At 45.4% G+C, this 143,712-nt stretch overlaps 4 protein-coding genes across 6 annotated transcripts; all 4 read left to right on the top strand.

Moving 5' to 3' along the window:
* Positions 1–22,395: 22,395 nt before the first annotated feature.
* PIK3R6 (phosphoinositide-3-kinase regulatory subunit 6) lies at positions 22,396–56,179 on the top strand. 3 transcript variants are annotated; one of them, XM_066614820.1, is made up of 20 exons: positions 22,396–22,495; positions 22,942–23,068; positions 23,988–24,071; positions 25,933–26,024; positions 27,444–27,512; positions 29,563–29,695; positions 32,987–33,056; positions 35,251–35,434; positions 39,122–39,269; positions 40,424–40,516; positions 41,199–41,661; positions 42,257–42,368; positions 42,489–42,611; positions 43,234–43,344; positions 43,480–43,570; positions 45,342–45,412; positions 48,727–48,817; positions 49,874–49,944; positions 51,469–51,581; positions 52,681–56,179. In XM_066614820.1, the coding sequence occupies exons 2-20, from the start codon at positions 23,056–23,058 to the stop codon at positions 52,835–52,837; spliced, it is 2,289 nt and encodes a 762-aa protein (XP_066470917.1). In that variant the 5' UTR covers positions 22,396–22,495; positions 22,942–23,055; the 3' UTR covers positions 52,838–56,179. The 3 variants fall into 3 exon arrangements, with proteins under 3 accessions (XP_066470917.1, XP_066470919.1, XP_066470920.1); XM_066614822.1 differs by having other exon boundaries at positions 42,257–42,338; XM_066614823.1 differs by having other exon boundaries at positions 51,473–51,581; positions 52,681–52,767.
* Positions 56,180–63,637: 7,458 nt separating this feature from the next.
* On the top strand, positions 63,638–65,563 carry MFSD6L (major facilitator superfamily domain containing 6 like). The gene has a single exon (XM_066618338.1). The coding sequence runs from the start codon at positions 63,638–63,640 to the stop codon at positions 65,561–65,563; it is 1,926 nt and encodes a 641-aa protein (XP_066474435.1).
* Positions 65,564–76,128: 10,565 nt separating this feature from the next.
* On the top strand, positions 76,129–93,047 carry LOC136642125 (bMERB domain-containing protein 1-like). The gene is made up of 6 exons (XM_066618363.1): positions 76,129–76,207; positions 80,334–80,454; positions 90,739–90,812; positions 91,658–91,772; positions 92,557–92,630; positions 92,929–93,047. The coding sequence occupies exons 1-6, from the start codon at positions 76,129–76,131 to the stop codon at positions 93,045–93,047; spliced, it is 582 nt and encodes a 193-aa protein (XP_066474460.1).
* A 23,868-nt stretch (positions 93,048–116,915) lies between these two features.
* On the top strand, positions 116,916–125,106 carry CCDC42 (coiled-coil domain containing 42). Its single transcript, XM_066617672.1, has 7 exons — positions 116,916–116,992; positions 117,444–117,549; positions 117,835–117,939; positions 120,477–120,674; positions 121,373–121,594; positions 122,663–122,821; positions 124,999–125,106. Exons 1-7 carry the CDS (start codon positions 116,916–116,918, stop codon positions 125,095–125,097), a joined length of 966 nt encoding a protein of 321 aa, XP_066473769.1. The 3' UTR covers positions 125,098–125,106.
* The last annotated feature ends 18,606 nt before the right edge of the window (positions 125,107–143,712 follow it).

Here is a 143,712-nt window from a genome sequence, read left to right on the forward strand (position 1 = left end):
CTGCTCAATTCTATGCAGAGTCTAAGCCCATTGATTTCAAGGGCCTGAGCTGTGACTATATTCTGCTGGATTGTACCCAACCTTCATAGTAGTTGACCATGAGTGGCCTTGCAGATAGAGCTCTAGACTCTGGATCATTTCTTTGAAATCATCTGCCTAGTGAGCTAGACTAGAGTCTTCAGGGAGTAGTAACTTCCCGCAGAAACAGAGGCAAGTTCATGCCCTCAGCTGGAGTGTGTGCACCAGAGTGACCTTTTCATTCAATGTTCTCTTCTATATCAATTGCTTCACATGTGTCTGGCCTTTATAACCAGACTGTCTGCTTTTAAATTATCTGCTTGATCTTTATATAGCATTTAGGATCAGATAAGGAATGATGCCAGATTAAAACAGTGCTTGGACAGGCCACAGGGCATGCGATCAGGAGTAAGCCTGGAAGCTCACACAAGGCCTCACTTGGATCAGAATCTAGAGTGAAATGAGCTTTGATACCAACTGTGGAAAAAGGTCCTTCAGAGCTGTGCTAGCTCTCCAAGCTCAGGAAGAGAATGCTGAGATGGCTTCTCGGAGTGAGGTTACAAAAAACACTTTTTAAATGCAAGATTGGTTGGGGATGCAAGGAGGGGATTGCATCACACTGTCCCCTTTTCAGCCCAGCGTGGCTGAAATATTTTCCAGTGGCTGTTGTTGGTGTTGCTTTTACATCTTTTATTAGACCTGAGGGAACAGGGAACCATTGATTGATTGATTTTGCCACATGATGTGAACTACTTTTTCTTGAAAAGCGGTATATAAATACTCTAATAATATACTATGCAGTTGTTCCATTTTTCCAAAGTTAGGCCAAGAGATAGTGATTGGCCCAAAGTCATAGCCAGTGCATGTTAATCCTGAGTGGAGATTTGAACTTAGGGCTCTCCAAGTGAACCACTCTAGTCACTATGCTGCCCCTGCTCACCATACTATATTATAATGTATATGTATTTTTCACCTTTCCTCAAAGAAGATCAGAGTGGTGTGCATGATTCCTCCTCTTCCTTTTATCTTCACAACAAACCTGTGCAGTATGTTAGACATAATGACTGGTTCAAGGTCACCCAGGAAGCTAGATGGCTGATGGCTTGAACTGGGGCCTTTCTGATTCAAGTCCAACACTTTAACCACTGCACCACAATCACACATTTCTTGACCCGACAGGGTTTGGGGATGGCGACTTTAGCAGTGCCAGTCCTTTCTAACATGTCAGGAGTCGGTTTGTGGTGCTGAAGAACCTGTCTCTACCCAAGGATCAAGTCCTGTTTGGAGGTAAATGTTTTTGAGATGTCAACAGACTAGAAATGGTGTCAAAATCATTTCCAATGACCTAATACAAGGTTGACCCAAGACCTCCCAACAACAAATGCTACCCCCCTGACTTGGTGATGCATCACTCTCCCCTGCTTGAGAGCAGCTGGAAATACCTTGCTCGGAAGTTGTGTAGGAAGGGTAGATTTTAGGTTGCAGCTAGTTCTGTTTTTTCTCATCCTTGTGTGATCTGCCAAGCCCACCAAAATTCCCTTTCCTACACTGATGTTAAAAGCATAGAAGTCCCATTTGCCTCTGATCACCTAAATGGTAAATGCTGCTTTTCAGCTGACACAAGGTTTGAGAGGCAGGGGATTGAAAAAAAGTAGAAGTCTTTGCTCCCTTATGTCTCTGATACTGATGACTGGGGCTGAACTGTTCCCTAGAAACAAAGCTAGACTGATGGAATTCCCAAAGAAGGCTACCTAGGCATGTAAAGGCTTGTGCAATTGATCTCTCAGTTGGTCAGCTTTTTCTGATTATCTTTGCCTTTATGCCTCCTGGATGTGGCAACTAGGAGTTTGGTATGTGAACTGTTCCTAACTTATAGCCCAATCCTATGCATGTCTACTCAGAAGTAAGTCCCATTATAGCAAATGGGGTTTACTCCTAGTTAGGTATGTATAAGATTTCAGCCTTAGAGGTTCAATGATGGGAGAACCTTTCCCAATTAATTTCCTTCTCTCATGTAGCTATTCAAGGCAAAGAAGCCCTGCCAGAGAGTTGTTGGCAACCATACAATATATTGCATTTTGACCAATATTACCCTTCTAGCCAGTTCTTACTGTCTCATCCCTGGGAACTAACTGCTGCCTATGCTGGCACTCTCACACACATTTTACTTGACTCATAGGATTTCATCTACCCAGTAAGGCTTCTTCTTTAAAGGAGATTAGACAAATTCATGGAGGGCAAGTCTATCAATGGCTCCTCCTCATGATGGTTTCACACTATCTCCAGATCTCCAGTATGGACCATATTGGACCATTCCAACCAGGATGTTTCTGAAGGCCAATTGCAGAGAAGCAACAGCAGAAGAGGGCAATTGACCTGTTTGTGACTTCCCAGAAACATGCTGGTAGGCCACTGTGGGAAACAGGATGCTGGACGAGACAGGGCTTGTGGTCTTCCCTCTCAATCTGAAAATGACGCACATTTTCCTTTAACAGCTTCTAAGCAAGGTGGTGCTTGCCCAGGTCCTCACAGTCCCACATCTAATTAGTGCTTGCTCTGTTCCTTGTTTCAGAGTTGCTCTTCTCTACATTGCAGAATAAGGTCACTGTACTTCTTCAATCAAGGTGTGAGTATATCAAGTGCTTGATTGTGTCCAGCTGGCTATGCTGGGCATGGAAATTGGTGTTAAAAAGGTTATTGCTTCTTTCCAACAGAGCACACGGTTAATTTCTTCCTTCTTGAGCCTCCCTGCACCTCATGTAACCTGTGCAGAGCAGACAGGCTTCCTTTTTTCACTTTTCATCTGACCCATGGTGAAAGTCCTGAGCTTTTTACAGTTGAGGAAGAACTTTCCTGCTCAGATACAGCTTCAAGTTAATTTCTGTAATTGGGGACTTGGCCTGGTCAACTGAGAAGTCAACGTTGTTCAGATGTCATGCAGGCTCCATGTCTTCCTTGTACTCTGCAAGTAGGGTTGACAGCTTTATTCTGGCAGGTACCAGGGCCTTTCATTGTCGAACAGGCAGTTACCAGCTGAGACTTTTCCCATCTTGCAGATGCCATGATGGGAAAGGCTTTTCTTGAATGCCTTCCTGTCATGTAGCTATTAAAGATAGGATCCTGGCTTAGGAAAACAGCACCACCATATTGGCAGCTCTGACTGTCTGTCATAGAAGACCTTCATTTCAGCATTTCTTGAGAAGCCCATCTTGACATAGATGAGTAGGAAGTCATCTGAACTGTATTAGACACATTTCATATTGGTTGGTATCTCAAAAATGTTTAGCTTAGAATCAGACTTGGCACTTGGGCAGAGCGTTGCTCACTGTGGAGGAACAAGGAAGCTTCTTGTTGTCATGGGTATTCCATTCACTCAGGATGATGTTAGGCCTTTTTGCCACAGCATTGTGCTCAGATCTATCCTTGCATCCTTTCAAATTCAAGTCAAATATTTCACCACTCCCTCCTGAGCCTTTCAACCCCTTAGACAGAGCTTTTATCACATCTCTGCCTGGCAACTTCATCCATTCACTGCTAAAGCAGAAGTATGGGAGGTCCCAGATACAATCACATAAAACTACGTACATGCCCCAACAGCCCTTGAACTTTCACTGTTCTTTTCCTTTATTTAAAGAAGAGAGGAACTCTCTCTCTTGGGAATGCATACAGAAAACAGCGCAGATAAGGAAGTAAATCTCTTTCCCAGCACTTGATAACTTAGCCAACAAGTGCAAAGGCAGAGGGGTGACTAAGACTTGGTACTTACATTTTTATTGAATACAATTTATTTGCATCAATTATTTATTAAAGCAAGTTTAAACATTAGTGATGTGTAGTGAGGTCCAGGCTCAAGATGGCACAGCTACATGAATATAGACACGCTTATTCACCCTTCATCTCCTCTTAACCTCAATCTCTCTCAGTAGATTTTACTTTCCTTGTTCGCTCACCTTCCTTCCCCCACTAGGGAGAACTTAGTGACACACCCCCTGAGGCAGCTTGTTAGCTGTCTCCCCTGCTACTTTGAAGAACCAAGTCCCTTCACACAGGATCCTTGCTATTTTCATAACTTTCTTATTAACAGATTGGTGGCAACTCTGCCTGTTGCATCCCCAGAGCTTGCTGATGCAGGCACCCTGCCTTTTTTCATTGGAGGCCAGCTGCCCTGCCTTTTTTTAAATTGGAAGCCATTCATGATTGCAGCCTAGCCTGTTGAGGCAGTTTTGTCTGCTGCCTCCCCAGTGATTGCTGATGCAGGTACCCTGTCTTTTTTCCATTGGAAGCCAGCCATGATTGCAGCAAATTGGCTACTAGCTCCGTGTATGTGCGCTACTTAGTTCACTGACTGCTGAAGAAGAAAGGAGCAGCCTAAAAGGCAATGTACTTTTTTTTTACTTGTTAGGTCTGCTGGGGTTCTGCCTCCCCTGACTGAATGTCCTTGTTAAACATATTGAACTCTGTGTGTACTTAGGTTTTTGCTTTTCTGCATTGACTCACTGGACCCCAGAGGACCCCCACAACAACATTCCAATTGACCCAACTACATCAGATTTGGTATTAACATGGTGGTCCATGCCCTAGTGATGTCATGGTTGGATTATTGCAACACACTCTATGTGGGGCTGCCCTTGAAGATGGTTCAACTCCAATTAATCCAGAATGTAACAGCTCATGTGGCCACTGGAGACTGGCAGTTTGACTCTGTTGGGCCACTACTTCAGGAGTTGCACTGGCTGCCAATTTGTTCCCAAGGTGCTGGTACTTACCCTTAAAGCCCTTTACAGCTTAGGACCAGGTTGTCTGAAGGGCTGTCTTCCTCCACACACTCTCACCTGCCTCCATGGGCCATCAGAGAAAACCCTCCTGTGGGTGCTGCCCCCTTGGAGGTGAGGAGGTTAATAGCTAGAGAAAGGGTTTTTTCAGAGGAAGCACTAAGACTGTGGAATTCCATCCCTGGGGTCATGTGAACTGCCTTTTCCTTGATGTTACTCGGGCAGGCTCTCAAGACAAATGTACTCCAATTAGCTTTCAGGTATATCTGTGGGTTCCCATTTCTGCCCAGCCCACAGGTATACACATTTGATCCCTGTTGCGTACATGCAGTGTTGGGCAGAAATGGCTTAAGGAGGTTCTATAGCCTTCCCCAGGTTGTTTTAAGCTATGCGCCATCTGCTTGCTGGTTTTTGATTGACTTTTGGTCCAGTGGAGGACGGAGCACCTATCCCTTTAACACTGTACAGAAGAGGGAATTTGGGCAGGTGCAGCTCAACATAAGTTGAAAAAGCTACACCTGCCCAAATTCCCCTCTTCTAGGGTTAAAGGGATAGGCACTCTGTCCTGCATTGGGTCTGGTGGTCACCCAGCTTTTGCCCTTGCTGTTAGATTCTTCTGAGTGTGGCTTGTTGAACGACACAATCAACTTTTAGACCCCTGATTTTTAAGTCTGCAGTTCCAAGAGGGAGGAGGAGGAGGAGGCTGGTGACTGGGAAACCCCCAAAAGCTCCTCCGCTGGTTGGAGCGCGTGGCCTTTGCTCCCAAGTGTCTTGCAAGGAGGCGGCAGCAGCAAGTGCTGCCAGGCAGCCCGGGAGGGGGAGGCCAGGCACTGGCCCGCCTCCGCCGTCTTGTTTGTGTGTCTGCCGCTGTCTCCAGCGAGCAACAGCTCCGCTTCCTGCTGGACTGGAGACGCTGCGGCCGGGATGGTCAGTGGCCCGGCCCCCTCTCGGACCAGGAGGTTCCGATCACTCGCACCTCCAGGTCTGGGCAGCGCCGCGCGGCTGCGGTGACTCCTGCGCTCTGTTGCTCGGGCTCCGGCGGGGTCTTCTGCAGCCCCCAGCATCGCTTGGGCTCCTGAAGACCCGCGGAGGTGGAGCCCGCCCGGCAGCAGCGGCAGAGTCACCGGAGGACGGAGCGGGGCGCTCGGGGGCAAAAGGAAGTCCCTCCGGCGTCCTACCGCAGCACGCGAGCCAGGCGAGCAGCTCCGGCGGCCGCACGTAACCTCCAGCGCGCCGGGACACTTCCTGAGCCCGCCGAGGCCACCCGGCGGAGGAGCGGCGGCGTCTGCTGCTGCCGGCGGAGAGGCGCTCCCGGAGGAGGCAAGCAGGTGCCCCGCGCACCCCCGGCAGCCTCGCATGACCTTGGGGCTGCTCCAGCCGCCTCTGATCGCTCTGGCTGTAGGATGGGGTGCGGCGCCCTCGAGCAAGTCTCAGCAGCGGTGAGATCAACTTATATCATTTTTATATATGATAGAAAAATCTTGTAGGAACCGGTGGGCTCTGCGGAGGCGTCAGCTGGTTTTTCAAGCCGCCTTGAACTACCCACGAAAGGCGATTTAGAGCCACAGTCACCGATTTAGAGCGCAAGCCTATACTTGCCTACTGAGAAGTAAGTCCCATTGTTTTCAGTGGAGCTTACTCCCAGGAAAGTGTGCGTAAGATTGCAGCCTTAGAGCCCAATCCCATCCTTGTCTACTCAGAAGTAAGTCTCATTACAGTTAATGGGGCTTACTCCCAGGAAAGTGTGGGTAGGATTGTAGCATCATCAGTTTCTGTCCAACTTCGTGTATACGAAACAGGGATCAAATGTGTACACCTGTAGGCTGGGCAGAAATGGGTTAAGAATCACTCTCTGCAGTGTCCCCTAGGCAAGCTGGCTCAGAACTCTGCCCCAGTGTGTTCAGTGGGACTTGTGTCCTTGGTAAGCATGGGCAGGATTGCAGCCTGGCTGGGGAAAGGGGGTCAAGTCATCCAAGAGATCTTTCTCAGCTGCCAAATCTGGGAGAGATTGGAGGTAGTGGTGGGGTCACTTGCACAATAGCAAGAGGACAGGCAGAGAAGCTATGGTACAAGCAAGGCCTGCGATTTGGATGGAATCAGCAGCCAGGCGGGAAGTGGTTCTGTTTCTGCCAGGGAATAGCCTGGGAAGGAAGCCATCTCAACAGGATATCTATGCTTCCTTTCCCCAAGTCAATTTCACATCCAGAGAGGAGATGGGGGGTGGAGGGTAGCCTCTGTGCAGCAGGGAGCCCAGCAAAACAACTGCAGGGACAGAAGCAGTTGTGCCCAGATGCCAACACCAACAGGTGTTCCCAAAGAGTCTGATGCTCTGCTGATCCAACAGCAGCTTCCCCACTTCCCCAGGAGAAGGGTTTACTTGCAATCCAGCCTGTTCAATTGGCTGGCAAATGCTTGTGTCCCCAACAGTCTAGGCAGGGAAAGGCTGGAAGAGAGGCATGAAGAAGTCTGAATGTGACCGCCTTTGGGAGCACACGCATGAAATGCTGAAGCGCTAGCTTGGGTTACACAGTTGATTTTTATCCAGAAGCACGTGTCCTTGGAACAATGCCTGCTTGCTGGCATGCCCCTATGGCAGCTGCTCATCCTCCCAGCACAACGCTATTTATAATGCATGACAGGCCTCAACCCTCATTTGCCCACCACTGAATGTGTGAGGTGACCCCACTGACAAGTCTTGTATCTGAGGTAGTATGGAAATTCTTTCTGTTGTGTTTGATCTCTGATTCACACATCATCCCTTGACACTTCAGTCACTGATGAACGTGTGCATGAGAACTGCCCTTTGGAAATATAGGCATCCCACCATCACCACTACCTTAAGATCAGAGAGATTGCCATGCAGAAGGTACAGCTACAATCCCGCCCTTGAGTGTGTGGTCTATTATCCTCTTAAGCTGTGGAGTGTTAGAATTAGAATCACTGCATACATGCAACTAGGCTCCCTGGTTTGAAAATATACAGATATATTTGCCACATACTAGTTAATTTTAGAGTGGAAAGGATTCTGGCATATCACATGATTTCTGACAACACTGTGGATTTCCTTGCACTGTCTCCGTTTCTCACACATTTATTGTAGGAGGGCTGACTGCACTGTCTGGCTACATGGAGTAGCAAGCATAACTGTGCCACCACGGCTGGATAGGAATGCTGAATAGTTGGTTGGGCTATCATCTTCACAGTGCAATCCTAAGCAGGTTTACTTAAAAGGAAATCCCTCTGAATTCAATGGGACTTGCTCTCTAGTCAGCGTGCATAGGATCTCAGCCTTAATTCATCTGTTAGATTAATCCATTTGACTTTAAGTGACCATAAAGGCATCCTCCATTAATCAGTTGGCATATTTTTCAGACATGTTGATTATTTTTATTTTTTCCCCTGGGGGCTGGGGATAAGAATAGGCCCTCAGTTTGGCTGTACTTGTCCTAAGAGGCGACTAAACAGCCACCGGGTAGATGGGACACGTCAGCCTGGGAAGGCAGCTCATCTGAGAGAAGGAAAACTCTGATCCCAAACCTCCACTGCCTTGTGGCTACATCCAGTTATGGAAAAGGCTTCAGGAATCGACCTCGAGGCAAAATCCAGAGCCGGAGTCCCTGAGGCAGTTCATGGCTGAACACAGTCACGTTCTGGCAACTCCTGCGACGCCGCTGGAACCAACCGTATTGGCCTCTGCCTTTCCATTGGACCATTTCAGCGACGTGGAGAGGGGGGATTTGCTGCATGGGTAACAGCCTATCCTCCATACCTACTTTACCCAGGCTTCGCGCACTGGAGAGGACACTCTGTTCCAGAACCACCATTCAGAGCGTGACACCATAGTCTTCCGAGACTGAAGGATGCCAACATGTTGATTATTTTTAATATAAGGATTTATAAAAATAGCAGCTAGCAAGCATTCATCTCAGAAGGGGGATTTCGCTGCACTTTTGTATGGGAGAGAAAGCCTTTTTTAAGATGGTGTTTGCTGCTACATACTGAATTCTGTCATGGACCATCTAAAAACAGTGTAAGTTTTGATTAACAAAAAAGCAATAGTTTTAGTTATATACAACTTAAATCTGATTTAAGGGATTAATCTGTTAAAATTCATTTGATGAATCAACTAAGGTTTCTTTCATCAGCTGACAATGATGCTTGTAGGATCATAGTAAAAACTCACCTTGCTACATGACCCAGCCCTAGAAAGGGTCAAATCCCACCTGAATTCAAACTGCTCTATGGCAAGTTTGAACATGGCTCCCGTTATACTCCAAGGCTGCTGAATTACTCCAAAGGAGTGGGCAGGGGCCAGTCACCAGAGAGGGAGGAGCTGAGTTCCCTTCTGAACATGAAGAATAAAGACACGTGAAGGAATGTTTCTGCTACCATGGAGCAGTTTGGGTGTATGCCTTTATGAGCTGCATTATATGACCTTTCTTGGGTGTTCCAAAGGAAAATATGTACAATAATGAGGTGGCAATCCCCAACACACTTGCTTGCTACTAAGGACTTGCTTCCAAGTATGCACCTATGACTGTACTGTGTGTTGCTTAAATCATCCCTTCAAAAGGGTGCTTTTCATGCCTTGGAGGGGGCAGGCAGGCAGTAATGCCCGCTTGAACAGCTTGAACAGCAGGCTTTCTCAATTCATGATGGTTTTTAAATAAATAGATTTGGCAACAAGTACTGGAATTTTTTCCTGCTTTGTTGTTTTTCTGAAACCGTAGCTGGAAATGGGAAGGGAGATGCTAAATTTTAACAGACTGCTGCTTCCTGGCCATTTTCTTTTTCCTCAAAGTAATTATACATGACGTGCTAGGAGAGTTATCTAAATAGTCACTAGTGTCCAGGAACTGGTCTACATGTTCCTGTCTGACCACAGAAATCATCCGTTACAGACCTTTTAAGCAGACAGAGCTGGCCTTTGGTATTTTGACAGTGTGGAAAAAAATTTAAATTTTACCACTTTTTGTATTGGAGCATGTAGCTCTCTGGATGGCTCCTTACCCATAGGACTCACTGCCAGGTTCCAGTAGGGAAACTTTGATCTCTTCTTTTAGCTGCCAGCTTTCCCCATTTCCCCAATCCAGGGGTCCATTGCCACTTTCTGTGTCCTGCAAGCTGCAATCGCAGGCTCACGCATTTGCAAGTCGGCTCCAGTGTAAGTAGCAGGACTTTGGATAAACATTCATTGGATTGGGCTGAGTCAGCCTCAGATTGTGGCAGCTGCAGGATCCACAGACTGTTTACTTGCTCCCCCTCCCCAGCAATTACTGTCTCCCCACAACATGCTATTTCATTTTGCCAGAGAGAGAGAGAGGTATTTTGTAGATTGACTCACTAGTCTTCTAGGTAATTACCTAAGCTCCCTTAAAAGGCCTCTAAGGGCCAAATGTACATGCAGGTTGTATGACTGGGGGTTGTGTGCAGGGAGGAATGCTTCCTTTGGACTGCAGTCTATCACACTTTCCTGGGAGTAAGCACAGTTATAATATATAGTCTCTCCACACCATTCATAATTTTATAAACCTCAATAAGGAGCCCAGTCCCTTCTTTACTGGTGATCCTGGGCCAGAAGGATAGAATGTGACCCGCCACCAGTTGCCTGTGGGGGCCACTTGTGGGTGGCCTCTGGAGGGTGGCTGAGGAAGGCAGCAGTGGGGCATGAATGGCAGCAGTGTGGGGGGGGGGGAGAATGGGCAGCAATACTGCCCCCGAAGGCATGGAACCCTGGCGTACTTGCTCCCTTTGAACTCCCACAGGTATGCCAGTGCCCTGACTAGCTGTCTGAAGGCTGCAATCCTGTCTTTGTGTTGGCTGCATTCCTATCCACCCTTTCCTGAAAACTCCAGTGCAGATAATAGGACTAGACTTGTTTAGGATTGTGCTGTTAATGTCAGTCTCAATCTGATTGGTTGTCACTGAGAAATCATTTATTAATCTTGGAATATCATTACCACCAGCCTACTTATGAATAGTGGGAGCAGAAGCGGCCCATTCATGAGGCTGTCAAGGGGCACCTCCTTTGCAGCTTGTCCTCCTTCTGCCCCTCCTTGAAATGGAATAGGAAGTGTGGAGAGGAGGGTGGTGAGCTAGACTAGAGCATCAGGGTTACTTCACACTTCCTCTTCCACTTGTTGCCTTTTGGGGGGGGGGGAAGAGTTGCTGAGGAAAGAGTAACAGAGGGAGCTATTTGTGCACTGCCAGGTAAGGGGGAGGTGGCAGTATTTGGTGCACTGCCTGGCACCAGGGACTGGTCCTGATGGGAAGCAGGGAAAAACGTTTATCAGGGTAGTTACTCAGGCTAAAGAAGCATGTGTACCTCCCTTGTGTTTTTGAGTTCTGAAGCTGTCCAGGTTTATCTGGGTATTCAGGAGAGTCTGGGCAAGGCTGGATCGGGGGGGGGGTCCATGGGTGCATTGCCCCCTCTGCCAAACTGTTGCACGCCAGCTGAAGTGTCACACCGCGAGGATGGCGCCTGGACTCATTCACTGGCCGGGCAGCTTCCCCCCTCGCCTTCCCCTGCCTTCTGTGTGTTTGTTGGGGCAGATGGGAAAGGAGGCTGCTGAGGAGAGAGGTTGCTGGGAGCTCAGCTCCAAGGAGTGGAGGCGAGGCAACCAGGCAAGCCTGCTGCCCTCACCTCGAAGTCAGATGCTGTGGCTGCTGGCCAGAGGTGTGGGTGGGCTGGGGAACGAGGTCGCTGGGAGCTCCAAGAAGGCAATCTGGGTGGGGAGGCTGCCTGCTGCCTTTGGTGTCACTCAGGGAATTAAGACTACATTCTTATCCATGTTTTCTTGGGAGTAAGCCCCATTGACAATGTGGGGACTGATTGCTGAGTAGACATGCAGAGGATTGGGCTCTGAGGCTGCCATCGTCTCCACACTGACCTGGGAGTAAGCCCCATTGACAAGCAAAGGCTTGGGCTCTCAGTCATAAATCATAAGTTACATCACATGAGATTTTCCAAGAATCCTTCAAGCTTCACACATTGGTGAGCTCCCACAGGGGCATCAATTATCTCTCAATAGTGTTTAGGAAGCTGCACTGTGTCATCCACATCTTGAGATGTGCACAAAGCCAAGTGAGCTATTCAACATTATATTTTGAGGATCTAGTGATCCCCAGATTAGATCGCATGGCATATACACAAAAAGCTCCAGGATGGACACAAGGAGGTACCTGTAATGCATTTGCGAATTCACTCCCATGGGACATAATGAGGAGTGGTGACTTTAAAAAGACATTAGATCAGTGGTTCCCAAACATTTTAGTACTGGGACCCACATTTTTAAACAACATTCTATCAGGACCCACCTAGGTTTACCAGACTTTTTGAAAAAAGGAGATCTAGAAAGAAAAAATATTAGTAGTTACCTTGTAAACTGCAGAAGCTGAGCTCTTTGCAGGATAATTAGCAGCTACAGTATTGAATTTTTGAATAATTGAGAAACAGTTATCTGATCTTTCTATCCCTCTTTGGTGTCCCACTCAAAATCAAACCACGACCCACCAGTGGGTCCCAATCCACAGTTTGGAAACCACTGGATTAGATAAAACTCTTGAAGGATCTGTTTATTAAAGGTTATTGGTCAGGATGGATAAATGAAACCTCTACCTTCAGCCTGACCTGAAGGGGCCACTGCCCAAAGGACCACTGGCAGACCAGAGGACCAGTGTGGCTCTAAGACATCTGTACTGGTTACCATTTTGTCCCCACAAAATGTGGCAACAAGGTGCTGTTTTTGGCCTGTGAAGTCCTAGGTCATCTGGGCCCTAATTAACGCAAGGAGCATAGTTTCCCATATGTTGCTCCCCTCCCAAACATTTAGATCTGCCAATGAAGCCTTGTTCTGGATTCTATCCATCTTGGGTGCTAGTACAAAATAGTCCAGCATTGTTATACTCATATTGGAGAGGAAAAGAGAGTAGTATAAGACAGGCTTGCAGTATGGCCTTGTGTTGTGTCCTGGGATTTTAGATTACTTAAAAAAAAAAAAAAAGGAAGAAGCAATTCAGATGGCAGTGGCTGATCATAGCAGCAATGCTGGGCTGAAAGGAGTGATTAGCTGCTTTCTCACTCATAGGGTGGCTGGTCTTATGACCGTAATAAAGTCCTTCTCCTTCTCCTCCTCCTTCTTCATAGGTTAACAAAAACAGCTTGAAGAGAAAGCCCTGCTCATTGCAGGTGATTAGATGTCCTCTTTTTCCAGGACATTTCCTCTTTTTTAGCCTCATTTCTTGGAAAAGAACTTAAAATGTCTCCCTTTTCCCTGTGAGCAGGCAGTGCAGAGCCTTCTTTTAATTAATAAATTATATGTAATATAGTTTGAAATTTAATACTAAGTAATAATGTGTTTAACTTCATGAAATCAGTATACAAGTGTTTTTAGCTTTTATTTTGTCATGTCCTACATTTAGGGGTGCCTTGTCTTCTTTCATGGTTATGACATCTGGTCACCCTGGACATGTTTAACCAAGCGAAGTGTCTGTGTACTTATGTGTTGATTATGTGAATTGTTAAATATTATTATTGTTTGGGGTTATATTATTACATGGGATTTTGTTTTGTGCAAGTTCAGTTCCAAATTTAGTTTAAATCATGATTAATATTTTTTTCTTGTTGGGAAGCCCAGTCCATCACTCCTGCTGCCCAGGGCTGTGGCTGCTCCTTGGGAGAAGAGGACTTTCGTCTCCTTCCCCTGGGTAAGCCAAGTAGCCGCACAATGGGTTGGCATAGAATTTTGAACCTCTGTGTCGGGTGGAGCTTGCTCACCTCCCTCCCGCCCCGCTCCCTTTCCCCCAGCACACCTCCCCCCACCCTGGAACGCCTCCTCCTCTCCTCCCCCCACACCACCATCTACTTCTCCACTACCCAGTAGTCTGCACAACCGCTGAGTGGTGGAGCTCCGGTGCTCCCCCAGCGCTGGCCAGTGAGCTGGCACACACTGTATAGGATTGGGCCCTTAAAGTCATTTCAGTTAAGGTAGTGCTCATGGTCCTTCCTAGACACAAATACTGAATCTGCCCCTGAGTCCAGGTAAGGTCTAGGGAGAATAAGATTGCTTGCTTGCTTGCTTGCTTCCTAATATATCTACTTAGTGACAGCCAGATCAGTTTGCAGTTGCTCTTCTTGAATTGCTATCTATGATACCAGCTGACCCAGGTTAACTAAACCCAACCAACACACTGTGCAGGCGGAGACTGGAGTTTTGGACACCTGCCCTGTTTCCTAGTGTCATATTTCTGAATTCTCCCTCATGCAAAAAACATCTTGTATGTAGGAAATCAGGAAGAGACCTGCATCATGGAACCTTTCCTCCAATGGGCTTAGGGCCCAATCCTGGTCAATTTTCCAGTGCCAGTGAAGCTATCCCAGTGGGTTGTGTGCTACATCCTGTGATGGGGAGCCAGTCACAGAGGCTTCCTCAAGGTATGGGGACATTTGTTCCCTTGCCTTGAGACTGCATTGGTGCTGAAAAGTTGGATAGATTTGGGCCCTTATTTACTAATTTCAGTGAAGATTTTTTTCCCCATGTGGAAGCATTCTAAAATATTCTATAACCCCATACTTGCAGTCTGAAGTGGCGCATTTTATCATCTTACATTATACATTGTGTAGATAGATTTAGCTCCTGATCTTCAATGCATGAAAGACTTGTCTGGTGATCTAGCTGTCCCCCAAGCTGCATGTGCCTATTGGTTTAGGTGCAATTTCAGAGTAACAAAATACGTACATTAACAGCCTTCCACCTAATCATTACCTTGTGCTTTGTAAACATGTGTAAGCTTGAGCTGCGGCACATTAGTCCTTTAAAGAAACGCATTGGTCCACGACATACCTGATTTAGCCGGATACTATGTAGCATTCGTTTTCTGTGAATAAAATCAGCTAGGAGTAGAATTTTAATGTCAGTGATACACCACAGAAACTATCTGCAGTTGGGGTAAAAAAAAACTTACACTAATTTTTGATTTTTTTTTTTTGTGTGGTCAAGATGTCCCTGAAAAATATTAATTGTTAATTGATATGTCAAATCCATGTTTTTAAAGGTCAGGAGACTACCAGCCAGTCTTGCAAAGAGATAGAGCCCAGTCCTATCCAACTGTCCTGCACTGATGCAGCCTTGCCAACAAGATGTATGCTGCATCCTGTGGTGGTGGTGGGGCAGTCAAGGTAAGCGAATGTTTGTTCCCTTACCTCAGGGCTGCATTGCGACTGCCTTGGTGCTGGATATTTGGATAGGACTGGGCCCAAAATCACTAAATGGCTAATGAAAGAAGGAGGCAGAGTTCTTTGCAGAGCAAGAGCAAGCTAGAGCAGAAGAGCAAATCCCTTCTCATACAGGCTTGCTTTGTGAATTTCTAAGGGTCAGTTTCTTTTTGCTAGATTAGAAAATAATATATTCAGGGGGAGATTCAATCTTTGTTTCAGAATTAACATGCTGTCTTTGCATAAAACGCAACCTTGTTTATAGAGTGGCAGTGCATTGTAAAAAATGTTGTACAGGGATTTGTATTTTGTATTTGTAAGCAACATCAGATTGCTGATTGGGGCTTAATGCATAACATGCAGCTTTCCGCTTCCCTCTTTTTACTGGGGAAACTCTGGCCACAAAGTCACTGCCACCATCCAAAGCTGTGGAGCCCAGAGAGAAATGGCTGCCTTGAAAAACCCTCTCTTTCAGGTGAACAGAAATTTCCCTTAAAACCCCAACAATAATCAATCACAAAAATGGGATGGTCGAAGTGGCAGTCCTCAAGAATGAACTTGGACCAGGCTGGAAAACTGGGAGTTTAGGAACAACAAGATTTTGGAACTAGAGGGGAGATAATTGTATGTGAAAAGGGCATCTTTTGGCAAAAAACAAAAGGGGGCGTGGATGAGCAGATTACAAAGCAAGCTGAAAATAAAATAAATCCTGGTGCAGATAAACTAGGCACATAAACTAGGTACATCTCGGTTTACTCAAACTGTTCCAGGTTTCTCAGCCCCAAAGTTGCTGGAGGGATGAGCAGCACAATCCTTGCTGAGCATCCAATATTCTGATGCTGGGCTAGGGCAATTGCACAAGTAGGTTTTTCACTCCTGGTGGGCACAACCCTGCTTTATCTGAGGGCATTGCTCAAGCCTCTGGGTGCTAGATAAGAGGTGAAAAAATAGCCAAAAGGGGGAGGAGAAATCAGGGTTTTCCCCACAGTCTGATTTGTGGGTGTGGGTGGATGCCTAATTTGTGCAAGAACCAGGTGAAATCTTGTTCTAAACTTATGTTCCATACAGAGGTCTTCTCAGGGTCAAGCCCTTAACAGCTAATCAGTTTTTTTTTTCTGGGGATAAACCAATATTTTCTCTGAATTTCTAAAAAATTACCTAACCTATTGGGGTAAATAAAAACATGTGAGATACAAACCTTGTTTGTTTTTTAAGTGAAGTTTCAGCACTTTCTATGCTAAAAGCCTCTTATTAAAATATGCTTATTATCTGCCATCATTAATAAAAGTCCCTCAACAGAACATTCCTGAATCATCAGTACCTGCAATGACTGATGTTATTTAGGGCCAGCTTATATCCAATTTTTTTGTGTAGCCAGGGCAGGGTTCTCTGGTCATTGCACTTGCTTCATCCAGAAAAGTTGTGATATAGCCAGGATACTTGTGTACTATTGATTTATATTTACTTCATGACATTTATCCTGCCCTTTCTCTCAGGAGTGGTGGTGGTCAGGAGCACCTTTTTTCAGAGTGGGCTGGCAGCCCTTTCCCAGAGAAAGCAGACCTGGCCACAGGCATCTGTGCCATAACACCCAGCTTGGATCACTGTGTACCGTGTTCTACGTGCTGCTGCTGCTGCTTTTGAACACAGCTTGGAAACTGCTGTTACTGCAGAATACTGTAACTAGACTCCTTCTCTGTATGAAGTGTGTCACTCCAACACCATTTCAGCAACATTGATTGCCAGTTTTCTTTCGGACTGAATTTCAGGACACTGACAGGACACCTGGCCCTCAGGTCCATAGAGGCTCTACTCTTTGTTTCCCCTGCCTTTCAACAGGAATGTAGATGTGGTTCTTTTCAGTCATGGCACTGCGACTTGGGAGTTTTTCAATGGATGTCCACCTGGCTTGCTCTCTACCCACTTTTCAGTGGGTGGTGAAACCTGGCTCTCTAGGTGAGCCTTTGTGGTGAGGGCTGCTGCTGGATATTGTTGGGGGTTATGTGCTGTTTTGTTAATAGAATTAGTCTTATGCTATGCTTATTGTGGGGGGTTTTCCCGTGTGTGTGTGTGTGTGTGTGTGTGTGTGTGTGTGTACACATTGCAAAGTGCCTGGGGGGTTCATGTGGACTGAAAAAGTAAGGTACTGAAAGTAAATAATTACAGGCGCAATCCTAACCCCTTATGACAGTGCTTTCCAGCACTGGCATAGTGGTACCAATGGGACATGTGCTGCATCCTGCAGTTGGGTGTCACTCACGGAGGCCTCCTCAAAGTAAGGGAATGTTTGTTCCCTTACCTCACAGCTGCATTGCCCCTATCTCAGTGCTGGAAAGCATAAGGGGTTAGGATTGCACCCTAAAGCACATGCATTTTGCCCAACCGGTTTTTATCATCATAACAACCTTATGAGGTAGGCTATGCTGACAGATGACTGACCTCAGGTCACCCAGTTTGCTTTAAGGCTGAGGAGAGCCAAATCTCCCCAGTCTTAGTCCCTCAAAGTCATACACAACAATGGTTCTCAATTGTGCATTTGCCCTGAGGAGATCTTAGCAAGTGGCACAAAGCTCATTGGTGTCTCTGTTTTCCCTTGTATTTTAAGGTCCAGCCTGTTCCTAAGTACTGTTTTGTATTGGATGCACTACACACTTAAAATCTACATTAAGAACAATTCTGTAAATTTGTCAGGAGTCTTATCATCATCCCCAGGATTGGGGTGAGGAGAGGAGGAAGCATAATGAGGAGAGGAGATGCATTACGCTTCTATATGTACATGTGTTACATTGCAAATGAAAGGATAGGTTGTGAATCTTGACAATGTTTTATTGATGAGATTAGAGTTAATCCTAGGGACTTCCCAGCCTACAGTTCACACTGCTAGCTGCTGTTCTGTACTAGCCCTCTGGTTGTAATGATAAAGATCAGGGAAAGGAGTTGGGATTCTGGTTAGTCTCATGTGGTCCAGAAACCGAAGGCAGGAGGGAGCTGAGAGTACAATTCTTCAATAAAACAGCATCAAGAAGCAAGACCTATCCTTTCATTTGGAGTGTGACATACATACATGTATGGGCAGTGCATCTCATCTGCATAATGCTATGCTTATAGAGAACTTCTGAAGCTTGCGGACCATGGACAATGAATCAAGACTGTTGTAACCTGTTGAATTCTCTTGCCTGCCCACTTCTCATGTGCACTGTTCTCATCTCCTTCTTCCAATCTGAACCCTGCTTCCCTGTTGATGTTTCTTCTTGTTTTGCATATTTTTTTAAAATTTAGATGTTAATAAGTTATGCATTAAAGAACCAAACTTGAGCCATTGTAAATGACTGTTGGAATATGGGTACAATTTCACCTGCAGGAATTTCACCTGCAGGTACAATTTTGCCTGCAGGGCAGGGCAGAGGTGAGAATGTATTTTCCAAATGCCTGACAGCCCTTACCTGCCCTCTATGGTGCTTGTGGGAGGTGTGCCCCTGTACAACTTCCTTCTTCCAACATGTTCCTCCTTTCTTTTTTCCCAACCACCAAAGGAGGAGCATCTTAGGCTACTGAGCTCTATGCTCAAATGGCAGGCAGCCATCGCTGAAGAGCACCAACATCCTTACTTCCACAAAGAGGAAAATCATCCGAAAGAACAATAAACCTGATCCGCTGACACAGGGCTGTCCATTCCTGTGCCAGCAATTTTGCTGTTGCAGGATTAGGTAGCCCCATAGTGATTACTGAGGCTTATCCTGAGGCGAGAGGACAAAAGTCACCTCATGGAGACCTCCAGCAGTCTCGCTGCCTGCACTGGATTCAGCAGCGGCCGTTTCGACACTGCTACATAGAGGCATAGGCTTTTCAGTTAGGATTGGACTATTAAAATGCATGTGCTTAGAGCTGAGGCCAGAGTCAATTGCCTGCTGGGATAAGTGGGGCTTTCCCCAGCACAAATAGACAGAGATTTGATTCCTTGGTGTGGTCACAGACTAGTTTTCAAACATTTCATTGAAAAGGACTTAACTTCCTGGTTTGGAAACTATTGCACTTACTACAGGACAGTTACTCCAACGTTTGCTCCAACATTCCCATCTCTCGGAGAGTGATGCTGACACCTTCACTTCTCTGCTTTATTTCACTTCATTTGAAATGAAACATTTATTTAATTTGTTATGTTCTTAACCATGGACAGTTCCCAACTAGCAATATGCACATATCAAACCAAGAGGGAACTTTATAATTAGAATTTTAAAATGTCCCTAGATTTAGTTAAGTCACATCCATGATGTGTGTGCAGGGAAGTATCAAGTTTATAATTATTTTTTATTATTTTAAGGGGTCAATCAGTATTTAAGTAGTAATGATGAGGAACAATGGAATGAGATGTTGCTTCAGTCAGTTTTCAATGCAAAAACTGACAATAATGGAGGAGGTTTATTTTCAAAAACTTGCTAGTGGAAAATGGACATTGCTAAAAATTCTACTGTAATTTTAAAACATAGCTTCTGCCCCTAGTGACATTTTTCTATGGGGAGGAAGTCATCCCACATTCTACCAATGGTAGAAAATTGACCATCTTTTGCAGACTTGTGCTGTATTCAGTGGTACTGGAACCACAGTTCAAATTTTGTTGAAAATTTGTTTTTAACAAATCTCCAGTTTTGCAGATCAACCACCACAATTATTGTACAAAGTCTTTTTTCATATTTAGTGGGGCTTTTTAGTTTAGAAAACAAGATGACCAAGGGGTGGAATGACAGAGTGTAAAATTGCACAGGCTGTATAGGGTAGACAGAACTCTCTCTCTCTCTCTCTCTCTCTCTCTCTCTCTCTCGTAACACTAGAACTCAAAGTCTCCTAATGAAATTAATTGGCAGTCAATGGAGGTCAGACTACAGAAAGTAGTAATTGTGAATGGAATTCACTGATACAACATGTAGTGATGATTACCAGTTTGGAAGCCATTAAAAAGAGATTGGGAAAAATTCATGGAGGAGAATTTGAACAATGGATTTATTAGTCATGATGACTGTGTGGACCATCTGTGATCAGAGGCAGTATACTGCTAAATATACCCCTGCTAATTGGGTAAGAGGCACTTTTTCAAGTGAAACAAGTAGGAATGAGCGTAGGGGAAAAAGGATATTCCAAGCCAGGAGTGTCAAACTCATTTCATACAATGAGCCGAATAGCATTCATGGTACCTGCTGAGGGCTGGAAATGACAGCATTAAGCAGATGATGGCCAGAAATAAGCACTTTGTTCTCACTTGGAAACTCATTAGCAGCAAATGATAGAAAAGCTAATTGGGTAAGAGGCACTTTTTCAAGTGGGTGCTCCTTTTTTTAGCAGGGGGAGAGTAACTGGCCCACCTCACCCCAGCACTGTCTGTTCTAGTGGCTGTCTGCTGGTATTCCTTGGCATCTTTTTAGATTGTGAGCCCTTTTGGGACAGGGAGCCATTTAGTTATTTGATTTTTCTCTGTAAACCGCTTTGTGAACTTTTAGTTGAAAAGCGGTATATAAATACTGTTAATAATAATAATAATAATAATAATAATAATAATAATTAATAAATGCTAGTTGCTGGGGGAGGCACCAGCAGGACTGTGCAATTTGCCTGTATGTGCTGTTTGCAGCTTCCTAGAGGCATCTGGTTTGGCCACTGTGGGAAACAGGTGCTGGTTTTTGCCCTGATCCATGTGAACACTCTGTTTTGTCTTAGCCTGCTTGTTCTGGAAGCTCTAGAATTGTACAGGGAACAGGCCAATTGTAATACAATTCTTCCCTTCCCCTTTTTTGGCATATTTTCTGTGAACTTTGGATTGGCCAAGGATAGTGTCCAAGAAGGTTTCTCTCATGGCATAGTCCCCAGTAAAATAAGATGGAAAAGCTGTTACAGGTTGTAGTCTTTTTTTAAATAAATCATGCCAAAGTTTAGTCACATGAAATGAGCTTTGTGGGCTGGAGGCTATTTGTAACCTCGGTGGTCACCATAAGGAAGGTGTGAAGAGGAAGCCAGGCTGCCTGTAATTACTTCTGCCTGAGTGGGGCTTAAAAATAGTACAGCGGAAACGGTGAGATGGCAAAGGTCTCATAGGGCTGTTTCTACGAAAGACCGTGTGACTTCACCTTAGTGACTGAGTATTGCCGACCATCTGACAGGAAATGAAACTTTAAGGCCCCCAAGGTGTAGATGCTGTTGATAGTTTCAAAACATCTTCCCGGTATTTGTAACATTGGGTCCAAATGATGTTTAAATATGATTGCCTAATTTGGCAAATACGTTGATATTTCAAATGTACTCACTCAAAGAGCATGCATAATTGATGGAAAATGGAATTGAAATCCTCTTGTTGGTTGGAATTGAAAACCATCGTTCTGTAATCCTCATGTAAAAACAAGTTGGAGCTTGCTGTTCTTACTTTTTATATAATTTCAAAAAAACCTGTAGGTGCAACTTTGGGGGGTTAATTGTCACAGGAAATATCAAATAAGCTCATTAGGATATCACCTTGCATCTGAATGAGAAATGGTCAGGTTTGGGAGTGGTTTTGTGGTGCAACCATCTCTCTTTTGTTCTATGTTTACATTAAAATATGAAGAGAGGTGCATTTCAGTGAAGTTATGGAGAATTCCTTTCTTCTGTCCATAACTTGGATCTATCTCATTCTCTCTCTTGCTTGTTTGGCATCCAGTGGTGCAAACAGAGACTTCTGGTGTGGGGTAGGTGTTGATTCACTTCTAGTTTTCCTGATGAAGAGAAACTGAAGCCATGCCTCTTCTTCCACTCATCAGGTCCATTCTGAAGTGAGTTCTGGAACACAACAGTAAGAATCCCTGAAGGGCAGCCCTACTCCTACGCTCTGAGAAGGTGAGTGTCGTATAGTGCTGTGCACTTATCTAGCCATAAGAGACATCTTATCATGCCATTAAAAATCACAGCAGTGATACCAGGATGCCATCAGGTTTCTGGACAGACACAGGGAACCGGAAGCACTGGGGTTATGGAAAGTGGGTGAGCCGATTGGCACCCAATTGGCTCATCCACTTTACCCAGGTAGTTTACTCAGGCAAAATGCCTGTACCTGTTGCAGAAGTGCTTCTGTGTGAAAATGTATGTGCGAGAGAAGCATTTTCCTCCAGTCTCCAGAGATCACTTTAAAGTTAAGTATGTTATCAGGTTGAACGCAAATGTCAAAATAACCAACCTAGTTCTACTGGCTGTTTCCAGCAAGGGAAGTGCATGTGATCGGAGATGGGGACTTCTGGGTCAGGAAGAGCCAGTGCATTCCTTTCTGATCTTCTCAAATGTTTGCAGGTATTGGCTGGTACTGGTGAGGCTGGTAAAGCAAGTTTGTCTTGGGCGTGTCTTCCCGTGACACAGATTGGCAGCTTCAAAAGGTATCTGTCAGCATCCCAGCTGAGAGCCAAGGTGCGGTTACAGAGGGTTGTTTTGCTGCTGTCCATGAGTCTTTGTTTTCTTCACACACAGCCCAGCACTCTAGGTAAGTGGGGCCTTCCTAATTTCTAGCAGAATCACTGTGTTTTGTCCAGCCCCTTGTCCTGGCAGGTCCCAGAAAGCTTTACTTGTGTTGGTTCAAGGGAAATCCCCTACAATTACTGTAGTGGCCTGGCCAGCATCTTTAACACCTGGCCTCTCCAGGAAGGAGCTGGGCCAGCCCTTCCATTATCCTGACTACTAGTAGTCCATGGCAGTGATGAGAATCTGGAGACTCTCTGCTCTTAGGAAATGCAACAGCTTTAATCTAGCCCTTCATTTTAAAGAACATCTCCAAATTGACTAGCTGCACCCTAATCTTTTTTGCATAATTGCGCACGGAATGTGGAACTATGCAGTGAATCCCAATCTCCTTTCCATATTTTCTTGTGCTTCAGTGGCAGCAGTCTAGCATGGATTTCAAACGTACCCAATTACAATCTTGTTTTGCAGAAGCAATAGAGGATATAAGGCCATGGTGAGTGAAATTGAGCACTCTGTTCACCTAGTTCTCCAAGAAGTGCTACAGATAAGCTCACAACCACCTGCTGTGGCCTCTCTACAACCATGGAGAACCCAGGTCAGTGATTGGTTTTTAAGGCATAAGACATCTCAGTGGGAGGGGGGAAGACTCGCATTCTCCACCATCACCACACAGTTGAGAGACAGGCATGAATAATAAAATTCAGATGGAGGGGGATCCATGTAAGTCCAATATAACAAACACAAGAAAGAGATGTAGCGTCGTAAAGACTAACAGATATCCTGTAGTTTTTGTGAACTGGATCCCAATTAATGCAAGAAGATTTTGATAAATCGGTTAGTTTTTAAGAAGCTACAAGTTTCCCTTGGATTAGATAATAAAAGCTTTTCACGTCAGTGCTGGTGATGCCTCTTGCTGCACATAGGCAGAAAAAGTGAGATTGCTTGCTCTTTTAAGCAAATATGGAAATGGTTAGAGTATGTGGAGTGAAGTAGCATTGCCAAGGACCCATATCCCACCTGTTGTAAGAATGCAACTCCAGTACTAATGCTTTTCTCTTCATCAATTGTGTTTACATTTTCAGAGAAGGGAATGATGCAAGTTATATCTATGTGCAATAAGGGTATGACTGGTGGTACCCATAAGCACTGGTTGTTTATATGGGCTTGTTGAGGAATTAATACTGGAGGTGGTGTAATATTACAGGTAACTTTGTATGTGTTGTGCTGCTCCATTATCACCAAGTTATGGCTGTATGGCTGATCACTGTACATTGTGATGAAGGGGGGGAAAAAACTCTCCCATGCAGCACAACAGTTATTCACTGGTAATAATTACTACTTGATCAAATATATATACTCCAAACAGGAACATACAACTTGATGGACAATATATCATTCAAAGTGGTTTTTGGGAATTGTGTTTACGAGGTCCCAATGCTGGTGTTACTCAGGTCCCCAAAATGAAACGCTGAATTCATTCAGGTCTTCACGTTGTGTTCCTCCCCTTCTTTAAGAGGTAGAGTCAGACTTTCTCCGGAGTGTGCATGCCCTTCTTCGAGAACTTGATGGCCACCACCCAGCCTTCCAGAGTGAGCGAGGTAAGGCTATTAGATACTCTGCTCCAACCAATCACAGAGTTCCTTAGAGTTTAAGCTGTGTAACCCAGAACTCTGTCTATGGCAAGCCAAAGCAGAGGAAAATCTTGGCCCCTTTGCCTGGCCACCTGTGTTGGAATTTCCAAGGCATTTTTTGTTGTTTTTGTTTTGGTTTGCATTTGTTTTGTGGAGATATCAGCTTACATGGATGTACAGGGGGTTCCCTTTCTAGGTCATGCTTAGGGAACAGAAAGCTTGGACTTATAGCAGAATTGTGCGGTGCCAGAGTGGCAGATGAGGCAGAAACACCCCATCGTAGTCCATGGAAAAGCATTGCAGCAGCCCCATCCGTTTACACCTGAGAAGGCTGCCCTTACACCTGAGAAAGCAGGTGTCAGAAGAGCCTCCTCGGGAAAAGCAGCTGCAGTGCTTTTCCACAGACAACAATGGGGCAGTTCTGCCTTACTTGCCACCCCTGCACCACACGTCCCTTTCTTAGAGAGATTTATAAGGGGGAATTTTACTCTGTAAGAAAAAATGTAAATGGGGGTTAAATGGGAACATGTGTATCTCCGTGCCTTTCACTGGACAAAGAGGGGAATTTTGTCCCATAAGACACAATGGAATAAGGTAGGTATTGGGACTGTAGAGAGCAGCATGTGTAGTCCTGAAAGCTTACAAACCAGTATTGCTTCCTGCAGGAGCAACCTGTCCATGATGCCCATTGATAACTTCATGTCAGGCAGTGAGTTGGAAGGCAGCACCCTGTGTCCGTCCTCTGCCTCCCCCATGCCTCCATGGAGTCCAGACTGGCTCCATCCTCTTGTCATGCTGTGCCATGTGTGAGTGGAATGGAGAGGGCTCACCTCTCTCCCTTGGTGAGAGTGCTCCTCTAATGGATGGCGCAGGAAATGCCAGAAGCCCATTAGAAGAAGAAGCGGTACTGGACACCAAGAGGAGGGGGCATTGGCAGCAGCAGTAGTGCTGAACTCTCAAAAGTGGGTGAGAAGGGCTTAACTCTCCCTCAGCATCCAGTACCATTTCTGCTGCCACTACCACCACCACCTCCTCCTCCTCCTCATAGTGGAGGGAATGCTGGAAGTTCAGCATTTTCTCTACAGCCATTACAGGAAGCAGAGACAGTAGTGCTCAACACTGAGGGGAGAGGGTTAAGCCTCCTCACTTCACTTACCTCTCTGTGTTTGCCTGAGATATAGGAAAACTGGAAGGTTGATAATGCTGGACTAGATATAAAGCTGGTCTGGCTTATTGTATGGTGGCCAAACTGTGAGTTGAGATCACTAGTGCAGAATATGTCACCATTTATCCTTATGGTCAGCATCCAACATCAGTGTCCATTTCGTTGCAGTTTGTTATCATGGCACCTGTTATCTGTTAACAGGCCTGTTATTTGTCTGTTATCAGGGCTTCTTTCTATGCCATCACCTATCAATGGTGTTGGAACAGCTGCCCGTGTTAACTTGTTGCATAAAGCGGAGGTGACTAGAGTGATTGTCTTGTTTTACCATAGTTTACCACTTCCTCTTTGTGACACACTGAAAGCTGATTCCATTCCTGGATGGGAGATGTGCCCTCTAGTACAGAAGACCTGAAGAAACCACTAGTGTTATAGAAGCTAATTTAGTTAACTGTATGTGATTAAATCAAATTATTTTGACTGGGTGAGTCCACAGGGACAGCTGCAAGATAGACTGAAATATTCTGAATGAAAGAACTTCTGCCATTCCTATGTACTGCCTTCTCTTCCCCTCTTCCATCATAATTTTCAGCGTTACAGTCTTTCTCACTCTCTCTTTATTATTCTTGCCATAATGAAACATTGACAATGACTTTACCTTCATAGGGATGCTGCGATGGACCTTGCACAAGAAAATTGATCGAAATCCTAGCAATGGGGTTCTCCTGATCAAAATTCTGGTGAAAGAGCTTGAAAGGGTAAGAATGATTCGCAGAATGAATCCAGGGTTTATTGCTGATTTCTTGTTATGCTACTTTCACAGGGGCAGCAGACTCACTTTGTGCCTGCTGGGGTCTTTGCCAGCTCTTTTAGACAGAATAGTTTGATGGAAAGTCACCAGCTTCGTTTTGCTCCACAAGCCATGCGTATGACTGTTCTTTTAACAATGGCATCCATCAGCCTCCGAGTTGGGCTCCAGCACACTGCTCTGACCATATGTTCTGTTCTGCCACTGTTCTGACATCTTCTTCTATATGTTCAGTGTGGTTAGAATAGCATCGAGTGCTGAACATTGTGGATGTCAGAGAAACAATTAGATGAATAGCCACATAAGGGACATGATCAATGATTGCAGCCATCACTAAGTGATCGGTGCCACAGCCATTCAGCCAAATTATTGTCACAGCCTGCATCAACAGATTTTCCTCATACCTGCTTTGTCTTGATGCTGCCCATTCCTCTCTTCACTGAAGTCAAGATGAGACTTCAGGATTACTGGAGCTCTCCCTGTCCAGTTTTGAGAAAAGCACCCCTTCGTTCTTTTCAGGCTGCGTAAAATCCTTCACCCCAGTGATGCTCTCCAGAAAGCATAAGAAGACACATTCAGGAATGTCATACTGTGTGCAAGAGGGATCCTCTCCAGTGTCTTAATACATAGAATTGAGACCATGTCCAGTGAGGTTGCCAATTGGGGTCTATTTGTCTAGTTTACCCCACAGCCAGCATCTGATTTCATTCATGGTCTCTGCAACTCTTAGTGGGAACTAGCTGCCTTTACCACTGTAATTCCTTCATTATTATCCTAATTGATCTTCTACTTGTGATGCCGCTCTTCAACAGTTACTCGTCTTTGGGAGCAACTGACCTCTCGTTTCACTAGGGACAGAGTGCTGGAGGCCCATAGGTCATCCTACTAATGATCTGCTACAGATGTTGTAAGATGTTTAGAATTTCAAAGTCTTGCAAAACATGTTTGGACATATTTTGGGGACAAAGGAAAATGCTTCTATTCTTTGTCAATATAAAATGTACCATGTCTTCTGCCCTGGACTTGGAAGGAATCTGTGTGTTTTGATTAAGCACTGAGGCCTGGAGTAATTGGCTTCTGGCTGTTTATATTTCCAAAATATAGGGGTATTACCATAAGTTGCTTCTTAAAGAGGTAACCTAGTACTGAATACACAGCCAAGCAAAGGGCTGGCACCAAAATAATACCTCTTGTCTAGCGTTGCCATCATTCGTGGTGGTGCTCTGCTTTTAAGAACTTCACTAATCTGCATTGCTGGAAATCTTGGACCATCAGCTCTCCTCCCTCCTGTGCTATGGTGTCAGCAAAGAATTCTAATTCAGTCTTCCATTACTAGTAAATCTTGATGGCAATTCTTTGCTTTCTTCAGGCAGAAAGATGCAACTATCGGCAATATATCATCCCTTTGCTTCATACACTGATGTACACACTGGTAAAGGTGAGAACCACTTTTAACATCCAAGGAATTCAATGCAGGAGTCTCTTGGGATTGATGTGATTGGTAACATGTTATTTCCATTAATTTCGAACCAATTTTTCTATACAAAAATTCTCATGATTCGCATTGTTTTCTAGATCACAATGGATGTCGCCAGGGCTTAATTTTTGAGAGAGTGCTTAACCCCTTATGAATGCCAGGAACATGTGAAGATAAACTAAAGAATGCCTCTGTGTGTGTGGTGTGCACCTGGAAGGAAGCAGTGCTTTTAAGTCAGGTGCAGAACTATCATGCGCTGGAACAGGCAGGCCAGGAGGTCTACACTGTATCCAGCCAAGATTGGGGTCAGAAGTGGCTCAGTTGGAGGCAAGGGGAAACTCTTCCCCTTACCCCCAGGTAAGCCACCATGGTCTAAATGGTGGCGCAAGTCGGAGGAGAATGGAGCAAGCTGCTTTGCGCTGCTCAGGGGGCTGGGATCTGGCATAACAGCCGGGTTCCAGCCCTGCCTCCCTCCCACCTCCTCCACACCCTCCCCAGACCCCTGCGTCAGCTGGACTCTGCTGATGCAACCCTCCCTCCCCAAGTTGCCATGGAGGGGGCTGGAGTGTGTCACTGCACTGGCCCAACCGACTCCCGAGGAGACGCAAACGTGCTTTGCAGCACATTTGCAACCCTCCTGGGCTTGCGCTAGCCTAGGGCACAGTTAGGATTGCGCCCGTACTCTTAAACCCATCCCTGGAGCCCTCTCCCTCCTAGTAATTAAGCATTGGGTGTTGTCACACTGCACTTTCATTCATAAACACAGATAAAACAGTGAAATGAATTTCTGAATGGTCCTGCTTCCTTCTGCTGTTCCATTCAGAGCAGATAAAGGACAAAATCAATGAATGATGTTAAAAATCAATAGTACAAGAATAAAACCTGTCAGTGCTTGTGTTGTAATATATTCTAGATGATTAATGTTCTATTTATAACAAAAGCTTCTACAGCATTTGCTGTCTACATTCTTACAACAGCCTATCCATAATTCATTTCCTAATCACTTGTAAAGCATGTATAGTAGCAGTACTACCCACTTAAGGAAAATTAGATTTGTGGAAAAGTGTGTGAAATAAAGTTCTATAACAGCAGGCATCATAAACAATGTTTTAATTAGGGAAAAACCTAAAGACATCCTGAGTTTGCTGAATATCTAAGGGAAGCTTTACAATTAATATGCAACCTCTTCATATTCAGGAATTTTATTTAAAAGACATGGCAGAATTGGAAAGGGAAACAGTCTCCTCTGGACCCAGTAGTAAGCTGATTAGAAAGGACCCAGAATTCCAGCTTTTTCTGAATCTTTGTACATGTTCAGAGGGCCTCCCTTCACATAGTTAAGTGCCAGGTCTCTGGGAACTCTAGGGAAAAATGCTGCACTGAGTCCCCCATAGCATCTCCCCCCTCCTGTTTCCTGATGCTACAACTGCTCCAGTACTGAAAGGTCAGAAGTGAGCACTGCCAGGCGGACCATCTGACGGACCAAAGTGGGTATCAACCTCCAAAATAGTTTTTGTAAGCCCTAGATTCACTTAAGCCCTGAATGTCTTTCCCTGATGCTGAAGCCATAAGGAAGCCAATGGCTATGAAGCCATTGACCCTGAAGCTATAAAGAAGTCAATGGCTTGGCTCAAAACTTGTGGATATTGGGCCATTCTCTGGTATGTTGAGGGTGGAGAATGTCCTTGAGATTAAAAAAAAATTGCCCCTGTAATAGTTACTTGGTTGATTGCCCCTGTAAAATTGCCCCTGTAAAAAGTTACTTGGAGATGGGCAGAAATGGCTTACATTTATTCAGCCGAACGTTGCATATACACAACAGGGATCAAATGTGTATGCTGTGGGCTGGGCAGAAATGGGTTAAAGAGAAGTTACTGCATTAATATTAGGGCAAGTTTAGCTGTTGGCCTTCAACATGGTGCATGTTTCCTTTCAGTTGAGAAGTGCTTTCCTCAGGTTGGTAGCCCCATATGAAATTAAATCTGAGTTCACTCTCCATTTGCTGCTCCAGGTACCCTGCATTCCTGATGATCTGTATGAGAGGGTGTATGATTTCTGCAAGAAGTTATTTACTCTGCCCAAACCTTACTGTACCATCGGGCTGGGTTATGCTCGACAGCTGAAGTTGGAACGGACAATACCAGGTGTGGAGCACTGTGTGTTCCTTTGGGTTTATTTTATTTATTTCTTTTATTTATTCCTCTGTTGCCCAAAATGTGAGTTGTTTGAGAGCTGTATTTTTGAAATTTTAAGAACTCAGACTCACAAACCATTTTTTTCCATTGTTGTGAGGCTGATAGAAAACATTCCTAATGGGCAAAATGGGGGCACGTTTTGCTCCAATAAATCCTAATATTAGGCATTCCCAGAAGGCGGAACTGTCTGCAGACAGTTCTGATTACATCTAATGATTGCATGCTACTGGCAGCATGGTGAGCTGAAAAGCTGGTGGATTTTCTGTGTTCACTGCCAAAAGCAATCAAGCAAACTGCAGGGCTAGTGCTGGACATTCTCTGTTAGCCACAACCAATTCCAGTTTAGTGTCTCCCTCCTGCAACAGACCCACCCCTTCTACAACAGGAACATCGCACTTACTCATTTCTGTGATCTTGATGATTTGCCCCTCCTGTTGGTCATCAGAGTGCCACGAGAATAGAAGTCATCAGACTGGATCTGGTTTTTGGATGAGGAGATCCACTAAATGTCTGCAGGCAATGGGAAATTCCCTGATCTTGCTGTTTGCTGTAACTGGCCATGTCAACAATATGGAGGGACTGGGCATCTTGAAGTAGATCTTGAGACTCAACACAGGAGACAGTTGATTGTTTTTTGTGTGTGTTTCTGTGTGCCATTTTCAGGGTGTGTACATGGTACATGCAGTAAAGTAGATCCCATATGATAAGAACCATCTGAATGTGCTTTTGGTCAAGGGAAACTCAGAGCCACTTTGTATGTGCCAAATTTCCCACTTGACTGTTTCTCCTGTGTAAGAAATTTCATGTACACCATCTCTTATGAGAAATGCACACAGGTCCTTCACCTACCAAGCCCCAATTGGAGTTCAGTTCCCATAGGATGGACATAAAGTGACACAGACACATGAACATGCTGTGTACATGCGTGAAGTCTTTCATAAGTGAAATAACACTTTGAAGGACAAAATTCAGGACTGACCCTACTGTTTGGCAGAGTGAGGTGGTACCATTCAAGGTCAGCAAATGGCCAATTTATTTAATGATGTATTATATCTTTACCAATGGGGGGCACCACTTGAATTCCCTGCCTTGGACTCTAAGGCACTTTGTGCTGTCACTGACCAGGTTAGGGTGTGGTTCCATGTCTTTCAGCTGTGATTTGCTGCTATCTTATATTGGTAGGGGGAAAGAAATAAAAAGAAATTGAATGTTTTCATTCTTGTTCACAAATGCCTCCACACTGATCAGTACTCCATAAAAAATGTGATAACTTTGTTTGAGCATAAAGTACCAGCAAAGTACCTGGAACCAGCAATCATGATTGCTCTGAAGGCCACTCTATACTGCTTTGCTTGAGTATAAAGTACTAGCAAAGTACCAGCAATCGTGATCACTCTGAAGGCCATTCTATGCTACTTTTCATAGGCTGTCAGTAGAATGCATAATAGCAGTCTGACTGGCTTCTCAGTACAAAGTCTTGCATTCAGTATACAATAAGCAACTTGTTAATGAATAACATTACATCTGACCCACTTGTTGCCCAACAATGGATAATTACAGTTCACTAATCAAGTAGCAAGATGTAACATCTCATGTTTTTATCTGAGTATGTTTCAGGAAGACGTCATAAAAAGCAGTCAGAAAAATTCTAAATTCCTTTTTTGTAACCAGCTGCCCTATGAGGTGGAGGAGAAATGAGTGGACTTTTTATTTTTTATTTTTAAAAAGATTTTATTCCTGTTGGGAACAAAACTACTAATATGTACGTAGAATCAGATACTGTAAACCACCTTGGGCACCTCTCAAAAGGAGGTAGGAAAGGTAGGATATAAATATTTTAAACATAAAAATTATTATGAATTTATTACATTGGTAACACTTCCATGTAAGGGATTAAATGTAAATCACACACAGACGTCACATGTGATCTACTTTGCTGCTTGCAGGGACTATGTGCATATGCTGAAAACTGCCCACAGTGAGAAATAAAAGCACTTGCAGGTGTCTCTTGAGACTATAGCTACCTACAGTTTGCCCCACCGCCCCATGTGTTATTTATGGACAAAATTCATAGTCTGAAGAGGTCCAGAGACCTAATATAGCTATGTGGAAGCTGCCAAAAAGCATTCTGCATAGTTCCATGAGGAGCATAACGTATAAGAGCATGTGGATCTTCCAAATACATGGAGAGTTCTCATGTCAGTACAGCCAGGGAAGTATGGTCCTGAGATGTAGAAATGTCATCTGATTCAGGGTCAAACTACATGTTCCTTTACTCATATGTTGGGTAAGTTGCCCATTTTCAGTGTTAGATAGTAGCCAGATTAGGGCTGATCCCTCACAGATTAGGACTATGACAGTGGGTGGGATTAAAGCCCCCCCCCCGCAACCCAATCTGCAGGAAGAGAGCCAATCCAGGTGGTGTTTACCTTTTCTGTGGATGTGCTAACAAACTGTCCCTGCATATGACGAAAAGTGACATGCTTGACTTGGACTTGCTGTATGTGAAAGTAATTCCTGACAACTTCTCTGTGGCTGCTGCGGAAACATAAACCAGTTATTGGAATCTCCTCCTTCCACCTTTTTTTAGGGCTTTGTTTGGAAGGCTACTTTTTCCCTTTGCCTGCCATAAAGCAATTTTATTCTTAGTTTTGGAGTTGATGACCTTTCACACCAATTTTATGATAGCAATTGTACAACTAGTGATAACAGACTCTGAGCCCAATCCTGAGGTTCGCGGCATGGCCTAGCTGGTGCTAGGCTAGCATGCAGCAGTCGCTCAGGCTCTGCAGCTCTGTGGTCTCCTGGACCGTCAGGCTTTGGAACGGGAGCCGGGGGCATGGCCAGGGGTGTGGGGGAGGCGTTCTGGGGAGGAGGGAGGCATGGCTGAGGGTGTGGGGGAGGCATGTCAGGGGGAGGGAGAGAGGCAGATCCGTGGAGCCGAGCTCCGCAGGATCCAAGGCACTTGTGCAGGGCTGCAAACCCTACATGAGCGCCTTTACTTTAGCGCCGACCTTATGGTCGGCGCTAAAGAGAGTAGCCCAATTGCGGGGCTGCTTCCCTTGCTCAGGTGAAGGGGACAAATGTCCCCTTCTCCCGAGGAGCCTCCCATGGTAGCGCAGGATCTGGCGGGTGCCCTCCGTGGAGCCGCCGAGCCTGGGCACTGCGGGCAGCTCAGGATTGGGCTGTCCGGCCAGAGACCGTTAAATTTTTGATAGCTAAATATGCTTATTTTATCAGGAATATTATACCAAAGAATGGTCTCTGCAGAGCAAAGTCTCAAGAATGACTCATTCCCTTATCAGGAGAAGTAAGTACTGGGATTTCTATGTTTCTTTTTCAATGTCTCTTTAATTCTGCATGAAAATGTGCCAATTTGTTCAGCCTTGAAATTAGAATTTCATATCATTGGGAAGTGAGAAATGGTACAAAGCAAAACAGTGATCCAAGAACACAGTGAGAGGTGTCAGCATATTTATAGATAGTTAGTTTCAGCACATCCCTGAAGCAAATGAGGTTTTACTAAGGATTCACCTAATTTCAGACTTAAACTATCATGCCTTAAGGGATGCCATCTCCCTCTGCCAGGGCCTCTGAGAAGAATTTTACCAAGGGGTACAAAGTTTCTTTTGGGCCCCTTTGCAAAGGGTGAAGGGTGAAACAGAGCGGGGGAGGGTGCAGGCAAGCAGAGTAGGGGCAGGGAGGGGCAAAGCAGGGCGAGGGAAGGGTAGAGACAGCTGGAAAAGTCTTTGGAGCCCAGGTTTACCCACCTGTGTGGCATCAGTAGTGTCCCCAGTATCCCCAGTCATGGTAGCGTCCCCAGCATCCTGTACGGGCAACAAGTCTGAGTAGATAGGAAAATGTCAGATCCCAGGAAGTTTCTGGGCCCCCTCCTTTGGCTCTTGGGCCCCCCTTTTGACCGTGGGCCTGGGTACAAATTACCCCCTTTATCCCCCTCTCCTAGGCCCTGCCCTCTGGCTAGATTCTGGAGGGCTGTGCAAGAATTTGTGTGTAGTAGGTTCATTTAACTGCATCTAGCAGTACTATCTCTGAATGGTTGGAATAATAAACTCCAAAGGTTGAAGGCAGCTTCATGCATTATGATTGCTATAGGGAACACTTGTTTCATAGCTGGTCACAGAAAACACATAATATATGATGTCATAAGAGTCAGGTATAGTATAGTGGTTTGGGATGGTATAGTATAGATGGTTTGGGAGTTCGACTTGGACCTAGAAGATCCAAGTTCAAATCCCCGCTCAATCATGAAGCTTCTGGGGTGAGCTTGGGCCAGTCACTACCTCTCAGCCTCACAGGGTTGTTGTGAAGGCAAAAGAGTAGAGCTTCTTGGTGAAAGGGTGGTATAAAAATGTGGAAAATAAATAAAAATTCATAATACCTTAAACATGTCTTTGAAACTCAATGTATGTGCACCTGGAAACCCTGTTCCAGGTATGTGTCTCTTAGCCACTTGTTATGTGTTATCTGCAGAGAAGTGCAGCAGCAATCATAAAATGAATAACTGCCCTTATTTTGATTGCTGCAAGGTAACCAGAGTCTTGTTGTAAGGTGGTGCAGGAAAATTAATATGCCTACAGAAGTGCCTTTTACTTGCAGGACTGAGCACCGCCCAGTTTTTAACTGAATCTTTGGATGTGAGTTAAACATAAAAAGAGATTATTAGATCAGTAGTTCCCAAACTACAGGTTGGGACCCACTGGTGGGTCATGACCCAATTTTTAGTTGGGCTGGGCTGGGCAGATCCTCCAGTAAACACATGTCAGGGCTTGAGGCAATTAGTTATCTGATCTTGCCATTACATGATTCAAAACTCAGATAGCTGCTTCTTACCCTACAAACAGCTCAGTTTATGGAGTTTGCAAGGAACTGAGCTCCTGCAGTTTGCAAGTATGTGTAAGTATAGGGAGATAAATGTGTCTCAGTTGATGCTCCCTAATAAAAATAGAAAATCTGGGTTCTTGGGAATTTTTTATTTTTCTGGGAAGAAATGTGGGGAATGAAGGAGAGCATTCATTAAAGTTCATTTAGTCTGCTTCATTATGAGAAATGGATTGAGATTTTTTGGTAAATAAACAGAAATATTATTACATATAAGTAAGTAAATAAAATTTTTCTTTCTCAATCCTTTTTTTATTTAAGCTTCATAAATGTAGCTGGGTTCTGACGAGTGTGTCATTTTGGTAAGTGAGTCCCGATGCTAAAAAGTTTGGGAACCACTGTATTAGTTATTACAACATCTGACCTAAGACAAGGCACCATGCAGGCCTCTTCAAGGGTAATAAGCTCCAATTTGAACTTTCAGGGATCTTGGCAATTTGTGGCCTGGGGTATGACCTTAAGTGGCTGCCAATGCCATTCTGTCATTTTCAGCATGAGTTCAGCCCATTCAATTCCTGCTGACTGCTGGGTAATCCTTCACATACATGTTGTTCTCTGCTAATAATTTCTACATACATGCTCAATTTTAACCCTTTTTTCACCAGGGTTTTCATGTTTGTGGATCCAGATTTGCTCTCTGAGGCTGTATGCAGGGCACTTGTTGCTGAAATCAAGGCTGCTCAGATATCGCAGTGTGCCAGGTCTTGCATGCTCTATGTAATAGAACGTGCCCTTACAGCAGTGCTGAAGGACCACTGTAATGTTAGGAACCTGCTTGATATCCTTAAGGTATGGGAAGTAATGAGGAGCTGTTGTGAGATCTCAGCATTTGTCTGGTCCATTGACCCCACTGTGAGAAACTGGGGCCCCAATTCTATCCCCCACCACCAGCACCTCACAGCAGAGGTGCTGCATCTCATCAGCATAGGGCACACTCCTGGCAGGCTTTAAACTGGGAGGGAAGCCTGACCTAGAGGGAGCTCCTTCCTCCACTTGGGAAGGAGGGAGCCCAGCCTGCTCTTAGTGGGGGGGAGTGTCCAATGTCACAGCCTGCATTCCTCTTGCCTGGGGGGAATGGGGGTGGCATCTGCATGTTGGAGTGTAAGTGTGTGAGCATGCCCCCATCTACTTTGGGGGTGAATTGTAATCTTGCTCTGTGTGGCTGCAATCCTATCCACACTTTCCTGGGAGTAAGCACCATTGACTCGAATGGGAGTTACTTCTGAGTAGACCTACATAGGCTTGGGGTCTGTGTCAGCTTAACCAAGGATCTTCACCTTTCTCTTTTTCCACCCCTTCAAAAAAGAAAAAAAGCCGCTTTTGATCAGTCAAGCTTTGCCTCCAAAAATTGATTAAAAAATAAAAATAACCATTCCTTTTCAGCCATTCCCCTTTTTCCTCCTGCCTCCTTTTGGGGGGGGGGGGGATACTTCCCATGTTGGCTGCTATTATAAGACAAAAGGCAAAATCCTAGCTAGCTCTACTCAGAAGTAAGTCTATTGTGTTCAATGGGACTTACTCCCAGGAAAGTGAGTTTAGGATTGCAGCCAAACAGTCTCTGGGTCTCAGTTTCGCATTAGTTTGCAATTAGCATAAGAACAGCCCCACTGGATCAGGCCATAGGCCCATCTAGTCCAGCTTCCTGTATCTCACAGCGGTCCACCAAATGCCCCAAGGAGCACACCAGATAACAAGAGACCACATCCTGGTGCCCTCCCTTGCATCTGGCCTTCTGACATAGCCCATTTCTAAAATCAGGATGTTGCGCATACACATCGTGGCTTGTAACCCGTAATGGATTTTTCCTCCAGAAACTTGTCCAATCGCCTTTTAAAGGCGTCCAGGCCAGATGCCGTCACCACATCCTGTGGCAAGGAGTTCCACAGACCAACCACACGCTGAGTAAAGAAATATTTTCTCTTGTCTGTTCTAACTCTCCCAACACTCAATTTTAGTGGATGTCCCCTGGTTCTGGTATTATGTGAGAGTGTAAAGAGCATCTCCCTATCCACTCTGTCCATCCCCTGCATAATTTTGTATGTCTCAATCATGTCCCCCCTCAGGCGTCTCTTTTCTAGGCTGAAGAGGCCCAAACGCCGTAGCCTTTCCCACTGGCGTATCTAGGGAGGGCAAGCAGGGCAAATACCCTGGGCGCTGACCCTCCAGGGGCGTCTCGGAGCCTCACCCTGTCCCCGCCCCCACCAGGAGGAGCGCCCAGGTGCACTGCGGAGAGGCAGCTTGCTGCCTTTCCATCAGCGCCTGGGTGCTGACTAAGCCGTCCCTCCCGACCCCTCCTCCTTTAAGAGGATAGGAGACAGGCGCCCTAGGGAGGCACTTACACTCTAGGGCGCCCATCTCATCTCCTCCTATAAAGGAGGAGAGGAGAGGGGGTGGTCCAGTCGCCAGTCGGCTCCTGGGCGCACCTGCTCCGCCTCTGAGGGTGTCCTTCAGGGCAGAGCGGAAGCAGTGCGCGCCCCCTCCGACTTTGGAGGGGACGTGCGCTGCTTCCCGGCCGGGTCGCCCTGCTCTGCTACTGAGGGCGTCCCTCAGGGGCAGAGCAGAAGTGGCGCGTGCCCCCTCCTGACATCGGAGGGGATGTGTACTGCTTACTGGCCCCCACGGAGCCTTCTGCACAGCTTACAAGCTGCGAGGAGGTCTCCACTGCAGCGGTCTGGAGCCGCTGGGAGCAGCCCCAGCCCGCTGCCTTGGAGACCCCCACGGTGCGGAAGGCTCCGTGGTGGCCTTGGCTGCCTCCTCTGTTCCCCCTTGTTTTCAAAGGGGGAACGGAGGAGGCAGCTGCGCGGAAGTAATTGCTGTGACGATGACATCACTGCAATTACTTCCGGGTCATGTGCGTGGGGGGGCGGAACAGGGTGTGGGGGCGGAATTCTGGGGGTTGCCCTGGAAGCGGGGACCCCCAGGAACGCCACTGGCCTGTCTTCATAAGGAAGGTGCCCCAGCCTAGTAATCATCTTAGTTGCTCTCTTTTGCACCTTTTCTGTTTCCACTATGACCTTTTTGAGATGTGGTGACCAGAACTGGAAACAATACTCCTGGTGTGACCTTACCATTGATCTGTACAACGGCATTATAATATTAGCCGTTTTGTTCTCAATACCCTTCCTAATGATCCCAAGCATAGAATTGGCCTTCTTCACTGCCGTTGCACATTGGGTCGACACTTTCTTCGACCTGTCTACCACCACCCCAAGATCTCTCTCCTGATCTATCACAGACAGCTCAGAACCCATTAGCCTATATGTGAAGTTTTGATTTTTTTTGCCCCAATGTGCATGACCTTACACTTACTGACATTGAAACGCATCTGCCATTTTGCTGCCCATTCTGCCAGTTTGGAGAGATCCTTCTGGAGCTTCTCACAATCACTTCTGGTCTTCACCACTTAGAAAAGTTTGGTGTCATCTGCAAACTTAGCCACCTCACTGCTCAACCCTGTCTCCAGGTTATTTATGAAGAGGTTGAAAAGCACCTGTCCCAGGACAGATCCTTGGGGCACACCGCTTTTCACCTCTCTCCATTGTGAAAATTGCCCATTGACACCCACTCCCGGTTTCCTGGTCTTCAGCCAGGTCTCAAGCCATGAGAGGACCTGCTCTCTAATTCCCTGACTGAAGTTTTTTCAGTAGCCTTTGGTGAGGGACCATGTCAAACGCCTTCTGAAAGTCCAGATATATAATGTCCACGATTTCTCCCGCATCCACATGCCTGTTGACCTTTTCAAAGAATTCTAAAAGGTTTGTGAGGCAAGACTTACCCTTACAGAAGCCATGCTGACTCTCCCTCAGCAAGGCCTGTTTGTCTGTGTAGATACACACAAAACAAAGATACACACAAAGCAGATACACACAAAACGAAGTCTTCCCGCCCCCCAGCAAATTCATCACTTTCCATCCCTTTCCAGAACCTTCCAGGTGTGCTGGTAACAAACTCAGGGCACAATCCTAACCAGGTCTACTCAGAAGTAAGTCCTATTTTGTGCAACGGGGCTTACTCTCAGGTAAGTGTGGTTAGGATTGCAGTCCCAGAGTGCTGGCAGCTGTTTTTTTGTTTTGTTTCTAGTGTATAATTATAACACCATCATCCCCATTTTGGGGGTAACTGAGGTGAGGTGATGTAATGAGGAGCTGTGGCCAATGGCCACAAGGATCAGCAGAGCTGCGGGCCAGAAAAGTTACAGAACCACTGCATTAACTCATTGTTCTCTTTCATGCAGAAATTCAATAATTGGTTTCTAGTTGTTTATAAAATTTTCACTATAAGAGCTTTTAGTGTTGCAAAATGGATTTCTGAGGGAAAACACAAAATGTTGCTATATAAGAAATGTATACTTTCTTATACGTATATTGCAGTTTTTGTATTATGGATAGCATTTGTTGGGGTGTGGGAAATCTACAAGTGGATGATTCCATTAACTTCATTCTGACTGCTATTCATTACTCCTTCTTTCTATGATAGGCAAAGCCCCTAGATGTCACAGAACACTGTTTTCAGCAAGTAGTGGCAGCCAATGAACATGCAGGAAGAGAGGCAAGGACAGAATACAGACAGTGTATTGAGGAACTGGAGAGAATCTACAGCACAGTGCTGAGCACTTCAGAGAAAAGTAAGTATGGCCCTAGAATACGGGCAGCCAAATCCTGAGCTGCCCACTGCGCCCAGACTTGGCAGCACCGAGGAGGGCTGCCGCCGAATCCAGTGCCTCCTGCGCTACTGCGGGAGGCTCCTCAGGAAAAGGGGAATTTCTCCCCTTCCCCCACGTAAGGTAAGCAGCCCCGCAATGGGGCTACTTACTTTACCGCAGAGAAAAGGCGCTTGTGGAGGGCACACAGCCCTCCACGAGCGCCCTGGATCCTGCGGAACTCAGCTCTGTGGGTCCTCTTCCTGCCCACCCCCTGGCATGCCTCCTCCCCACCCTCTCTCTCTGCCCCCACCAGCCTCCCCCTCCCCGGAACACCTCCTCGCCGCCCCCGTTCACACCCCCACCTGCCATTCCACAGCCTGGTGGTCCAGGAAACTGCGGAGCCGCAGAATCTGGGTGACTGTCCGGCGCTAGCCCAGCACCGGCTGGCACTGGGCTAACACCGGTGGGAGCCCAGTGGTGAGCCCTGCAAACGTGCCTTATGGCACATTTGCGACTGTGGTCAGCGGCATGGCTGTGTGCTGCCGACCACAGGATTGGGCTCTGAGATAATAAAAGAAGGTGCTAGTTCCTGAGTTTTTCCTGAGACTTTCTGGGCAGGTGCAATGTCCCTTCCTGTGGGCTAAGCTTCCTAGATTGCCTGGAGCCACAGTGTTTGGGCTTTGGCTCCCATAGTAGAGAAAACTAATAGTGTCCCATTTAATGAGGTCATTTGTATGGGAGCTGAAACAATGGAAAGTGCATTATGCATGCAAAGGATCAAGTCTTTGCTCTGTAGCTTGTCTACAATTGTTCCCTTGTATAGAGATTCACAGACCTTGGCACCAAAAAGGCTGACCCCCAAGGCCAGTTGTAAAGATCAAATAAGAATGTGCCTCTGCATAGATAAGAGACGAACTGGCAAAATAGGCCAAGTCTCAAATTATACACATTGGGCACATGGTTGCAAGAAGTGATATAACTTGCTGCTCCCATAGGAAGCATCCTGGGCTTTTTATACAACAATTAAGTGTGGCATGTCACTGCTCATGACACTTTGCTTGGCTGGCTTGCACTGTATACCCCACCATGGATTAACACCACCATGGGATTAACAACAAGCTCCCTATTCCTTGCAGATCTGGGGCAGACGTCAGTAGAAGAAAGTTCAGACATCCCTTTGCCCAACCCTAACATAAGCTTCCACTTATGGACAGATGTAGACCAGCTATGTGAGTATCTCATCTTGCATATTAAACATGGCTGAGAGCAATGAGCATGAACGTACACATTCCTGTATATTACCTGGAAGCAGTTTTCATTCTTTCCTTTCACTTCTGTGCCAGGGAAGCAAGTGGGATGACACAGGGAAAGCACAGTAGTCAGTCACAGGGCTGCCCCATATAGTTGTGCAGGTTGTGTACTAAACAAGGGTGCCACATCTAAGGGGGCATCATTCAGACCTCTGAATGAAGGGAAGGAGGAAGATACTGGCAGAATATCACTTCTGGTGGGAAGAAGCACTTTTTTTTTTTACTGTGCATAAAGGCACCATATGGGCTGGGGGTGACCCTGATCACTCACCACAGGCAAAGCATCTTTGGGCTTTATCTACAAACTCTTTGATAAACCATGTACAGGAGAACAGGGAAGCTGAGAATATTTAAGTCACAATGGAGTCATTCCATACATGAATTTAACTTACACAAATTCAACTGTACTCACTTGACCGAGAGAGAAATTTAAATAGTATGGGGGATTCTGCCTGCCATTCGACTCAATGAGCATATACCCCACGGTGAGCATAAAATGGGAGATGTGAATTGGCATGACACCACCCTGTGTCATGCCCTGGCCTGGACTTCATCTTTGTAGTGGTCTTCTGGAAATTTTATAGCCATCTCCTCATTTCAGGGAAGGAGCTGGTGCTGTTCATCCGTTCACCAAGTCAGTCCTGTGATCAGGATTCCCCGAGTCCAGAGCTGGATAACTTTGAGTTTCAAGAAGTGGGACCTGACTATGACTATTACGATGAGCAGACCCGCTTCTCTATACTATCCAACGACAGTGGGATCGAGCGAGATTTGCCCACATTAGGCGATGAAGTTCCACCTTCCTGCAGTGCTGATGCTGACCGCTCCCGCCTACAGAGGAAAGGTGGCATGAAAAAGAAGGGGTCTTCTTTGAATAGCATAGCCTTCCTACACAGTGGCTGCACTGGACAAGGTTCAACAACAGCTGGGAAACTGCACCGGAAATCTGGTGGGAGTATCATGGAGCCTATGGTGCCAATGAAAAGACTGCACACTGCTCGTGTCTTGGTGCTAGGTGATGACAGAGTTCTGGGGCGCCTTGCTCAAGCCTATTATTCCATGAGGTAAGTCATCATCATGATGAGTTCAAGAAGAGGCATTTTGTAGACAGTAATGGAAGAGGGTTTGGCAGCCTTTGGAACAGAGTTCACTCAGAGAGGTAGAACCATAATATCCCACTGGCATTTTGGAAGCCCTTTAGAACTCTGTGGAACCTTATAGAACTCTGTGGAAGCCCTTTAGAACTCTGTGGAACCTTATAGACATACTTTCATTAGAACAAGATGCTAGTAGGAGAACAGTAAGACAGGAGGTCACATTAAGAGAGCCCATGTGACTCCTAAGGTATTTTTAGTAGTCTAATGACAAATAGATAGCGGCCTTGGATATCTACAAAGAGGGAGAAATGCAGGATATACATTTCTTAACTAAGTAGATAATAAAGAAATAGAGGGAAGAGGTGAGGAGGATGCAGCCATGGAACTCTATGGAAATAGCAATATCCCTCTCCCCTCTAGCTAATGGCTGGAAATGTCCATCCTAAATTGGTGACTGCCAATATGCTGCATGCATGGGTCTCTGGGCATCCCATGCACAAGAAGATAAGAGATATTGGGGTGGCCTCATCATATATCCTGAAAGAGTTTTCTTGATTTCTAGGAAGCGGGAGAGCAGGCGTGCATTTCTGACACCAAGGCTCAAGGTTCTGTTTTACTACGTACCTGTTGTGGAGGAACCACCGGTAACTCCTTGCTCAGGGCCTTGCTTGAGGGTATGGGTAGTTTTCAGACCGTGCTGGGTCTCATCCTTTCTTGTCAGAATTCTGTACCTTGAGTGGGGATCCTACTCAGTGAACTGCTGAGTCCCTCCTGATGTGTTTCTTCTCTTCCAGGCATATGCTCTGCCAGACCAATCAGAACCTTGTGAGCTGGCTGCTTACCTTGGAAGAGCAGATCCATGGTACGAGAGCAACATTAACACCTTGTGTCACATGATCCCAAAGCTGGCCACAATGGTAGGAGAGCAGTCTTTCTGTCTACTTCTATTCCTTTCGAAAAGTAACAGGGCTTTCTAGTAAAAGGAACCAGCACTGCCTCCATTACTGACTGGCGGTTGGTTAAGGACATAAATTTTGGGGTAGGCAAAAGGGGGCCAAGCAGTGCCCCAGATCTATCCTTTTGTAATGGTCCTCCTAGCTACTGTTTTGAAAAGGCTATGGGGGTATGATTGGCTAACTGAGAAATACGTGAGTGTAGGGTTTGTGAATTTAATCAATGGCCTCTATCTCATCCCCAGAATCTGAGGACTGCATAAAATGTGCAGCAAAACGCTGTAGTTGTTAGGTACAAGAGTTTCCCCATTTTGCACCTAGATGGAAATCTAATTCTGTTAGCATTATTGTGCATGAAAGGCTAGTTACAACTTGCATTCAATTTTCCACCATCACTGAACTTTCTATTTAAGAAGGGCAGGCTGGAATGGCAAGAACTGAGACTCCCACTAGCTCTCATCTAGTGTGAAGAGTGAGGTATTTAAATGGGCGCCTTGCTTGTTCTGGGTCATCCTAGTTCATCTAGCAGGTGTGGGTAGCTATACAGACAGTTTGGACTGATACAAACATCTCATCTCTCATGCAGCCCTCTTCTCCAAGCAAAGCCACAGTCTCTGAACTGTTCATCATTGATGTGATTGCATACTATGTGCGTCTTGGCTTGCACCCGATCTTCTTCCAAATCTATGCAGTGAAGGTCAGTGCCCTCTTTCTGTTCTTTAACTACTGTGCCATCAGATTTAATAAAACATTATTTTTACAGTATATTCACTGGTAACATACTATCATCTAAGAAGGAATTATGCCCTGAAAGCCTCTTCTTGCCTTTCAGCTTCATTTCAATAACACTGCTTTGGAACCAATTGAGAACACCTTCCTCATTGAAATGAGTGTAACCCCTGAAGAATTCAGCCCCTCCCGAGGTCTGCTTCTCTCCTACCAGAGCTCTCTTCAAGTTTGTGCTTTTGTTCTGAATCCTATAACTTCTCCAGTTGGGAAAACCATTAATGTCCAAGTACATGAAAGGCTCTTGCCTCCTTTTGTTTTTTTAGCATAAGTCAGAAATCGCCAAACTGGGAGGCATGGCTACTTGGGGCTGTGCAGCAAATGTGCAGGGGCAGTGCAGGATGCTTGCCACTTGAGCTGCTCAGCAACAAGCACCTGACATGACACTGAAGACCTTAGAGAGGCTTTGCTCAGTGAGCAGAGCTCCATATGCAAGGTTTTTGCTGTCTGAAAAGCCCACCCGCCTGCCTCAAGCTTCTTACCTCCATTTCCAACGTCATGTTGGGTGCTTGGAACCCAGAAGTAGTTGGCTGTGATATTATTGCCACTTACTTCTGGGTGCCAACCCCCATGCCTGCAGCATTCAGGGTGGTGTGACAGAGGTAGGTTTGGGGACCACTGTGACTTGTGGTTGTTAAAGGTGTGCAAGAAAAAAGAATAATTTGTTTCATCTTAAAAATATTGGTTCAAATTCAATTCATTTTGCATTTGATTGGTTTGTTCATTTTATTTTATTTTTCCCATTCATTTTTGGCTGCATTCAAAGGGAGACCTAGCCAGACTTCTCCCTTCTGTATCTTTGTCATCTTTCAGCTGAATAGCATAACATTATCTACTACTAACCCCTAACCCTCAAGGCATTAAAAACACCAAATCTCAGAGCAACTTTTTTCCTTCATTTTGAAAATGAATGTGTTACAGGCATTGTGTGAAACTCAGACATTCTGTAGAATACCTGACAAACTATGAAAGAAGCTTATTTTTTATGTCCGTAGGTTTTCATGGCCAGCAACAATCCAACAATTCAACATATCCAGATGGGAAGACCATGGTGGTGTTAAAAGATTAAAATCCATGTGGTTAAAAAAGTCCAACGTTTCATAAGAACATAAGAACAGCCCCACTGGATCAGGCCATAGGCCCATCTAGTCCAGCTTCCTGTATCTCACAGCGGCCCACCAAATGCCCCAGGGAGCACACCAGATAAAATGTTTCATTCTGTAACATTTTCAGAACTCCATCAGGGAAACGAGCCTGGGTTGAACATCATGTGGACACGATCCAGGCACGTTTCCCTGATGGAGTTCTGAAAATGTTACAGAATGAAACATTGGACTTTTTTAACCACATGGATTTTAATCTTTTAACACCACCATGGTCTTCCCATCTGGATATGTTGAATTGTTGGAAGCTTATTTTGTTCTGACTATACATACTTTATCTAGGGATTGTATAGAATGGTATTCTATAAAATGCGTACCCTTTTGGGGGGACGGGGACAAAGTATAATAGACAATGTTGGATACTTTATTAACCAATTGAAACCTAAAACTATTAATGAACTGATATTAACAAACTGGTATCTGAAACTTAAACTAAATATATTCTGATGAACGCTGCATAATTTTAGTACAAGGAGGCCCCCATATCCACGAGTTCAGTTATTTGCTGATTGGGTCTGCCTCTCGAGGGCATGCCCCCTTCAGAGGCGAGGGGAGCTGGAGGGTTTCCCCAGGCCTCCCAATGCCTTATAATGTCACTTCCACTTTCTCAGTCAAACTGGAAGTCATATTTTTTTGCATTCAGAGCTCAGTCTGAGCCCAGCAGAGGCTGGGCGTCCGAATCCCCCAGGACAACAATAGTCCTGCCATCTCAGCTCACTGTAATTGATGGATCTCTCTCTTACAGAAAGTACACTGATGAAGAAGAAAGCAGTGACAGAAGTTCCTGGTGTAGATCTTACACTTGCATATAAAAAGGTGAGAATGTTAGAGAAATTACAAAAAGTGGATATTGGTATGCCTTGTTGCTACTGATTTTGTGGGAGAAAATGGTGAGATTTAAGTCCTATTTAGGCGCTCATCTCCCGGGGAGATGAACATATGATGACTTCTTTGTAGAGTGCCAATGATGGGCACGTTGTACCACCCCACACTCCCTATGATCAGCTGAACAGACAAATTCTGATTGTTGCATGGGTGGGGTGGGGCAGGACTAAGCACATGTGTCATCCATGCTCTCTCAAGGAAACAGATAGGTCTATAGACCTATCAGAAACCAGCATGGAATTCTGACAAAATATTTCACCCTGATAAATAGAGTTCAGAGGATTGGCAAAACTTGCAGTTTGCTTTCATCACTGGTCCAGAGGTCAGAAACCATGTAACTTTATTTTCCCATACTCACATGGTCCAAGCACTTGAATGTTCCGAAAGACAGGGCTTCTAGACAGATCATTTGGCCCTGCCCTGCATCTCCTCTTATCTCATGCATGGTCCAGAATAGTAGTTTTGCACCAGTGGTGGTCCTGGCCACTGTGATGCCCGGAGGCATGCCTGAAGGTGCTGCCCTTCCTTCTAAGGCCTCCGGGTGTGGGGCTTTAAACGTCACTTCTGATTTTCAGCCAAAAACCAGAAGTGATGTTTAAAGGCCCTCTGGAGGCCTTAAGAAGGTCTTCTGAGGGCCGGGAAGGCCATGCGCGACCTCGGAACACCTCTGGGGGAAAGCAGCAGGCATGGGCACCCTCAGGGCAGCATGGCTGGGGTGGCACCACTGCTCCCAGCTGTACCACCCGGGGTCACTTGCATCCATGGACCCCACCTAGGCCACTATCTTGCACATCTGAGCATTCTTTTCTTTTCTTTTTCCCATTGTTTACTGTACCACATTAAAGCTGCCACGTTAAAGGCATAAAATACAGTTCACAATAAGAAATTAGTACTGTTTCATAATGTAGTAACTGTAATTGTTAGACCATAAAGTTGAAACAAAAACATTACTTGATTAGAATATAGTACCAACATTTTTTAAAAAAAATAATCAAAATAAAGTGTAATTCCTACCTGCTCTTGTTTCCTAAATAATCCCATTTGAATTACCAGGAATTCCTGTAGTGCAGTGCTGTTTGGAGTAAGTAAATGCAGTGAGTCCCACTTGTGTAACTGTAGAACAATTATGCCTTCCATAGGGAACAACTTCCTGGTCCTAACTTCAACTTAAAAAGTGAAGCTTCTGTATCTCTTTTTCCATGTAGTCCCTAAACCCCTTTTCTAGTAACCTAGAACAGGGGTGTCCAAAGTTTTTGGCAGGAAGGCCACATCGTCTCTCTGACACTGTGTCGGGGGCCAGGGGAAAAAAAGAATTTACATTTCAAATTTGAATAAATTTACATATGTTTACATAAATGAATATATTAAAGATGAACTTATATGAATGAATGAAGGTCTTGCAATAGCTCAAGGCCTATAAAAGACCTTGCACAAAGCAAGGCTGGCCTTTCCTTTTCTGCTACTACTGCATCACAGATGTGAAACAGCAACCAGTGGAGGGAGCCCTCATCCTACAGCTCACGCAAGAGGTCAAACAGTTGCCCTCATGCTGAGAGCAGTTGCATCAGGCCAGTGTGGGCTCCAAGAAATCACCAGAGGGCCAGAGGCTCATTGAAGACTGGGAGCTCCCTGAGGGCTGCATTGAGAGGCCTCGAGGTCGCAAGTGGCCCCAGGGCCGGGGTTTGGGTACCCCTGATCTAGAACGTTTCCCAAAGACTCTCATAATCACCATCTGAAACTCACGATGCCACAATGGTAGAACTGCATGCTCTATGTCTACCATGTGTCACCAAGTCTACGCATCAGATCTCCTTTTGTAAAGCAGGGCCAGGATGGTGTGATTCCCAAAAGAAAAGTGGTGCGTTGGGCAACAGCACTTAGCCATCCCCTAGCCATTCCCTCACCTGCTGCTTTTCTCCACCAGCCTCCCTCGCTCCTCCACCCGAGCTGCTTTCTCCTCAGTCCAGGTTCCAGACCTAGTCTGTAATGAAAATGCAAATCTAGAATCTCTGCTGGGGGAAAAACAGCTGTGTCAAGGGGAGCTGGAGAAGAAAAGTGTTGGGCGAGGTCACATCTCCACTGAAAGCCTTCCCCTCCTAGCCCACTTTGCAAAGGAAAAGAAATGCAGTCAAGATGAAACATGTAGTTTCACCTTTGACCCAATCTGTAATTATTATTATTGTTAAGAATTATATTCCGCTTTTCAACTATAGTAGTTCACAAAGCTGTTAAGACAGTAAAATAAATAAATAAATTATAAACAATAACGGACAGCCCAATCCTGAGCTGCCCGGAGCACCCAGGCTCGGCGGCACAGAAAACTCCCGGGCTACCGCAGGAGCTGCCTCAGGAGAAAGGAACTTTTGTCCCCTTCTCCCAGGTAAGGTAAGCAGCCTAGCAATAGGGCTACTCACTTCATTGCTGACCAAAAGGTAGGTGGTAAGGTAAAGGCACTCGTGTAGGGCACACAACCCTGCACGAGTGCCTTGGATCCTACAGAGCAGAGCTCCGCAGACCCACCTCCCATCCCTCCCCCAGGCACGCCTCTAGCCCACCCCCTCCCTTTGTCACACCTCCCCGTCATGCCTCCCCCCACCATCTCTCTGCCTCCCAGCAGTCTCCCCCCTCCCTGGAATACCTCCTCCCCGTCCTTACACCTGCCTACCATGCCACGGCTCTGCAGTCCGGGAGAATGCTGAGCCACGGAAGCTGGGTGACTGCCCCGCGCTAGCCCAGCACTGGCCGGTGCTGAGCTAGCACGGGTGTGAGCCTGGCAGTGAGGCTTGCAAGCATGCCTTACAGCACGTTTGCGACAGTGCTCGGTGGCACAGAGCTGTGCTGCCAAGCACAGGATCGGGCTCTAAATTGTTTATTTCATGCTTTTTGTGCCCTCTTGTTCTAGGATTACATTTTTCCTATTATTGTTTATAATTTTCCAGTTATTGAATAAGCTACTAAGGGAAATGATTTGAATGTATGCCATAACTGAACAGTTTCACTGTCTCAAGCCTGAATTAGAGCCAGAAGGTTGAAATTTAGAAATTATTTTCTTAAGACGGGTTGACGCCTTTATTTTTGCAATGAGCCCAGTCTGGATCAGAGACCAGGCCATTATCTTTTCCCTCTCAATTCACCATTAAGCAACAAGTGGTTTCTACAGGTGCCTGGTCCATTGTTTCCATTAAGGGCTACTGTATTCATTGCCATGAAACAGAATGGTGACAGCAAGAATTTTTTCTGTCTAGGTTTTGCTCAGTAACCGTGAGAAGGAGGAGGCAGTTTCTTTGCGCTCCACAGGCCTGATTATGAAAGCCATTCCCTCAAGTAAGACCGAAGGTAAAGACATGAGGTGGAGGTAGAAAGCATCTCTGTTTGCTGTGTTTCCAATGTTGTAGCATTTAGTGATTAGGAGCACTGCTGACCCTCTACACAGAACTTCCCTAGACATGGTTCTCCTGACTGAGCAACTTGCTGCATCAAGTAACCACATAGACTTCCTCAATTTTGTTCACTTAAAGAAAGATGGAAGTCTTTCTTGCCCTGCTTCACTGTACTTGCCTAATCTTGTAACTGGCCACATCTGCCTCAAGTCCATTTGCTTCTCACCTGCCTGAGCCAGAACCACCTTCTGCTGCCAGCTGGCCTGTTCTGGAGCTTAGCAAAGACTTGATATTGCTCTGGGGAGATGGTCCCACATAATATTCTAGATTCCAAGCCAATCAGTGCTTTGCGCATTTGCTTCAGATTTCAATTGGCAGAGTTTATTCCCCCTAAACTTGGTCCTTGAGAGAAGATTGCATGTGACAATAACCATGCCTTGAAAGCTTTTCAGAGCAGGGAGGTTTCTGTTTATATGTATGCCTATATGCGTTCTAAGAGATGCAGTGAAGGAGTGCTAAGTTGGTAAATTAGTTTTTCTTTTTTTAAAAGTCACAAATAGGCATGAGAAGAATTGTATTGGTTATCACATCCAATAGATGCCAATGAAATGTAAGCAACCGCATTATGGGGAGTGTACACACACACTTTCTCTTTTCTCAGCAATTTTGAGACCTGAGAAATTGAGATATCCCTGTAGCAGAATTGCTTCCTTGAGAAACATTTCAGTTCCCCACAACAATGGAGTCAGAACTGTGCAATTATTTCATATCCTTTGCGCTCATCTTGAAAGTGAAAAGATTGGAGTGAATTTGGCCTTATGGTATGTCTTAGCAAAGGCATTTAATGCACTACACTGTGTTCTAGAGCCCACTTTGGCTGCTATTGGGAACTATGTCAGGCATGCTTATGTAGCAAAAATCTGGGGCAATGTACTGTCATTGGGCAGGGTCAAGTCAAAGGAAGGGAATAACATTGAGTTGTTTCTTCAATGTCTCATTATTATTCTACCAGATCTGGTGTGCTTAAATGTGAATATTGCTGAAGTCATAAAAACAACAAACCTCTCAGGACGATCATATTCTGTAAGTAGGATTTTGATTCTTCACAGTTAGCATCTTAGTGATGATGATTAACACTTGCAGGGTAAAACTGGTCTCTCAAGCAAGTAGAAAATTGGAGAAAATCATACATTATGAACACTTCAGTGAAATTTATAAATCCACTGCACGTACAGGATAGGTTTTGGAGCAATTCTAAATGTTTTGTGAAGTAAAAAAAATCAGCAATCCTGGATCCATTATTGTGTAATTGTTGAGCCTGATCATAAGGACTGTAATTTCTTTTATTTCATTTTTTTCTGCTGACCTAGGGCCCAATCCTATCCAATTTTCCAGTGCTGGTGCTGCTGTGCCTATGGGATATGCACTGCTTCCTGTGTTGGGGAGGCAGTCTTGGAGGCCTCCTCAAGGTACGGGAACATTGTTTGGAACATTCCCACATTTGTTCCCGTACCTTGGGTTTGCATTGTGGCTGCACTGGTGCTGGAAAGTTGGATAGGATTGGGCCCCTAGTGGTTTATCTGTCCAGTGGATATGTCTTGCTAAAAGTGGATAGTTAATTCTAATTCCAACAAAAACATATCTTTTTGAGAAAACGTTCACAAATATGTGCAAATTGCAGACTATGTTTACGATTACTATGTAATTACCTAATTTACTGTCACCACCACTTTATCAGCAGATCACCAGACATCTGTTTGATCCTTTACAATGATACATCACAAAGTCTTAAAACTGGGTTTTTACAGTTGAAGGCAATTTCATTCAGCAATCTTAACAAAGTATTGAACACAGTATTTATAGAGAGTATCACTGACCTTAAATCACTTCAAACTGCCTACATGTGACTTGGGTGTGTTATACCTGCACTATCAGTTTTGCAAGCCTGGCTTTCCTAGAGCAAAAACTGATATGTTAGCTCTTGGGTTTGAAAACTGCCAGTTTGGGGAATAAACACAGGATACGTATGTACTGGAAATTAAAACTGTTCAGCGGCCTTGATGATGGCTGGTTGCCCTTTGATTCCATTAGCCAGCACTTTCTGCTGCTAAAGTGATTTGGTGATGGACTCTCAGCAGATGCAGTACAGCTAGTTTGCCACAGATCATGCTGCTTAAAAAGAGTTGAATAATATCAGCTGAACTGTCAGCATGTGTTACTGTTTCAGTTATATTTTTTTCCTCTTGATAATTGGTCAAGGCTTTTAGAAAGTCAGTCTTTATCTTGGTGCAGCTGGAATGTTGTTGATGTCATTACTCTTCCAACATGCATTTATGAAAAATGTCATATTGGCAAAGGCAAAGAAATTCCCTTGCTCCCCCCACCCTGATCTTGAGGGTTCTCAAGAGTGGAATTTCTCCTGCAACTACCCGCCATGAGCACTATGCTGTAACAAGTCTGGTTTTCTTTTGCTAAGCAGAGACAAGACTTGTGGTACTGATTTTGTGTGTTTTGTAAAAGATCCATAGTCATTACACACATACTATATCAGTTGCTTGGATCCAGCCTCTTGGATGAGAGTTTTTCTAAGTAGAGTTTTTGTTTCAGTTAGTGGCAAACAAAATCCGAACACGCGACATCAATATCAGAAGCACAGAACAAAGGACCTTCACTGTGTGCCTGGACAAAGACTCCAAACGAGTCTACAAGAATGTGATAAGGTATGGCTCCTCCCATTAGTTCCTTCCTTCCCTTTCTGATGCCAGTTAGTGAGACATGCTTAAGCTAAGGAGTCACTGTCATAGCATTGCTCAGTTGAGAACCTCATTGCTACATCAGCATTGGATTTCTGCTTTAATCAGTGTTTCCTTTTTAACCCTGTTGGCTCCCTATTTCTTCCCATACACCATAATGCGTGAGCTGTTCTATGCACTGCTGCCAGTTTCTCTGAACATCTCTCCATAACATTCTCTCTATAGCCCATAGTCTGCACTTTCTTTTCTACCTCTACAGCATCACAGGTCTATACCCCATCTCTTTATGCCTTCTGTTTCTGTTTGCCTTACTCACAGGTATGACCTCAGATCCATTTCTCAGTTATCCTTTTCCCCCTCTGTTAGCTCTGTGGTCCAGTTTCCCACTTTACCAATCTCTCTTCAACTTTCTCTAAAACTTATCACACACAAGTCTCTCTGCAACTTCACCTCTCATCTACCCACAGGTCTCTCTCTGCACCTCCTGTTACCCCCACCACCCACTCATTCCCCACAAACCCCTTTCCTTTATGTACTCCATAGCACTCTCTCCTGTCTACACCAGGGGTGTCCAAAGTTTTTGGCAGGAGGGCCACATTATCTCTCTGACAGTGTGTCAAGGGCCGGGAAAAAAAGAATTAATTTATATAAATTAATATATTAAGAGATGGAACTTATGAATGACTGAAGGTCTCACAGTAGCCCCAGGCCTATAAAAGGCCTTGTGCAAAGCAAAGCTGGCCTTTCCTTTGCTGCCGTTGCTGCATCACAGATGTGAAACACCAAGCAGCGGAGGGAGCCCTTGGCCTGCAGCTCACACGAGAGGTCAAACAGTTGGCCCTCGCACTGAGAGCAGTTGTATTAGACCAGCGTGGTCTCTGGTGGGCCTGTCAGTGGAGACAGGGCTCCCTGCGGGCCAGATTGGTGGTCCCTGAGGGCCACAAACTGCCCCCAGGCTGGGGTTTGGGCACCCTTGGTCTACACCATCAAGGTTTGGGCATTCCCATGCCCCTCTATCTTTTCATTAACAAAGAATGACCTTTCTTAATTCTTATTTTTTTCACAGTATTGAAGTGTCTCCATGTCTAGAACCTAGCTACTGTTTGCAAAAGACACAGACTAGGCGGACCAGCTTCCACGAAGAGGAAGATGTAGGACTGGCCAAATACTTACCTAAATCTTTATTGCTACCCATCAACACTTTTGCAGGCATTATTCAATGAGTAAAGTAACAGTCCTATTGAAACCCAACATAAAGGGCTCAAGGTGAAAACGAAAAAAGCAAGAGAACATTGCCAACACAGTATTTCCAGTCTGTGGCAAGAAATAAAGCCTAGCCCAGCTCGGGTAAACTGTAAGGTGCTACAATTGCAGAAGATAAACTGCAAGTGTAGCTGTAAGAGGAAGGGATAAGTGATGGTGTTTTTGGGCTTCTATGTCATTCTTTCACACTCTTTTGCATAATAAGCTCAGGAAATGTCAGGAATGAAATTTTCCATGTATTTTGTTACATCAGCAATAGGAGGAGATAGTTTTGTCTTACCACTTGCATAACAAATGAAAGAACTAATGTTAAATACATTTTCATTAAAATGACTTCTCAGGGACCTGGTTAAAAGTTACACTTCTTTTAGTAAAGTGTTATCTGGTTGCTTCCAGGAGGCTTTCTGAGGCCCCCAGAGGTATTGGAGAGGCACTTCCGGTTTTACGAGTATCGGCACATCTCTGACACCTCTGAGGGACTTTCTGAGGTCTGCAGAGGCTGAGCAGAGCCTCAGAAAGCCTCCAAATATGCCAGAAGACACTTCCAATTGGGTCTGGAGGTCAGGTAAGCCCCAACCCACGAATTCACTTTCTGTGCATTTTGGCATCCATGTGGGTTCCAGGAACAGAACCTTCACAGGTACCGAGGTCAGGCTGTATTACAGTTTGCACTATACTGGCATTCACACGTTTAATTATACTGGCATTGTTTCATGCTCTATGATTGATTTGTGACTTGTGATTTGTGACCACCACTAGAGAAATTGCATATCTCCCATCAGTTGTCTTTTATACTTCTCCTCTAGTTTTTAAACTGGAATTTGCTAAAAGGTTGGGCCAGTTTGAAGATCATCCTGTGGAAATTTTGTCATATAACTCACATCAGCTGAGTGGCTTCAGTCTGGCATTCTGAATAGAATAATCCTATTTTGCAATGACTGTGCAGTTCCTTCACTGGTTGGCTGCTAGTTTGTTTGGGGACTTCACTGCATTATCTCTGCTTCCCTAAAACATCTTCCTATGAAATCAAGGGTTGAACTCTTCTAGTAAAATAATATATAGAGTAATGATCAAACAAGTCTTTCTGCATAAAATGATCCCCTCATACACTAAGGAGGGACAAGGAAAACAGTTTGACTAAGGTCATAACACAACCCAAACATTCTGACCATGGTCATAACACAACTGCTTTAGCTATACTTCAATTTTTTCCCCTCGATACATAAGAGAGTATGAATTTAACCATATAAGAGATTTTTTCTTCCATTGTGATGCACTCTGAATATTCCACAAGTTGTGAGAAATGCAGTGTTGTCATGTCTGAAAGTCATTTGCACAACTCCTACTTAAACATCTCTATGCTTTAAATATTTGATTGAACAGTATTTTGGGCCATTATGAACTTATTTTCCAGAGCTGCCCACCTGGTGGCATGCCAATCTATTTGCAAAGCATGAGGTGATAATTTTGCCTTTGGTGAAGATGCTGTTGATTTGCCTGTGTGCTCTAGTTTGTACCCTAATCTCAAAAGCTGCAAGGAATCTCCATAAACTAACTTGGTAGTTTCCCAGCATTTTCTGCACTTTGCCTTTATAGTCATCTCTCTTTGTGATGACCAAATAAGCTGGCATATTGCAAAATGAGCTTTGGGGAGTACAGTCAGCTCTCTTTATATGCGAATTCGCTATCTGCAAATTCGCTTTTCTGCGAGGGGCAGAATTGCCAGCTACCTCTCATTATCTGTGACTCTGTTCTAGTAATCTGTGAGATGGAGCCAGTTACACTCCTTGTTTTTTAGAAAGTTGTCTGGATTGGGTCGGTTTTCTGCATCAAACAGGCATTGGTATTAGCCTTTAGAGAATCGTTGGACACATTTGTGTCCGCTTCCAGACTTCTCCACCATATTGAGGACTCCAGCTGAACCTTCACAACTCTGGCAGTGATGACAGGCAGATGATGAGAGATCTCTGCAAGGCTATCTGAGGTCTGTGCTGGGGCTGAGGCAAGCCCAGGGAAGGAGCCAAGAGACAGGTGGACATAGAGGATGGGTGAAGCAATCCCCTCCCTACTGTTGAACTCTTAGGCCTTGTTGTTAGGCCAGCAACCTTCAATGAGTCAAGGAATAGCTAGCATAGAGAAATCCCATTGCCACAACCTTCAATGCATCAAGGGATGCAAACATAGAGGAGGAAGCATCAGATGTTTGGAGATGTTGATGAGCCCTAATCACCCAGCCCTTCAATCTTAACCTGAAATCTAAGATCCCAGTTCATAAAGTTCAGACTTCATACTAAAGAGAGTCTCCTGGAACCTAATTCCATTTCCGCATAGGCTCCATGATTCAGTATCCGTTAATTCACTAGATTTTCCAGGAAACTAACCCTAGTAGATAATGAGAACTGATATTAGTAGGGTATTTCCCTACTGTTAGGGGTAGGGGTGGCAGTGGGCAGAGGAAGATAGGTAAATGGGAAGCTTAGCTCTCTATTTCATCAGATGTGTATGTCTGTCTTTGCATCATCACTGTGTTTTGCATTCCCTTTATCTTTAGTCCTCACCTTGTTTACTTGCTATGTATTTTCTAATGTACCTTACTCAGTGTGCATTTCTATATCTACCATTACATGTTATCTGATGTAATGGCCTGTAGTCCTTCACAGCTCTTGTCACAATACACTGGTTAGTTTGTAGGGTTTTGTGAAACTTGGTCAGCTTTTGGCTACAGACCAACATTCTACTCTTTTGCAATGGAGGACAGACAGCAGCCTGAGGATGTAACCAGTGTTCAGTAAGTCACCCACATTTCAAGAGCAGAGCACAGGATGCACACAGTGGGATGTTTTGCACAGCAAAGCATTCAGATTTCTCAGCAGAAACAGTACTTCCATTTCAGTTGCCTGCTGTCTGAACATCAACAACTGACAAACAGGGCCATAAGGCTTTTTGCAAGGGAAAGCATTAAGGGCAGAGGGATGCTGGAATGTAGAAAGGGGATATGTGCTGCAGATGGGAAAATCATAAAAGTGGTCAGTCAGTGCCTTATAGAGTCATGGGTATTATTGATACTCCATGACCTGCTTTATAAGACAGTGCCTTTTATTTCTTTATCCTTTTTACAAATCTCCTATCTGCAACAAAGCTTTCTTTAATTAATTCTCCCAGCATGGTGCTGCAGTTAGATGTTTACAAACCCCACAAGGTATGCAAATACTTTGAACTGTGTTTTGGCTATATCTGTATTAAAAAAAACATGTACATTATGTAAATGAATTATAAATTATTTGTATAGAGGTAATGAGATGTCAGAAAGCAAAATCATTTTAATTTCATTAAATAATTTCAAAAGCTCTTTGATATCATGTGTGTCTGAATGCTGAATGGGTAAGGATGGTAGCCTGAATAGGTCATTTATCAAAGCAATTGTTCTTTTGTGCCTTCTATCCTTGTTGTGAGATTATATGCCCTACTGCAGAGGTTTTCAGACTGGGGCATCACGAGGTTGTCAGACTGAGGGCCCTGGCCTCCGCAGGAATTACTGCAGGCTTCAAACTCCAGGAGAGTTTGAAAATCGCAGCCCTACTGAATAGAACAGTTCATTTGTGCAATTCCTGCAATGTATGCATTTAAGCACAGAGGTTAAGACCATGCAGCTTCCAACAGATCTAATGTTAAAAATAGTTTTGGTTTCCAAGATGGATAGGGGTGGTATAGCTCGGAAGATGATATGCAGAAAGATACTTAGCACATTGTATGCAAACATTTCTGGACGATAGGAGAAGAATGTATCGAGAGAATTTAAGCATTCAGTCATGGCAGCATTATGGAAGAAAGAACATAAGAACAGCCCCACTGGATCAGGCCATAGGCCCATCTAGTCCAGCTTCCTGTATCTCACAGCAGCCCACCAAGTGCCCCAGGGAGCACGCCAGATAACAAGAGACCTCATCCTGGTGCCCTCCCTTGCATCTGGCCTTCTGACATAGCCCATTTCTAAAATCAGGAGGTTGCACATACACATCATGGCTTGTAACCCATAATGGATTTTTCTCCAGAAACTTCTCCAATCCCCTTTTAAAGGCATCCAGGCCAGATGCTGTCACCACATCCTGTGGCAAGGACTTCCACAGACTGACCACACACTGAGTAAAAAAAATATTTTCTTTTGTCTGTCCTAACCCTCCCAACACTCAATTTGAGTGGATGTCCCCTGGTTCTGGTATTATGTGAGAGTGTAAAGAGCATCTCTCTATCCACTTTATCCTTCCCATGCATAATTTTGTATGTCTCAATCATGTCCCCTCTCAGACGCCTCTTTTCTAGGCTGAAGAGGCCCAAACACCGTAGTCTTTCGTAAGGAAGGTGCCCCAGCCTAGTAATCTTCTTAGTCACTCTCTTTTGCACCTTTTCCATTTCCACTATGTCCTTTTTGAGATGCGGCGACCAGAACTGGACACAGTACTCCAGGTGTGGCCTTACCATTGATTTGTACAATGGCATTATAATACTAGCCGTTTTGTTCTCAATACCTTTTCTAATGATCCCAAGCATAGAATTGGCCTTCTTAACTGCCGCCGCACACTAGGTCGACACTTTCATCAATCTGTCCATCACCACCCCACGATCTCTCTCCTGATCTGTCACAGACAGCTCAGAACCCATTAGCCTATATGTGAAGTTTTGATTTTTTGCCCCAATGTGCATGACTTTACACTTACTTATACTGAAACACATCTTTAGGTGCTTTATGGTCTAGAATTTGAATCAGACTGTGTTATTTTCAACTGATCCCTGGGGGCTGGGGGATAAGAACAGGCCCTGAGTTTGGCTGTACTTGTCCTAAGAGGCGACTAAACAGCCACCAGGTAGATAGGACTCGTGAGCCTGGGAAGGCAGCTCATCTGAGAGAAGGAAATCTCTGATCCCAAACCCTCCACTGCCTTCTGGCTACATCCAGTTATGGGAAAGGCTTCAGGAATCAACCTCGAGGCAAAATCCGGAGCCGGAGTCCCTGAGGCAATTCATGGCTGAACACAGTTATGTTCTGGCAACTCCTGTGATGCTGCTGGAACCAACCGTATTGGCTTCTGCCTTTCCATTGGACCATTTCAGCAACATGGAGAGGGGGGATTTGCTGCATGGGTAACAGTCTATCCTCCATATCTACTTTACCCAGGCTTCACGCACTGGAGAGGACACTCTGTTCCAGAACCACCATTCAGAGTGTGACACCATAGTCTTCCGAGACTGAAGGATGCCAACAAAATATTTTCAACAAAAAAGCCCTGTGGAATCCTGATACAGTATTCTCTACTCCTTCTTACTTAATGGTAGCCCACAGTATGTTTTGACAAACTTGAAAGTTCACTAGCACTTGAAAGGTGTTGCTCCCTAGGTGGATCTGATCTGTCCCCAGTCCCCACAGCAATTAAATTCATAATACATATGGTATCAAATGCTGCTAAAGTAGGGCAAATATCTGAGTACCCTCAAAATTAACAGCTAGTCCTCCCTACCTCCTAAAACTATCCAACATAATAGTACTGTACTCAGTCCAATTGTAACCTTGATTATTCAGAGATGACTAGTTGCAGTGGGCCATACTTCCAAGTAATTATGCTTAGGACTGTAATCTTAAAATCTGATGCCTCATAACTAGAGGTGTTTGAAAACTGTTATTTTACTCAAAGTAAGCTCATTATGTTTCGTAAAATTTAGCTTGTAGTCCTACCTTACTCACTGAAAACAAACATCTCTACTCACAACAGAGCTGTAAGAAAACAGCCAAGGCAGGTGGGTATTTTATATTATGTTCTACAAGTATCTAGATTGCACTTTTGCTAACTGCTCCAAGGCTACTTGAAGATCATGCATACCGGACAGGAAACTAATATACTGTATACTAATTATGTGTAGATTACACTACAATAACTAATTTAAACTATGCAGAGTGAGGTGATAACACTCAGGATAGCCTCACTTCAGATTAGAGTTGTGGAGTCATATTCTGTAATGCTCCACTATGCAACAAAAAAAAAAAAAGAGCTCATTCCATGTAGTAAATGAGTACCTGTACACTGAAAGTTTAGTGCAGACCTCTCCCTGATTTGCTCGATTTACTGCTCACAATACAGGCGTGCCCCCATATCTGCAAGGGGTTCTGTTCCAGAATCTGTGAAATTTGTTATGTGAATCAGTGGATATGGGGAGATGCCCTACACCCACCAGCCAGAGGCACGTGCATCCGCCCATGAACTCTGCCAGGCTTAGAATAACTTAAAACAGCGCCCCTTGCCTCTGGGGGTGGGGTGTGGGGGGCCTACCTGCATCCACAGATGAATAAACCCAAGGATATGGGGCCTATGTATGCTTTTTGCAATGGAAAATATTAATAAAATAGGACTTCCCCATTAAGGGGAACAGTTCAGAATTTTACCATCTTATTGTGCATAATGTATACATTTGTATATACTTGGCTAATACAAACCACCTGCATAGTTCTTTATCAATGGATAACTAAGCAGTCTCTGAAAAAAGAGATGCTTCCTTCCTAGGCAATACTAAGCCTAACATATCTTCTCATTGAAAGGATGCAAAGAGAACTCTGAAAATGAGTTTTAAATATCCTGGGAGGATATTCAGGTGTCATTGTGGTTCTTATCAGCTGTGTTCTACAGAACGAAAAATCTGCAAATTACTAATTTCAATGCGAGATCACTTGTCTTGTGTCTGTTTCTTTTCATGCCAGCTGCCTCCGTATTTCATGAGCTGAAAGGAGAGACCCTCAGGGGGTATGGGGGGGTGGCTGGGGGAAAGGGGGTAGGCTTTATCATTTCAGTAGAATTTATAATTGTTTTGGAACCTGAATACTTTTTTTCTTAAAGGGTGGTGATGTAACAACACTTTCAGAGGTAAACAGCCACTTGATGAAGGTAATTTTCAGTGGGTAAAAATGGCATAGGGACAAAATAAACTCCATTCATACCCCAGTCCCAATCTGGAATGTATCTCCACCCTGTGGCAATTTAAAAAGATACACACAGGAGATGATCACACGTATAATGCCTCACTTAATTTAATGCCTCAGTAACCATGTCAATGAACTTAGAATTCCATGTAAACCTTTTCTGGAGAAGTCTTGTATCTAGAAGGAAAACGTTGCAAGATTTCTTTAGTAGTCTCAATAAACATCTTTCATTTTATTGTTCAATGCAGTACACACTGTATAGCATGATAGATCTGCTCACCTTCAAGGAATGTATAGGAGCTCCGGGATACAGCTGCAGAAGTCAGTTTTGATACAAAAAGAATACTTTCTATTCTAGTGTGAGACTAAATATGATAATGCTTATTTTGTATAATGATTTTCTATATTTAAATATTTTAGAGAGACTTAGGAGTGTGATTGGTTTTCTGTATCTAACTGCTGATGCCACATGGGCATCCCCTGGACTCTGCAGTGGGAAGTCCAGCAGACCTGGGCTTCAAAGACTATTCCAGCCGTTGCATCCTCCCCTCACTCTATTTCACCCCACACTTTGGGAAGGGGCCCAAAAGAAACTGTACCCCCAGATAAAATTCCTTTTAGAGGCCCTGCGCTTGCCGTGAAGGAGTGCATAGGAGCTCAGGGCTACAACTGCGGGGGCTACAGCAGCTGCAGAAGTATGTTTTGGTGCAAAAAGGACACTTTCCATTGTAGTGTGAGCCTAAATACGACTATGCTAATTTCCTGCAATGCTTTTCTATACTTAAAAGATTTTAGGAGCGCGTTTGGCTTTCCATAGTACTGTATCTAGCCACACACTGCACAGACAGGGAGACCTGGGCTGTGTATCAGGGACGTGCGATGGGTGGGGAGGCAGGGGAGGCACAGCCTTCCCACCAGAGTCCTTTAAAAAGCACCACTGCCGACCCAGATGTGGAGTGGATGCATTGGGTGCCTCACGTGGTGGAGGCGCCTCTGCACGTGGGTTGTGGGTGCTTGGGCGCCTCACACGGTGGTGGCGGTGCTTTTTGAAGGACTCCGGTGGGGAGGCTCTGCCTCACCTGCCTCCCCACCCATTGCACGTCCCTGCTGTGCATGGGGAAGCCCAGTAGACCTGGGCTCCAAAGGCCTTTCTGCCTGTTGCCACCCTTCCCCTGCCCTGTTCTGCCCACCCCACCACCCTCCCCCAGTGTTTCACGCCTCCCCCCCTTTGGAAAGGGGCAGCCCTTTAGGAAAAAGTCAGGGCGCCCAGCCTGAGGATGCCCTGCAGCCTCACCTGCGCTCAGGAGTCGCCAGCAGCCTCTCCAAGGCCACCCGCCGTATCCCAGCAACGGCGAGCCCCTCCCTTCGGAGTCCCGCCGAGGCCACAGTCCGCCCTTGTGGCGCTGGGGAGTTCCGAAGGGGCAAGCCTGGCAGCAGGTGGGGCGGGGCGGGGCGGGGCGGTGCCGCCCTCGAGCCGCGAGGCCGGGAACAGGTGCTTCTGGGCGCATGCGCGTCTCCCGTGACAGCAGGGCGAACCCGAGGGCCGCGTGGAACCACGGAAGCCGCAGCTGAGCCGACCGCACCCCTCCCCCTCTCGCAGGTATGGAGTCCCCGTGCGTCTTGGGAAGGAGGCTGCCATGGCAACCGCCGCGAGGTGTGAGGCTCATCCCAGGCCCCACCTGGGATGGGGAATTGGGGGCGTGGCTTGGGCTGGGGCTCTCACCTGTCCTGTGGTTGACGCCCTTTAGACACTGACCCCTGTGAATGGTTGCGTCTTCCGGGGGGGGGGGGGAGAAGTGCCCTGCTCAGTAAGGACAACTGAGCTTCAGGGGGGCCAAGCAGGGAGGACAGTCCAGGGCCTTCAGGGCAGGCAGGCAGCCACACTGGCCCTCTGAGGGGATCTGGTCGTGGCTTCTTTAGATAAGGTGCTTCAAAGTGGGTGCTGATCACTATGAGCAGTGTCAGTTTGCAGGGGGTCTTTTCAGTTAAAATCACTATAAATCACCACACACGCACCGCATACACACCACACACACACACACACACACACACATCACGCACCACACACACACTAACAAGGGCTAACTGCCCCTGGGCTTCTGTTTTGCTGTGGACACAGCTCTGCAAAGGTGGACAGTCCCTAAGCGGCATGAACAGGTCGTCACCCTGGAAGAGAAACGTTCTTCAACAAGTGGGTTGTTATTCTTGCTTTAGGCTCCTCGCTGAAGAGTCTCTGCTCTCTTAAAAATCCTGTTCTGATCTGCAGCCTCACTGTATGACTGCTAGCAGGTGGTTCTGCTTCTGCTCATGAGTAGAGCTTTTCTGACACCCTTCAGATCTTCTTCCTCTGCAGTTTCCCAACAGCCCAAACCAAAGTACAAATCTAAAGTTTTTCACCTGTCCCTTGAACCCGTTAAGCGCTCTCAAGCTCCTTACACTCTTGGTGCTAAACAAGTGCTAAAAATACTCTGTATACACTTGAAAAATCTAAGAACAAGCAGTCTTTGTTGTCTCCTGTAACCTGCCCTACCTGTACCATGTACCTTTTCTATTTGCCAGGCAGAAATGCAGATGCCAGCATCTTTGACCCAGCAGAGCTCTTCACAATGTACACAATGATCAGATATAAAACGCTCACATTTGATTTCATTGTATTTTTGCAAAGGATCAAAATATCTTTAGTCAAGTAACAAGTTTTGTTATGATAATAAAATATTTTTTTCTGTGTTCAGCCTATCATATTTTTTCTCAGAGAAAGTGTGATTCTTCTCTCACCTGCAGGCCATTCCTATTTTGAGCACTGTGTGGAATGTAGTTGCACTTGTATCATGGACACCTGCTAGATCAGGGTAGTTCAACTTCTGACTGCTTGGGGGGGCTGCATGATCCTGGCACCTCCCCCCCCCCATTGCACAGATGCAGGAGTAATTGGCAGTGAAGTGATGACATCACTGCAAATTACTTCTGAGTTCTGAGCTGCTGAAGTCATTTGGCAGGCTCAGGCAGCGGCAGGAGGCAGAGATGGGTGCAGTGGGACTTTTTGATCTCCCTGCTGCACCATTCCAGCTTCTCCTTCTCCAAAGGAGAAGTTGAAACAGCATGACAAGGAGATTGAAAGGCAGCTGAAGCAGGAGGAGGCTATGGGTGATGACTGCAGTGGAGCTTTTGAGGGCTGCCAAAAATGGGCCTCATGAGTCATGTTTTAGACCACCCTGTGCTAGATAGTTCCTACAACATCACTAGTGGTTTTTGTATAATTCCTCCTCCCACCATCCCATGAAAGTTAAAAAAAAATTATATTCTGCCTTTTGGCCTTCCAGATCTTGAGTGAACTTAAAAAGTTGTAGGCTTTAATCCTGCACAAAATTTAAAGCAGTGACTCTCTGTAATGTGGGAAAGGGATGTCATGCAATTGGCACTGGATCAAGGATAGCATGAATGTAATGATTAAATCATCTAGAAAGAATACAGGAATATCTGAGACAGCAAGCAAAGAAGGACTGATTTGAAATTCAAATTTTCTTTCATCACTGACTCCTAAAACGGTATTTGGTATAGAATGTTTGACTGAACAGGAAACAGTTATTATTTACTTATCACTGCACTACTTTTTATGCCAAAACAACATTTTTCAGTGATAGCAAGAGAAAAATATTTCTCATTATATTTCTTATATATTTATGTATTGCAGACAAGTTATTTCCTTAAGTATTTATTATTAAGTATTATTATTACTTATTTCCTTTCCTTATTAATTTATAGGGCACAGTTGGGAACAAAGTCTGCACCTGAAGACATGACTACAAACAACCAATGGGATGTGAATAAAGCACTGACACTTGCTGGCCTCTTCCATTTTCTTTATGGTGCAGGAAATGCCTGCACAGCCCCATTTTTAACTCTATACTTTCGACAGTTGGGGCTGACTGCACCATTAGTGGGAATTATAATTGGACTCAAGCACTTAATCACTTCCCTGTGGGCCCCACTATGCTCCTATTTAGCAAAAACCCACAATAAAAGGAAAGTTCTCATCACTGGATCTCTCCTGTGCTCAGTTGGGGCAAGTTTACTTCTTACTCTGGTCCCACCATTGAGTAAGGACATTGTATATAAATATTGCAATATGAGCCAGAACCCAGGTAAACAACTGACTGCAACCTCTGCACCTGATTTAAGTGTGAATAGTCCAAATACAGTGAAAACCAATCTTGCCACTGATGACAAAATGCCACCTACTGGATCACTTGGAATGACCTCTAATGACTTGGTGGCTATTGGAAAACCAGCAGTAAGTTACGCACCGTTTGAAAACTTTTCCTCTATAAATTTCTCTTCGATGATAAACAATGGTGCTCCTGACATTGATACAGTTAAACAACAATTCACTGAAGGCCCTGCTGGTGTGACATCTACTTTTGGGAAAGAAGCTGTCCCAGTGGAACAAATGTTGGAGGTACCTACTGTGAATGGGACTGTGAAGACAACTGGAAGCCCAACTTCTGGCATCATGAATATCAGTGAAAATTCCAAGAAAAATACTTACTTCGGATTTCACACATCCTCAGTACCCTTTGCAGAAACTCCCTATGTTTTTAGAAATGTGTCAGGCCAGTGGGAAAGAGCACAGGATGTGAATTCTCAGTTACTACAAGGTATTGACTTCTTGGACAGGGAGCATCAGGTCTTTCTCATGGTACTCGGTGCTCTTGTGCTTTGGGAGCTCTTGGCTGCCCCTCTTGCATGGATGGTTGATGACAGCCTCTATGAGTATCTTGACTTTGTTGATGCTTCAGACAAATATCGAAACCTCTGGATTTGGAGTTACTTAGGAGCCTCTCTGGGAGTCTGCAGTGTTGCAATATTTGTGGATCAGCTGAACTGTTTCTTGAGCACTAACATCCCACAGTTTGCCGTGCATTTTTATGGCTATGCCTTATTTATAATCTTAACATTACTTGTCAGTGTCTTCTTTCCTATCCACGTGTCAAAAAAAAATGAACATGTCAACAAAACTGTCAAAGCCTTGAACCTCATTGGGAGTGATGGCCGAACAATCTTGTCCGCTGTCACTGTCTTCCTCACAGGAGCCATTGGGTCAACTGTGCAAAACTTCCTTTTCTGGCAAATGCAAGACCAGGGCAGCAATGAACTATACATGGGTCTCTCAGTGGCCATTGGACTGATTGCTGAAATTCTTCTCTGTGTCTTCAAGAGCAAGTTACTAAGGGTTCTCTCAGGTGGTGGCACAGTGGCCTTGAGCTTAAGCTGCCTGGCAGCACAGCTACTCTGTTACTCATTCCTGTGGAAACCCTGGGCAGTCCTGCCAATTCAGATCTTTTGTGCCTTCAGTAATGGTGCCTTGTGGTGGGCTGTGAACATACTGGCAGATGACATTGCCACTCCTGGCACAGAAAGGTCTCTGCATCTTGTTCTCCAGGGCCTGTCTTATGGATGTGGAGCCAGTCTGGGCAGCTTTGCCGGGGGGTTTGTGGTAAACAGCTTTGGCCTGGCAGTCCTTTACAGAGCGTGTTCCATTACTTTAGTACTCTGGTTAATTTTGTTCTTGATTGTCCAGTCCAAGTTGCCACGACAGAAAAAAATTAATTATTCCCGTCTCCTAGCTGCAGATTCTAGTGATGTAAGTGACTCTGAGGATGATAAGGAAAGGGATTGGCTTGTAAAAGCTATGAAAGATGAGAACTTCAACAGGAATTGGTAACAGCCTTGCATTTCATCGGTCTGTTGGCTTTGGAGAATTAGGATGAAGTTATTAAAAATACACACGGAATCTATGAGGAACAATTCTGCTAGCAATGGTATTTATAGTGCATATACCTGCTGGGAAAGAAACTATAAAGATTTTATAAATATTGTATTTTCTTAAGATTTAATTTATTTGTAAATATTTGTAGCAATTTTGTTTTTCTAAATTTAGAATTTCCAAGATCTATGGAAAGGAGACTTTGAACAGTTTCTGCTGAAATTAATGTAATTTTAGTCTTCCAGATTCAGTCAAAAATTAGGTTTTGGTTCATAGCAATGGGATCACTAAAAACAAATTTAAAAAAAAACATTTTGATTGGGCAGGAACTCTGGTGAAAGAAGAGAACACACTGCTTGCTTTTGCTAAACAACCATCTTTATGGGTACTACCAAATTTACCAGATGTGAGCTGGGATTTTAGAGTGACAGTATGCCTTTGTAGGTGTTTTTGTTATGGCAAACCACCCAGCTTCCTTTAGGTCAGTATTGAGAAATGATCCCACAGTATTTCTTTGATATGTCTGTGTGGGAGTTCTGGTTTTCACTCACTGAAAACATTTTTAAAAATTCTTTGTATGTATAATGCAGATATAAAATCTACATTGACTAGAATGTGCATGCTATTCGCCTACTTCCCATCCCTTCCTGTCCTAGACATTTATTCATGTATACAAATAGCACAAGATGAGCTTAAAGGTATTTTTATAGTGTTATGTATGAAAATGCTGTCAGAATTCTACAAATCAGCAGGCTTTTTATTTCCAGGATAGGCACATGATAGATGAGAGACTCGTGCTTCCAGAATGTACAATTTTATTTTACTTAGGTAGTGTATAATATGGATCTTTTGTAAGAACTCAGGCTTTTCCTAAGCAGTCAACCATAGTTTGGTTTGGCTTGACTGAGGGCCCAATCCTATCCAATTTTCCAGTGCCAGTGCTGCTGTGCCTATAGGGTATGCACTGCTTCCTGTGTTGGGAATGCAGTCACAGAGGCCTCCTTAAGGTTTGGGAACATTTGTTCCCTTACCCCGGGGCTGCATTGCAGTTGCACCGGGGCTGGAAAGTTGAATAAGATTGGGCTGTGATTCACTTTAATGGTTATAATCAAGGTGAAGAAAGTAAAGGAAATTGGAGAACTATGAATCCCACAGTAACGTTCCTGTACACTTCAGAATGTTGTTTAAGGTGAATTGGATGTTAGGATGTGCATAGGTTTTGATAAAGGGCTCTATATTTTGTAAGAGAACCAAAATTTGAGTGCTTGCTATTCACCTTATGACAGTGGTTCTCAAACTCTCTGGAAGAGTTTGAAAGCAACTAAGTCTTTGTGGGGGTGGGGGGAAGGCAATGGGGGCAGAGGGAAAGCAGCAACACAATCCTCAGGATCCCCTGTGGCTAAGGGGGCTGTAGGGACTGGCATGCTCTTACCAGTTCCTGCAGCAGCCTCCCTGGGGTGCAGGGAGCCCTGCGTGACCGTCCACAGGGCTCCTCAGTCTTCAGAAAGTGAAAGTGGAGCAATTGTGCCCTGCCTCTGTAAATCCAGGCGTGGTGTGCGATCACTCCGCTTTCACTTTTTGAAGGCCGGAGTGCCCTGCAGAGGGTCGCGCAGGACTCTCCACACCCCCCGGGAGGCTGCAGCAGGGCCTGGTAAGTAAATGCCAGTCCCTGAAGCCCCCTTAGTGACACGATCCTGGGGATTGTGTTGCTTCCTGCCCTTGCCCTTAAGGGGGCAGAGTCCAGGGTCCTCTAGCTGGAGCGTCATGATGCCCTAGTTTGAGAAGCCCTGCCTTATGGTGACCTTAGTGACCTTTCAAATCCCACACTAACAGCCAATGCTGCCTGAGTGCTGGCGCTGCACCTGCAAACATGTGTCACAAATGTGCTATAAAGTGAGCGGGGAGGCCTACACCACTCTGTTGACACTGCAGTCGGACCCCTGGCCACTGGTGGAGCCAGGGTAAGCACCAAGCGATGCAAGGGCATGGGGAGGCGTTTCTGGGTGGGGGAGACTGTAACAAGCCCTAGAGGAGGTGGAACCAGTGGAGACCTTCTCTGCTAAATCCTTTCCCCATCCTGGGCTCAGAAGTCCAACACAGGGGCTTGTCTCGAGTTGGAAAAGCCCCATTGAGCAGGCTGGGGCTTTACTTGGGGTAAGGGGACAAATGTCCCCTTACTCCGAGGAGACCCCCAACCTCAAATTCAGCATAGGATATGGCTGGTGCCATTTTGTGCTATTGCTCTTGTGCTGGATAGCACTGGGTCCTAAATCATGTAGCTTTTATTTGCCACAAATTGTGCTCACTGTTAAAAGCATCTCACCTCGCATTTGTGTGTGTGTGTGTGTGTGTCCTTTGAAACCTTTGCTGCTACTAACAAGTTGCCTTTTAATCAGAGAAAATTTGAATTTACTACTTTACAGTTCTGCAGGATACATTAAAAAAAAGTATAAAAATACATTCGTAGTTCCTAGAGATGGAAACTGCGTGATTGAGGTTTTAAAACAGTATTCTGGATTAGTCCATTTAAAATGTTGAGATATGTTTTCCTAGGAAATGGGTGTTACCTGCAGAATAAATTCATGCTGAGTGAATTTATCAGGGTACCTTTCATGGGTTTTGCATGCATGCTAAACATGAATGTTGCTACCCTTTTGTCTAAGAAACAAATTTTATAGCATTGGCCACATGTTTACATATTGGTTATTCTCCATACCTGGTAGATGTCCAGAAGTTTGTTGCTAGGCCACAAGAGTGACTGTTCTAGGTTAACAGCATACATATCTGACACCAAGAATAAAGTGTTCTTGTAAAATAGTTTTTAAAAAAGTATTTGGACTGGTGGTTATTTGCCTTAAAGTTCCACAAGAATGAGAGCAGTGTTGGGGAAACTTGGGATTTTGAAAAGCAATATTTTTACTTAGCCATCATTTAAGAGCGATATTGTTCCAGAATGTATATTCAAAAACTCTCTCTGGTGCAAATCTCTTTTTGTCATCCACAGTCTAGTCAAACTGCAGTGTGAATCAGTTTGTCCTACTGTCAGAATTACTTTAAAATTTTATTTGATCTATGGTCATGTCAGTATTACCTTTTATGGGAATCCCAACCTAAGCCTATAGCAACAATTTTATCTTGAAATACATTTGTACATCAGGCATTTATACATAGCAAAATACCTGTTGACATGACAAGTTGGGGAAGCACAGAGAGAGTCCCAGTACAGTCAGAGTCAGCCTCATTCTTTGTGTGCCACACATTTTTCTTTTTCCCACTCACTCCTTAGACTCTGCCAACCTGACGAATGTGTGTGGCAGAAATGGGAGGGAAGAACATAGGAGAGCAGAGTACATGTGCTCGTCCAATGGCAAGGAGATGTGCCACCTCAGATGTAGTAGTAACTTAGGCTGCTGCTCTGTATGTTGAGAAACTGCTATTACTGTGTGCATACAAGTGAAATTGCAGCACCATTTTGGCCCAGCCCATAGGTCCAACTCTGAACCTGCCATAGTATCAAAGAGTTCTGTGTCGGGCCACACAGCCTGACACAGAGCTCAAGATCCAGTGGAGCTCCACCGGTCCCACCCTCCTGCCCTGCTCCCTCCCCCTGGAATGCTTCCTCCCTGCTCTCTCCCTGCCCTCTGCCCACCCCCCACCCCAGAATGCCTCCTCCCTTCCTCCCCACCTGCCTCTCCACCATCCAGTGGTTCAGGCAACCATTGAGCAGCAGATCACCGACTTTCCACCTGCACTAGCCCAGCGCAAGCTCACACTAGGCCAGCTTTGGTGCTAGGCTGGCGCTAAGCCTTGCAAATGTGCCTTATGGCACATTTGCAACAGTGCACGCCTGCAGTAAGCAAGCGCACAGAGCTCAGGTTTGGGCTCTTATTCACTTTATGGAACAGTATTGTATATTATTGTGATGACTGACTTGTAACTTTATGCATTTATCAGAAAGTGATCACACTCAACTTTTGGTCCAATATATCACACATCATCAGTAGGGTAAAACTAACCTGTCTCACAACAGTCTAAGCCCCAGAGTCAGATATTTGAAATACTGTAATTTCGACAACACAAGATGACATAAAATTCAATCCACAGCCACGCCAAGTCACTCAACATGAACAAGGATGAAATGCAGTTGCATTGTGAACCCAGTGCACAGTGTGAACCCAGTGCAACTTGCCTTACACAAAAGCGTATATGCTTCTTCCCTCATGTCAGAATGTTTGTGTTCATATAAATGTACTTTAAATTCTTCCATTTTTGTATTCAAAAAGACAAGAACATTTAAAAAACAGTTGCAGAGCTGTTCCAGTGATTAGTAGTGTCACAGATATTAGTCAGTCAGTGCCTGTGCCAAGTTACATGCTGTAGAATTTGCAGAAGTATTTGGTTCCAAAGGAATTTCCCAAAATGCTGAAAACACAGAATCACTTTTTCCAGAACTTGCTCCAGGATATTAAAATATGCCTATGTCTTCAGGACAGAAAAGGTGATTTCAAATGACCTTTGTCATACTTAGGGTTCAATCCTAACCAGGTCTACTCAGGTTCTATTTTGTCTTGTCTTTGCCAATGGGGCTTTTGTCTTTGCCAATGGAGCTTACTCTCAGGAAAGCGTGGTTAGGATTGCAGCCCTAGAATGTTATGTCCATCTTCACCCTAAATTAACCTATTCTCAGCCATCTTCTAAACAGATCATATTGAGCCTTTTGAACTGATCTTGGTCTTGCACTTTATTTTAGAAAACCTGTATACCATTTTTCAATCATAATGATTCTCAAATTGGTTCACAATAATAAAATCAAATAAGTAGATCTTATTGCCTTCACAATGATAGATCTGTAATACTGGATGCTGTCAGTGGTCTCATCGGGGTCCTTGTTCTTCTCATTCGAAAAGTAGTGACAAAAGAAGCTTCTTGGGGGGAGGAAGGTATTTTTCATAGAAGTCAGACAGGGCACAATCTTATCCAACTTTCCAGCACCAATGCAGCTACAATGTAGCCCTGAGGTAAGGGAACAAATGCTCCCTTACTTTAGGGAGGCTGTGCACACCCCATTGGCATGGTTGCATCAGCACTGGAAAGTTGGTTAGGATTGGGCCCTTAGATACTTGCTTTCTCCTGGTGCCTTACACAAGTACAGGTGTGTGTCACTTAACAAGGGGAATGCATTCTCTGATCCCTGTTGTTATGCAATTAGGTCATTAAGCAAACATTCAGCCAAATCTAATGCCTTTGTTGTATAAATAGACATTCCCTGCCAGGCACTTGGTGGGAGCACAGGCTACCAGAGACTGATTGCCTCTTCTTTGCATTAAGACCCTCTCTGTTGTGTAAACAGATATTCTGCTGCAGGCTATGGGAGACCTGACTGCCTCATTAAGAGCCTCTTTGTTGTGCTTTGACCACCATTGTATAGTGTACCAGTGGTCTGTTGTTAAGTGGAAGATTGGTAAGCGACGCACACCTGTACTAGCTTGCTGTTGTACCCACAGAAGTCTGTGTGGTTTATTCTGCAGAGTAAAGCTGACAAATGTTTCCATTGGATGGAAAGAAACAACTTTTTAAAAATTTGTGGGATTCAGACAAAGAACTTGACTTGCTCAGAGTTTTTCAGGTTGCTTAAAATCCTCCAAGGTGAAATGCATTGACAACAGCATAGACTAGGTTTGCTTCTCAGCTTCTCTACTATGCTGAAGCTGTATGAATCATCCCAGATCCTTCAAAAGATTTGGCATAATACGCAAACAGCTTCACAAAAGAGATTTCAGTGGTGAATTTATAATGAAGCATGAATTCAAATGAAAACTTGAAACAAGTCATGCTGCATAAGTAACGTTTTGCCTAGATCTGCTTCCGGCGAATTGGTCTCCTTCAGCCCTTTTCTGTAGGATGACCGATGGCAGCTGCATCGCTTCTGGAATGTTGAGGAGAAACAGGAGGTTCACCAATGCGTTATGAGGAACGTTCAAAATATCATACTCTGGATCTCCCTGTGATGGAACGTGTTATTGGTCTGCTACCCAAGTAGCCACATGTATTTTGCTACTAAATATTTTGTATGCTGGCTCTTCATTTTGCCAGCATGTGATGATGCAACAAGAACCACTGAAGTATAAGGTTGGGTGACTCATGGTTCACTTTCTAGACCAGTTATTTTTTAACCTTTTTCATCTCATGGCACACTGACAAGGTACTAAAATTGTCAAGGCACACCATGGTGTTGGTGGGGAGGCTCACATTCCCCAATGATCCTATTAATAAATGGTTCTTCTTCCGAACTCCCACAGCACACCTGCAGAGCGTTCGCGGCACACCAGTGTGCCATGGCACAGTCGTTGAAAATGGCTGTTCTAGACAAATGGAGGTGGATTGCAACTTTGTATCATGCTATCAGCATCTGGGTTCTTTTTTATTTTGTGGACTTCATTGCGAGGTTCCTTATATGTTTCCAGATACACTGAAGGTTTTGATAGGAAGACACTGACTCTTTCCCCCCATTTTAATGCAAGGTACAGTCACAGAAAAACTAAATACAAATTGATATGAAATCCAAGTCAGTGGAGCAAACAAGAAAATATCACATGCAAGAAAAACTGACTGCAGAATAGGACTTTCTTGTTTGCTTCCATGTCAGTTCTGTCAAGTGCCTTTTATTTGATGATCATGGCATTTTCAGTAAGGCAAATCAAAGGGTAGATTCTGATTGCTTCATAAACTCAGGCCTAGCTCTCATAACTGGCACAAGATTCAATCCCCATACTTATAAATTGCCTTGAATAAATCTATTGATAACAGATGCACCCTTCCTTTTTGCTCAAACTTATTTGCAGTCCAGAGGAGGGAACTGTCTCCTTCGTGTTCAAGTGTTTTCTGAATTTAAATTCCCATGCAGAAGAGCAATCAAAACAAACAAGAGATGAAGATGCATGTTAAGAGCTCAGAAGCTGATTATGCGTTGTTTAATGAGATGAGTCACAGTCATTGGCTGTGCCTCTTTTCCCATTTTATATGTGTGATTAAGGTACAATAATAAGTCTTACTTTTTAAAATGTAGGAAAATGCAGGTGTTTCTGCTTCAACAGGAAACAGCCATTTTGTTACTCCATTGAGGTTTTGCATAACTTTTTACCACTTGAAAAATTAGTCTGTGTCTCCTGTATAAGCTGCAAAAGAATCTCTTTTAAGATGTTGTTGCAAGAAAGATGTTCCAGAGGGGTAAGACACCATGCAAACACAGGTGTCAGGTATTTTAAAAGCCACGATCTCGGCATACATCCTCACAGTGGCATTGCTCCCCAGTTTATTCAGTGATCTTTTATTTGTGGAACAAATACCTGCATGCATTGGGAGGAAAGAATTGTCTGAGCACTCTGTTTAGGGACAGGTTTAACTCCTTTTATTCAGAGGGACAGAAGTCATTGAAACAAAATATATACAGGGGGCTGCCTCTTTGCAATACTAGTTCCCTGTTTTGCTCTGCAAAACTGTCTCTTATGTAGGATTTGTTTTGCTATATAAACCACTTCGTCTATTCTTTTTTGCTGAAAAGTGATATATAAATATTCTTAAGAATAATTCAAAACTCTTCTGCAGTATGTCTCATATTGTTTATACGAGTTCCTGTATTAATACGGAAAAAGAAACTTCTGATGCTGTCAATTGTTCCTTTGTCTGAGTACTTGTTTTTTACTTTGCAAAATACTGTCTGAGCCTTTCTTTCCAGTTCTATAGAGATTATCGGGTGTTTCTTTATTAAAGCCTCAAGCAATCTTACTCACGTGTACACAAAGTCACATTAATCTTACTGGACCCTCTGTCTGAGTAAACATACTTGGGCCTAGGTTGCAAACCTCCTGGCTTAAACACAAATCTTGATTCATTAGAACATACATATTTTGGCACTACCTCCAGGGTGAGTGTAATGATGACTGCCTCTTGAGCTGATCTTCCCCCCTCTTCAATGAGCAATCTACAGGAACTGTATTTGACAGGATGAACATGAAATACCTGTCCATATGAAATACCATGAAATACACTACCATACCCCCTATAATCCCCAGCTAACTGGGCAAAGGGCACCTTTAAAGTGGTGGTGGTTCTCTCATATTAAGTGGTGGGCTGGGAGAGCAATTGGCCCTTTATCATCATTGCATAGCATACCTGAAGTGTCTTTTCCAGCAGCCATTTGCTAGGGGCTCCCTTGCAGATTGTGAGCTCTTTTGGAACAGGGAGCCATTTATTTTATTATGCTATGCAAACCACTTTGTGGTTTTGTTAAATAGCTACTGCTCTTTAGTCTTCAGTATAAATATTCTTAATAATAATAAACACAGGCAGCTTCAACCATAGTTCAGTGTCAAAATGCAAATGGAATGAATCCCTTTCAATGATGTGTATGAATTTCTTGGTTTTCTTTGTGTAGACTGTCCATCATAATAAAGAGGTTGTGTTAGTTTCTGTAATTAATTCACATTGCTTCATACTCTAGAGCAGGGGTCTCCAAACATTTTGGCCAGAGGGCCGCATCAAATATCTGGCACTGTGCTGAGGGCTGGAAAAAATATTTCAATATAAAATTTATATAAATAAATTAGAGATGAAACTTAGATGAGTGAATAAATGAATGAATGGGCTCTTTCATTCAAACTCTCTGGCCCTTAGAACACCCTCCAGATGCAACCAGAGCACAGTTCCAGTCATGTTCGGCCAAGTAAGCCAGAGGCTTTCAGGGGACAAGAGGCAGCGGGCCAGATTGAGGCTGGCCACGGGCCACATCTGGCCCCCGGGCCGGGGTTTGGAGACCCATGCTCTCCAGCAGTGTTTCTCAAACTGTGGTTTGGTTTGAGAGCCAATTTCAGGTGGGTTCCCATTCATTTCAATGTGTATTTTATCAATGTATTGGACTTGCTGCTACCATGGTATGAGACTGCATTTGGGAAATGTTACAGACCTGTACTTTTAACAAGCTACTACGTATATGCTTTTAATAATGATTACTTAACATGTTAACTTACTCCAGAGTCAGTGCAGATAGGACTGCAGCCTCTGGGATGATTTTTTTTAAAACAGATCAACAACTGCTTGGGAAGGTTAGGAGGGTTCTTTTCCATAAATTTTAAAACTTATTGTAAACATCAAATTTATTTGATTGATTTGATTTTGTCGTATGGAAGTGTTAAAAATTTTCCAGCTTAATGATGTCACTTCTGGCCATGATATCATTTCCTGGTTAATGACATCACTTCTGGTGGGTCCTGACAGCTTGTCATTCTAGAAAGTGGGTCTCAGAGATAAAACATTTGAGAACCACTGCTCTAGCTGCCACCTGAAACAATGGACCCTGCTCCATCCTTCTCTTACCCCAGGTTCTCTACAACACAACTTTAGAAAATCACACTTGATCCAACCAAAACATTTTAGAGAGCATTCTTAGTATAGAATGGTAGGATTTGCTGGGCATTGTTGAAAAGCAGAAATCCATAATAGCTGTAATTCCACACAAGCGGTTCTTGGCTTCCCTGCATTACAGCACATGAGTCATTACAAATTGCAGTCAATATGATTGTATATTGTGCTCTATATTGTGCTCAATACAGCTCAAAGAGGCGAAACATCATTTAGGCTCAGGTTTCAGATAAAGGCAGAGTGGGAAAGGGCAACAGAAGTAGATGGATAGCTGCTGATGAACTGTGAATCATGGAGAAATATAGTGCCTGGGATAGTTTCCTCTGTGGAATTCCTACCTGTTTAGCAGTGAGAAAGTTTCCTTCTGAAAATACGCATTTTATCTCAGAGAGTATGCATTTTTTATTTTACAGAGGTGAAGGCAGGAGACTGATGGATTATGCATATGCCCCCTTTTCCTCTGTTGCCTTTGATTTAAGAATCTGGTAGAGGATGTAAAGCACAAATGGACTGAGAACTCCTACTCCCACTTCAGTCCCTGATATTTTGGAGTGGCTCTCATGCAACCAGTTTGCAACTTAGGTGAGAGGGTCTGTTTTATAAAGTACTGATAAAAAAAATGTACCCAGGAGAGGCGAGCTAATGTAGTTCCACACTATTTAGCATGATTCTGTCCAAAGAAAGAGGCAAGAGCAGTTCAGTACAAAGTCTACCGAGATCCAGAACTAATCTTTGGCAGCTCATTTTCCAGCGGTCTTTAAAGGATCAAAATGAGCAGTTAACCCTTCTTTCCACCAGAGGGCAGCTCTCGGGCTCATCATGATCCCTTATCTAGCCTTCTGCAGCCTCGGATTCACTTTCATCTCTAGGCAGCAGCTGTGCAAAAGCATCTTGGTGTGGAACTGTCAGGCAGCAGCTGGCAGGCAGGTACCAAGCTTGCCTGTGTTCTGGCTGTTTTTTTAAAAAATTTTTCTATTTAATCACTTATCTTTCAAGGTGGGGGAAGGATCTCTGGCTTCGTTGCAACCTGACTCCTTAGCAGTGTTCTTGCCTAGGGAATTCCGAGGACTTAGAAGAAAGATTTCAAATCCAAACAAGGGACAAGGATGGAGAAGGAGAGCAAGGCATCCACCCACTATGGATCCCTGGAGTCTACCAAGTGGAGTGCAGCAGATGCAGGCAAAGGTGAGAGAATACTTTGCACACCTGGCATGTGGCTGTGGCCAGCCGGCTCCTTGTCCTCTGTTACTCCCCCACCCCTGCAGTAGGCTTAAAATTCCTGCAGATCGACATCTTGAGTACACATTTGGTGTGCAGACGTACATATATGCGTGAGATATTTCTAATTGCTTGCTTCTGGTCTGCTGTTTTGCTCTCTTGGAAGTTTCCCAGCAGTGGAGTGGAGACGGAAGACCCCATTCTTTCTCCACTCCTCACCCCTAATGGGGCTGAAGTGGGCATTAGGGCTTCCTGGGCCACCTCTCTAATTCACTGGGAGAAGAGCCTGTGCAGATTTCTAATAGGCAGTAGTAGGCAGAGAGGAAAATCGGCTCCTAGGCACATGAATCAGAAAAGCTGGCTGTGGACCAAAAGCTCTAGTCCATGCTTCATTCACAAAAATGCATCCGGCACAGATTTTGGCAGGTAGGAGTTTGACTGCTGGTCAGGCTGATCTGGAAAATCCCCAGCACCTTCAGGGAATGCCCTGATGTATCTGGATTACAGGGGGAGAGAGACCAAGAATTACCATGGGTTGTCCCTGGAGGTAAAACATGTGCTCAGTTATTCCCAGGAAATGGAGCACCCCAAAAATGTTCCTGGAATAGCTTGAGGTTAATCATATCCGTCTCTCCTCCCCCCCCCCCAATCATTCATTTATTTCCTGAAAGAGAAGCAGTAGCCTGTGAGGGCTCCAGACAGAGAATTACTCCTTCCCAATTCAGCTAAAACTCACTGATGTTGTCCCTGATGACAGACGGTGAGAAACTAATGAGAAAACTTCAGATTCCTGAATGGCAATGATGCACTTGGTGATTGCATTTCTTCTTTCATACCTTTCCGCATCTACCATCTTAGAGTAGCAAATGTGACTTGAAAACTCGGTGCAAATGATTTGAGATGCTAAGTGCAGCACAGATTAATGGTTAGAGCAGATGTTCTGGGACCAGGATGCTGGAGTCCTTTCCCCTCAGTGCATATCCTCCCCTGATTTAATTTGTTTAACCCAGGGGTGTCAAATGAGACCCTGGAAGCAATCTATTCGTCCCCCATTATAATTGGACTCTCCCAGCTTGATAATTACGCTCTTTCCTACTTGAAAATATGAACAAAAATGCCCATGTTCCCTTCAGTCATTTGCAGCTAATGAATTTCTGTGTAAGAACAAAGTGCTTATTTCTGGCCATCATCTGCTTAATGATGTCACTTCCCTCCCTCAGTAGGCACCATGAATGCTAATGTCAGCCCTCTGTATGAAACGAGTTTGACATCCCTGCTTTAAATAATACACAGAGGCAGATAAAGGCAGGAAAATGACTGACACACCCACATCCCTCTCTCTGCTAACTTCTGCCCGAAGTGCCTGTTTCACCTGTTTTCATGATAAGGCAGGTCCTTTCATTAAATGGTGAGTCTGGGCCTTTTGTTGAGTTGTAGCCAGGGTTGGCCCAAGACCGCCTACTATCCCTATTACTAGCCTCTGCTTCTATCATTCTCCAATGTTAGAGTTCAGCACTCTCCTCCTCTCCATGTTTCCTCTTCCTCTCTGTTCCCCTCTTCCTTTTCCAATCTAGAGAGAAGAAAAAGAATGAGGAACAGTGGAGGCAAGTAGGCAGACAGAAGCGGGCGGTCCCCTCCAAACTGCTACCTGAGGGGACCACTTCAGTTGACTTCATGGATAGACTGGCCCTGGTTGCAGCAGCTCTGCAGATGGGTCACCAAGTTTAGTGTTAGGCAAGTGCCTAGGATGGCAGAATTCATGATGTATATACCCTTACACACATTGAGAAAGCAGCATGCTAACCTGGGTTCTCCAGTTGCTTCCAGCGGGACTATTCCTCCATGCAAACTGAGGGTACACCCAGGAACCACCTGTCCTGGGTGTCCAATGGAGATTCTTTGGTGCACACTCAGTCTACATGGGGATGCCCTTTTTCCAACCTCGCTCTACCTTGTTTAAGCCAACCAAATACTTTGAGCCAGCCATGACCAGGAGCTGCTACTGCTCAAAAACAGTGTGAGGTACGAACAAACAGAGCCAATGATTTGATTACACTTTTAAGGCTAGAGGGTATGAAACTACTGAGTTATGAAAAAAGAGCAACATTTCATTTATGAGTCAGTAAAAAGTGTCGGAATTGCTGCTTAGTTTTTGGGAGGGACCTTAGCTGCATGACCCTGGCAGAGGCTATGCATTTCTGATAAGTTCTTTCAATGCATGCATGGAAGGAGTCCATCAGATTTGGGGCTATGGCCTGTCATTTGCATTAGTTTCAGGAGGATCTGACCGAGTTCTTGGCATCAGGCAGAACCCAGTCAACATTTTGGACCCCTTTGGCATGGTTCACCATTGATTGACTGAGGCTCAAATCCTCAGTGCAACTTTCCAGCACTGGCATAGCTTTGCCAATGGGGCATGCACTACATCCTGCAGTTGGATGGCACTCACCGAGGCCTCCTCAAAGTAAGGAAATGTTTTTTCCCTTACCTCAGAGCTGCATTGCCCTTATGTCAGTACTGGAAAGTGGGTTAGGATTGTGCCCTGAGACTGACAAAGACCAAGTGGTTCAGTCTTGGCTATGGTGCTAGACACCTCTCCTTCAAGGCCTGTTCTTTCCTCTGGCCTGACTCTCCAGCACAGACCCTGGTGGGAGACCACCTGGCACCAGTAATGAAGTATTGATCTTGTCACTTGGCTCTGCTTTGTATGTGCAAAGTCAGCTGGGGTTGCACAGCTGGCCTCAGATGTTTGTATCAAATTGATACAATTGCAAGCCTGCCTTTCTGTCAGATCAAACTGTATTTCACAGGACTGGTCCAGTTAGTGAAGAACAGAGATCTGGGGGCCTGATGTGGGGTCTCTGTTTTCAACCATTGCCAGGTTCATTCTGTCTGCAAGTGAGAGAGCAAAACCAGTGGTACAAGAACCTTGTGTTGTGAATGGGAAACTGACACATGGTGGAGAAGAACCTAGGAAGCAAAGAGAATATTTGGACTTCCAACTTGAGATCCTGTGGATTGCAGCTTCACTGGATGTTTTTGTGCTCAAGTTTTCTATTCAACTTTTCTGTCAGAGAAGGAAAGGCGATGTTTATAAGCCTTCCAGCTGCTTGGCAAGGTTTGTAGGAATCAGTTATGTGGTTGAGATCAAGTACATTTCCAAGAGGTGCTCTAATCCAATTCAGATGAATTCTGAGACTATCACTAGGCAAAATTTTCCAGACCAGTTCTGGGGGTCGGATTTTTGCATGTTAGAAATGTATGGCTGTTAGTGATTTGTTACAGGAAATTCAGCCATCTTTGCTCAGGGCAGCACTTCTGTTGCAGGGATATAAGTTTTCGCTAATACTTTGCTACTTTGGCGAAATGTGATACTTTCCTCCTACCTCCTCCCCATTGGGGATTCTATTCCCATATGGAAATGTCATGGGCACCTGTTGAAAAGGGCTGAGATGTGAGTGTTGTTTAGGGATGAATAGCTGCTCACCCCATTCTTTTGTGTCTTCTGTGAATATGCTTTCCTTTCCCTCTAATTTTTTGCTTGTTGGAAGAGCCTGAGATGATCCTCTTCCTGACCTGAAACTGAAATGTCATTACGTTTGACCTCAACGCTTTCTGAAACAGCAGCATGTTGATTTGCTTCCTGAATCCTAATAATGAGGGAGTTTGCTTCCAGTGCCCGGCAGAGAGAAAGCAGAGTAGAAATCCGTAAGTAAGTAAGTACGTGAACCTCCCTCAGAAGGGATGCCTCTTGGAGCTTCCACTGAAAGGGACGTAGATACCCATTGCACACTAGAAATTCAGAACAGCTAGGGATATGCAGAGCAGAGCTAACGACTCAAGTGAGCAGGAAGGTTCAAAAGGCAGTTTCTAAAGAATTCTGGTTCCAGACCACTTAGGACTAAAGGCCAAAGCCAACATTTTGAATTGCGCCTAGAAACTAGTAGGGAGCAAGTGAAACTGCTTTCTTTTTCTACTTTTATATGGTTGGTAGCTGTTTTTGGAAGGGAAAGCTGGGACAATTTTTTTTTAACGTATCATAAATTCTTGCAAAACTGAATTTCTGCAAACTTAGCTTCTGTTCTTCTTTCAGAGGATGAAATAGTATCCATGGCTGACTCCACAACTACCATCGATGACATTGAAGGGGAGCTCTTCAAAATAGAGAGAATCCGTGAAGTCCTGGTGCGGAGAGAGTCAGAACTCAGATACATGTGAGTTGGGAACTGAAAAACTGGGTCGGGGGAGTGAGCAAGGTGTAAAGTCCTTCTGGGACTCATTCCATCTCCCCCCCAAAAGTATGTTAAATGGTGGGTTATTTCAAGTTCTTCCTCATCCACTCCCTCTCCAGACTTCCTCAGTTTCCTCTAAGAATTCCCTGTCTGAATATGTCATTGCCATTTTTGCTAAAGGTTTGATTGTCTTCAGTATCTCTTGTTTTCTCCCAATAACTGAGTCTGTGGCTACTCTTTTCAAAAGGAATATATATAATGTCACATGAGAGACCTCCAAAACAGCATTAGGCAAATACTGTCTCTCACTAAGCCGGCTGCCGTGTTTTTGCATCTGAGGTAGCTTCTGTCAACTTCCAAAAAAAAAGATTCACTCCTCACTTCAAAGTGTCACATGGCTAGGATGACCCTGTCAACCCACTATTAGCTTCAGTTCAAACAGTCAAAGAATGGGGTTTTCCCCCCTTGTTTTTATTGTACAGTTCTCCTGGCCACATAGTACCAAATTTTAGGCACAATCTTCTTCCCTTGAACTCATGAGTTTATATCATGCATCAGTTCTGCCCAGGTTTATATCATTTCTGTAATTCATGTGAACTTTTGTTGAAAAGCAGCATACAAATTGCATTTTCCAAATAATTTCTTCTCGACTGGAATGTATGCATCCCCTCCTCTATTATTGTTTTCAGTTATGTTTATTATTGAAGGGGCAGGCTTGTCCTGCCATCCTTCTGGGGAAGGGTACGTTCAGGTGCCACCCCCAAATTCCACAGCAAGAGTATGAGAGGGAGAATTGTGTCCCCTGGCCCTGCCTCCATCCAAGACTGTATATTCAAATGTCCATACAGAGCTGATGTGCTGGCATAGGATGCAATCCTAACCAACTTTCCAGCACTGAAATAGCTATGCAAATGTGGCGTGCACTGCAGTGGGGAGGCAGTCAAGAAGGCCTCCTCAAGATAAGGGCATGTTTGTTACCTTACCTTGGGGCTGCATTGCAACTAGGTCAGTGCTGGAGAGTTGGTTAGGATTGTGTCCACAGTGTGTCAGATCTGTACCTAGCTTCTTTGTTTGCTTTTCTTTGCTCCATATGTTCTCTGCAGAACCTGGAGGTTCTGTTTGGATTTATGGCTAACAAGTGGAGGCCAGACCTATCTCATATGTTCACTGTCTGAAGCAGAGTTGGTTGGGGTTATATGTATGTGGTTAACAAGAGCTGTCAAGGTGGTGATTTTGCTAGGCTCATGGACAGCTGAGAAACCAAAGCAGTTTTTCTGCTCATTGGGCTCCTTCCTGTGATGTCCAAGATAAGAGGTGCATCAGTTCATTAGGTTCAGTAGCTCAGTTTTTGTATTCTCTAGTCCATTTCTGCCTCCCATGTGAGTTCTTATCTGTTGTACTCCTGTTAGCTGTAATTTAAGAGTTCAAAGGCTGCATTTGACAAGGACAGAGAGAATCCTTTCCCTGGACTTTGATTTATCTTAAATGTCTACCCCAAACTGGCATCTTCCATCCAAACAAGCCTGTGGGTTAGTGTCTACCCCCTTGAGAGTTCTTCAGGATGCAGTGAACACTTCCAACAGATTTTGTTGCTGTTGCAGTGCAGACTTGCTGATTTTTAATTGCCTTTTCCTTCCAAGCACTTCTTAGATATCTGGCATCTAATGAATTGTCCCACACAGCCTCCCACACTGGTGGTTTTTGATAGTGACCCCATGTGATTTTCTCTTCTGACACTGGCATTTCTCAAAGTAGCCTAGTCTTGTCCTCCCACTTGAGGAAAACCTGCAGAAACAGATTCCTGTTTATGTGGACATTGCTTTGGATTTGAAAATTTTTTTTGGATTCATGCTCCATTTAAAATAACTTCACTTTTGCAGCACTATGAAGGAGCTGAAATGTTAGGACAGCAGACAACTCCTTTCAGATGGTCACTTTTGGTGCTAGTTGCTCAAGCAGAAACAATAGTTTCACTAGGTGTGGAGTGCACCAGGTGACACCAGCAGGAGGTATGACACCAAAATGACTGTTGTAGGGGCCCAACACGGGGGGGGGGGAGAATCAGTGACTCCTACTCTGATGGGAGAGGAGGAGGGCAAGAGATGACTATGTTGGTTACTTGCCCCTTCCTTTATTGCTCAGCTCACAGGGCAGATGGGGAGATTGCTCAGCTCACAGCAGCAGAGGATCTGCCTGCAGGCCAGTCTCAGAAGGTGGGCCTCGCCACATGTCTGTTCTCTCGGGAGGGAGCTCAGGGGAAGGGAAGGGTGCCACTATCAAGAGTGTGATGGGCCAGGGGAGATATTGTGGTGGGGGTCGGACAGGCCGTTACAGGAGAAGGAGAGTTCATCGTAGGCAGATCATCTCCCCTTCTGGTCCTTCCCCCAATTCCCAGATGCCTGGTGGTCCTGGCGGTGAGTCCCTGAATCTGAAGCTGCTGCTTTTGAATGCCAGGTCGGTGAATAACAAGACCTGTATCATCCGGGATGTGATCCTGGATGAGAAAGCCAACCTGGTATGCATTACGGAGACCTGGTTGGAAGTAGAGGGAGGCGTTAGTCTCTCTGAACTGTGTCCGCCAGGTTTCCAGGTGTTGCAGCAGCCAAGATTGCAGGGACAGGGAGGGGGAGTTGCAGTGGTCTATCGTGAGTCCATCTCCCTTACCAGGTGCCCTGTCCAGCAGTCTCCTGGGTTCGAGTGCTTGCATGTTGTGTTGAGAGGGCCGGACAGGATTGGGATTCTGTTGGTGTACCGCCCGCCCTGCTGCCCAACAGTCTCCCTGCCTGAGCTGACTGGGGTGATCTCGGGGGTGGCATTGAAGGCCCCCCGCCTGTTAGTGCTGGGGGACTTCAATGTTCATGCTGAGGCCCCTGCAGCAGGTGCAGCTCAGGATTTCATGGCTGCCATGACAACCATGGGCCTGTCCCAGAAGATCTGGGCCCCGACACATACAGCAGGACACGTGTTGGACCTGGTGTTTACAGCTGGGCATGGGGGCAATGATCTGGAGGTAGAGGAGATCAACATCACTCCGTTGTCATGGACAGATCACTTCCTGGTAGGGTTTAGGCTTGTTGCGACTTCCTACCTCCGCAGAGGCGGGGGACTGTTTTCTATGGTCCGCCCCCGGAGGCTAATGGATCCTGAAGGTTTCCTGAGGGATCTGGGGGATTTTCCCACTGCCAAGACTGGCGCCTCATCTGTGGCCCTGGTCGACCTCTGGAATGGGGAAATGTCCAGGGCTGTGGATGAGATTGCTCCGGAGCGACCTCTGCCACGTCGCAGACTCGGAGCGGCTCCTTGGTTCACTGAGGAGCTGCGAATGATGAAGCGGCAGGGCAGGCGTCTAGAGCGATGGTGGCAGAAAACTCGCGATGAATCTGATCGGACATGGAGTAGAGCTCATTATAGAGCCTACTCCGTGGCGGTGGTAGCAGCGAAGAGATCGTTCTTCTCTGCTACCATTGCGTCTGCTGATAGCCGTCTGGCAGAGCTGTTCCGTGTGGTGCGGGGCCTCCTTCATCAGGCCCCTGCGGTAGTCCAGGAGGAATACACGGTCAGCCGCTGTGAGGTGTTTGCCCAACACTTTGCAGATAAAATCGATCGTATTCGTCACGACTTGGATGCCACATTGACAATGTCTGACGATGTCCCCCTGGCAACTGCTTGTCCAGTGTTGTGGGATTCTTTTCAGCTTGTGCAGCCTGAGGATGTGGACAGACTCCTTTGGAGTGTGAGGCTGTCTGCCTGCCTGTTTGACCCTTGCCCAGCTTGGCTGATTAGAGCTGCCCGGGGGGGACTGGCTGAGTGGACGGGGAGGGTGGTTAACTCTTTTTTAATGGAGGGGACGTTGTCGCTCGCCTTGAAGCGGGCGGTGGTTCGCCCCCTCCTGAAAAAGCCCTCCCTGGATTCCACTGTGTTGAATAACTACCGGCCAGTCTCCAACATCCCGTTTCTGGGCAAGGTAATTGAGCGGGTGGTGGCAGCCCAACTCCAGAGGGTCTTGGATGAAGCGGATTATCTGGATCCTTTTCAATCTGGTTTCAGGCCGGGCTTTGGGACGGAAACTGCCTTGGTCGCCTTGGTGGATGACCTACACCGGGGACTGGACGGGGGAGTGCGTCCCTGTTGGTCCTGCTGGACCTCTCGGCAGCTTTCGATACCATCGACCATGGTATCCTTCTGGGCTGATTGGCCGAGTTGGGAGTTGGAGGCACTGTTTTGCAGTGGTTCCGCTCCTACTTGGAGGGTCGGTCCCAGACGGTGGTGCTGGGGGATGCCTGTTCGACACCCTGGCCATTGAGGTGCGGGGTGCCACAGGGTTCAATTCTGTCCCCCATGCTATTTAATATCTACATGAAGCCACTGGGAGAGGTCAACCGGGGGTTTGGAGTGAGGTGCCGTCAATATGCTGATGACACCCAGCTCTCTCTCTCCTTTCCTCCAGACTCCAGGATGGCGGTTGAGGGCCTGGAGTGCTGTCTGGAAGCAGTGAGGATCTGGATGGGGGCTAACAAGTTGAAATTAAATCCGGATAAGACAGAGGCTCTCCTGGTTCGGAAATCCTCAATGCAGGTGCTGGATTATCGGCTTGCTCTGAATGGGGTTGCACTCCATCTGAAGGAGCAGGTTCGCAGCTTGGGGGTCCTCCTGGACTCGCAGCTGCTCCTGGATTCCCAGGTGGCGGCTGTGGCTAGGGGGGCCTTCGCTCAACTTCAGCTGGTGCGCCAGCTGCGGCCATACTTGGATCGTGCAGACCTGGCCACGGTGATCCATGCCACGACATTGAGGTTAGATTACTGTAACGCGCTCTATGTGGGGCTGCCCCTGAAGACGGTTCGGAAACTACAATTAGTACAGAATGCGGCGGCCCGTGTGGTCACTGGAGCCAGGCAGTTTGACTCTGTCAGTTCGCTTCTCCGGGGGCTACATTGGCTGCCCATTCGTTTCCGGGCCCAATTCAAGGTGCTGGTTTTGACCTTTAAAGCCCTTTGACTGCTCTGGGCCAGGATATCTTAGAGACCACCTACTCCTGTACAATCCGGCTCACCCTCTCAGGTCATCAGAGAAGGCCTTTTTACAAGTGCCGCCACCCAAGGAGGTCCGGGGGGTGGCTGCAAGAAATAGGGCCTTCTCGGTAGTGGCACCAACATTGTGGAACTCCCTTCCCCTTGACTTGAGAATGGCTCCGTCTCTTGAGAGTTTTCGGCGAGGCCTGAAAACACTGTTGTTTATACAAGCCTTCTGATTTCTGGCCTTCTTAACATTTTTATACATCTTTTAGCATTTTACAGGCTTGATTCCTCTGTGATTTGCTCTTTTATTCTGTCTTTTATCTGACTACTGTTTTTATGGCCTCTGTAATGTGTTTTTAAATGTTTTTATCTGCTATGTGTTTAATGTTTTTTAAAATCTGTTTTTTTTTACATGTTGTTAGCCACCCTGGGTGCCTTTAGGGAGAAGGGCGGGATATAAATAAAGTTGTTTATTATTATTATCATCATCATCATCATCATCATCATCATCATCATCATCATCCTGTCAGAGCCCCAGGTTTGGCCCCTTGCATCTGGCAGTGGGCTGCTGCTGCACTCCCTCATTGCTGCTGGAGAAGGCAGGCCTCTGCATGGAGCCCCACGGTTACAGCGGAGGAAGCAGCAGACTTTCCTCTCACCCATGGCATCCAGCCCCTGTGGGGTACGCTCACCAGCAGTGTCCTCACTGGACTGCCAGTTGACACCATACTACACAGGGTGATGCCAAAGGGCAGAAGCACATCTCCCAGTTGTTTCTCAGAGACCCAGTTGAGAAAAATTTATCCTATAATGGTATTGCAAAGTTCCAGAGCCCACCAGGTGAAGAAGGCTGGAACCTTTCCCCCCCAAATTGCATTTTCTTATTGTTGAGCATTTTGTCATGCCACTGCCCTATGTGCAGTCTGAAGTCCAGCACCCCAGACACAGAGCTGCTACCTTAATTTCCCACCAGTAATTGACTGCACCCTCTTATATACGGAAATAATGGTGGTGGGATGGTCATGGCTCCTAGGAGTTGTGGGAGGTTCTTTGTTTCAAGAAACTGGAGTAGGAGCAGCTGCAATATTAGAGAGGTTGGTGGAGTGAAACAGAAAGTTGAAGTGAGCTTCATAGGGTTGCCAGATTCAGAAGCATGAATGAAAATTGGGCACCCAACACTCAAAACCCGTTTTGGAAATCTCTCAGCTAAATTCATAGCTGTGAGTTGGAAAGCCTAGTTCAGTGTAGGTACTATCAGGGCAGGCCCGTCCATGAGGCCAACTGAGGCAATTGCCTCAAGCAGCTTGGCAGGGGTGCCTACCTCCATCTGCCCACTCAGCTCCACTGCTGTTCTTCCTCTCACTCCTTGACTGGAAAAGGAAGATATGGACAGAGCAGAAGGGGAAGTATAGATGAGAGGAGAGTAGTGGGCAAGAGCTTTGAGACACTCTGCTGTCTTCCACACTTCCTCTTATACACTGTCTCCTTCCTCCTTTTGTAGTCCAGGGAGAGGAAGGAACAGAGGCTGGCACATCACCAGGTTAGGGGGGGGGGAGCTTTTGGTATTCTGCTTCAGGCACTAGGAAGTCTTGAGCTGGTCCTGGCACTGAAAGATTGAGTTCCTGAAAATGGTTCTGCTGCCATGTCTACTCTGGGTTCTGCTTGGATGTTGGCCATTTTCTGCAGTAGAGAAGCATAAAAAGTGCCAGTGCTTTATTGGAATTTGCTCATTACACTAGAAAGCAATGAACTTCCAGTGTGGCTCAGAAAGAGAGGCGGGAAGAAGTATTGCAAGTCTAGGTGCCAGTAAGACAACTGAGAGCTCAAGGCAGAAGCTGCCTTGCTCCACTGCTACAAATTCTACTCTAGCAGCCAAACCAACAGCCATCTGACTGATTAAACAATAAGTGAAAAGGGTCTTTTAGTTCAGTGAGGAAGTCCATTGGAGTATTTCCACAAGCAATGCTAAAAATGCCTTTTGTTCTGGAAAGCATTGCTTGAGAGTGCAGTTTAGATGGAATAGAACATAAGAACATAAGAACAGCCCCACTAGATCAGGCCATAGGCCCATCTAGTCCAGCTTCCTGTATCTCACAGCAGCCCAGCAAATGCCCCAGAGAGCACACCAGATAACAAGAGACCTCATCCTGGTGCCCTCCCTTGCATCTGGCCTTCTGACATAACCCATTTCTAAAATCAGGAGGTTGCGCATACACAGAAAGGAAGGGAGAGTGTGCATTTTCCAATGGTGAACATTTGAGTCAGTGTAAATTTTCCTTTCAAAATACAAAGTGGGCATTTAAGTGTGAAAATAGCCTCATAGCTTTGTAACAAAGTGGCAGGCAGTGCCTCACAGGGCTGCAATCATAGACCATTAAAGGTTATTCAGAAAGTATAGTATGTTGTTCTCCAAGGAGCAGTTAAAGGGAGCTATCCATGGTTCTGTCCTCCAACTGCCTAAGGTCATTTCAGATGAGAAAATAAGCTTCAGAAAGCTGAGGATGCCACTTCAGCAGCAATATCAGTGATCCTCCACACTGGAGCGTGGCTGCAATGTTGTTTATCATTTGAGAGAGAGAGAGAGAGAGAGATGTGGACTCCAGTGCTTGAAAGGGGAAGCATAAAGCAAGTGTTTGTGTTGAAAAGCGAGTGTGTTGAAAAGAAGAAGGGACAAAATAAATAAATGGCTGAAAGAAGACAGTTCATGACAATGCTTACACAAAGAGTGGGCTGGCATTGCTGGCCTTTGCTACTTTCTTTTTTTTTGAAAGGGTTGCTTGAGTTGTACAGCATGATAGCAATTGATCTTCAAAGAATTCTAAAATAATAATGAAATATGACCTTTAAAAGGTTCACAGAAGGATGGAACCTGGGGAGAAGGAGGTGTGTTGTGCATCACCAATGCTGTGACTGGTGCCCGTTACTCTTTGTCACACAGTACTCATGGTCTCCATGTGTAAATGTGTTGACTGAAGGTAGGGAATCACATTCTCCCAGTGCAGGATTTGGTTCCTCCTGAGGATCCCTTGCTATAAATAATGTTTCAAGCTCTGAAGTCTGCAAAAAGAGAGAGAGAGAAAAAAGCCCTATTAGAATTAGAACATTAACTACCAAAGGCTCAGGAATTAAATGGCATAGAAATTGAGCTTTCAGTCATCATTTAGGGCTTCCATATTCATCCTAGCTTTTTCTAATAAATGGTCTGAGCTATGCTGTGGATTAATTACCACATCAAAAGATGTGGGGGGGGGGAACTGTAAGTTGGAAGGTTGCTAGAAAGACTGCATAATGTAATGCAATTAGATGCAATATTCTGGTGCACATTATCCATGTATGTTATGCACAGAGTTCTTTTACTGCAGAGGCTGTGTGATAAGCAGACAACCGGGAAGGATGACACATATAATCACACCAAACCAGCCAATTCAATGCACTGAGGGATATTTATTTAAATCAATAGATCACGATAAATGCAATTACAAGGCAAACTGCAGCGAATATAAAACAAAAATGGAAAATAGAAAGCATGTACTAACCCCATTTAAAATGCCAATACAAAGCAATCCAGCACTTAGATTACATCTATTCCCTTGCCACTCAAATGCTACCTAATATGCCACATATTTAGCTTATGTCTACTACATTTGCTATAAAACCATACAGTGCTTGGCCCCAAATGCATTGGTACTTCTTAGCATTGCAGCCGACATGGCATAACTTCTGCTCACTCTGTAGCGGACCTCCGTAGCCTTGCGCCTTGGGGCAAAGGTCTGTGATGGCACCCCCTTCCAGGATGCTGCCATCTCTCCATGTGAAAATCCACCTTCCCCCACTTACCTGGAGCACACGGAGCCTCGCATGACTCCTAGACATGTCGGGGAAACCTCCTGAAGCTTCCCAATATTTTAAACTGTACTTTTGGCAAACCGGAAGCACAGTTTCCAACCACATGGGAGCCTCAGGGAGGCTTCCACACGGTCCTAGAGGTGCGCGAGGCTCTGCACCTGGGGCATTTACCCCATTCATTTAATGGCAGGTCCGTGACGGTCATCACTTTTATTGGAACACAGAAGATGCTGGATCCTTGACTGTCTTCCAGGTAGCATTATAAGTCCTAGTGACTGCATTACAAGTCATTTCAGGCTGGGAGATAATGAGATTGCATAAGTAAATTTGAGAATTTCCACCTTCAAGCAGAGGGTAAGGCTCCCGAAGGCTCCTACTTGTCCTTTTGGAGAGACCTTTACATACCTCTGGCTGTTAATTATATCATGGCATCAAGATGGTCCTAAGACAAGAGAGGATATGGCAATAAGAGTAGTCAAGTTGGAGGGTCACCAAACTATCCAGGGAAGGCGGAAACAATGACACAGGTTTGGCAGATTCATGGCAGCCAAGAGGAGGAGTGACACAGGGAGGAAAAAAACCCAGCAAAAAGGATTAAAAAGGTGCTCAAGAGAGCAGTTCTCTGGAACAGCTGACCAAAAGAATGAGACAACATGAGTGTATCACAACTGCCACCTCAAAGACTGAGCTGCACTGGAGCTGGTCACTCTCGTTGTGTGCTTGAGTAAGTTTGATTATTAGGTAGAGATGAAATTGGCAAATTAACATAGAAACTAATAGGCAAAGATAACAGAATTAATGATATGTCCTTTGCAACCAGAAAGTTTTCATAATATTAGCATTTGTGTCTCAAGACTGATTCAGGGGCAGTGACCAAGACCCCCTTGACAAAGATGCCTGGGCTGGGTTGGCCTGGAGCCTGATCAACTCTGGACCAGTAGGAGAACTGGTTCAAAAAGCCATCTGACCCAGTTTAGAATTGGAATTAGCCTGTTGAGCTAATGACAAAGCAGACAATGCTCAATTGTCCTGTCTATATTTAAACCCTCTGTTTAAACAGGACCCTTCTGTTTAAACAGGCCTTCTGAGTTCTTGGCCTTTTAACATTTTTTAACATCTTTTAATATTTTTTTTTTTACAGGCCTGATTCTTTTATGACTTGCTGCTGCTCTATGCTCTTTTTACCTATTTTTACTCTGACTGCTGTTTTTAGTATGTGTTAATATGTTTTTATTTGTTTTTAAATTGTTTTTAATATGTTGTAAGCCGCCTTGAGTCCCTTCGGGGAGAAAGGCGGGGTAGAAATAAAGTTATTATTATTATTATTATTATTATTATTATTATTATTATTATTATTATATATTTTGTCCTCAGCATTTTGTTTTGTTTTCCCCTGTCTTTCCAGGATGGATGACATCCAGCTTTGCAAGGAAATCAGCAGGTTGAAAAAGGAATTGCAGAAGCTGATTGCATTGCCAGGTAAGGTCACTATCCACATCAACTCACCCACAGATCAACATTTTTGGCCTTTGCTTTTGTATTGAGCTTCATCGGTGCCAACCCCAGGTCCCCAATACAAATTTAGATCTACCAAAGGAAACACCAGATTATCATCAGATCTAACCTCACTTGTCCTCTTCTTCTTTTTGCCCCTCCCTCCACAATGCCTCTGAGGTAGGAAAGGGTAGAAAACAGGCAGCCAAATCCTTTGTGGACATTCATAAGATGCTTTCGGGCTATCACAAAAGGCATCATACCATATCATAGAACTGGGCTGCCACCAAAAGTGGTGAGCAGCTGTGGCTCCATTCTAGCAGACTCTTCATGTCCCCTGGCACTGGTAAGTCAGCAGGAGGGCGATGCTGCTCTAACAGGTCAGAGAATTCGAAGAGCCATTGCAGAGTTTGGGGCTGGATAGATCAGTGAACTGATTCAGTACATGGTGGCTTCACATGTTCAGCAATTTCTAATGAAGATTCAGGGATCAGAACATCTCGAGGTGAGAAAGCTTGCGGTATATTCAGCATCTAGTTAAATATATATTGTGATGGTGGCTACATTATACATACTTCAGTAGGGATGAAGCTATAGAACACAGAATTTGCAGTAACCAGGGAGGCTCCCTCACCCTGAACAAGGTTCCCAGCTCGGATATCTTATGAGTACAAACAGGCTCCAAGAATCTGGAGAAGAGCAGTCCTTCTGCGTGGAGTCATGGACTGCTGTCTGCTGCTGGACCACAATTCAGTATTATGGCAGTTGCTTTCACAGTTCTTGCATCACCCCTGCCATGAAACTACTGCTCTGTTTCTCCTTTGTTGTAGAGAATAAAAAATCTAAAGAGGACAAGCAGAAAGAAGAAGAATTAGTGCAACAGATTCACAAACTTGTGGAGACCCGGGATTTCCTGGTGGACGATGTGGAGTTTGAAAGGCTCAGGTACGCATGGAAAACGTCAGATTGGGACTTTTTCTATGGTAAAGGGAGCAGTGGGAAGCATGATGAACATGGGGATGGGTGAAGGACGGCAGCCATACTTTGCACTCAAAACATAGTTCAGATTCCAACCAAAGAAATCCAACTTTCTTCATCAATCTGTGCCATTTATTATGGGCCACAGTGTTGGAAACTTCTGAAAATTTTGAAAATACAGTGTTGGAAAATTTTGAAATCCTGTAGAGCAGTGGTTCTCAAACTTTTCAGAGGCCTGGAGGCTGCTGCCTGATTTATAAATGCCAAGGGGTGTGGCTATAATGGTGATTGGGCAGCAGTGCTCCCTCCCCAAGTTCCAGCTTGTTTAGCCCTTGAGGCAAATAGCCTGATCTGCCCCGTCAGTTTTGAAAACCACCAAAAACTGAGTGACAACCCACTGGTGGGTCCCAGACCCACAGTTTGAGAACTGCTGCTTTAGAGAGACAGAAGAGCAAGGAACAAGGACTTTGAGTCGCGAGAAGACAAAGTGAGCTGTGCATGGCGCAGGAGCACCTCCCTTTGTAATCTTGCAGATCCGTCAGTGTTCCAGTGCTCTAGAAAGGAAGAGGTTTTTTCCTGCCAAACTAAACATGTTCTGGGACTAGGGAAGGACAAGTTAGTGTTTTCTACATGGGAATTTGGAACCCTAACTTGGGGAGTCTTGACTTCTGCCTATCTGGATTGTAACCGCACCTTCAAAGGTGATGCATATCCCATCCACAGAACATGAACCCATCTCTTCCTTTCTCAGAGAACGAGAAGAAGACAAGGAAATGGCTGAGTTCTTGAAGAACAAGCTTTCCAAAACCTGCCTGTCGAAAGCAGGTAGGTGTTGGGCGCGGAGCCTCCCGTTTCCTTGAACCTCCCTTTCCCCTGCCAAAGTTGGCAGTAGCTGCTTGTCGACTGTACTTTCAGTGGCAAATTAGGGTTTGCTGCCATCACCAAATATGTGAAATGGCCTTCAGAACAAATGTGAGTTGATTCTGAGCCAGTTTCAAAACTCCTTTGGTTTGAATGGCACTGGCACAGGAAATCTCTCCTATATCCCAGGCTAATCTGTGAGTCCCCTTGTGGCCTTGCCACAGCTGTCGTTCCCATGGTAATAGCTGACTGTTTTTCACAGCTCCTGCAAAAGAAAAGAAGATGACATCAAGGGGACAACAAACCTCTACACCATACGTGACAAAGACAGGCCTCACCCTCCTGAAAGAGTGCTGTGGCTTCACTTGCTCTGTTATGTAGGCAGGAGCCATTGCCCAAGATACATTCGTGGATAAGCCCAGCCCCCTCCTGCCCCCCCATCCCAATCAACAGGATCCATTCAAACCATAGCAGCTTCACAAACCTGTGGAGCAGAAAGGAAGGACTTCCTTAAGGATGCCGCTGAAAGTGAAAGTGCACATGGAAGCCACTGAAAGGAAGAACCACCCACCCACCTGCCTCCCGCAACCAGTCTACGTAAACAGACTGCAGTGTGCCAAAAAGCAGAGACCGCCTGCAGAAAAGAGCCAAACAATGGACAGAGATGAAGCGGGCTGCCTTTTCCACCCCGTACATTAAGAAGCAGAGACATGGGCACTCTCTATCTGGATGCCTTTTGCAGGTTGGCTACAGGACGAGGATCCAGAGAGGATTTTTGGAGTGAGCATGAAAAGTTCTGACATAGGAAAAGCAAAGCAGAACAAAACAGTGCAGAGAGACTGAGTTCCTCACTCTATTTTTCAGACAATCTAAAAGCAGGAGAAATCGGCAGAACTACCCCTGCCCCCTACTGCCCAGTGATGTGGAATGTTTTCCTTCCTCATTCATTCCCTGATTAGCAGGTTGCATTCAAACAGCTGAGATCCAATGAAGTTACCTAGCAACTGCGGGGCACACAGTCTCTCACTGCTCCGTAGCCTATCTGCAAAAGCCGCTTCCAACTGCACACGACTGCTTAAGCTGGCAGCATTAGCCTTCAATCATTGCCCAGCAGCACTCTTGCTCAGAAAGATCAGCTCTTCATTCTTGTTGCGTTTACTGCAAAGACATGTGGCTAATTAAGGGCTGCTTCATACATGATTTTCCTATATAAGAAGGGGTAATATAGATGTAATGTACAGTGTCTGTGTGTCTCCACTGCTATGAGTGAATGTGGAATATGTGTGTGTGTGTGTGTACAAGTATTGGGAACCTGCAGTCAATTACAGATGTGGCAGACTAGACATTTGCATAATCTTCACACATTTCAGGGTGCTGAGGTGTGCATGTGTTTGTCGTACATCCTGGTAGGAAAAACGATGTGTTTTAAGCACCCTGGTAATGATGGGTTCTCTTCTGTTTGAAACTTCCAAGGCAAATTGTGACAGCATCTACATTTCCAAACCATTTTCAAAAATTGGGAAGCTGATATACAACTGGACTAACTGTAACTCTGCCGAGCGCTCCTGGAAACTAATTTTTTTAAGTTAGCCTCTTTCGATTACTTCATGCGCTTCCCTCAGTGTCAAACAGTTGCTCTTTCTCAAATCATGAGAAATTCATGAATACAGTTTTTGTATTTGAAAACTGCCTTTTGGTCTGTTGCCCTTCCTCTGGTGCTGCCTCACTGCCAGAGCCACCCCTCATGTAGGGCAAGTGGGGCAGCCACCTTGGACCCCATGCTTTCATGACCAATATAAGGCCACAATAGGGGGACCCCCACTGGTTGAGTTGTTCTGGACTCACATCCTTCTAGGGACTGTTCTGCTCACCACATTGCAAATATTTCCAATAGTTTGAAGTTGGGCACTTGTACCCTCTCTGTGAATCGTAAGCTTAAAGCTGGAGACCAGACAGTTCATGAAACAGGGGTCAACAAATTCCTCTTCTCCAGTTCCCTCACCCACTAGTCTCCAGGCAGTTGCCAACTCCTGGCAGCTTCAATCTTCCATTGCTTCTGCTATCAGCAAAAGTGATAAATATATATGTTTTGTATAGCAGGGGCAGGCAAGGCCAAGAGCTTGTTGCCTTGGTATCTGGCCATCTTCTTTAGGATGCTACTGGGTCCCTTGGGAAAGGGCTGGCCTAGGCCATGAGCCTGAAGCTGGAACCAAAGCTCTGAAGAACCTCTGTGTGCCCATATGTTTGTTGAAAGTGCTGTTTCTAACCAGATTAGCATGGGACCCCTACTTTTGCATCATATCCTTTTTTTTTGTATTTGACAGTTTGTAGGATGTGTTCTGGAAATAGAGTTCTGTTGTTGGTAGATTCTTGGTGATTGCTAGGGATCAAACGCCAGAAAAGGGCAAAGACCATGGCTAGGAAGTAAGTAGGTCTCACACTAGCTTGAGGAGCTGTGAGTAAGGGACACTGATGTGGAAGTAGTATATCATTTTAGAAACACCACCCCTCAATACAAATTAGATTCAAGCCTAGAGGGCTGCTGAAAAACCCAGATCACAAACCTGGTGTAATGGCATCACCCTCCAGCTGGGAGGGGAAACTAAACTAAACTAGTGTCCAAACTAAATGAACAGGAAGTGATTAGGAGGAAAGGGGAGAGACTGCCATTCTGCAGGGCAAAATAACACAGGTTGACACTTTGTACTACCACATTCACCCAGCACAAGCCATATGATCCATACCAATGAGCAAAGGTTTCAGTAAATCCAGGGAAGGAAATTCAGCCTCAGGTAGGTTCTTGCATATGTAGCCATTTGTATATGCACTTTAGAAGTTTCATCCTTCTTTGTCTTTCTGACTTTAAAAAGAAACAGCTGTCAGGTACCCAGTTAAATCAAAGCTGTCTTGCTTTGAGCAAAGAGAAAATGTCTCACGAAACAAAATTCACTATACTAGAAAGCACAAATAATACTATTATAGGGAGGTTTAAGAAGACTTAATTCTGTGGTAGCAAAATCCCTTATGAAACTGTGTTTCCTGGTGGAAGCAAACATCTGGTGGTCAGGCTCTCCTCATACTACATCTTTCCAGTCCTTTGCCTAATTTAAAAACTTCTTGGCCTGCTTTGTGTGCATTGGGTTGTTCTGCTATTGGTGGTGGTAGAGGCACAATTGAAGAATCTTATTAAAAACTCCGAGCTGCTCCTTCTTGTCTCCCAGGAGGTGTCTGAAATCATTAATATTCTTTACCCCTTTGTACAACCAGTCTGGAGACTCTTAAATCAGCTTTTCATCCTCAGGGCCCTTTCATGCATTACAGCAGCCGCTTCTCCATGGTTTCAACCCAAACCAGTGCTACAAAAGCCAAAGGTGCAGTGCCACATCAGCAGGCTCAATTGTGCATGTCTTTCCCACACAATAATTGCCTCTCTGGGACCAGAGGCAATGCCTAGGTGGACAGGACCTGTATGGTGAGCCCTTCCCACATAGTGTGAACCTGGGCAAGTGAAGAACTGTGTGTGTGTGGGTGGGGGGGACAAGCCCTTGCCAAAGCACTATAGGACCACAATATTGAAGGTTCCAAGAGAGTCTAGCCCACTACTTGCCACTCTTCCAGTTCCTCTTCTGCGCCATCCCCCTTTCTTTTCCAATCCAGCATGTGAGAGGCACCGAGGCTGACGTATCACCAAGTAATGTGGATATGTATATGGATGTGTGTATAATGTGGATATGTATATAATGTGGATATGTATATAATGTGGATATATATATATATATATATATATATATATATATATATATATATATATATATATATCCACATTAAAGGGGAGCATCATTTGGCACATGGCTCCAGGTGCCAGGAGGTCTCGAGACCTGCTTCCACTCACATGATTCTGTGATTATCACTTTTCAATCAGTTATTAAAATATTGGACACAATTTGTGATATCTTTCCTTTCCTCATCCTGTATTTGTATACAGGTAGAACTAATTTCATCTACAGTAATATCTGTTCATTGCTATCTCATACCACAAGCTCGTTAATAAATTAGTATACAATTGAGTCATTCATCCCATTGCTACTATAAAAGTATTTTGTGTTTATCCAATTATTAAGAAGACGTGTCATCCCTAATAGGTTTGCTTTTTGAAAGCATCATGAAGATGAGAAGGATCTCTGAAACAACATACCCCAAAATGACAGGTCCGCTACTACACACCAAAGGTTGAGGGACAGCTATTTAAGGAGACGATATGAGCCTCATCTGCTTTTTGCAAAATGAACAGAACCAGCAAGCAGGCCAGCTGCATTTTCTACCAGCAGCTGAACTGACATAATGGAGTACATCATTATTCAAAAAAATATATTCTGAAGGAGGAAGTTCTTCTGGTTAGAAACAAGAGCATAGAACAGGAGGGGCAAGCTGGGATTTTGCATCACTGAGGTTTAAACCAGAGGGCTGAGGTTACAAGTAGAGCAACAGAAATTTACTGCTTACCACCTAATCTGCGTGCCAACCTCACAAATTACCTCCCCCCATTAAGATAGGGACACTCCCCCCTCTTTCCCAGTGTTACGTCACCCTGTGGGTTCCATCTTCTGTAATGATGTGCTCTCAGCAGTTTGGGTCTTGATGTTATTTTTCTGCAAAGTTGCTAAGCTTTCCAGCTGGCCAGCTTCCCAGTGTGATCTCCACACCGTGGGCTAAGTTGGAATAAAAATAACCACCTTTTATAAAACTCTATTTTTCTGCAGAGTGTTTGTATTTTATTAATACTCATTTAACGTGATGACTTTGAAATTAGCAGGGTTGTTCTGCTCTGGAAGATGTGTTCCATGTCACTGTGTAAATTGTCATTGCAAAGAAGATGTGATTTCTATATTCAGTGTTATACGCTCAGTCATTCAGCAGATCACACATTCTGTACACCTCTGGAGCTTTCCATCCGATTTGTCACATTTGCTACACTCCATCTGCCTCAGTCTTCACTAGTGCCCCAGGGTTCAGCTTCTACTCCAAAGCATACCACACCCTTGGATTTTACCAGCCACTGCAGGCCTTGCACAAACACCTTTTTTTCTCTTTATCTGTCTCTGTTGTGTGACATGAGCAGCATAGCTTCACTTCCTTTCTCCTTCTCTTCAACAGTCGCTGTGACCTTGCACTGTAGTTGCCAAAGTCACCTGCTTGGTCTGCAGAAATCCACAGGTGATGCTTTTCATGGCTGAGAGATGAGCATTATCACCTGCTCTTGTCTAAAGGTTAAACTGTAGAGAAAGACACAGGAGCAGGGGCCAGTAAAATATTGGCATCTCTCCTTGTGCAGTCAGTGCCTAGAACTTACTGAACATCTTTAGCAGCCTTCTCCACTGCCAAACACGCTGCATTTTCTTTTCTATGTATCTAGTGCTTGCATGTCTGGCTCAATGCTGCATGGACAGTGCCTACTCCAAAAGAATTGAATGCGTAGGGAGCAGTGTCTTCCCTTCTAATTAAAATCCCTATGACTACTGAAAGAAAAAAAAGGAATGGCAACCAATGCAGCCACCTGTAAAGCCCCCATCATCAGGGCATGGATTCAGCTTCATTAAGTAGCAGGACATCAGGTAAATGTAAGCGTTGGTCTTTCATTCAGCTCAGGACTAGTCCAAGACTTCCTGGCATCTGAGGCAGCATGCCAAATGTTGCTCCCCTTCCCTGGTGATGCGCTAGCCTCTGCTCCTCCCACTCCCTGGATTATGTCAGGAAGAGGGGGTCAGAGTGAAAGAGGAAGTGTGGAGGAGAGGAGGGTTGCTTTAGCCCAGTATTCTTCAACCTTGGGGTCAGAACCCCAATAAGGTAGCGAAGCCTCAGTTGTGGAGTCACAGCAACTTATGAGAATGAAAAAGGTTGAAGAGCACCACCAGGCCTATAGCACCACCAGGTAAAGGGGGGAGGCATCTGAGGTGCCCCTTCAGGTACCAGGGGACTGTGTCCCAGTCCTGCTCAGGTTCTCAGCAATTGTGCTAAAATAGCTTTCATGCCAGGCTTCATGGCAACTTTTTCTGCTATCTCTAATAAGGATATTTGGCTACAGTGAACAGTGCTGGGAGGGAATTACAGGAGTAGGGAGTGGCAGATAGGTTCTGGGAGGGGGGCAGGATCAACAGTGGGGTCCCCAATCTTATACTTCAGTTATATATATACTCTGCACACTTTTTCCTCAGTTCTGCCTCCCTCTACCTTTCACAATCCAGGGAATGTGGGGAGGGAGGAGTAGTAGCAGTGCAGGTGAGTGGGCAGACAGAAGTGGACCAATCTGTTGCCTGAGGTGACCACTTTAGTTGGCCACGTGGATGGGTTGGCCCTGATTCTGCTTATAATGCTTGTCTGACCTATGGCTCTCTTTTCCAGGAGAGTAGCTGCAGTTATCTGTGGCAGCAAAAACAACAAAGAGCCCTGTGGCACCTGAAAAAACTAACACACTTTACTGGAACAATGTTTGTGGACAACAAAGTGAATCTGGATTCTCTCTCTCACTGTTCTGCTCAGAACAGCATAGTCAGCAAGCTATTTCAGATGCTCTCTAGTTCATTGAGAGTGCTTTGTGTCCATTAGCCCCACCTGGTTTTTTTCTTTTCTGTAATGTGAAGGGCAGCATTTTGTTTTGGCCTGTAGCTTCTAAGAATCTTGCCACTGCGCTTGTCATCTCTGTGGTCAAGAACAAATCTGTGATGTCCAAAGAAGTTGCAATGAAGGAGAGGGAGCTCTTTCTGCTCAGTGGTTTTTTGTATTGCCTAACACACATTGGTCCATACAACATGCCAGGAGGAATTGGCTCTTTTCCCCCCATTTGTTCCATTTGTTGTGTATCCTTTTTGCACTTAGCTACATCTTGAGATGGAAAGACATACTTTGATGAATAGCTGTATAAATTGAGCCTATAAATAAAACTAAGGCTCCAATGATAAAGAGTTATCTGGTGTTGAGAATGGGAGAGTGCCATCTTGATCTTAAACTAACACTGAGAAGCACCTGGGCTCTTTCTTGCCAGATTCTGTCCTCAGCAAAGAAGTTTCTGTTATGGCAAACATACAGACCAGCAGTGTCGTCACTAGGATTTGCGCCACCCGATGCAGGAGGCCTGCGCGTCACCCCATGCAGTGGGCTGGGCAACACCCCAGGTGGTGGACGTGGTGATGTACCATTGCCCTGCCCCCACTGGTTTTTTGGCAGTACCTTTTGATGGAACACAGATATTTCAATGTGGTTTGTTTCATTGCATTCTGCATGAAATTATGCATTGATTGATATAAAGCATGATGGTATTATTCCTCCAGATTCTGATTTTAGTGATTTTGAAAACTTGTAGAGTCTCACACACACACACACACACACACTCCTTAAGTGTCAACTTACTAACACCTTATTGCAGCAGTTCCAAAACTTTTAGCACCGGGACCCACTTTTTAGAATGACAATCTATCCAGGACCCATTGGAAGTGATGTCATGGCCAGAAGTGACATCATCAAGCAAATTATAATAAATAATTATAAACAGTTAAATTAAAATGAAAGAAATAATCAAATAAGGGGGAGCCAATCCTGTTCCACCAAGTGAGTTTTCTCTGTAGCCTGCCTGCAATAACACCCCCCAAAAGAATCAGTGAGATTTCCAGTCCTCCCCAGTGCCCAGTTTAAAGTCCTTCTATTTCAAGCACATCAATACAAAGACCCACCTGGCTTTACAAGTCTGAGAGCCCAATCCTATGCCTTTCTACTCAGAAGTAAGTCCCATTAGAGTCAGCTGGGCTTACTCCCAGGAAAGTGTGAGTAGGCTTGGGCTGTGAGGGAAACTTTGCAAGTGCAAAATAGAAAACTTTCCCCTTAACAGTTCAAGCCTCTTTGTTGGTCCTTTCTGTGGGGGGGGGGGGGGGGGCTGCCTTGTGGGGCTTTTGTTGCACTCCAGTTCCATCGGATCAGGACCATTCTGGTGTCCTCACATTCTTTGCCTGGCCTGACCACCAGCCAAGGCACGTCTGCCTACTGGCAAATAAACGCTAAGTGAGGCTGCTTAGCTTCCCATAGGGCTCCATACACTCGCAGCTGGGGGGAGGGACCGCCTCCTCAGGTGTTTTGGGGGCTGCATTCATTGGATCAGGACCATTCTGTGTTGGAGTCCTCTCAGTCTGCCCTTTTGGACGGAGCAAAGCAAGGTTGCCTACTCACAAGTAAATGTGGTCATGTGGCTTCCTTTCCCTTCCCATAGAGCTGAACACACTTGCAGCTGGGAGGGGGAACCTCCCTTCTCTGGTGTTTTTTTGGGGCTGCACTCATTGGATCAGGACCATTCTGATGTTGGAGTCCTCTCAGCCTGCCCTTTCCGACGGACTAAGGCAAGTACGCCTACTCGCCAGTAAATGCTTCCACGTGGTTTCACTTGCTTTCCATAGGGCTGAATAGGGACCTCCTTCTCTGGTGTTTTTTGGGGGCTGCATGTACTGGATTGGGACCACTCTGGTGTCGATGGAAAAGGGTATGATCAGTTTGGTAAGAACTCTGATTCTTTAAGTGAACCTATTCTGCCAAAGTTCCTCTCAAACATATGCCAATTGAAGGAGAAATAGTTCTATTTATTTTAAACAGGAGCAATTAAATTCCCCTCTCTGTAAAGACTATAGAAAGACTCATTTGCATGTTGTAACACTACCATTACAGGAGAATTCACAGTGGCAGTATAAGAAACCATTCTTACTGTTCTTTTTAAAAGAGCATCTGAACACAGCCTTACACTGAACAGGAGAAGAGATACACAAACTAGGGTCTAATCCTATCCAGCTTCCAAGCACCGATGAAAGTGGGTTGTGTGCTGCATCCTGTGGGGGTGGGGGACTCATGGAAGCCTCCTCAAGGTAAGGGAACATTTTGTTCCCTTACTTCAAGGCTGCACTGCAGCTGCATTGGTGCTAAAAAGTTGGATAGGCTTGGGTCCTCAGTCCCACTATCACATGCTTGGATAAAGAGGGTCCCCTGATGGGTAGGAGCAAGAGGTGACCCTGGGGAATGCAAGCATTGTGATATGCACCTGTCAGATCCTCTGTTAGCCCAGTGAACCCATTCACATGGTATCATATGGCTAATTTTGCAGGGGTTTTTGGTGTGGAATAAATGCAGCTTCAGCTTAGGTTAGGAAGTGGCTGGAGGCCTCCTTGGGGAAAGGGGATATTTTTCCCCTTACCCTGAGTAACGCCCCAGACTGCCCTATGAAGCTACTCAGATTTCTGCCAGTTATATAGCTGGCAGAAGTCTGAGCGGTCCTGTGTAAGGCTGCCTGGTCTGGGAGGGAGGATTGGATACAGCAGAGGAGTCCTCTGCAATCCTGCCCTCTCCTGGGCCTGATCTACCCCCATTCTGCCCTCCCATGCCAAGGAAAGCTTCCTCTCTGACTCCAAAATGCCCTCCCACCACCCTCTTCCAGTCCCTGTGCCAGTTGGTGCAAACCTCCACCTGTGACCAGGGGCTTGGAGCCAGTACTGGCAGGCCAGCACAGGACATCCTGCCAGTGCTGCTTGCTCCCAAGTCATCATAAAGTGCTTTAGGGCACAATAAAAAAAGGGCATGTGCAAGTCCCTTGTGTCGGCGCTGTGGTGTTGCAAAAGGGCCGCAAAGCACTTGCAGGCCACCAAGAGAGCAGGGAGGCTGGTCCAAGCCCCATTGGGCCAGCGTGACAGTAAACTGTGCTGGCCAAGTCAGGCCGGCTCAGGAATCTGTGAGTCTGTGGGGAGAGTGGGGTGTTTTGAGATGGGGGGAGGGTGGATGCCAGGCGGGCCAGTGGGTGGACCAAGGATGAGTGGGGCCAGGATCCAGCACTTGTGCCAGATCCTATCCCCAGTCCAGGTCAGCCTGAAACAGCTCTGGACTGCTCGGATCTGCACCACCTCCTGAGGTGGTGCAGATCCAACTAGCCCAAATGAGGCTGCTGTAGCATTACCCGGGCTAAGGGGAATGCATTCCTCTTACCCCTGGCTGAGCTGCTACTGACCCCAATCCTGTGCTGGAAATGGGGCAGGCCTGCTGGCCTCCCTGTTCCAGCACAGGTTAGGATTGGGCTGTTAGGTACTTCTTTTACAACAGCTTGCGCTAGCTATGCCAGTGCCTCTGCTGTTTAGGATTGCATGATAATTGGACAGCAGAGGTGCATCTGTGGCTGGGACTAGTGGCTGCCCTCCCAATGGAAGACAGAGCCTGCAACCTCTGACAAATCAGGCTGACCATTCTGTGCCAAGGAGGAATGGCTGTTGCCTGCTATGGAATCTTCTCGGAGGGCATGGCAGATCTGGCAGAGCAGCTCTGAGCCTTCACTGTGTGTCTTCAGCTGACAGAAAATATATTAATTTCCATCTCACCCCCACAAGCTGATAAAATAACAAAGAGCTTTGGAACAAATGATGACAGGTCCCAGATTTAGCCAATAAAACACATTTCAAAATATTTTGATTTGCGAGGATTTCTTCAAGCAGGCAGCAAAACAGACTGGGAGCATTCCAGCACTTTTCACCACCTCTTCCTTTTTCTCTTCCACACACAAAAGCAATCTAGTCCAACTGAAGTTTGCAGAGAGTGCCAGCATGAAGATGTGCCCAGAATTTTGCCACCGTGAGGCCAGCCTTTTGTCACTATTTTGCCAACAAACTCAGCCCCTTCATAAAAGTAAGGAGTCCTTTAGCATGGAAGCTGTAGGATTTCATAACGAACCCAAATGCACTCAGTTTAGGGCCAAGTGGCACACTATGAAAAATGCTTAAAGTGGCCTTTTTTTCTTTACCAACTGTGCTGGTGTTTGTGCATCTGAAACAGGGTGGAACTACAGCCAGAGATTGGGGACACACATACACGGGTTTTAGCACGTTGGTCCTGCTGCTGTTCCAATCCTAAATGCACCCTGTGCTCTGTTTTAAGTAGAGAAAATGCATCAACTGAAAGTCAAGGGGAGCTTTCTTTATACTTAGAATCAAATTTATAAGCAAGCTCCCATTGTCACTCTTAGACATTTTTGTGTCTAAAAGGAATGTCCAAACCCCAGGTGTCCCCCACCACAGATACTCATATTTAAAAAACCCAGAGAAGTGGAGGGGGGAAAGAAAGGGGCAGAAGTAACAAGAAAGGGGCATTTTCTCTCAAATGTGCCACCCGAAGCAACATGTTGCTTCTGGGTACGGCTGTTCTTCAAGTTCTGTCCAGATTATGATCTGAAAGCCCAGCCTTAGACTCCAGATCTGTTGCTCCACAAGTCTAGGCAAATATGGAGACGCAAATGTGAAGAGGCCACCTAAAATTTAAACATTATTTATTGATGTGTAACATGTACATCCAGGTTTTTCTAAAAATTCAAGGCAGCCTATATAATCCTTAATGCACAACTATCACATCTTCCACATCTGAAAGAAGCACATATATGAAGGAGCTCACAAATCATAAAAGAAAAATCCCTGAAATTTGGTATTGCATAAGTCCCCTCCTACACTCAAGAGGTTAAAGAAAATGATGCTAGAAGAATCATTTCTAATTGACATGGAGACTTACCCATTATCTTATTATTTTGTTGATGACCTCTGTGAATGAGAGGTGAGGTAGGGAGGAGGTGGTTTCAAACATTTATTATAACCACCGCAGGGGCTGGCTGTCACCATCATGCACTGCGTCTGGGCTTCCTAGAGATATGCAGTTGGGAAGCATGGGAGGCAGAAGAGTAGACTCAATAAACTTCCAGCTAACCTGGCAAGGGAATTCCTATGTGCACTAAGCAAGAATACACAGTCATGTGGGGCTGGATGAAGCTATTGGGCTGCCTGAGGCAGCACGTAGCTCCACAGCTCCCACCCCAGGTCTGCCACCCCCTCTCACCTGGCTCCTTTTCCATGCAGACTCTTGAATCAAGGCAGGAGATAAGCAGGCTGGGATTGCTCCTAGAGCCCTCTACATTTCCTCTTTTGATTAAAGAACCTGTGCGGAAGAAAGAGTGATCTTGCTCCTTTCCCCACTGGGCTATTTTAAAGCACCTTGTGGAGAAAGGCAAGGGAACCAGATTGAGGCACACCAAGGATCAGAATGGAGCACTCTCACCCCTTCCTCTGCTCAGGCTCTTTACACCAAGCAGGCAATGCAGTGCATGCTGGGAGTTTGCCCCACACCTCCTGCTTTGATTAAAGAACCATGCAGAGAAGAGGTCAGTAAGGAGGTTGGCTCTGTACACAGCAGAAAGGGGGGGGGAGGTGAGCATCTGTTCACTGCACTTGCTCTCGGGGCCCCAACCTGCCATCCAATGTGAATGGGCTCATTTGCATCATGAATGGGCCAGCCCTGCAGTCAGGTTCACTTAACACCGGTTGGTCCTGTTTTAACTGTTGAGCGCCTGAGTGCGCACTCTTGCTTTGCAAATTTCACAGCTGTAGGATGTTAGTCCACCCCTAAATATTATTCATTACTACAGCTCTTGACTATAATATTTATTTTTGCAGTCTGGTCACACCTGAGACACACGACACATTTTTCAGAATCAATAGGAATCACTGACCATTCATAATGCTTATTCAACAACAACAAAAAACCTAGACTTGCTTGCTCTATTGCCTGCTAGCAAATTTGTAAACTGATTCTTTATTCAGAAATGGAAATCAAAAACTGGTGTTGGTTTCACTATGTTAATAAACTTGTCACTAGCTTTTACTGTTCCTCTTTCTGTGCTGATCCCCAGGGCAGCTCTGAGAAGGGCTCTGACAGCCCAATCCTGTGGCTCTTTGCAGTCTTACAGAAGTCATAAAGGCACTTCCTGCTGTGCATGAACTAATATGCTAGAGCACTGGTGGGAAAGCTGGAGCCTTCCCATGCACATCAAAGGATCACCGGCTGTCCACTGAGGAAGGTAAGGCAGCTGGGGTGGGGTGGGGGAATGGGTGGGAAGTGGGCAAGACTGGGCAGGAGGGGGATGTAACAAGAGTGGGAGGCTGTAGGAGGGGGTGGATCTGGCAGCAATGGCATGCACTAGATTCTATCCCCTCTGTCAGCAGCTTCCTTGCACCCTTTCTTTCCTCAGACTTGCAGTGGGTAAAGAGATGGTGCAGGAGACCCACTGCAGAATGGGAGGCTTATACAGGGGTAAGGGGATAAAACCCCTCCCCCAAACCTCACAATCTCCTCCCCACTGGATGCAACATGCCTGTTTTTGGCACAGCTGCACCAGTGGAGAGGGGGAAGGATAGGATTTGGCCTGAAGTCACCGCCATGAATCTGCTTCTCTACCCAGCCTTAGATCATGTCAATGCACATACATCAAAGGAAAAACAGACAAATGCTATACTTGAAGCAAAGTTTAAAATAAATTTAAAGCAGGTTCTAACTCAAAACATCCTTGACAGAAAGAAATCCATTCACAAGCAACTTTTTGCAAAATCCTTGTCTCCTTGTCTTGAGAGGAAAATAGTCACTTAGGAATTAACTCTGCCCTGGTGGACAGGACCAGCATTCCTCATTGCTAGGCTGGCAACTCCTGCTCTGACCCTACTGAGCAGCTCTTTTTTATTTCACTGATAGGCTGGTTTGAAATGAAAAGATCCTTACATTTCCAGCTTCTAAGTCAGATGGGTTGCCTGGATCAATGACTAGGCATAAATGAAACCCAGCAGGGATCCAGAGAAGATTCACCAAAATTGGGGAGCATTATATGATGGATAGAAGAGTAAATTCAGGTTTGCTGGGGCAGGGTATGAAGAGATTTTAAGAAGAAATAGCTAAAGTTGTTAAAGGCATTTGATACAAGAGTTTTGCTGAAGCTAAGCTGGTCTCAGCTCTGCAGATCCTCCTCTCGCCCGCCCCCCGGCACGCCTCCCAACTGTCCGCAGCTCGCCTCCCCCCTCCCCGGAATGCCTCCCCCACACCCCGTCCACACCCCTGCCTCCCGTTCTGCAGCCCGGCTGTCCAGGAGACTGCCGAGCCGTGGAACTTGGGCTATCACCCGGCTCTAGCCCAGCACTGGCTGGGAGCCCGGCGGTGAGCCCCGCAAACGTGCCTTACGGCACGTTTGTGACTGTGGCTGGCAGCATGGAGCTGTGCCGCCGACCACAGGATTGGACTCTGAAGGAGAGATGAGCTGGAAACTTCCAGATGCTGCTTTGCATGTTAGTATGGAAGAAAGATGGGATACAAAGGCAAAATTCAAGGTCCTATCTTTGGATATATTCAAGATTAAATTGCAAAACAAACTGTATTTGAACCATTTGTTGGCTTTAATTTTCTGACTTTTCAATCTCAAACATAAAGATGTTGACACACAAAGTAGATAGTGTGGAGAAAAAAGCCCCCTGTTCTCCCTAAACAGCACCTGTGATGATGCAGTATGGCTGTAGCATTCATACTTCACAATGAATAATATTACTAGATTCTGGCAGGGAAGACAGTGACTCAACTAACCAGACAGCCCTGCCTGCTTTCCTTTCATTGATTTACTTGCTTCAGTCTGGCTTTTGTGTGTTCCTTATGCTTATTTTTTGTAATCAAGTTATTTCAGCTCCTAGTCATTGTTAAAATGGTTTAGAAATTGCATGTGCTAGCATTACATTTTTAGCATTTACATTTTGGTAATGCCTTATAGAAAATTTGTTGCACTGACTTCTGCATTAATTCAGCGTACAGCCTTTTGCTCTGGAATACATGCTGTTGTAACCCAGCTTAATAACAATTGATATGGTGTGACACAGTAGCAGAGGTCTCTTGAGTTAGCCTGCAGTACAAATAGGAAGGTAAATTGGAAACCAGAATTTGGGACAGTTTCAGATTTTCAAAATTTCAGGTCTCAAAATGGCACAATTGTGTTTGTTTGTTGAAAGTGGAGAAAGTCGTAACACTGCACAAGCAACCTGCACCTGAAGGGGGCAATATAAGTAGTAAGCTAGCCAGATGGGTGGTGAGAGATTTCCCTCTTACTCTTCCAGTAAATCTCTCTTTGGTATGCAGATGAGATTGCTAATCTCAGACTATCCTTCCTTCCTCCTCCTCCTTCCCAGAATCCTTTCCAGCTAGATAGCAAGCAGGCAAAACTTCTCTGTCTCTCCAAGTTCTGAATGGGAGTTCAGAGTAACTACTAAATAAATTATCTGTTTTCTTTATGACTACATTCTTGAAGTGATCTTTATAACAGAACGCTCCCAAACCTTGCTGTGTAAACCGGCTATGCCAGGGGTGTCAAACATAAGGCCTGGGGGCAGTGGCGTTCCTGGGGGTCCCAGCACCCGGGGCAATCACCCGTTTTCCGCCTCCCACACCCAATTTTTGCCCCCACCCTCTTCTCCGTCCCCCCCCCCACACCTGACCCAGAAGTAATTGCGGTGACGTCATCATCACCGCAATTACTTCCGCACAGCTACCTCTGTGGGGGCCTGGGAAGTGGCACACATCTCCTCCGAAATCAGAGGGGGCGCGCACCACTTCCCCTCCTCCTCAGAGGCTGAGGAGGGGTGCCAAAGAGTGCTCCTGGGAGGCTGCAAGAAGCTGCCTCTCAGTCAACACCTCAGCGCCGGACTGAGCTGCCCACCTTCCTTTCTCCTTTATAGGAGGATAGTAGATGGGCAACCTAGAGCGTCAGTGTGACAGGAGGATAGGAGATGGGCGCCCTAGAGACGCAGTGTGTTGGGAGATGTGACTCCTGTTGCGCAGATGCTCTAGGACGCCCAGCTCATAACCTCTGGAGCAGGGGGGAGGGTGCTCTAGAGAAGCAGCGCGATGGGAGATGTGACTCCTGTCACGCTGACACTCTAGGATGCTCGTCTCATATCCTCTGGAGGAGGGGGGAGGGCACCCCAAAGAAGTGTTTTCTCTAGGGCGCCCTCCCCCCTCCTCTGGAGGATACAAGACAGGCGCCCTAGAGCGTCAGCGCAACAGGAGTCACATCTCCCGACGTGCTGCTTCTCTAGGGCGCCCATCTCCTATCCTCCTATAAAGGAGGAAGGGAGAGGGGCTGCTCAGTTGGCGCTGAGGCACTCAACGGAGAGGCAGCTTCTCACTGCCTCTGCACAGCGCTCCTGGGCGCTCCTCCGGTGGGGGGGACAAGGCTTGGGGAGGCACCCCTGGAGGGTTGGCACCTGGGGATTTTGCCCCATTTGCCCCCCTCTAGGTACGCCAGTGCCTGGGGGCTGGATGTGGCCCATGGAAGCTTTTTATCCAGCCCTCAGACTCTCAGTTGCTGAGCAGTGCTGAAGTGTTGCTGCTTGAAAGGGCAGCCCACATGAAAATTGGGCTCTCCCATATCTTGAAATATAATCAAGATTTGTGTATTTTCTCTACTGTCATTTGCAGCTAATGGGTTCCTACGTGAGAAAAAGTGACATCACTTCCTTCCTAATGACATCGCTTCCGACCCTCAGTAGGCATGATGAATGCTATTCGGTCCTCTGTATGAAACGAGTTTGACACCCCTGAGCTATGCTTATCCAGAAGTAAGCTCCAAAAGTTCAGTGTTGTTTGCTCCTAAAGAAGTGTGGCTTGGATCACTGTCTAAGGCTGCAATTCTAACCACACTTTCCTGAGAATAAGCCCCATTGAACAAAATAGGACTTACTTCTGAGTGGACCTGGTTAGGATTGTGCCGGAAGTCTGAGTGCAATCTTATGCATGCTTACTCGGAAGTAAGGCCCGATAAAGAACAGTGTGATCTAAGTCTCAGTAAATGTGCATGGGATCAGGCTGCTTCTGGCGATGATTAAGAAGACTGCACTGCTTTTCAACAGAAAGTAGTTCACAAAGAAGTCGACAAAACCAAATAAATCAAGAAATTGTTCCCTGTCCACAAAGGCCTCTAAAGGCATCTAAAAAAGATGCAGAAGAGACTCCAGCAAAAGCCTTGCTGGTGTGAAGAGGAACAGTTGCTCTCTCCCTGCTAAATACAAGGAAGCTTTAATGGGTGCCTCTTTGTCCCGTTAGCAGGGGTGAGATCACTTGATATAAACTTGATTTATTTCTAACACTTGAAATACTTGTATATATTTGTTATACTTGATATACTTGATTTATTTGTCAAATCATAAAAGTCACAGAGCTGGAAGACAAATTCAAATGTAATCAAATGTAATCAAATGCAACCCCTATCCCAACCCAAATTCTTTAACACCCAGAAAGCTCCTTTGTGATAGCAGTCCTGCTGCATGGAAATGGGATTCTGGTGATTTTCAAATTGACAGAGGTGGCAGATGTCAAAGCCTGTTGGGGAATGGAATGCAGGAGGGATCAGTTCAACCAATCATGAGCTCTAACAAGCAAATATCTGTTTGTGGGTGTGTATCCTGGAGTGGAGCGGTATCACTTTCCACAGACCTGAAGTTACAAAACACCTTGTCTTAGATGAGTCACCACAAGTCATCAGTTGTCTGTAATTAACCGTGGGCAGACACCACTGCTGTTGCCACTAGAACTGAATGCTTTTTTTACTCTTAATGGAAGAAATACAAGGTAGGATTGCAATTCAGTAGTCCACTCCTGTCAAAACACCCCCTCTTGGTGCAGCTGCACCTCTGGTACACACGCTGCATCCTGTGGTGGGCAGTCCCAGACAGTTGCAGACCTACCATAAGGTCCAATTGGGCAAAAGCCCCAGGCGCGAGGCACCAGGACCCTGTGGAAGCCTCTCTGAGGCTCCCAGTGGGGGCGAAAACAGTGCTTCCGGTTTTCCGGAAGCACAGTTTAGAGCGTTGGGGAACCTCACAGAGGTTTCTATGACATATTCCTGGGTTGCGTGAGACTCCATGAGCCTCACATGAGGGGAGGCGGATTTCTGCATGGGGGGTCAGTGGTAGCCCATGGGGGGTGCCATCGTGGACCTTTGCCCCAGGCATGGGGCTGGGGAGGTCTGCAGCTGGTCCCAGAGGTCTCCTCCATGTAAAAAAACATTTGTTCCCTTGCCCAGGGTAAGCCTCTGCTGCCATGGTGGACCTGAACCAACTGGCACTCCTCCAAACAGAGAGACAGCTTAATTCCAGCTGAGGAAGAAAAGCAGCTTTCTGGCCAGAAGCTTGCTCTCTCTTCCTCCAGCTCCAGGTCGGAGAGCCCACCAGCCGGCCATGGATACAAGTGTAAAGAGTTCGTGGTTCCACCACCACACTCAGATCAGATAAGGAATTCTTAGCATTTTATGTTGTTTTGCAGCTTGTTTCCCCTAAACCATGCTACAGTGTTTCCATAGCTTGTTCAAAAATTCCAGGAAAGCCACAGAACTAAAGCACATGAGTGAAATTTCACAGTACCATCTACTGCCAGTTTGAATGTACTGACCTTTTTTCCTGCCAAATTCCACTCTCCTTACATTTTTTTCTTTGATTTTGTTATCCCCCCTTTTAATTAGACTTTTAATAAACCTTTTACAGTTTAACCTCAAGTCTGCCTGGTTCCTGGTATGGGCAATATGATGGATTGTCACATCTCCTCGCTCTGCAGGCACTAATGTAAGGATGATTGTGAAAGAGACCCGAGGTTCAGTATTGTTCTAGGAGGGGGTTTTGCCGAGGGAGTCCCTCTGGCTAGCTTTTTCTCCTGGGATGCTGGCAGTGGCTTCAGTTTACCAAGGCTTTTCCCCATTCAGCTGTATGTGCAAACAGGGGCGAGAAGGGAACAGGAAGGGAGTTAGCATGCTAACCATAAGGCACTACTGCCCTGGACCAGCATGTGATTGCTGGCAGATCCTCTCTTGACCCTGACACTTAACCTCTGGTGCTTGTCAATGACAATAATGTCATTTCTGCCAGTTCAGCCACTGTAGGGCTTCATACAACACAGAAGAAAAATAGACGGTACTAAATATAACCTATCTTGTTACATGGTTAAATGCTTGTGGATAGCTTTTTTCTACTTTTACTAGGTCACACTTTAGCTTCTTTTCCTACCTTGTTTTTTTCCACCTATGTAACAAGGGTTGCATTACTTTCCTTGTTGAAGTAAAGTACTTAACAAAACTCAGCTTTGCTGTGTGTGGGACGGATTGACTCCTCCAGCACTGCTAACACACTCTGTTTGGGATAATTTGGGACCATAACAAAAGTTATTTCAGATTTCTACTGACTAAATTGAGAAAAGAATAGTTATTACATTATCGGTTACACTTATGTCCTACCTTTTTTCCATGCTGGAACTCAAGATGGTACATATGGGGTGGTGTCTCACCCAGGTGTCTCACCCAGGCACTGAACAGATTAGACATGTTTAGCTTCAGTGTCATATGCCTCCAGGCCAGCCTCTGGAAGCACAGCCAACACCTCTGATTTATAGCAGATCACCTCTCAAGAATCTAGAAAAGATGGCAATGAATGGAAACAACAAAAAGAGGGCTTGGGGGTGAGTGTACTGACAGAACATGGGCTCTACTAACAGGGTGTAAAAAAGGGGTTGTTGCCAAGCCATATACCGACACAACCAGTCCCTTGGCTCTTGCTGCTACTAGGGCGGGTCATTAGCCGGGGCAGGAACCGTTCACTTGCCTTTAATCACACTTGGCCCCAGAGAAGCCCCTTCTGCCCTCTGAAGAGAATGACATTCTAAGATGACGTTCTCTTCACACAGAGAACTGGGCAGGCGGCTGTGATGACAGGAAAACTACTCCCATCCAAAAGCGGCGATGTAGAAGTGACATTTTCTCTATTCTAATAAGTGATGTGGTGTCAGAGGTAATTTATTCATTGGAAGCTGATACAGTTGCCATGGAGAACATAAGAGAAGAAAGAAAGAAGCTGAGGCTTTTAAACACACAATGTGTTGAGAAGGTAGTAGTGAGGCAGCAGAATTAGACAGGGTGAAGGATGAAGCACACAGCGATTAAAGCGATTCACTGTGGCTCTCTTTTGTCCTGTTATTGGGAAAAATAGACCAGGGCCCTAAGCCCTGACCAATATGGACTTCAGGGAAGTTCATGGAAGGCAGAATGAGTCTCTGAGAACAGGCAAACCCATATCCAAGCACAAGAATAGCCAGGCTGGATCAGCCTGAGAATCAGTCTGCCATTATGAACAGTGGCAAGTCAGTTCCACCTGCATAACATGCCCATAGGATTGGTTCATTATGACCCAGATGGACAAAACCACTCAAAATTGCAACTAATCCAAATTGAATTTAAAAAGATCGAAATAGGTCATACAGCGAGTTGCTAAATATTAGGAGAGCTTCTAAGTAAAAAGGAATTAGGAGAGAAAGGACTAAATTTGGACTGGTGGAATGAATTGCAAATAAGAACAAGAATACGAGAAGACCATAAAATAGGTCTCTATGAAGAAGATATAAATTTTGATCAAATATTTTTGATGAGGGAAAATATATTTTAAAAATGTACAACTTTCTCCTTGAGATGAGAATGGAGGAGGAGATAGTTAAAGACTCGATGGTGCTCTGGGCAAAAAACTTTGGATATAATATACAAATTGACGATTGGAAACAAATTTGGAATACAAATATTAAGATAACTAAAGAGGTATCTTTAAAAGAGAATTTATATAAAATGTTTTATAGATGGCTGACTCCAGAGAACATAGCAAAAATGTATTCAGGATCATCAAACAAGTGTTGAAAATGTAAAGAGATTGAGGGGACTTTTTCCTATATGTGGTGGACATGCGTAAAAGCAAAGAAATATTGGAAAATGATACATAAAATGTTACAAGAGATATTGAATTGTGTAATACCATTCAAACTGGAAATATTCCTCCTAAATGTGGCATCAGAAATTAAAGACCAACATAAGAAACACCTTATTGTACATATTAGTACAGCGGCAAGAATATTATATGCGCAAATGTGGAAATCTATAGGCATTCCAATTGGAGAAAAATTAATAGATAAGATTTATGAAATAGCAGAAATGGTTGTCTTAACAGAAAGAATGAAAGAAAGAGATATAGGTAGAATAAGAAAATATTGGAAACCGTTAATGCAGCTTTGAACCGTTGAAGATGCAGCTGTCACCGCCCACTCTGCCAAAGATCTCCAGCAGCTCATGAACTGTTTTAGCAAGGCCTGCCAAGACTTTGGACTGACAATCAGCCTGAAGAAAACACAAGTCATGGTTCAGGATGCGGACTCATCTCCCTGCATTGCAATCTCTGCGCATGAGCTGGAGGTTGTCCATGACTTTGTGTACCTTGGCTCATCGATCTCCAACACTCTTTCTCTGGATACCGAGCTAAACAAATGCATCGGTAAAGCAGCTACCACATTTTCCAGACTCTCAAAGAGAGTATGGCCCAACAAGAAGCTGACGGAACATACCAAGATCCAGGTCTACAGAGCTTGTGTCTTGAGTACACTTCTGTACTACAGCGAGTCATGGACTCTTCGCTCACAACAGGTGAAGAAGCTGAACACTTTCTGCATGCGCTGCCTCCGACGCATCCTCAGTATCACCCGGCAGGACAAAGTTCCAAACAACACAATCCTGGAATGAACTGGAATCCCCAGCGTGTATACACTGCTGAAACAGAGATGCCTGCGTTGGCTTGGTCATGTCGTGAGAATGGGAGATGGTCAGATCCCAAAGGTTCTCCTCTTTGGAGAACTTGTGCAGGGAAAGTGCCCTACGGGTAGACCACAGCTGCGCTACAAGGATATCTGCAAGAGGGATCTGAAAGCCTTAGGAATGAACCTCAACAGATGGGAAACCTTGGTCTCTGAGCATCCTGCTTGGAGGCAGGCTGTGCAGCATGGCCTTTCCCAGTTTGAAGAGACACTTTGCCAACAGACTGAGGCAAAGAGGCAAAGAAGGAAGGCCCATAGCCAGGGAGACAGACCAGGGGCACACTATACTTGCTCCCAGTGTGGAAGGGATTGTCACTCCCGAATTGGCCTTTTCAGCCACACTAGACGCTGTTCCAGAACCACCATTCAGAGCGCAATACCATAGTCTATCGAGACTGAAGGTTGCCAACATGAGTATCAAGGACATATCAAGGACGTATCAAGGAACCATATTAGTAAGTTGATAGCTCCAGCTGGCACTATCAAGCAAACAGGTTTTTCCCCTCATCTTCCAAAGGAGGTTAAATTAAAACACTGCTGCCTATTTGTTCATAGGAGGCTTAAAATATTAACAAGATGACAAGCAAAAGTATCTTTCTATCATTTAGCCTCTGCATAGTACTTCCTAAAGAGGGGATGGCCTGGAGGCTGCGAAAAGGGGCTAAGGATGTGCAAGAGTCCTGATCCTATGGCAGATGTGTCATCTCAGTGCAAAGGAGCCATTTAAAAACAAGTGGTCTCTTTAGACTTATAAGTCTCTCCTCAATAAAAGCAGATCCATTTCTTCTTTCCCCCCCTCTCTCAGTCTCCTCTATAAAACACTCTGAATGGCTCAAGGGCTTTCTTGAAAAAATAAGAATCTACTGTAGAAGCACTTAACCACAGGAAGCAGCAACTCCTTGGGAGGGGGGAAGACAGTTCGCCCTAAATCCACAGACAGGGGAACTGAGCTGCAGAACATCAGAAGTTGTTTTTAAAAAGTCCTTTGCCAGATGAGGGCTGCAGAACTGGAGCTGAGGAATGCCCACTTAAGCTATCCATCTGTTGAGATTTAGGGGCAGGGCCCAGAGGCAGCAAGCAGCTACCTGATTCCACTCTTGTGGCTCTAAATAGTAATGTTTTCATTTCATTTCAGCAGCAATTCCAGCTAAAGGGCTTCTCTGGATTCTGCCTTGACCTTTCACTGGACTTTTAGTTGTTAATGTTAAAAGAATATTGTATATTTTGGCATTTATTTTGATGGAACACAAGAAATTAACAAACCATGCTTTGGGGAAGGATGAAAAGAGAGTATATTTGCCCTCCTTCCAAGTAAACAAGATCTTCCACAGTAAGGTATTATCCTCTCCCCATTTATCTCTCACAGCAGTCTGAGGGACATACAGGAGGATCACACAAAGAAAAGCAGGGGTGCATGTTGGAAAGTTAACTGAGAAAATCTGCAGTCATAGCCTAGTTCTTTGCAACCACTTGGTCTAGATCATCTTTTATTTTATTATATTTATTTCACACACACACACACACACACACACACACACACAATGCGGGATCCAAGGTGACTTCTGATACAAACAGGAAAATCACAATAAAATACAATAAAGCAACAAAAACAATGAAAACAGTACAAGGGCACATATAAGATTACAATGCTCAGAAAACAGCAGCAAAGTATAATAGCAAAATGCACATCAGTATAAAAAAAACACAATACGCTATAACAAAAAAAGCCAAACAAAAATTGAAAAGTTTTCAGCCACCCCCCCCCCCCCGCCGGAAGGCCAACAGGGAGGGCACAGATCTCAGCTCAAAAGAGGGGAATTCCATAATTGTGGTGCGCTCACAGAGAGGCCTCCACCCCTTGTTGTCACCACCCTGGCCTCAGTCAAGGGGGGCACATGAGAAAAGGCCACCTCAGATTATCTGGGGTGTGAACAGGTACATATGAAAGAAGGTGATTCTCAAAGAGAATCCCAAAGCTAGCTCTGAAGGGAGCTGACCCAGGGTGAGGATTCATGCTGTACTGCAGTATTATCTCAAATCTCATGGAATATGTTTTGAGTCCTTAATGCTCTCCTCAGTCTAGGAGAAAGGTTAATTTGGCCTTCTTTCCAAATGGCAGCTGTTCCCATTCTTTTCAGAGCTCTGAAACCAGAAAAGTGTGTGGTTTAAACTACACAGAGTTTCTCCGTTTTGCACAACAAAACAAAGGGGAAGTAGAGGCTATAGCAGGAAAGAAGATAGGAGGGGCTTATTTGTTACTGATACCGAGCAGATGGGAAGGGAATGTTAATTTCTCATAGGGCCTCAGCTTCCCACATCGAAAGCCTACGCATGTCTACTCAGAAGTCCCATTGTGCTCAATAGGATTTACTTCCAGGACAGAGTGTATCAGATGGTAGTCTTATGGCCCAATCTTATGGGCCAAGCTCCAGCAGCTCAAAATCCCATGTGGGATGCAGTGTAGCCTGTGCCGGCACCACTGTATCGCTATGTGGGGATTGGGCTGTTAGAGCAGCACAGCCCTATGGTTGCTAAGCAACCCTTTTGCATCTTCCATTTCTGTATCTTAAGGTTCTGCGGCCCCAACTGTACCAGGCGCTGACAGCTTACACTTGCTTCCTCACAATACGTAGACAAGGCAGCAAGAAGGTGAAAAGAGGGTCCTCAGCTCTGTGTGGACTGTTAGAGTTAAAAGTGTAGGAGGTGCCTAGCAGGTGGACAGGCATCATGACGACCATGGATGAAGAAGACCTGAGCGAATACTTCCGCATGCAATATGGACAGAAGTTACTGAAACTGCTGATGTGAGTTAAATGCTCCCATATCTCCTTCTCTCTTGTTCTTTGCCTCTTAAGCCAGCAAGATCTTTATTCTGGATTCCCTTTATTCTGTCCATTGATCTTCCATGTCAGTTCTCCTATTTTCAGCTTCTTCCCCTCCAAATCCTTTTTTCCCCACTTTTCCTATGAAGACCACTGTGGGGTCAGATCAAGGGTTCACATCATCTCTACCATCCTGATTCTAACAGTAGCCAGCCATTTGCCCCTGGAAGCCTCCAGGGTGCCTATGGGGAATTTATCTTTCTGATACCTTTTAAAAAAAAAAAAAATGGAACGGGCTACAAGATACTTTCTCTCATCTTTCTCATTCCATCTGAAGGTGTGTGAGCAGCACAAAATTTAATCTAGTCCACATGAGTGGATTTAGTAGGATCTCTGCACTCTTTATAGGAGAATGATTGTCCTCTTTGATTAGGAAATTCCCAGTAACAGAGGAGCAGTCTCCATCTCCTTCCATTCGGCTCCTGGAGAAGAAAAAAGAAGCCAAATTGGTACATCAAGCCATGGAGGCTCAAAAAGAGGTGAGGTCCTCAAGCTATAGGAGATGGCCTGTTCCTATATCCCAGATGACCAGTTCCACCTTTAAATGCCCCTTAATCACACACAACTGTGTTCCTTCCATTACCACTAGAATTAGAACTGGAATGGTTCCTTGTCCATCTGGCCAGGGCACTGGTCTCATTGGCCATCCTGGTATATTTGCTGAATCTTGAGAGAAAACAAAAGTGAACATACAGTCTTCCCCCTCCTCACAGAAGGAAAAAATATTCAATTGAAATCAGTCACTTCTCTTGCGAACTCTTCAGGCATTCAAGACAAGGATGGAAGCCCTGAACAACAGGTGGGAGGAACTTGGTGCAAAGGAGGTTCAGCTGAAAGCATATATCCGAAAGTTTGAACAGTTCATACAGGTATTGGTCCTTTGCAGCTCTTTGGCTCCCGCTCCAGTGTTGCCCTTACTGATTAGAAAAGCTATGCCCAGCTGAAGGCATACAGATATGCGCAGGCTAATTGCTCTTCATTCAGTAGTATTGCCAGGGTGGGAAGACAGGGGTACCTATTCTGATGTCTGGGTCACAAAATAAGCCAGTTCAACATAATCAAATCAGCAGTTATTAAATTATGTACCTTTTTTGACAGTATGGCACAATTTTTTTCAAGATGGCAGCTGAAAAGCCTACTACTTTGCTGGTGCAGGTCCAAGTGGACCTTAGAAAGTGGGTTGAGGCCAGGATAGGATAATGGTTGAGCTGCTGCCACTGGTACCAGCCCGTCCCAGCTTTGACACATCCCCTCCCTGCCCTGGTCTCCATCCTGTTCCTCCCCCTCCCATTCTTCCCACCCTTGGCTCATTCCCATGCTGGTGTACCTGGACTAGGGCTCCCATGATAGCAACCAATGTATGGGAGCAGACATTTGTCTTTTGTGGCAGCAGCAAGTCTGCATTATGTGTGCATTGTTATTTGCAACAGCCATAAAACATGAAAATGCATTCTGGCAATGCAGCAGTAGTGGCGTCACTAGGATTAGCATCACCCGGTGTGGGAGGTCTGCATGTCACCCCATGCAGTGGGCGGGGCAACGCTCCAGGTGGTGGGTGTGGTGATGTACCATTGCCCCACCCCCATTGGTTTTTCAGCAGTATCTTTTGTTAGAACACAGATATTTCAATGTGGTTTGTTTCATTGCATTCTGCATGAAATTATGCATTGATTGACTTATAACATGATGGTATTATTCCTCCAAACTCTGATTTGAGTGATTTTGAAAACTTGTAGAGTCTCTCACACACACACCCCATGTCAACTTACTAACACCTTATTGCAGCAGTTCTCAAACTTTTAGCACTGGGACCCACTTTTTAGAATGACAATCTGTCCAGGACCCATTGGAAGTGATGTCATGGACAGAATTGATATCATCAAGCAAATTAAAATAAATAATTATAAATAAATTAAAATAAAAGAAATAATTAAATAAGGGGGAGCCAGTCCTGTTCCACCAAGTACTCTGGTACTCTGAAGTAAGTCCTATTGTGGTCAATGGGGCTTACTCTCAGGAAAGTGTGGGTAGGATTGCAGCCTGTGAGCCCAATCCTATGCTTGTCTACTATGAAGTAAGTCCCATAGTGGTCAATGGAGCTTTACTCTGTAGTCCGCCTAAAATAACACCCCCCCCAAAAGAATTAGTGAGATCTTCAGCCCTCCCCAGTGCCCAGTTTAAAGTTCTTCTGTTTCAAGCACATCAAGATAAGGACCCACCTGGCTTTGCAAGTGCAAATAGAAAACTTTCCCCATACCAGTTGAAGCCTCTTTTCTTGGTCCTTTTTAGGGGGGGGAGGCTGCCTTCTTGAGCATTTGTTGCACTCCAGCTCCATCGGATCAGGACCCTCTTGGTGTCCTCACATTCCCCTTTGCCCGGCCTGACCACCAGCCAAGGCACATCTGCCTACTCATGAGTAAATGCAACTGAGAGGCTGCTTCGCTTTCCATAGGGCTCAATAGACTGCAGCTGGGAGGGAGGCAGGGACCTCCTTCTCCCTTTTGTGTTTTTGGGGACTACATTCATTGGATTGGGACCATTCTGGTGTCATTGGATTCCTCTCAGCCTGTCCTTTCCAAAGAATGATGGCAAGTATGCCTACTCGCGAGTAAACACGCAATACGGCTCACTTTCCATTGGGATCCATGCATTTTCCGGTTTTTTGGCCATAACTTTTGAAGGAAAGGAGCTATTTCAATTCTGTTTTTTGCATTGCACTCCGCTGGACAGTCCACATCCAACGGTGTATGGCATGATGGGCTAGCTCCTAATGCAGCGATGTTAGCGTGTCACCCCCAAGGCGCGTCACCCCCCCCGACACGTCACCCAGTGCGGCCCACCCCCCCCGCACTCCCCTAGCGATGCCTGTGCGCAGCAGCCCAATCAGATTGACCATGACAGGGATTATTGCTGAAATTCAAGGTTCTACACCCACAGTGAGCGCATTTCAGAGCTGGTTCAGAGGAAGACATGGAATTGAGAGCTTGCCTGTATGGTTACTTATGGCACTGTCTCTGTCTCTGGAGTAGGTAGTAGTTGGTCTCCACTCCTCTGTCCTGCCCCTACTGACCCTTGCACCACCACCTTCAGGAGCAGTCTGGAGGACTGAGAAATAGCTGCCTGTTAGTAAGAGCCTTCAGGGGCAGTAATGCTGAGTGACTGCCAAGCCAGGCACTCAGGGAGCAGCTTCCTTATACTAATATGAACCCCAGACCCAGCCTGATCAGTCCATCAAAGACCCAAACCCAGAGCACACTTTCACAGGATTGGTTTTCATGAAGGAGATCCTTCGGTCTTTGAGAAGGCGAGTGGGCATGGAATCTAACTAGCAACCACTCCAGGTAACCTCATTTGTCACTTGTCATGGTTTTATGTGTTGCCTGGGGTTCACCATGAGGGCCTTTAGGAGAATGACCAGAAACGGATCAGAGCCCTGAAGAAAGCCAACAAAGAGAGAGAACTGAAGAAACAGCGAGTGAAGGAGCTGGCCAAGGCCAAGTTGGAGATGGCAGCCCTAAAGCAGCAGCATCAGAAGCTCTACAACAAGCTACAGCAGTACTCCATCTTCAACAAGTACCTGGGAAAAGTGGTTGAGGTCTCAGAGGTATGTGCTGCTGTGCTGCTGGGAAGGGAAGCAATGTCTTAGAATAGAGATCCAAGTGGCAGCTTTTGTGCTAAATTAGAGAGGTAGGTCAGGGGGCAACACTGGATCACTGAAAAGGCAGATACCTTGGTGTGGTTGCCTGGTTGCCAATTTTAACATTGGCTTTGCTGTCATGCACCAAAGCATGGGACCTGCAATGATCACAGAATCCTTGGTACAATTGAGATTGCATCATCTGCATGGTTTCAAGAACAGTGTTAGCATACTTGTATACTTGCCACTTGTCCCAGTATTTGCAGCATCCATGAGTTCAAGCTGTAGTAGACTCACAGCCCAATCCTATGCAAGTCTACTTAGAAGTAAGTCCCCTTAGAGTCAATGGGGCTTACTCCCAGGAAAGTGTGGCTAGGATTGGGCTGACAGATGGTTCTACGCAAGTCAAATAACTGTTGCCTGATGATGGCAGGGGGAAAGCCAGATCTGTCTCTTTGAATGCAGCTTTCCCAAACCAGGAAGTTGGCTGCACTATAAGACAGCCTTCTGTTTCTTCTTGTGAGGGGACTTCATATGGGACTGGGAAAATGTGATCCATGTGGTATTATGACATTTTTATATTTCAGATATTTTGATATTAACTACAAGGTAGGTGAGCTCAATATCTCAGTGTGCAGGGCAATAATTCAGGACATCCCCTACAGTTTGAAGAAATTCGGGAAGTCATCGGCCGCTATCGAACGCTAGTAGGGATGCACTGGGATCTCGTACAGTCGGCACAGGAAGGATTGGAGTTGATTGAGCAAGCCAAGGTCCGCCTGGCCCGCTACAAAGAGGAGAAAGACGATGAGATCCTGCAGCACAACAATGAACTGGCACGCTTGCAGCTGCGCTTTGATCATGCTCGTAGTGACGTCATTGTCTGGGTAAGGGTTAGGGCTTCACCTGTACTGCTTCACCTGTTCCAAGGAGTGCTCATATGTGAATCTTTGACCTAAAGCCCTTTGATGAGATAACATGCTTGAACTTTCTCTGATGGAACCTCTGGGATCCAGCTTTTTCACTTCCTGAACCAACTGCATGTCCCAGCAGGCTGGTATAAACACCGTGTAAAGGTTGTTGCCACTGACTCAGATCCTTTACTGGCTACACACAAACCCTGGCTCAGTGAGAATTTAAACCAGTAGGTGGCTGGAGTGATAAACCACAGGACATCTGTAACAGCCATTTGGCAGTGGCACAGTGTTGGGGTCAGCATAAATGTATACATCACTATAAGCTTGCAATATCATGCCCACTCACCTGAAAGTGTACGCCATTGAGCACAGTAGGACTGACTTCTGTGTAAATATGCATAGGATTGCTCTGCTTATCAGTGGACTTCTTTTCCTTGAAATCAGATTTTTTCAAGGAATTTATACATGAACATCAAACCCATATTCAGCAAAATGTGAGCCATGCCAATTTCAGGGCTTGAGGACCTCACAGAACAGACATGTCTGTGGCCATCTATCCAGAAGCTCATCTTCTGCATTTTGATCATCTGTAACTTTCTACTCTACCTCCCCTTTGACTCAATGCTTTCCAGCTCAGGTTGCAGAACAGACAGAAAACATCTGATGCAGTTTTTCTATGTCTGAAGATGCAATGATGGGGGAAGCTGTAGCATGACATGCAACAGTTAAAGGGACATATTGCTTGTCAAGAATGAAGGTGGCAACCCTACTCTATTCTTTCTTTGGGATTTTTACCTGACACACCATTCAGTTTTCCTAGTCACTTGGCCACGATAAAGACTTTGCTATCCACTTTCTGACATACCCTTACAAGAGACCAAGAAACTAGTATCCAAAAGTTCTTGTTCAAGCCATTTCAAAGTGTCCAAGACAGAGCTGACCTCATGGTCTCAACTCTATGGAACAGCAAAAGCAATACTAGTCAGGTTCATCACAAGCCTTCTCATATTTTCTCTGTGGCCTTGGCCCTCTTCCTAGGAGTCACGCTGGGCACATATCCAGAACACTGCTGCAAAGAAAACCTTAATGCTAGGCACCATCAAGATGGCCACCTTGAATCTCTTCCAGAGTGTGAGCAAGCAGATGAAGGAAGCTTTACTTGTGCCTCTGGAGGACACCCCCAGGCAACTGGATATGGTATGTATGGGAAGCACATTCTCCCCTCACTATTTTGCTGAGGGGCTGTGACGTCCATACTGAGGGCAGATCCCCGGAGTATTGGTTCTGTGGTAACGTCTAGACCCGCCCAGTCTCTCCCTGGTCGGAGCGAATAACAGGGAGTCAAAAAAAGGGGTTTGTTTACCTTCTTTACTTTAGTTGCGGCTTTTACATTCATGGAGGGGTCCTGTTCCCTCACAAGACCCCAGTACCCCCTAGGTACAGTTTCAGTTATAGTCTCTCCAGTTTCCTGGAATCAAAAGGTCAGTTGCCCCACTGACCTTTCTCCCGCAGTCCTCACCAGGACAGTTGTCAGGCACATGGGGTTCTCTGCAGGTAGGTTCTGGCGTCCATGTAGTCTCTTTGGAAAGGGCTGGGTCGGACTGGTGCCCTCCTCTCCTTTTCGCTCTCCCCGGTTTGTAGGTTCAGCTTAGAGGTGCTCCTCGGGTCCTCTGTACTTGGGGGTCTCCCAAAGCCCTTGGGAAGCTCTTTCCTCAAGGAATCAGTCTTGGACCTCTGCCAGCCCCTGGCTGTCTCCCCACTTTGTTTGCCTCTCCTCTACTAGAGACAAGGCTTTCCTTTCCTCCCTTCCCCCTCTCTAGCCCCTTCCTTATGGAGCTCAGAAAGGTGCTTCCTCCCTCCTTGGCTGTCTCCCCTCCTCTTATCCTCCTGGGCATTCCTCCGAGCCCCTCCTCTTCCTGGCCCCACTTGGGGTTCAGAGCTAGTAAGATCTCCAGTCCTCTCCCTGCAGGTCCCACCCTTTCTGTTAGGAGGGGCAGTTGCACCTGGGCTGTCCTGTCTCTGAGGAGGCCTCTGCCCTGCCCCAGGTGAGGGGGCTGACTGCAGCAAAGACTTAGGAGCCTCATCCTCTTGGGCTGGCTCCTTATCCTTCCAGGACAGTCCTTGGAGAGTTCCCTGTGTCCGGATACCCCTTCCTTCCACTTGCCCCCTTTGGTCCTCCTGTTTCCCTGCTGGGGATTGTTGCCCAGGGTAAGCCCCTGGGTGACAGGGGCTAACAGCATTCCCAGCCTGCTGACTGCAGAACAACACTCTCTCCAGGCACCTCCTTCCTCCTAAGGCATAGGATCCATTTGGGGGAGAGGGAGGGTATTAAAGATTATGTTGGATGTGAGGGATTGAGAGCGATTACACCTGATGTTTAAAATGTTAACCCTGGTGGTTCATAATAACAGCTGGACTTGAGCTCCCAATGAATTGGGACAGGAGAGGGGGAGGAAGTCTGCTGTAGTTCCAATATATGGGGGGGCTGATCTGGCTGTTGTTTCATCCAGGAAAGCTTGTCATTGATGTAAATGGTGCACACTTTTTCTGAGGGTAAATAGTAGGTGGATTAAGGCTCCCCATGGCTCAGGACTATGTGGAAGGGTAAAGTTAAAAAAAAACAAAAAACCCCTACCCCTCCATTGTCCTGAACTGACTGCTATTAACAAAAAAACAAAACAAACTAAGCTCATCAAGACTAATAACACTCTAATTGCTACAGTTTGACTTTGAGTGACCACAGAAGTCAAACTGAAGATCTACCAGGTAAGCTGAGATCTATCCAGTCAACATTCTTTTTCCAGAAACCACAAGTTGTCTCTGGGAAACTGATATACAGGGCACAAAGGCCTTAGTCCTCCCTTGTTTGTCCCCAACATCTGGTAGCGGCCCATCATATAAGAAGCCACAGAGGGTTACATTTGGAAGTCTAGCTTGCATTTATCTAGTATAGAATCTCTCTAAAATGAAACATGTGACATTAGATAAGATGCTACTGTTGCATCTTCCTTTCTCATGTATTGTGGTCATTGCTGCCTACCCCCACAAAATACTTTTGCATTCTCCAGCTGAGCAGTCCTGATTATCTGTGCAAAGAGACACATTTTAAGTAGTGGCTCTACTACATTTAACTGAGAGAGGGCACCTGTCCCTATTCACCCTAGCATAGCATTCCTTCCAGAAGCTGGCGTCTCTCTGTTTAAGAGTGTGAGCTCCTTTGGTACAGGGAAACATATTTTTGTTTATTTTGCTATGTAAACTGCATTGTGAGTTATTTTTGCCAAGAAATGGTGTATGAATATTCTAAATAATAAACAAGAAGAATAGTAGCCCTCAGTTCTAGCTTGTACTGATCTGATGTTCTTTGCTCTCAGATCCAGCAATTTATCCAAGATCTGTCAGACATCTGGACAGAAGTTAAGAAGAAAGAAGTGCAAAACAAATCACAAACAACAGTGCCGAAGGACATGTAGAAGGCATTGTTTCATGCCTCCCATCACTCCTGTCTCACTTCCGCTCCTCTGCTTTGCCTGTGTGGGTATGGGGAAAACCAATGCCTTGCTACTGCCCAGTACTTCATCCCCTCCACATCCTTTGCTTTCCCTTCCTTAGGGAACAAAATAGAAAGTCTATTTGATATAAAGAGTATTTTTTGTAATGCAGCGTTGACTCCTCAGTCGCGTTTGTTTCTGTGTTTAATAAAAATCAGTCCTGTGTCATTAATCTCCCCTCAGCAGCGTGACAATAGGTCCTTCAGACTACAGCTAGGAGGACACAGCACAGTCAGACTCAGAAGATGATGAAGGAAGCGGACAAAAGCGCTGCACTTCTTGTTGACATCTTTTCAGGACCCTAAGCATCTTCATGACTCCAAGGGGCAAAATTTTGTTTTATGTTTCTCATGCCACATGACAAATGGAGAAGGTGTAATCCCATACTGCTCTGGAACCAAGGAGCCCAGTAGGTAGGCCAATACCATGTTTCTTTGCCATGCAAATGTTCCCTGAGTGAGGAGTCTGGTGTGTATTGGCCCAAAGAGAAGGCCCAATTGAAGTGGACTGTTATATTTTGTTTAAATTCTTAGGCTGCAATCCTATATGCACTTACCTAGTAGTAAGTCCCATTGAACCAAAGGGGACTTACTTCTGAGTAGACATACCTGGGCTTGTGCAGCTAGATGATCCTGGCCCAGAGCTCTGCTTCTCTCATCAACCTTGATAGGGAAAGGCAAGTTTATCAAAGGAGGATGACAGACAGACTATCAAATACCAATAATATGAATAACAATCGAATACCAATTCCTGACCCTACCCTGTTCACCAGATCCCTGCCTCCTGAACATGAGATTTCACAAAAGCTGGGGACTGCCCCCACATAGTGGACTACATGCCAAAGAGAACTAAGGCAGGGATTCAAAGCTGGATGAGGTCCCCAAATGGTTTCAAACCTTGAAGAATCTCTCCCTAGCAGAAGAAATATCAGGAGTTGTCCATGTTTGTAAGGTGCTCTTATTGCAACTAGATAAGCACTTCACTCAGTGCATTTATGTTTAGAAGCAGTGCAGCAGACTTTAGGAGCCACTGGAGTTTGGAGCACTTTGTGGCCCTGGGATGACAGACATCCTTGAGAAGTACTACCACTGGAGCTAGAGAAAGAGCATTTAGTCTCAACACACAGCTGTAATTTATGCTTCAGTAGGCAACTCATTCTTGCACAGGGGGAGTGGGCTGCTCAGTGCAGAGCTTATATATCACTGACAATTGGCATTCTGAAGCCATAGTCTTTCATTTAGCAAAGAAAATGATGGTGACTGGAGCAAGAGCAGCATGGATTCTGAAAGCGAGTCCTAAACATTCAGAATGCAGCACAATGCAGAGTGTCTGACAGCAGCTTGAGCTGAGAGCACCCTTGTGCTGGCGTCATGACTTGGCTCTGCAGTGCAATCAGGTAGAGCTGATGACGCAAATTCAACAAGGATGAGTTGAACAGGAAAAATGTCTCATCTCTGGAGGCCACGATGACTCATGCCAGCCTGCTTCATTCAATTGGGGGCTGCAGGGCCTCCACACACTTTGTAGCCGCATGCAGGGAGTGAAAAATACCACTGTGCAGGTGTTGAATTCTGACCCTGGCACCTTGTTCAGGAGAAAAGAACTGGCAAGAAAGGGGATCTCTACAAAAAAGGCTAATGTATTGAATCATAGAATGTCAGAGATGGAAATACCCTTAGAGATCATCTAGACCAACTCCCTGTTCAGTGCAGACTAACTCCTACAGGAGTCCTGGCAGGTGACCATCCAGCCTCTGATTGAACACCTTCAATGCGAGAGAGTGCACTACTCACAAGGCAGACTATTCCAGTGTTAGAGAGTTCTTACTGTTTGGACATTATTCTTCCTGTGTAGGCTAAATCTACTTCCTTGTACAGTAGTTGCAACCATTTCTATTTCTGCCCTCAGGAGCCACAGATAATGTCCTACCCTTTTTCTGTGTAAACTGTGGTCCTTGAAGGTCCTTGAAATTGGCTATTATATCTTCCACTCTATAGAGTTCCAAACAAGGAAAGGAACATTCACTTTTCTTTTCTTTTTTGAGTGGAGGGGAGAGACTTGGCATCTCAGGAAGGCCTCTCTTCAGACAGAAGAAGGAAATTATGAATAATAATATAGTAACTCCAGTATGTTGCTTCAGCATCAAGTTAATGTTGTCCTTTAAAAAACACAGCTCCCTTTTGGCATATTCATAGTATAAACTTATCAGTGCTAAACCAGTCCACAGATTTCACCAAAGATCCATGGGTTCCTTGTAGTTTGCTGAAACCTCTGCTCAGATTCCCTGTTGGGAACTTTTCCAAGAACAACCCTTCTTTCACAAAATCAAAGTTCTCAGGGAATGACTGTTAAATCAATGTAAATGTATAGTTAGATAAGCCCCAGCCCATTACATTCCTAACTCTGAAGGTACTTACCAGCAGGGAAGAACAGGAGTTAAAGGAATAAGCAAAGTGCAGGTCTACATTAGCCTTTTGAAAGGTACGCTGTCTCATTCAATAAAATTGCTGAGAATATGTGTTCCAAGGGGAGAACGTGCAGTCTCATCAAAAGGTTCACTCTGATTCTGATCGGTTGCTTCATTTGGAATGAAGACCTCATCAACACGATTCAAAAACAAGCCAATTTTAACCGAAAAGATTTGGAAGAAACTGTCCCTGTCTTCAGACACAGCTGGGGAGATTGTGACACAACATTGCTCTGTGCACAGCTAAGTAGTCTTTAAAACTAGACTGCACATTATGTCATTTACACAAATATACAATAAAAGTCAACCTTATTAAGTTGCAGAGTAGGCCAAGTTATGAGTTCCCCTTTAAACTTGCAGTAAAACAAACTATTAAGAAAATGAGGATATTAGTCAGACTTCATTTATTGACTTCCTACAGTGGTGGGCCTGTAGAGCACAGCATGAATTAAGTCTGGATCCTTCCTTCATGTAAGTAATTTGCTTTAACACAGAGAGGTCATTTTACATTAGATGAGGCTTTCGCTAATGGAGACTTAGATATTGGTTAGTCCAGCGCAGCTTGAATCGAGTCCAGTTGCAAGTCTCCACCATCTGCAACTTGACTCGAAAATAAGAGGCAGACTTTCCAAGTCGCCCAGAGTGGTTTCCCAACTTGAAAAGACTTAATTCTCTAGTCTTTCTCCTTTAAAAAGCCAGGTGAGACTCCATGGAAAAAAACAGGGCTGCTACCAGGCTGTGTGTGTTTTGGAGTTTCCTTTAAACATTCCCCTGCTGTCCTTGCCAATCCAATTTGTAAGGCAGCAGTACAGAATACGCCAATTGGTTCCCTCTGTACGATCCCACACCAGCCACAACGAAACCCACCCACCTTCACATCACAGGCACAGGTGGACCTACAGGGAGGGAGGGAGGGAGGGCATAGGGGGAGCGTGAATGATCAAGCGAGGGGCAGAAGTGGCCACAGGCAGATGCATTGCTTGCCCGCAGCAACTGGGAGGCTAGCTTATGACCCACCCACACCTCCTCTGCAGCTCTACTCAGAACTCCCTCCAAGAATCTCATTGCGTCATTCAAAGACAGGGGCTTCCTCCTCCTCCCAGCCAGGCTTCCAGATCAACGCAAGAGGTTTTTCAGGCGAGACAGAGGTGGTGCAACCCCTAGCAGTTTGTGGGTGACTCAAGTAGTCCAAAATCATGGCAACTCTCCAGTCAGGAGCCCTGGACTTGAGTGTTTCCCTGAGTTTTTGACATGCATGACTCTACACAAGCCAGCAAAAAACACGCATTTTCTCGACTCAGACTTGAGCCACTTGACTCAAGTTCTCATCCCTGACTTTAGAGTATTTCCTACACCATCAGCTCAAATGAAATAATTGATTTTTTTCCCCGATTGCAGATGTTAATGCCAGTATCATACAAAGAAATGTCAGTGTCACATCCTATTGTGAGTCATAAACTTACCAGGCTTCCTTAAAGAATAAATCCTTTGGCTCTGGTTGGCAGGGAAAAGAGTCTGAATCCTCTTTCAAGATACTATTGCTGCTCTGTGAATAATGTGAGAGTAAGATTTGGGCTCCATTAATGCAGCTTATGGGGAGTCATGCTGAGAACTGAAATTCATTAAGTGCTGACAACATTTGTTAACCTCTGCTAAAATGAGACGTGACACGAAATATACATTTGTTAAAGCATTTTGAATATGCACCTCACAAACAGCATGCGCTCCAATTAAGGTAGAATCATAGAATGATAGTTAGAAGGCATCTAGTCCAGCCCTCTGCTCAATACAGGCAACTGACAGGTGTTCATCCAGCCTCTGCCTCAAGAGGAGGAGAACCCACAGCTACATGAGGTGGCTTGTTCCAGGTAGGTGCCTGGGAAACATCTTCACTGGTAACATTGCCCAACAAAAAAAAATGGACGATGAGATGGAGTCTGTCCATGCAATTGAAATGGAAAATGAGGTGGCAGAATGGAAAGTACCACTTCAGACATGGGTGGGGAAATAATCATTTTTGAAATCTCCCCCACATAAACAGAAATCCCTGCAAATAGACAAATAGTACACCAGGGAGAAAGGTTTTTGACTTATGGGGAGCATTCTGCTGCATGTGCAAATGAGCCAGGCCCTAAATTAGGGCTCCTTTGTTTTGATTCTTGCCTTTGGGTCTCAAGATTAATACACTCCGGGTACCAAGACCACAATGCAGAATCACTGAATGAGGGGAGTGTCACTCAATGTATTATAGACTAACCCTTTTCAATCACTGGTATGAATGCCACTGGTGGCAGGTGGCGGCCTTGCACTACATGTGTATGAACCACTGCTGCAGGGACCATTCAACACTGTACTGCCTGCCCAACACTACCAGAAGTTGTGGTGGTCAGGGAGGCAGAAAGGTACAGCCATATGACAGCCTAGACCTTGTCCTTCAAAAGAGTTGCAGACTGACAAAAGAGAAGGCAGAGTTGAAGAAAAACCAGGAGGCAGCAGTCACAGTAGCTAATACGGAAGTATCTCCTTTGTTGTAAGAATGGCTGTGTGGAGAGCCACCACGTCTCCCACACAGCAGCTATCTCTGGAGTAGTACTTGCAAAAAATAGTTGCTTAGAACAGTGGTTTCTCTCTGGTTTTCTCTTGACCAGAAGAAACCAGAAATGCAGGGGAGATTGTTAACAAATAGCAGGTAATAAGCACAAGAGTTTTGCACTGTACTTCTGCACAGAACTGCTCAGCTCCTTCCAGAATCAGTTACCGTTCTGGTATTTATTCTCTCTCTGTGGCCATTAACAAGGTACTGTACCAGCTGCACTGCTCCAAAAGCAATACTCCTGCTGCCCTCTATCGGTCATTCAGCAAAGAAAACAGCTCATATATTGTAAAGCCAAGATTTCCTCTTCCCCAACCTATCAACAGCACCCACCCACCATGAAGTCCACAACTCTGGATAGGATTGTATCCCACATGGGATGGCATCAGTAGTTGGCCATGTACCTGAGGATTCATGTGGTCAGGTCAATCCCTGAACATGCAGTACTGGTGATAATAATTCTAGCCTGGAGCTAGGATTATTCTGTACCTGGCTTGTAAAGATTCTTGGGATTAACAAGAAAGGTCCAATGGCTGCAGCAAAATCTGAGTGAATTAGATGTCTAGTGCTCTAAAACCTGGCCTTCACTCCCTGACAAGCTTTTGAGTGCTCACAAAGGGGCACCCTCAGTGCCGTGTGGTTAAATGTGCCTGCTCCTCAGAGAGTTCTGCATTTTCTTCTGTGAGGGCTTCAGGTCAACCTTCATGGTGGTCAGTCTTAAACTGCATTCTGGTGCCTGAGGTGAAACAATAAAATAGCATATTTCCCTCACATCAAATCTTAGGATCTTTGAGAATTCACAGTCCATCCTCAGCTATCTTCAGACTAGTTTTGTGGCCAGTTCAGTCCTGATTAGACTTTCTTCATTCTGACATTGCGATCATCATCATCCCTACCACCCTTTCCCTCTTCCCATTCAGGAGCAAATGAGATGCGATGCATAACATCCATTATTAGGTTGTCACGCACTTTTTTTAAGCAGACTTGGAGATACAAAGTGCCATACTAGCCAACACCTTGGTCTATCTGCTGATGAAACCAGGCTTGTTCCGATTGCTTTTCTTTTTCTTTTTCTTTTTTTGAATAATGCATGTTGCAATCTAGGGCCATATCCTTATGTGTAACCTGTGTAGTACCTGCCCAAAGTCTAACCCATTTTCCTCAACCGTATCTGTAATGGTTGGCAACCTTCAGTCTTGAAAGACTATGGTATAAGCCTACAGCACCTGGTATTCCCAAGCGGTCTCCCATCCAAGTACTAACCAGGTCTGACCCTGCTTAGCTTCCAAGATCAGACAAGATCAGGCATGTGCAGGGTAACAGTTGCTGCTCGTATCTGTAATAAATAAATAGAATACTTAATTAAAAAAAAGAAACCAGCCTTGTTCCCAGCTGCTCTGATGCAACAATTAAGCATAGTTCCCCTTGGACTGTCTTCTCTCCTCTTCAGCAGCTCTTGTCCCTGCCCCTGCTATTACCAGTGAGTCTGAGTACTTTTGCTCTAAGGATGGAATGCAAAGGCCCAAGATCTCTGGAATATTGGAATCTTTCCTCTAATGGACAGCTGCTGTTTTGCTTCAAATGGACATCACACGGAGAGGGCTTAAGCAGCTATGTAGAGTGCAAGCCACAAAAACAAAAAGACTTTGTGGAAGTAATGTCACATGAGCACATTTTTAAAAGTTCAGCCAGTGTGTGAGGCAAACACAATTCTTCTTGGAATCTATTATTGTTCTCTTTCTCCACATCTTCTTCAGAAACCATGTGATATATGATCTCTTCAAGTAAACATTGCATTTTTCCCACCCAGCCCTCAGCTCTCAGGCCTGGCACTTGTTTTTAGTTCTGGAAATAGCCAACTTGTCAAAGAAGTCGCATTTCACACTAAGGCCCAGAACAAAAGTGCAATAGCCCATGTGGAAATGAATGTTTCCCATGGAATAACTGCACAATGGATGCAAATCCCACATGGATTTCCTTATCTTTTCTCACAGAATAAAGCAAGTGCATTTTCACTTATTGTTCTGTGAGTTCTGAATCTTCCACATGGCTTTTGATCATATGATAGGAAAACTCATATGGTTTTCATATCCATGAGTTATCTTAGAGGATGTGAGATGGTGCCCTACACCAGTGCTTCTCAAAGTGTGGTCCGTGGAGTAGTGCCACTCTGTGAGCCACTGGGGCTGGGCCACAGTGTAACTTCCTCATCTTCCAGCTTCACTGGTGGGTTGAGGGTGTCTGGAGAGAGTGGGGTGGCAAAGTGTCCTGAGGCTTGCTGCAGGACTTGGACATTGCCTTTTGGGATTGGCGCACCAAGTCTCATAAGAGGCTGTGAGATTGGAAGCCAATGGGGAGACGGGATCAAGGTGAACTAGGAAGATTTAAGCTGGGGATATATTATTCTTTGCATGCCTACTCAGAAGTAAGTCCAATTATGTTCAATAGGGCTTGTCCCCAGAGCAATATGTATAGGATTGCAGCCCTTATCTGGGGAAGGCTTGCAATTTTTCACACAAGCTACCACTTCTCCACTTACACAGGTCTCCTTGCTGAAAGTGCCTGTGTTAAACTGTGGCTTCCTTCCACTTAGTAATTTATTTTTCATTCCCTCATTCAGTTCACAGAGGGACTATCTTCCAATGCAAAACATGGTTAAATACACTTGAGAGTGTTGCTCCCACTCTCACCTGCCATTTGGTTTCTCCTTCCAACAGATTCACCCATGGCTCTTTGAAAGGCCATCAACGTGGAGGAAAGTACAGGTTGAGCCTCATTATTCACGTGGGTTCTGTTCCAAGCACTCTGTGGATGGCAAAAAACGCTTTCTTTGCTCCTGTGGTTTAAAAACAGCCTTGCTGACCTTTGTGATGTAAGATAAGAGTCATTAAGAAGACAATCCATCAATCAGTCCTCCTCCAAGCCCTTACAAAGGCACTTCACTCAGTCCCTCCCTTCACCAATGCAAAGTGATCACCTTTCTTTCACATGCTCAGGGGGAAGGGAGGGGTCGCCTGGAGAGAGAAGAATTGATGGATTGTCAGCCAGCTGCCCTCTCTCTCATTAAGGAGGCTATTGTTACTGTTCAGTTTTTTAAACTGATTTTAAAGGGATGCATTTTTTCCCTTCTCCAGGGATCAGCACATTCCTTCTCATTTGCAGTGGCCATTCATGTTGAGTCAAATCCACGTATAAAAAATCCAGGTTGGACCTGTATGTATCAGATGGTAGCTCAAGTTGTGTAATTAGTGCATGGCCAATGTTTAGTGGCAGGGGTGCGTGAACGAGAGTGAGGCTGCAGAGTTAAACAACATGTCCCTCCACAGCCTTGCAGAGTCCATTTACAGTAAGCTCTTTTTGCATTCTTGTTGCGTAAAAGCACTATTTTTGCAATTGAGATCTGTTTCTTTTCTGAGCGTGGACTTGAAGGAGCTGCTTGTCTCTATGTGCCTGCTTTGGAGCACAATCCTATGCTTGCTTGTATAGAAGCAAGCCCCAAGGAATGGCTAGGGACTTGTTCCTCATCAGCCCTCCATGCACACTCACACAGTAAGCAAACACAGTAAACAAAAAAGATACAAATCCTGCTGTGATGCTCTAATCTGTCATGTCTCTAGCGGTAACAGGACCTTTACTGCCCTCAGAAGGGCAAACCTATGAACCAAGATGCCTTTCAGGTCAAACATTGCTAGTCCTTTTCCCCCATTCTGGTTAGGTTCTTCTAATCATTTCCTTTTAACGTACATCTATTGCGTACAGCTGACTTTCTAGATCAGGCAGACCAAAGACAATTGAGACACACTCAGGTAGGGGATCTGCCATACATAAGCTGTTGGTGGAGTAACACTTGCCAAGCTGGCATGATGAAACATTCCATGTACTTTGTAACAACTGCAACAGTAAGAAAAAGAAGTACTTCAAAGTCTCTAAGGTGCCACAAGACATTTCATTCTCTTGATGCTACAGACTATGGGCAATAATTTCTGTGTGTGTACCTCCCACCATGGGCAAAGAGGGCATACACTTGAACAAGTGTATTGATAGGCTCCTAAACTCCTGTGACTCTGCCCTCTCCCTCTGTTTTTGCAGTACATGCCGTGGATAATGGACAGATGTCTGTATTTTTATTGCTCATGTTACATCTTGAGTACAATGAAGACACATGTAGGGGACTACTTCTCCATCCAATGCACAGAATTTCCAGATCAGGGATTATCTGAATAAGGGCATAATCCTAACTTGAATTTGAGCAGGCAGGCCGGCGGGCCTGCACTGCATCCAGCATAAGTTTGGAACAAGAATCGGGCCAACCCAAGGCAAGGGGAAAACTCCCCTTACCCCATGTCGCACAGCATTGGCCCCAATGGGTCTACTTGGAACTGAGCCACCTCAGGAGGTGGCGCAAATCTGATAGACTAGAGCAGCCGCACCACTTAGTAACAGGGTCAGGATCCGGCATAACCGCTGGATCCTGGCCCCGCCTCCTCCCGCCCACCCACCTGCATACCACCTGCCTGCCACCTGCCCTCCCCTGCCTGAAATGCCTCTTCCCGCCCTCCCCATACCCCCACCGAGACCCCTGTGTCAACCAAGCTCAGCCAACGAAAACTTACCCTGCCAGGTCTGGCTCTGGCGCAGGGAGGCCAGCGCAAGGAGTTGTGCTGGCCTCCCCAACTCTAAAGTCAGCGCAAATGTGCCTGACAGCACGTTTGCAACACCCCTGGGTTGGCACAAGTGAATTGTATGAGCCTAACCCAAGGGTTAGGGTTGCACTCTTGTGAGTTTAACACATTTTGAAGTGAGAAGTCTCACTAATCAGACCCTGGTAGTTTGGGGGAACTTCAACAGCTAAACTTCTGGTCTTGGTTCTGCAAAGATTTCAATATCCTTGCACTGATGGCCCACAATTAACTTCAACGCCTGATGTATATACAATACTGTCCAGAAGCACAGTGAAAGAAGAACCTTCCACTCTTTTGTTCCTTTACACCCTGCAGGTGGCACTGTGAGGCCTTCCCCTACAACTTCTGTTTCAATTTCAACTCATAGCTTATTGACAGGGCAAAATTCTATTGTCAAAGTAAAAAAGGGCACATCCCTTTCTCCAGCAACAACCCCAAGGGGATCTATAAAAACAGATGAGACTGGATGCATCCTGCATATTATTGTGATCAGAGGTCAGGCTGAGAGAGAGTGTCTGGCCCCAGTCAGTCTTGCCAAGCAGGAATTTGAACCTTGATTCCTAGCCCCAGTCCTAGCCTAGTCTGACACTCAGCCCATACTGGCTATACATGATGAATCTATGTCCCTTTTCTGGGATCAGTAGTGGATGTTCCTAAATCTTCTGCAATAAACGCATGTGAGCCTTGTTGCTGGGAGCAATAATATTCCATTCTGACAATTTGCAGAGAGAGTAGTGACAGAGGTAAGATGAATGGCTTGTTGCCATGGGCAGATGGGGGGCCATGGGTGTGTCCCCCCCAAAACTGTCACACCAGTGAGGAGCAAAGTCAGGAGCTAGGGGAATGCCCACTGGGCAGGGCATTGGTGGCCAATGCAGCTGAGTTGGAATGAAAGCCTAGGTCTACCCAGCAGGTAGATTTGGGCTCCATGTCCAGGCGGGAGCCCAGGTCTACCCACCTAGTAAATGGCCATGGAGGCCACAAGCTCAACCGGGAGCCCAGGTCTACCCCACAGGTAGATCTGGTATCCAAGTCCAGGCTGGAGCCAGGTCTACGCACCTGGTTGACCTGGGCTTTGGAGTTAGGGGAGTGCTCATGATGCCCCCCCAGTACAAACACTGGATCTGCCACTACTTGTTGCAAACTGACATTGAAGTTGTTTTAACAGGCACCTGCAATATGTGAAAAGATTAGAAATGTGCAGCCTGTTTATATATGTGTTTTCTCAGGAGTAAGCCCCACTGAGTTCAGTGTGGCTTACTTCCAAATAAATATGCATAGGGTTGCAGCATAAGAATATGTTTTCTACAGGCAAGGATAGGCTAAATACACTTGCATGCTGAAATGAGAGAAAAAGCCCCCCCCCCCCAATAACTAGACTGCCCTGCTGCTTATTGAGAAAAGATTCACCCAAACAAAGACTTGAACTAGGAGCTGTGAATGCCCACAGGACTACAAGCCAACCTTATCAGGGCAATTTGAACACAAGGGAACAAGAGCCAGAGAGGAACTGTACACATTTTGAAAGTCTGTTCTAGATACTGCCTTTTCCAACAGAATGTAGGCTTTCCAGATGTTTACTCAATTTTTAGTCTGCTTTTCCAAGAGATCAAGTTGGTTTACAAAAAATAAACACACATAACAATCATAAACACATAAGAAGACAATATTGATAACCATGAAAATCAGTGGCAGGACCAGGTCTGCAGGTGCCCTCATGCACAAACACTGTAGGGTCCCCCTCTTGACATGCATGTTCATGCTGGTCAGATCACCCCCTCTTACTACTTAAAAACCAGGTACATAATAGACAATAAGTTCTCTTCTCCATCAGCTGCCCTGTTTCTGGGCAAGAGATACAGGAATATTCTCCTGTATGCCGCTACAGCTGCGCTTTGCAGCACATTGTGGTGACTGGCTGCCCTCTCCCAATGCATGCCCCGTAGCTTACCAGGTGATGAGGAGAAGAGCAGCAGAGGAAGAAGGCCTTTTCCATCTGGTAAACTGCAGTGGAGTTTATTAGGTGATGGGAGATGGAAGCAGCACTGGTACAAAGGAGAGATAAAAGGGAGTTTCTTCATACAACTGATGCAACAGGTGGATGCAGGGGCCTGATGGATTGGCCAGGAGGGCCCTCAGGCAGGCCTATGTCCCCAGCCACTGGCTGACCTGGCTGACTTTTGATGTTACCTCTGACTAAAATCGCAGCATGAAAAATCAATATACTGTACTGCATAAAAATGTATTACTACATCTCTGCACAGGGCATGCATTATTTCCCCAATATGAGACATGGACCTCTTCTGTCAGGGCAGGAGTCCTTACACTGGAGATTTCTGTAGCTCAAGTAGGCCTTGTCTAGGGAGCCACAGTGGATCGGCTGTTCCTGGTATGTTTGAGCTCTTCCCTGCTATCCACAACTTAGGAAATTCTGGCCAGGATTGAGCAGTAACAGGAGACTATCCTATTGCCCTTGCCTAATATTCATCTGGTTGCACCAGAAAGACCCACTGTGTATTCAACAAATCCTTGCTTTCACTGTGCCTCATCTTTGTCACTTCCTGGCTCCCACTTCTCTCTTTATCCCTCTGATCTCCCTAAAATGTTTGTTTCCAAAATGTACAAATGCAAAAGCAGAGGAGAAGCATGACTTATGTTTCTGAAGTGAAGTGTAAAGCGAGGTGGTGACTAGGAGTGGGGCTTTGTGGTAGTACTGCCACTGTGGAATTCTCTCCCTGAGAAGATTTCTCAGGTTCCCCTCTTCGGCTACATTTAAGGAACCTGTTGTAACTCTTATATGATGGAAGACTTTTAGCTGATTGGAGTTTTGCTTACTGGTACTTTATTATTGGTGCTCTTTTGTTCTGTTTACATGTTACTGATTGTATTTAATTACTGTATTTTTCTATTTTGGTTTTAGCTCCCATGTGATATGATTGGACTGAAAGGTTGTATATCAATCTTCTTTAAAAAGTGGGGATTCACTGATCTCATCTGCCATGCTATCTATGAGCCCCAGATAACTAGAGATTATAGATCTCTTCATGAAGGAGATCTGTACATCTCTTTCAGAAGTTACAGCTGAAATGAAAAGCAAAAAAATGTTTTGCTTTTCCCTTTTCAGTTTACCATGTGAATTAAGAACATAAGAACAGCCCCACTGAATCAGGCCATAGGCCCATCTAGTCCAGCTTCCTGTAACTCACAGTGGCCCACCAAATGTCCCAGGGAGCACACCAGATAACAAGAGACCTCATCCTGGTGCCCTCCCTTGCATCTGGCATTCTGACATAGCCCATTTCTAAAATCAGGAGGTTGCACATACACATCATGGCTTGTAACCCATAATGGATTTTTCCTCCAGAAACTTGTCCAATCCCCTTTTAAAGGCATCTAGGCTAGATGCCTTCACCACATCCTTGGCAAGGTGTTCCACAGACCAACCACACACTGAGTAAAGACATATTTTCTTTTGTCTAGCCTAACTCTCCCAACACTCAATTTTAGTGGATGTCCCCTGGTTCTGGTGTTATGTGAGATTGTAAAGAGCATCTCTCTATCCACTTTATCCTTCCCATGCATAATTTTGTATGTCTCAATCATGTCCCCCCTCAGGCGTCTCTTTTCTAGACTGAAGAGGCCCAAACACCGTAGCCTTTCCTCATAAGGAAGGTGCCCCAACCCAGTAATCATCGTAGTCACTCTCTTTTGCACCTTTTCCATTTCCACTATATCCTTTTTGAGATGTGGTGACCAGATCTGGACACAATACTCCAGGTGTGGCCTTACCATAGATTTGTACAACGGCATTATAATATTAGCCGTTTTGTTCTCAATACCTTTTCTAATTATCCCAAGCATAGAATTGGACTTCTTAACTGCCGCCACACATTGCGTTGACACTTTCATGGACCTGTCCACCACCACCCCAAGATCTCTCTCCTGATCTGTCACAGACAGCTCAGAACCCATCAGCCTATAGCTAAAGTTTTGATTTTCTGCCCCAATGTGCATGACTTTACACTTACTGACATTGAAATGCATCTGCCATTTTGCTGCCCATTCTGCCAGTCTGGAGAGATCCTTCTGGAGCTCCTCACAATCACTTCTGGTCTTCACCACTCAGAAAGTTTGATGTCGTCTGCAAACTTAGCCACCTCACTGCTCAACCCTGTCTCCAGGTCATTTATGGTTGAAAAGCACCGGTTCCAGGACAGATCCTTGGGGTACTCCGCTTTTCACCTCTCTCCACTGTGAAAATTGCCCATTGACACCTACTCTCTGCTTCCTGGCTTCCAACCAGTTCTCAATCCATGAGAGGACCTGTCCTCTAATTCCCTGACTGTGGAGTTTTTTTCAGTAGCCTTTGGTGAGGGACCATGTCAAACGCCTTCTGAAAGTCCAGATATATAATGTCCACGGGTTCTCCCGCATCCACATGCCTGTTGACCTTTTCAAAGAATTCTATAAGGTTCGTGAGGCAAGACTTACCCTTACAGAAGCCATACTGATTCTCCCTCAGCAAGGCTTGTTTGTCTATGTGTTTTGAGATTCTATCTTTGATGAGGCATTCCACCATCTTACCTGGTATAGATGTTAGGCTGACCGGCCTATAGTTTCCCGGGTCCCCCCTTTCCCTTTTTAAAGATAGGTGTGACATTTGCTATCCTCTGGCACCATGGCCGTTTTGAGGGACAAGTTGCATATTTTAGTCAAGAGATCAGAAACTTCATTCTTTGATTCCTTAATAACTCTTGGGTGGATGCAATCAGGGCCCGGTGACTTATTGATCTTGAATTTATCAGTTAGGTCTGAAACATCTTCTCTTTTAACCTCAATCTGACTTACCGTATTTTTCTCTCCATAAGACGCACCTGACCATAAGACGCACCTAGTTTTTAGAGGAGGAAAACAGGAAAAAAAATATTCTGAACCAAATAGTGTAATAAAATATTTAATAAACTATAACAGAACAACATTTGAACCATGTAAAGTGAACAGCAGTCAACAGTGACATTAAGAACCATTATCACTGTCATTAGCAGATGGAGAGACTTAAAGGTTTGAGTACTCTAGTTTTCTGGAACCCCCAAGAACTCATCATCACTAGAGTCAGAATTTATGAAGCTCACAAAAGCAGGTGCACACAAATAGGGGATCACATTATCTTTCTGCTACAATGATGTTCTGCCAAATCCCAATCCACTGGGCCTTGTGCCCGCTTAAGGCTGATCAGTCCCCCTTGTGCAACTCACCAGTGCAGCAAGCAAAAGTGAGTCCAGTTCCAGTCCACAGATACCAAGTAAATCAGTTCCATCAATCAGAGTTGCCAAATCAGAGTCCAGAACCAATAAGCCAAATTACAGTCCAAGGTCAGTCACAATCCACAGTCAGATTCCAAATTCAATAAACCCAGTCAGTCTCCTCTCCTACCTCCAACCTGCACTCCTTCAAAACCCACAAACCCTTTCTGCCTCAGGTACTCCTTATATCCCTGAGGGCCCTATTGCCTTCAAGTGGCTGCAGCTGTGCAGCACACTCTGCTGAATGCCCAGGCCTTACCCTTAAAGGGGCCACTGCTGACACCACATCTACCTCCTCGCCAGTTCTTCCGTGATTCCAATACAAATGAACAAGTGGAAAGTCCAACCACAACTTGAATTCTCAAGACACAACAAACCTCTGGATTTATGGTGAGAACCGAGCCTTACCTGGGGCTTGTGCAATAAGCAAACACTGGCATTCTGACCAAGGAGACAATTTTTTTTCTTTGTGATGGGGGAGGGGCTTACATTCAGATGCTGGATGAGGTGAGTGAAAGTGCCCCTCCCCTGCTGTGTGAGTGTGGGGGGGGGGCAGAGCATCTGTGTGTGTAAGAGAAGGGGGAAAGTGTTTGTGTTGCAGAGAAGTTGTGATGCTCCAGGCTTGGGGTGGGGGGAAAGAGAAGCTGTGATGCTCCAGGCTTGGGGGGGGGAAGAGTCTGTGATGCTCTAGGCTTGGGGGGGAAAGCAAGAGTCTGTGATGCTCCAGGCTTGGGGGGAGAGAGGATGTGATGCTCCAGGCTTGGGGTGGAGGGGGAAGAGGCTGTGATGCTCCAGGCTTGGGGGGGGGAGAGAGAGGTTTTCCTGGGAGTAAGCCCCCCTGACTCTAATGGGACTTACTTCAGAGTAGGCATGCACAGGATTGGGCAGTGAGACTGCCACCCCACCCACGCTTTCCTGGGAGTGAGCCCCACTGACTCTGAGACTTACTTCTGAGTAGCCTCTGACTGCCTGGGGAAGCAGAGCAGAGCGAGCGGGCAGGGGGCGGGGCCAGGGCTGGGGCGGAGTGTTTTGTTGTTTGTTTTTTGCAGTATTCGCTCCATAAGATGCACACACTTTCCCCCCCACTTTTTTGGGGGGGAAAAGTGCGTCTTATGGAGTGAAAAATACGGTAATTCCTTGGTCAGGAGGGGCCGTTTGGGCAGCGATATCTGCCCAAGGTCTTCCGCCATGAAGACAAAGAACTCATTCAATTTCTCTGCCATCTCTAAGTCTCCTTTTACCTCCCCTTTCCCTCCCTCACCATCCAGAGGGCCAACCACTTCTCTGGTGGGTTTCCTGCTTCTAACATATTTGAAGAAGCTTTTATTATTTCCCTTAATGTTGCTGGCCATGCGTTCCTCATAGTCTCTCTTGGCCTCCCGTATCACCTTCTTATATTTTTTTTGCCACAGTTTATGTTCCTTTTTACTCTCCTCATTAGGGCAAGACTTCCACTGATGGAAGGAAGCTTCCTTGTTCTTTACAGCCTCTCTAACTTGGCTGGTTAGCCATGTGGGCATCCTCCTGGACTTAGTCAAGCCCTTCTTCCTTTGCGGTATACACCTCTGCTGGGCCTCTAGTACTGTTGTTTTAAGCAGCCTCCATGCACTCTGGAGAGATTGGACTCTTTTTACCTTCCCTTTCAACCTCCTTCTAACCAGCCTCCTCATTTGAGGGAAGTCCGCTCGTCAGATGTCAAGGGTTTTTGTGAGAGATTTGCCCGGTATTCTTCCCCCAACGTGCATGTCGAAACAGATCGCAGCATGATCACTATTCCCCAATGGCTCAGTAACACTGACATCTCTAACCAAGTCCTGAGTACCGCACAATATTAAATCCAGAGTCACCTGTCCTCTGGTGGTCTCCATGACTAGCTGCTCTAAGGCACAGTCATTTAGCATGTCAAGGAATCCGGTCTCCTTTTCGTGACCAGAACACAAATTGACCCAGTCGATGTGAGGATAATTGAAGTCCCCTATGATTACAACCCTGTCCCTCCTTGTCACCTCCCTGATCTGTTTCCTCATTTCAAGGTCCCCTTCCGGTTTCTGGTCTGGAGGACGATAGCACGCCCCCAGTATTACATCGCTCCTCAGGCCTGGTAATTTAACCCACAGAGATTCTATGGTGGAGTCGGACCCACCTTCAATCTCTACTTTGCGGGATTCTATCCCTTCCTTAATGTAAATGGCCACCCCACCTCCAACACGCCCCTCCCTGTCCCTCCTGTAGAGTTTATAGCCTGGGATTGTGGTATCCCACTGATTTTCCGCATTCCACCAGGTTTCCGTTATGCGCACTATGTTAATGTTTTCCCTTGTCACCAGACATTCTAGTTCTCTCATCTTTGCTCAGAGACTTTGGGCATTTGCATAAAAGCATTTGTACATGGAATACCCCAGGATGGGCTGCTTATTAGCTCCTTTGTCCCCGCATACTCTCACTGTGCCAAACCGTCTATCACATCCCATCTTGCTACCATTCCCAATTCCTTCTCCTACTCTGCCTTTACCTTGTTGCTTTCTAACCTCCCCATCCTCATCCCATAGGGGTGAGGAGTCCCGAACTGGATGCCCCTCAGCTACTGTCAGCTTTCCCCCAGGGATCAATTTAAAAGCTGCTCTGCCACCTTTTTAATGTTATGCGCCAGCAATCTGGTTCCATTCTGGTTCAAGTGAAGCCCATCCCTATTGTACAGGCCCTGCTTGTCCCAAAACGTTCCCCAGTGCCTAACAAATCTAAACCCCTCCTCCTTACACCACCATCTCATCCACGCATTGAGACCCCTGATCTCCGCCTGCCTAGCTGGCCCTGCGCATAGAACAGGTAGCACTTCAGAGAACGCTACCTTTGAGGTCCTGGCTTTCAGCTTCCTACCTAATAGCCTAAATTTGGCCTCCAGGACCTCCCAGCTGCACTTGCCCACGTCGTTGGTGCTGACATGCACCACAACCGCTACCTCCTCGCCAGCACTATCTACCAGCCTGTCTAGACGAGAAGTGATGTCCGCAACCTTCGCACCAGGCAGGCAGGTCGCCATGCGGTCCTCACATCTGTCACAAACCCCTCTCTCTATGTTTCTAATAATTGAATCCCCCACTACAAGATTGTTCTTGGTAAGGGAACAATCATTCCCTTACCAAGGGTAAGCCTCTGTGGCTCAGGGGGGAACTGTGCTACCTAAGTGGTTGGTGTAGGTCCTCATGGAGCCATGCCACAGGATTGGGTCCAGGAAAGGAGGTTGGGATTCAATGGTCACCACTGCCACCAAACCCACCCCATTTCTGGACTTGATCTGACCCCCCCTTGCCATCACCACCCCATTTCACCCTTCCTCACCCTGTTGCTACCTCATTTTACCTTCTCCTACCCCCATTCTGCCCTCCTGCCATCCCCTCCTGCCTCCCCACCATCTTATCTGGATCAGTAGTTGGCTCCTGATTCACTAATCCTGATCCACTAGCAGCAGGAGAAGGTTCCGGCTGAGCAGAG

This window comes from Tiliqua scincoides, chromosome 2, assembly GCF_035046505.1.
Source record: "Tiliqua scincoides isolate rTilSci1 chromosome 2, rTilSci1.hap2, whole genome shotgun sequence".
Lineage (NCBI taxonomy): Eukaryota > Metazoa > Chordata > Lepidosauria > Squamata > Scincidae > Tiliqua > Tiliqua scincoides.

Coding starts and splice junctions, on each gene's coding strand:
- MFSD6L (XM_066618338.1), top strand. CDS start 63,638: ATGACTACAAACAACCAATGGGATGTGAATAAAGCACTGACACTTGCT.
- CCDC42 (XM_066617672.1), top strand. CDS start 116,916: ATGACGACCATGGATGAAGAAGACCTGAGCGAATACTTCCGCATGCAA. Junction 117,550..117,834: donor CCATGGAGGCTCAAAAAGAG/GTGAGGTCCTCA, acceptor CGAACTCTTCAG/GCATTCAAGACAAGGATGGA. Junction 121,595..122,662: donor GTAGTGACGTCATTGTCTGG/GTAAGGGTTAGG, acceptor CCCTCTTCCTAG/GAGTCACGCTGGGCACATAT.
- PIK3R6 (XM_066614820.1), top strand. Junction 33,057..35,250: donor TCATTCCCTTATCAGGAGAA/GTAAGTACTGGG, acceptor TTTTTTCACCAG/GGTTTTCATGTTTGTGGATC. Junction 49,945..51,468: donor TCTCAGGACGATCATATTCT/GTAAGTAGGATT, acceptor TTTTTGTTTCAG/TTAGTGGCAAACAAAATCCG.
- LOC136642125 (XM_066618363.1), top strand. CDS start 76,129: ATGGAGAAGGAGAGCAAGGCATCCACCCACTATGGATCCCTGGAGTCT. Junction 80,455..90,738: donor GAGTCAGAACTCAGATACAT/GTGAGTTGGGAA, acceptor CTGTCTTTCCAG/GATGGATGACATCCAGCTTT. Junction 91,773..92,556: donor GTGGAGTTTGAAAGGCTCAG/GTACGCATGGAA, acceptor TTCCTTTCTCAG/AGAACGAGAAGAAGACAAGG.